Source organism: Bombina bombina, chromosome 2, assembly GCF_027579735.1.
Source record: "Bombina bombina isolate aBomBom1 chromosome 2, aBomBom1.pri, whole genome shotgun sequence".
In the NCBI taxonomy this organism is placed as follows: Eukaryota; Metazoa; Chordata; class Amphibia; order Anura; family Bombinatoridae; genus Bombina; species Bombina bombina.
Window position 1 is genome coordinate 161,517,091 of NC_069500.1, and position 144,179 is coordinate 161,661,269.

The following is a 144,179-nucleotide window of genomic DNA, read 5'->3' on the forward strand; positions in this document are numbered from 1 at the left end:
TAAATATACCATTATTTTCATCATATCTTATAATTTACTATAAAAAATTTTATAAAATATGAGGAAAAAATGGAAAAACAACACACCTTTTCTAATTTTGACCCCCAAAATCTGTTAAACATCTACAACCACCAAAAAACACCCATGCTAAATAGTTTCTAAATGTTGTCCTGAGTTTAGAAATACCCAATGTTTACATGTTCTTTGCTTTTTTTGCAAGTTATAGGTCAATAAATACAAGTAACTCTTTGCTATTTCCAAACCACTTTTTTTTCAACATTAGCGATAGTTACATTGAAACACTGATATCTTTCAGGAATCCCTGAATATCCCTTGACATGTATGTATATATGCTTTTAGAAGACATCACAAAGTATTGATCTAGGCCCATTTTGGTATATTTCATGACACCATTTTACCGCCAAATGCGATCAAATAAAAACAATTGTTCACTTTTTCACAATTTTTTTCACAAACTTTAGGTTCTCACTGAAATTATTTACAAACAGCTTGTGCAATTATGACACAAATGGTTGCAAATGCTTCTCTGGGATCCCCTTTGTTCAGAAATAGCAGACATATATGACTTTGGCATTGGCGTTGCTTTTGGTAATTAGAAGGCCGCTAATTGACACTGTGCACATGTATTATGCCCAGCAGTGAAGGGGTTAATTAGGGAGCATGTAGGGAAGTTGTAGGGTTAATTTTAGCTTTAGTGTAGTGTAGTAGACAACCCAAAGTATTGATGTAGGCCAATTTTGGTATATTTCATGCCACCATTTCACTGCCAAATGCGATCAAATAAAAAAATCGTTCACTTTTTCACAAACTTTTTTACAAACTTTAGGTTTCTCACTGAAATTATTTACAAACAGCTTGTGCAATTATTGCACAAATGGTTGTAAATGCTTCTTTGGGATCCCCTTTGTTCAGAAATAGCAGACATATATGGCTTTGGCGTTGCTTTTTGGCAATTAGAAAGCCGCCAAATGCCGCTGCGTACCACAGTTGTATTATGCCCAGCAGTGAAGGGGTTAATTAGATAGCTTGTAGGGAGCTTGCAAGGTTAATTTTAGCTTTAGTGTAGAGATCAGCCTCCCACCTGACACATCACATCACACTGTGCACATTTGCATTCTACCAAAGCAACAAAAGATATAGATACAGCCATAGAAGGAAATGTGTTGGGGGAGTTAGAGCTTTACAATTTGTAAACTTAAAAGAAAGTGTTAAAGGCAAGGCACTGCAGCATAAATTTGCAGGTAAAGTAATTGAAGTACATATTATTATATTTTGTCTCTATCCCAACTTGTTTTATGTCCATTTAACAAGACATCTCTTGCTCCTGCTTTCTTCTCCCTGGCACCTTTATCATCAATTGTTAAACAGTTCCATGCATCAATGCTTTTTTCAGACCCTCCTCTTTCAGTCTATTCATTGTAAGCTTATTATTGACATGGGCAGTAGTAGTCCTCAGCCATAGTAAATAAAAGTTGGGCATCACATCTAGGATCAGCTCCCACTATTAAGTGACTTTCTGAGGTCTTAAATCAGTGCACAGTAAAAAGGAAACTCCTTATTGAGACCCAAATATGCAGTGAAGTTATGTTTGCATTCCAGTCTAATGAGTGATTCAAGTTGCACTTTTTAAAAAGCTAATCAATGTTTATTTTAGCCTATTTCAATTTTTTTATGAATATGTTAAGATTTTATCAGATCTAGAAGAAAATATTGTGAAAACTTCCGGATGGGTTACAAATAATTAAACAAATCAAGAATAACTCCAGATTTCCTATAAAATCTATAAGTTAAGTGTTTTAAAACATCTTAACCCTTTAGAAAGTAGAGAGGACTGTGATGTGATTTGCAAAGTGCTGCAACATTCAATGGCAGACAAGAAGTTAAAGGAATATTTTAGTTGTTAAACATTTTTCTATGAAAGTAAAAGGTTTGAAAATAGATACATTAGTGGGGTTGAAGAAAAGATATGATAAAAAATGAAGGATCTTAAGCCTCCTCCCCTCAACAAAATGAATACTTGATAAATCTCATGTAGTGCTAGTTGCTACTCTGCAGTTGGTGGAAATTTCTAGTTGTCTTCTGAATCTACTGCACCTAATGTTTTGTGTTTCTTGGTTTACCACTTTGTATATTTTATATTTCCAAGGTGAATATGTTTATGCAAACTAACTAAACTAATATATTATTATTATTATTCAAGTGTCTAACACACATTGGGCCAGATTAAGTGTGGATCGGTAATCGCTTGGATTAAAAGTTGAAAGTCAAAAGTTTTTGCTTGCATGCTAATGTGATGCAAACAAAAAGCTGAAGTTAAAATATAGCGAAAAGTGGGAAAAAAAGTATCACCCTACTCCAACGCAAACCTGATCGCATATTCTTAAATTCCAATGTGATGATATTTATATATATACAGTATATATACTGTATATAGTGTAGTTAGTGGGGATCCTGCACTCATATATCATCCAGCCTCCGGGGGTGCACTTCAAAGAGATACGTATATATAAGAATAAGGTAGGCACTCCCAGTTTATAATAATTAATTTAATAATGCGGTAAACGGTTTTGGGGGATCACCCGTTGTAAGGATTCCAGTCCTGCTTTTACCTTTTGCCTCAACTCACCTTCCTCACCTGTACTTAAGGCATCACCCCGCCCCAAACAAGTGCTTAGTTGTTGAGTATTGTTTGCTTAAACCAGTGCTCTGTTTCTTATAAGCTACATTCTTATCAAGAGAAGATTTACTTTTACTACTATAACATTTGGATTACAAATACCAGCTGCAGTTTGGTCTCATAAAGGGACTAATAACAACTAGTCTCATTCATCCTGAAGTTTACTATTCCAAGAAGTATTAATTTATTTCAACTCTACATCTCTACAGGAATTGCTACTTTTTTTCCAACAGAAGGATTCTACCTACTACCGCTACGGTATTTGTATCAATTCTAATTTACCTTGGAAGCCTAAAGTAACGGCTAATTTCAAATGTCATGTTTTCTCTTGAACTTTTCTAAATTGACTTTGTCTCTCAGATATTACCATCATTTGCAACGTATGTTTCATGTTAATGATATAAACTTTCTTTGATTCATTCTCATACCGGACAGTAACGGACTTTACGTGACGTCACACAGCTACACTCATCTCAGCGTGCTATACAGCTCCTTGCAACTCAGCGTGTCTCACAGCTTATTACACTCACTGGTCTGTGTTCAGATATCCACGCTGCAAGCATTATTCAGTGTGCTGTGTCTCGCAGCAGGACATGCCCCTGTCAGCACCTGCAGTCTGTGTGTCTCATTTGTCTCACGCTTCAGTGCTTATTACAATGAACACTATCTCTCTCATCTGGGCTTGAGCTATACCAATGTCAAAAGTTGTTATTAATACTAATACTTATTTTCAGTCTCTTATTACTTATATGGTATACCAATAATTTATAACCATATAAAGTCTTACTACCTTTCCTTATAAAAATCACTCTGAGTAAAATAGTCTATGCTGATATAATAGCCTGTACTTCAGTTGTGAAACAAATATAATTTATTTAGACTCTGCAGTTGTGATTCAAATAACCAAGGAACCTGATATAACAACTAAGCCTTATATAATGGATCCAGCAGAGCTTCCTCAAATTGTTTATAATTTAACACAAAGAGTTGACCAACTTAGTCAAGCCTTTAGAGAGTTACAATTAGAAAATGAAACTTTAAGAAAAGTAATAAAAGACACTGTCTCTACTAAACAGAGCCTTCCTGACAATCTGTCAGAACCATTTATTGCACCTCCAGATTTTTTCAATGGAGATAGGAATTTATACCGTCAATTTAAAAATGCTTGTCTGCTTAATTTCACCCTTAAACCTAGAACATACCCAAATGATAGGGTTAAAGTCCTTACAATGATAAGCTATTTAAGAGGTGAACCTCGCATTTGGGCAGACACTCTCTTTGAGACAAATAATCCAGTTCTCTCATCTTTTTCATCTTTTCTGGATATCATGGATGAATTATACTATGATTCTAACCTACAGTATACTGCTGAGAAAAAGATGAGGACCCTAAAACAAGGTATCAAACCTGTTGAATGTTACATAACAGAATTCAAGCAATATTCTATTGACTCTCAATGGAACGCCATTGCCTTAAAAAAACAGTTCAGGCTTGGACTCTCTGACGCAGTAAAAGATGAATTAGCCCGAACTGAGTTGCCTGAAACATTGGAAGGCCTTATGAAGCTCAGCAGGCAAATTGATTGCAGATTACGTGAAAGAAGATTTGAACGTCAATACCCTGAAATTGTTTACAAGAAGGATAAGGTTCTAAACCATCCCACTTCTCAAACTGGTTCAACTGGTGCTGAAGCAATGGATATAAGTTTTATTAGAGGACCTCTAACTCCTGAAGAACGCATCAGAAGGAAGACTAGAGGCCTCTGCATGTATTGCACATCCTCATCTCATACTTTAAAGGATTGCCCCTCTTTGCCACAGAACAAGAAGAGTAAGTACCATACCAATCTTTCTCTCCAGTTAAAGCATAACAACCCTCTTCATTGTTCTTTACTTCTTTCTCTACAGTGGGCAAATAAGCAAGTGACTATTCCAGCCATCTTGGATACAGGAGCACAAGGAAACTACATTGACAGTTCTCTGGTTTCAAAAAATAAAATACCATTGATAAAAAAGTTGTCTCCTATTTTCCTTCGTGTGGTTGATGGCTCTGAGATATCATCAGGGCCCATTACACATCACACCATCCCGCTCTCTGTCACCACATTAAAAACACATCATGAACATCTCACCTTTGATGTAATCACTTCTCCATTATTCCCAATAGTACTTGGGCTAGCTTGGTTACAGCTACACGAACCTGATATTAATTGGAAATCCTTAAATGTTCAATTAAATTCTGATTTCTGCCAACAGACTTGTCATAGAACCTTTTTTCACAGTTTATCCTCCACATCAGAAACTCTGATACCAGAAATGTACAAGCAGTTCTCTGAAGTCTTCAGTAAGAAGGAAGCAGACACCCTTCCCCCACACAGAATCTATGACTGCCCTATTGAACTGAAACCTGGAACCACACCACCTATCGGACATTTATACCCACTCTGTCAACCAGAACTGGATCATCTAAAGACTTACCTAGATGAAAATCTAAAGAAAGGGTTTATCCGTCCTTCGGTTTCTCCTGCTGGTGCAGGAATGTTTTTTGTGCGGAACAAAGACCAATCTCTTCGGCCTATCATTGACTTCAGACAATTGAACAAAATCACAATAAAAAAACGATACCCTCTCCCCCTCATTCCTGAACTCATAGAAAGACCCAGGCATGCTCAGATTTTTACTAAATTAGATTTGAGAGGGGCGTACAATTTAGTGCGTATTCGAGAGGGGGATGAGTGGCTTACCGCTTTTAGAACTAGGTATGGGTTGTTTGAATATCTAGTTATGCCCTTTGGCTTAACCAACGCACCCGCAACTTTCCAGTTCTTTATTAATGACATTTTCCATGATCTCCTTGACACATGTGTTGTTGTCTACCTAGATGACATTCTAATCTATTCCACAAATCTAGAAGAACATATCAAACATGTTCGTTGGGTTTTAGCAAGACTCCAAGTCCATCGGCTCTACGCCAAATTGGAAAAATGTATTTTTCACACCAACAAAATAGAGTTCCTGGGTTACTCCATCAGCCCAAAGGGGGTTCAAATGCAAGATAACAAAGTGGAAGCAGTAAAATCCTGGCCCACACCTTCAACACGGAAAGAACTACAAAAGTTTCTTGGCTTCAGTAACTATTACAGAAAGTTCATTCGCAATTTCTCAAAAAATGCGAAACCTCTGACTAAATTAACTAGTGCTAACTGCACTTTCCAGTGGACCAAAGAACAGGATGATGCTTTCAGCTTCCTGAAGTATTCCTTTTCATCTGCTCCCATTCTGAAATATCCTGATCCAAACCTTCAATATACCCTAGAGGTGGATTCTTCAGATTATGCTCTTGGCGCTGTCCTCTCCCAAAGACAGTCTCCTAAAGAACCACTACACCCAGTTGGGTTCTATTAAAAAATGATGACTTCAGCAGAGATCAACTATTCCATTGGGGACAAGGAACTTTTAGCCATTAAAAGAGCCTTTGAATTCTGGAGACATCTTCTTGAAGGTACCTCACTACCTATAGTGATTTACACTGATCACCGGAATTTGGAATATCTACAAAATAACAAAACTTTATCTGGACGTCAAGTGAGATGGAGTCTCTACTTTAGTCGTTTCAATTTTCAAATCATGTACAGGGATCAAAAAATGGGAAGGCAGATGCACTCTCTCGACGAGATTCAAGACCTGTACAAGAAGACTCTCCTACTAGCATTCTTCCCCCTACTCGTTTCCTTGCTATCTTATCTCAACAGGATAAGGAATACCAATCTGATCTATCTTCAGAAGACCAAACCCTACTAGATAGTCTAAGCCTCCAGAATGGTTTTTACTTTCATGGTTCTAAACTATATATTCCAGAATGTTTCAGACAGAAAATAATCAAAGAACATCATGATCCTCCACTAATTGGTCATCCAGGTATCAAACGTACTCATGAGCTCATCGCCAGAAGTTACTGGTGGCCATCGATGAAAACCAGTATAAAGGAATATATACAACATTGTACAACCTGTACAGTATCGAAACCAGAAAGGAGACCTCCCTATGGCTATTTGATTCCTCTGGAAGTACCAGAATCTCCTTGGTCTCATTTGAGAATGGATTTTATAGTTGATTTACCACCTAGTTAAGGACAAACTACCATTTTAGTTGTTACAGATCATTTTACTAAAATGGCACATTTTATTCCTTATCACAAGTTACCCACTTCCATTGAAACAGCATACTTATTTCTAAACCACATTGTACGATACAACGGGTTACCCTCCATTTTAACTACTGATAGAGGAACCCAATTCACTTCACGCTTCTGGAAAGCACTCACTAAAGCACTCCAAATCGATCAAAGGTTAAGCACAGCCTTCCACCCTCAGACTAACGGCCAAACTGAGAGACTCAATCAGTGGCTTGAGCAATATCTACGTTGCTATTGCTCATATCATCAAAATAAATGGACTTCTTTTCTCTCTATGGCTGAATTTGCCTCTAATAATACCTTTAACAGCACTACAAATTACTCTCCGTTTTTCGTCAATTATGGTTTTAACCCAAGATTCACTATCCAAACGACCTCTACACATGATTCACCTACTGTTGATGTGTTGACACAAAACATAGCTGAAAATTTCCAACACTTACGTGATAACATCAAACAAGCTCAGGCTTCTCAGAAGAAATTTTATGATTTACGACGTTGAGCTTCTCCGAAATATTCCATAGGGGATTATGAATTGGTTCCAAAAACATTAAAATGCACTTACCAAGTAAAAAATTGGCTGGGTTGTTCCTTGGCCCATTCAAAATTCTACACATCATCAATGAAAATGCCGTCCGGCTTGACCTACCTGATTCTTTACCCATCCACCCAACTTTCCATGTATCATTATTGAAACCCTACTTAGGAGATAAGCCTGATGCACCTCTTTTACCCCCTTCTCCTATTCAATTGGGCACTGACGTCTATGAAGTTTATGATCTCTTGGACTCAAGACATTATAATGGAGAATTACAGTATCTGGTCCGATGGAAAGGGTTCGCCCCAGAGGATGACACTTGGGAACCTCATGCACACATTAATGCTCCGAAGCTAATTGCTTGTTTCCATAGACGCTATCCAAGTAGACCTAAATTTCAACCCGTGGTCGGCTTGCTTGAGGGGGGGGGGGGGTCTGTAAGGATTCCAGTCCTGCTTTTACCTTTTGCCTCAACTCACCTTCCTCACCTGTACCTAAGGCATCACCCCGCCCCAAACAAGTGCTTAGTTGTTGAGTATTGTTTGCTTAAACCAGTGCTCTGTTTCTTATAAGCTACATTCTTATCAAGAGAAGATTTACTTTTACTACTATAACATTTGGATTACAAATACCAGCTGCAGTTTGGTCTCATAAAGGGACTAATAACAACTAGTCTCATTCATCCTGAAGTTTACTATTCCAAGAAGTATTAATTTATTTCAACTCTACATCTCTACAGGAATTGCTACTTAATTTCCAACAGAAGGATTCTACCTACTACCGCTACGGTATTTGTATCAATTCTAATTTACCTTGGAAGCCTAAAGTAACGGCTAATTTCAAATGTCATGTTTTCTCTTGAACTTTTCTAAATTGACTTTGTCTCTCAGATATTACCATCATTTGCAACGTATGTTTCATGTTAATGATATAAACTTTCTTTGATTCATTCTCATACCGGACAGTAACGGACTTTATGTGACGTCACACAGCTACACTCATCTCAGCGTGCTATACAGCTCCTTGCAATTCAGCGTATCTCACAGCTCTTATTACACTCACTGGTCTGTGTTCAGATATCCACACTGCAAGCATTATTCAGTGTGCTGTGTCTCGCAGCAGGACACGCCCCTGTCAGCACCTGCAGTCTGTGTGTCTCATTTCTCTCACGCTTCAGTGCTTATTACAGTGAACACTATCTCTCTCATCTGGGCTTGAGCTATACCAATGTCAAAAGTTGTTATTAATACTAATACTTATTTTCAGTCTCTTATTACTTATATGGTATACCAATAATTTATAACCATATAAAGTCTTACTGCCTTTCCTTATAAAAATCACTCTGAGTAAAACAGTCTATGCGGATAGAATAGCCTGTACTTCAGTTGTGAAACAAATATAATTTATTTAGACTCTGCAGTTGTGATTCAAATAACCAAGGAACCTGATACCCGTCCTCAGACCAATAACAAACACTTACGGCTAGATTTAGAGTTTTGTCGGTAACGACCCACGTAGCTAACGCTGGGTATTTTTTCCCCGCACCTTTTAAATACCGCTAGTATTTAGAGTTCACAGAATGGCTGCGTTAGGCTCCAAAAAAGGAGCGTAGAGCATAATTTACCGCCACTGCAACTCTCAATACCAGCGGTGCTTACGGACGCGGCCAGCTTCAAAAACGTGCTTGTGCATGATTCCCCCATAGGAAACAATGGGGCACTTTGGGCTGATAAAAAACCTAACACCTGCAAAAAAAGCAGCGTTCAGCTCCTAACGCAGCCCCATTGTTTCCTATGGGGAAACACTTCCTATGTCTGCACCTAACACCCTAACATGTACCCCGAGTCTAAACACCCCTAACCTTACACTTATTAACCCCTAATCTGCCGCCCCCGCTATCGCTGACACCTGCATATTTTTTTTAACCCCTAATCTGCCGCTCCGTACACCGCTGCAACCTACATTATACCTATGTACCCCTAATCTGCTGCCCATAACACCGCTGACCCCTATATTATATTAACCCCTAATCTGCCCCCCACAACGTCGCCACCAGCTACCTACAATAATTAACCCCTAATCTGCTGACCGGACCTCACCGCTACTATAATAAATGTATTAACCCCTAATCCGCCTCACTCCCGCCTCAATAACCCTATAATAAATAGTATTAACCCCTAATCTGCCCTCCCTAACATTGCTGACACCTAACTTCAAGTATTAACCCCTAATCTGCCGACCGGACAGCACCGCTACTCTAATAAATTTATTAACCCCTAAAGCTAAGTCTAACCCTAACCCTAACAACCCCCCTAAGTTAAATATAATTTAAATCTAATGAAATAAATTAACTCTTATTAAATAAATTATTCCTATTTAAAGATAAATACTTACCCGTAAAATAAATCCTAATATAGCTACAATATAAATTATAATTATATTGTAGCTATTTTAGGATTAATATTTATTTTACAGGCAACTTTGTATTTATTTTAACCAGGTACAATAGCTATTAAATAGTTATTAACTATTTAATAGTTACCTAGTTAAAATAATTACAAAATTACCTGTAAAATAAATCCTAACCTAAGTTACAATTAAACCTAACACTACACTATCAATAAATTAATTAAATAAAATACCTACAATTATCTACAATTAAACCTAACACTACACTATCAATAAATTAATTAAATACAATACCTATAAATAAATACAATTAAATAAACTAACTAAAGTTCAAAAAATAAAAAAAAGAACTAAGTTACAAAAAAGAAAAAAATATTTACAAACATTATAAAAATATTACAACAATTTTAAGCTAATTACACCTACTCTAAGCCCCCTAATAAAATAACAAAGCCCCCCAAAATAAAAAAATGCCCTACCCTATTCTAAAGTACAAATAGAAAAGCTATTTTACCTTACCAGCCCTTAAAAGGGCCTTTTGCGGGGCATGCCCCAAATAATTCAGCTCTTTTGCCTGTAAAAAAAACCCATACACTACCCCCCCAACATTACAACCCACCACCCACATACCCACCACCCACATACCCCTAATCTAACCCAAACCCCCCTTAAATAAACCTAACACTAAGCCCCTGAAGATCTTCCTACCTTATCTTCACCACGCCGGTATCACCGATCGGTCCAGGCTCCGAAGTCTTCATCCAAGCCCAAGCGGGGGCTGAAGACGTCCATCATCGGGGCTGAAGTCTTCATCCTATCCGGGCAGAAGAGGAGATCCGGACCGGTAGACATCTTCATCCAAGCGGCATCTTCTATCTTCTTCCATCCGTCGACGACCGGCTTCATCTTCATCCGGCGCGGATCCATCCTCTTCTTCCGACGTCCTAACACAGAATGAAGGTTCCTTTAAGGGACGTCATCCAAGATGGCGTTCCTCGAATTCCGATTGGCTGATAGGATTCTATCAGCCAATCGGAATTAAGGTAGGAACATTCTGATTGGCTGATGGAATCAGCCAATCAGATTCAAGTTCAATCCGATTGGCTGAAGGAATCTAATAATGTAATTTATTAGAAGAAATTTGTAAATACCACTGGTAAATAAGTGTAAAAAGGTGTAAAAAAATCCACTCGTCAGTTATGTGAATATAAAGGTCCCAAATCTACAAATCTGAAGTGCTCTTCAAAATTAATATTGCACTACTGTTTTAGTATAATATACATATAGTGTATGCAAATATATAAGTGTAAAAATACTTAAAAATAATAGAGAAAGATGCTGATGTATAAAGTGCAGAAAGTGCTTACATATGTGAATGCTCCTATACTCAAAGGATTTGTGTGATTACATAGTACAATGAAAATAAGTGTGTGAAATCCTGCTCTGAATAATGAATGTACAGTGCAAATATTTAAAGTGATTAGAATTGATACCTAAACTTATAATAAAATGTGTTAGAACTTATGTTGATATCAGATAAATAACTAAAACTACGGTAAACTTAAAAGATAAATAAAATACAATTTATTAAAATACAATTTGTTATTTCCTTAACACTCTGAATGGAAATAAGATTTCAATAAATAGAATGAATGCAAATATATGGGGACGTCTCCCCTGAAAATCACAATAAAAGATGAATTAGAATGTTCTAAAATCAACTATGTTTCGAAGTTATATAGCGGATATAACAATCCTATACAATCTCTGAATTTTGACAAAAAATGAAGTAATCTAAATACAATAAAATATCTCAAGGTGTTTATGTCTTTGGAAGAATTTAGTATTTTTTATCGTCACATAGATTAACTTAATAACATCAGTTCATAGGTTCAGTTCTTAGTGGCTAAAAAATATTAAGGATCCTCTGTATACTTAGGCACACAATTTTCGAAATTTGACTTGAGGGACACCCTTTTGATACAAGTTACCTTGTCTTCTTAAACGGAGCTGTTTACACTTGTTTCTCTTTTGTTTCATGCAGTGAATCAAAAGCGCTGCATGTGTCTTGGCATCTGACGTCACCTGCACGTGTCTGATGTCTGTTCCGAGATTGGAAATTCCCGTATTGATTTTAACAGTTTTTTGTTATTCTGTGATACATCCAAAGCATCCTGCACTTAGTGCTCTGCACGCAGGGGAGATGTATCTCTAGGAGGTAATATGATGATGACAAATAAAGATGTAAAAATAACCCGGGTTATGGAGTAAAAGTGGTTGTCTCAAATTGAGCAGGGGATGGTTCCTCAAATCAGAGTCCCACAAATCAGTCACCAAGATCGACGCGTTTCGCTCTATTCAGAGCTTTATCAAGATGCTGGTGACTTGCTTTCTGTGGCTTTTTAAATGTATTGCAAGGGCTTGATTGGTTAATCCTCCATTGATTTAAGGTGGATTCTAGGTAACTCATACAGGTGTCAATTGTTTTTGTCTTCAATCTCATTCTCATTTCTTTTAAGGTGGAAATGTGCAATATTTTTATTAGATGTAAATAGTTTTTCACTGTTAGATATATTTCTTAATTTATTCTTTATTTGCTCATCTTATATTGTTTGCCATAACTTTAGACATAAGCTAAACATACAAAAAGAATCCCATTCAATAGGTGCTATATAACAGATAATAAAATAAGTGTCGATCCATGAAATTAATAAAAAAATAAAAGAAAAATGAAAAAAATGTAAAAAATGTGAAATCTATCTCATGACTTTGTATTTCAGTAATGAACTGATGTCATTGTCAGAATGTAGCTAAATTATGTTTCTTAAAGAAACTCTTAAAGGGACATATTCTTATTAAAGGGACATATTCTTATGATTAAAAAAAACGATTAAAAAACTGCCTATCGTATGACATCATATCTCTATGATAGATTAATGTTATTGCCGAATATATATAAATTTTGTTCCTTAAGAAAACTCTTAAAGGGACACACTCATATTCTACTGAATAGACAGAATTACCTTATCATATGACTTGATATCTCTTTGATAGATTCCTGTCATTATTGAGATGTGGCTAAATGATATTGCCTAGGGAGACTCTTAAAGGGACATACTCTTACTAATATCAAATAATAATGGTTATTAAATTTCTATTCTAATAATATTTTCACATAGCCAATATATAATATTCTTAACATTATTCAAAGAGAAAGGGAGACAGATCCAATTCGGAATTTAGACCTTTTGGGAATAATGTGTTGTATTTATAAATTAATTCTGCTTCCTTTATCAGCAATTTCTCTTCTATGTTTCCTCCTCTCCAATGTTTATGTACTTTCTGTATTCCCCAGTAAAAAAAGATCTTTAGTTTTACCCTTATGAATTGTTTTAAAATGTTTATACAGGCGGGTATCCTTAAGACCATTTTTAATATTATTTAAGTGTTCTCTAATCCTATCTCTTACCATTCTCTTTGTTTCTCCGCAATAGAAAAGATTACATGAGCACTTTAGAACATAGATCACATTTTTGTTGGTGCATCTTATAATATCTTTTATGATCAATGGTTTTTCTAGATCGTTTATCTGTATATTTTTTAACTTGTTGCTATGGCTACAGGCCTTACACGAATAACAAGGGAAAAAACCTGCAATAATTTTTCCCATTAGGTCTTTTTGTCTTTGATGGCTTTTTTTTTAGGAAGTCTCAGTTCGCTAGGGGCCAGAATTGTTTTTAAATTTGCACCTTTTTTGAATACAAAATTTGGATTTTCAGAATTTTTTTCCCCCAAGATATTATCCTCTTTAATAAGATGCCAATGTTTTTTGACAATTCTTTTTATAATGTTATAGTCTGCATGGTAGTCTGTGATAAATGGTATTTTTATTTTGTCACTGTCAACTTTTGGTTTTTCTTTGTATGTTATTAAAGCATCTCTATTTGTGTTTTTTGCTCTTGACTCAATGACTTTGTTGGTAATATCAGATTTATAACCTCTTGAAAGGAACGTTTCTGCTAACATTTCTGACTGCTGTTCAAAATCTATAGATCTGGAGCAGTTTTTCTTTATGCTGAGATATTTCCCTACAGGGATATTCTTTTTCCAGGTATCTACAGTAAGTGGCAACTCTTAGCATGTATATAGTTATTAGAATCGTTTTTTTTAAAATGAAGTTTAGTTTCGAATTTCTCATCCATTACCATTATTTCTAGGTCTAAGAATATAACTGAGCTTTTGCTCCAATTGGAAGCAACGTTTAGGCCCCAGGTATTGATATTCATATGTTCAAACATTTTTAATAAATCTTGTTCTGTACTTTCCCAGATTATTAATTGGTTGTCTATATCTCTTTTGTAGAGCACAAGGTTTGCACCATAGCCGCCATCACTAAAGAATTCGGTTTCCCAAGAACCCATAAAGAGATTGGCATAGCTAGGCGCAAACCTTGTGCCCATAGCCGTACCTTCAGTTTGGAGATAAAAGTTTTTATTAAAGAAAAAATAATTGTTCTCCAATACGTGTTTTATGCTTTTCAAAATGAAGTTTCTTTGTTGATCTGTCATATTTAGATCTAATTTCAGGAAGGATTCCACTGCTTGAATGCCTTTAGAGAGGTTAATTACTGTGTACAAGGATGTGACGTCACATGTGGCTAAAATCATATTGGCCTTCCAATTTATTATTTTTAAGATGTTAAGGACTTGTGTGGAGTCTTTCAAATAAGAATTCAGATTTTTTACATGTTTTTGCAAGAAGTTATCAACATATTTAGATAGATTAGCTGATGGTGAGTCTATACCGAAATGATTGTTCTGCCAGGGGGGTTGACCAAAATTTGTGGATTTTCGGCAAAAAATAGAAAATTGGTGTTCTGGGGAATTGTATGTGTAATGTTATCTGGTTTAGAGAGATTAGGATTTAATTGTCTTTCTATTGGATTTTTTAAGAAAAACCTTTTCAATGTTAAATTCCTGACAAATGTCTTAATGTGGATATGTATATTGAATTTATTCAGTCGCATTGTAGGTGCAAATGAAAGGCCTAGGCTCAAAACTCTTTCTTCTTCTTTTTTTAAAATGGTACTGCTTAGATTGAAAATTCCCTGTTGTGCTGTGTTCATCTCCACCTCTTTGCCTCGTTTAGATTTTCCTCTTCCTCTCTTTCCTCTAAATTTCTTTTCTTTCTGAGGTTACTAAGTAACCCTATAAACACATAAACAGGACCAAAAGTGAACTACAAAAAGCATTGGTAATCCAAATGTACATTTAGTCCCTTTGGATGCATTGTGTCCAAATTGAAAATCCACTGGGACTCTCTTTGCAGTAGACGCTTGGCCCGGTCACCTCCTCTTGTACATTTGGGGACATGATTAATTATGGTATATCTCAAATTAGAGACCCCATGTCTGTTAGTACAAAAATGCCTAGCCACCGGTTGGTCAGAATCGCCCAATTTGATGGCCTTATGAATTGCCAAACGGTGGTTAGCCATTCTGGTCCTAAGGTCATCCTGGGTCTTACGTTCATAAAACCTGTCACAAGGACAGTGAAGTAGATATACAATGAATGTAGAGGTGCAGGTGACCCTATGCCTTATGAAGATTGTTTCATTGGACCAAGGATGTGTAAAACAATTGCTGTGAGTCAAGCTACCACAGGTAATGCAACCACTGCACTGGAAGCAACCCTTTTTGGTGGTGCTTAACCAAGTAGTTTTCATATAGCATTCACTATTGTCCGGCCTCAATAGTATATCCTTCAGAGATCTTCCTCTTTAAAATCCCACCATTCGTGTTTCCATTGTTGAAAATGGTAGGGAGCTATCTGTAGATAAAATATCCCAATGCTATTTCAAGGTTTTAGAGAACTCCAGCTTTTCAGGGGAAAATGTGGTCGTAAAGATAATCCTTTTACTTACTGCTTCTTTATCAACCTTCACCAAGGCTTCTTCCTGAGTCATAGACAGTGAGTCAGAAAATGCCTGGCATAGCTGAGTAGAACCATATCCCCTTTCTTCAAACTTACTCCAAATAGCCACCAATTGAGTTTTCTTTTCTTCAGTATTGTTGCGGACAACCTGCTTGAATTGCGATTTGGGCAAAGCCTTCTTTAGACTCGGAGGGTGGCATCCAACAGTGAATTTCTGTCCGTTTCTTTCTGAAACAAAGTCATACACAGTTTTGTGTCATTTTTATAGATCCTGAGATCCAAAAAGTCAATGCATTCCGTGCTATATGTCAACTTAAATTTTACTTGAGGATTGACACTGTTTAAAATTTCAAACCAGGACAGAAGTTCTTCAGACCAACAAATCGTTGATGTACCTTCTGTACAGTTTCACCCTGATATCCTTGAATACGTCTGTCTCCTCTGTTTCCAACTGGGCCATGGACAGATTTTCGTAAGATGGGGCCACATTGGACCCCATCCCCATTCCTGATATTTGCAAAAAGAATTCTCTTTCAAATTTGAAGTAATTACACTTCAAGCAGAAGTCCAGTAGCTCCATAACCACATCCACTGGAGGACCTATATATGGATATTTGAGGATATGGTTAGACACTGCTGCCATCCCTTGTGAATGAGGGATGATGGTGTATAAACTGGTCACATCCAATGTGACCAAAAAATCGTCAGCTTGAAAGTTATTCCAAGTTTTCAGCGTTTTAATAAGCTCAATGGAATCAAGAAGAAAGGAGGAGGTATTTCGTACAAATGGTTGTAGTATATCATCCACGTATGTCGCTAAGGGTTCTAATATAGACCCCCGTGCCGATACAATGCAATGGGCCTGCCCGGAGGGCGTGTGGGGTTCTTGTGGACCATTGGCAAGGTATAGATGACTGGTATTATAGGGTAATCAACCTGTAGATACTCTTTAAGAGATTTAGTAATTACAACATTTTTTTTTTAGCAATTTTCATCTTGAAGGATTTTGTAGGGTCACCTGGTAGTTGTCTATAGGTGTGCATATCTGACAACTGTGCCATAATCTCTTGCCTGTAATCACAGTAGTCCTGAAGCACCAAAGTCCCACCTTTGTCCGCCTAACGGATCACCAGATCTTTGTTGTTTTGAAGGATTTTTAGTGCTTGTCTCTGTGATCTATTAAGGTTATTGCGAATCATATCCTTCCTTATGTGTTGGTCTTTAATTATACTGCTTTTAACCATTCTTGCAAACATATTTATACTGGAATTGCTACTTTTAAGGACATATTTCCCTTTTCTTCGGTACCCTATTGCATCATCTTTTGATATACCAAAGTGTTCCTTTAATCTAAGAGATCTCTGGAAAGTGAACATGTCTACACTTAATGAAAAATCATTCGCATAGACAGTTGGTACAAACGTTTTGAAACAGTGACTCCCCAGCTTTAGTTGGAGTATATGAGCTTAGGTTCATGATGATGCTAGTATTGGTACCCACACCAACTACTTGCGCCACTGTCATGGTGGTCTCCCTCTTATCTTGTGGCCTGTGCCGCCCTCTACGCCAATGTGGCCTCTACCCTGTCCATTTTTTGAATGTGTCAGCATAGCCTGGGAGCCCTGATTCTCCTCAATGTGCCCTGGGGGTATTCCTTCCGTGTTAGAGCTGTTGTCCGAACTTTTTCCTGGTCAGTGTTCTAGGTTTGAACACCCTCCCCCGTCTATTCCTGGCATAATAGCTCATTTCCTGTGGGCCCAATAGCCATCTATAGATTCTTTTTTCTTTATAATTGAGGGTCACAGCCTCCCACTTGCGTTCTTTAAAATTAATCAACTCTTTCTCATGAGCATCAACCTGTTGCTTTAATTTTTCCAGCCATATCTCCCCAGGGTCATGTGTCAATTTTGCTAAATGTGAGGTTTCAAAGCTCTGTAATTCAATTTCAAATTGCTGTAGCTGATCACTCACCTCCTCAATGACTAACAGCATATGATCCAGAGATCCCTTATTTAAAATTCCACACCATTTTACAAAAAGCTGGATTATTGCGGCCTATGGTGAGTATGTTTTTAATTCTAAAGCCTTTGGGGATGAACAATTTCCTATGGTATTCTGAAAGGTAGCACCCATGCATCTTTAAATCAATCTTCTTTTTTAATTTCACAAAAAAATTAAAAAATCGTTCAAGTATTTAGAAAGGGGATATGGTTCTACTTAGCTATGCCAGACATTATCTGACTTACTGTCTATGACTCAGGAAGAAGCCTTGGTGAAGGTTGATAAAGAAGCAGTAAGTCAAAGGCTGATCTTTACTACCACATTTTCCCCTGAAAAGCTGGAGTTCTCTAAAACCTTGAAGGAGCATTGGGATATTTTAGCTACAGATAGCTCCCTACCATTTTAAACAATGGAAACACCAATGGTGGGATTTAAAAGAGGAAGATCTCTGAAGGATATACTATTGAGGCCAGACAATGGTGAATGCTATATGAAAACTACTTGGTTAAGCACCATCAAAAAGGGTTGCTTCCAGTGCAGTGGTTGCATTACCTGTGGTGGCTTGACTCAGAGCAATTAAAATTAAACATCCTTGGTCCAATAAAAAATTCTTCATATGGCATACGGTCACCTGCACCACTGCATTCATTGTATATCTACCTTACTGTCCTTGTGGCAGGTTTTATGTCGGTAAGTCCCAGGATGACCTTAGGACCAGAATGACTAACCACCAGTCGGCAATTAGTAAGGCCATCAAATTGGGGCGATTCTGACCAACCGGTGGCTAGGCATTTTTGTACTAACAGACATGGGGTCTCTGATTTGAGATATATCAAACTGATCATGTCCCCAAATGTACAAGAGGAGGTGACCGGGCCAAGCGTCTACTGCAAAGAGAGTCCCAGTGGATTTTCAATTTGGACACAATGCATCCAAAGGGACTAAATGTACATTTGGATTACCAATGCTTTTTGTAGTTCACTTTTGGTCCTGTTTATGTGTTTATAGGGTTACTTAGTATGATTCCACCCACACATATACATTGGCTAGATGAAGGTAGTATCCTGCAGTGCTAAATGTCTTATGATCACCCAGATGGGGTGGGATTAATAAACACACAGTGACAGTGGTGAATAGGGATGGTTTACATTATGTTTTAGTGGGTATTAAGTATGTAACATGTTACCCTTTACTAGTCACGACAGTGGTAAGGTGTATAATATATCAATATGCATATGCTGCTTTTGTTATTCAGTACTGATATTGTATCTCCATTTAGATATATGCTATGTATTGACTCTGGGTTATTTTCACTTTTGCTTTTTTAGTTTGGGTCTGGTCGGCTCTTGGCGCATGTGTAGTTGCGCTTTACGAAAGCTCAGGAGTTTGACAGCAGGTCTGCAAGGTGGAGGTAGTAGGGAATAAAATGGGTGAGTTCACTATGTGTTTGTTATTGGCCTGAGGACGGGGGAGACCCCAAAAGCGTTTACAGCATTATTAAATTAGTTATTATAAACGGTGAGTGCCTTCCTTATTTATATATATATATATATATATATATATATATATATATGTCCACAAAACTCAAAGAGTAGCGTCAGCACTACTTTATTTAAAACATCCTTTCTTTATTTAAGCAACATATTGATAAAAACAGCAATGTTTCGAGTCATGTAGAATCTTAGTCATGCTACAGATAATGGTTAACAACCTCCTTTTATATCACCTGCATGTAAATTACCTTTAATTGAGCACATTGGTTCATACCTGAATTTAAAGTGGTAGTACCCCCTACTGGTCAGGTTTTTTGATTGTTTTATTTCAATTTCTTTCATATTAACTACCATAGAGTATATATTCTTCTTGTGACCTGCTGGAGGTTGGATAACAATTAGATTGCACCAACATATTACACACTTATAAAAACATTTATAAAAACAAATGAAGATCATAATCTTTGCTTAAATCAATCGGATATAGAGTTTTAAGGTGTTGTACCCACAATACTTCCATTTTCCTGAGTAGTAACTCTCTGTTACCTTCTCTTCTTTGTTTGGGAATGTGGTCTATCACCTGAAATCTCAGCTGGCTCACAGAGTGACCTACGGACAAGAAGTGTGATGAAACAGGCAAGGTCATATCCTTGCAATCTAATGCAGGTCTTATGTGCACTTATTCTATCTTTTATGGGGTTAATCGTTTCACCCACATAGCCCCGCCCACAAGGGCATTTTAGAATATACATTACATAATCTGTGTCACAAGTGTAGAGACCATTGATCTCTCATTTTTTACTGTCATTGATTTGTGAAATGAACGTGCCTTTAATCTTTGAATTACATTGTGCACAGTTCAAGCAAGGATATGACCCTTTGTTTGCAGTAGTTAAGTAATTTATTGTTTCCCTTCTGTTAGCACCAACATCTGCTTTAACCACTAGGTCCCTCATGTTTTTTACTCTTTTATAGGAATTGATTGGTGGTCTACAGAATTCATCAATAAGGGGATTAGACTTGTTTAATAGGTACCAGTGTTTCCTTATAATCTTTGAGATACTATCACTATACTGGTTGTATTCTGACAAAAAAAATCAATTGTTTCCTATCTTTGTGTCTTTTTTCTTGTTGTCTTGGGAAGGATTGTCATAGCATCAGATTTAACTGCCTTCTCACAATTGGCAATGATGGTATGGGGATAGCCTCTCTCTTTGAATGTTTTGGCCATTTGTTTGAGTCTAATTTCCTGTAGATTTTTATCTTGCACATTTTTCATAGTCCTAAGGAATTGGCTTTTAGGGATTCAGTTGAACACTCTTTCTGGATGATAACTTTTAAAATGCAACAAAGTGTTGTGGTCGGTGGGTTTGCAATAGAGATCTGTGATTAAGTGTCCCTCCTGTTTGTATACCAATGTGTCTAAATAACTCACATTTTCCTTTGAATGGTTGAGGGTAAATTTCAGACTTTCAGTATAACTATTAAGTTCCTCCACAAATTCATACAGAGTCTCCAATGTGCCCCTCCATACACCAAATATATCATCTATATAATGTAGCCAAATTTTACAGTATCTTTGATATATCAGGTTTGTGTAAACAAACCTGTTTTCAAATTGGCTTAAAAAGATGTTGGCGTATGAAGGGGCCACATTGGAGCCCATGGCCGTACCTTTTCTTTGCAAGTAGTAGGTGTCTTGGAATAAAAAATAATTCAGGTAAAGTATAATGTAAAGCATATCCTCTACAAATTCACACTGGGGCATAGAGAATTTGGCATTATGTTTCATAAGGTCTAATAGACTATACTCCTTCCTCATGGGGGATGGACGTATACAGGCTAACATTGAGGGATAAAAGAATATCTGATTCATCAACTTTCTATTTTTTCCAAAAAATCCCCTGTGTCTTTAAGAAATTTCCTTTTGGATGTCTGCTAGTGGATCACAATCCAAAATTAAATACACACCACCATCTGACAACTGGACCAATATCTCCTGTATATAATATTCTCTGTCTAAAATTACCACGGCTCCTCTGCATTTTTTAATTATAATTGATGTGTTTTTTGACAGGTCCCTAAGAGCCTTACATTCTATTAAGGTAATATTATCAATAATCTTGGGTTTTTCATTAGACCAGAGTTTTTTGATATCAGCTTGAACAAATTTAATATATGTCTCAACTCCTGAATTTGAGGTACTAGGTACAAATTTGGACTTATTTTTCAACCCTAAGGTTGGCACATCAAACATATCATTTTCACCATGAACAACATTAACAGTATTAACAGAATTATCTTGCGGGGTACTGAAGTATACTTTCAACCTTAGATTCCGGAAAAAATGGTATAGATCTTTTTCTAAAGTAAATTCATTGGCATATGTAGTGGGGCAAAAGGATAACACCTTATTTAATACATTTAGCTCATCATTAGTAAGTTGGTATTTAGAAATATTTATGACCAATGTCTCTTGTGTAATGTTCGTTACATTTTCAATAGTTTCACAGAGGACTCGCTATTCTGGAGACAGACAACGCTGACACTAGCGGTAAAGTAAACAACACTGATGAATATCCTACACACTATATTACAGAGACTATTGAAAATGTAATGAACATTACACAAGAGACATTGGTCATAAATATTTCTAAATACCAAATTACTAAAAATGAGCTAAATGTATTAAATAAGGGGCTATCCTTTTGCCCCACTACCAATGCCAATGAATTTATTTTAGAAAAAGATCTATACCGGTTTTTCCAGAATCTCAGGTTGAAAGCATACTTCCGTACCCCGCAAGATAATGCTGTTAATACTGTTAATGTTGTTCATGGTGAAAATCACATGTTTGATGTGCGAACCTTAGGTTTGAAAAATAAGTCCAAATTTGTACCTTGTATCTCAAATTCAGGAGTTGAGACCTATATTAAATTTGTTCAAGCTGATATAAAAAAACTCTGGTCTAATGAACAACCAAAGATTATTGATAATATTACCTTAATAGAACGTAAGGATCTTAGGGACCTGTCAAAAAAACACATCAATTATAATTAAAAATGCAGACTAGGTCCAAGTTGACGAATCAGATATTCTTTTCTCCCTCAATGTTGTTAGCATGTATACGTCCATCCCCCATGAGGCAGGAGTACAGTCTGTATTAGACCTTATGAAACATAATGCCAAGTTCTCTATGCCCCAGTGTGAATTTGTAGAGGATATGCTTTACATTATACTTTACCTGAATTATTTTTTATTCCAAGACACCTACTACTTGCAAAGAAAAGGTACAGCCATAGGCTCCAATGTGGCCCCTTCGTACGTCAACATCTTTGTTAGCCAATTTTAAAACAGATTTGTTTACACAAACATGATATATCAAGAATACTGTAAAATATGGCTACGGTATATAGATTATATATTTGGCGTATGGAGGGCACATTGGAGACTCTGTATGAATTTGTGGAGGAATTAAAAAGTTATACTGAAAGTCTGAAATTTACCCTCAACCATTCTAAGGAAAATGTGAGTTATTTAGACACATTGGTATACAAACAGGAGGGACACTTAATCACAGACCTCTCTTGCAAACTCACTGACCACAACAGTTTGTTGCATTTTAAAAGTTATCATCCAGAAAGAGTGTTCAACTCAATCCCTAAAAGACAATTCCTTAGCACTATGAGAAATGTGCAAGATAAAAACCAACAGGAAACTAGGCTCAAACAAATGGCCAGAGAAAAAGCTATCCCCATACCATCATTGCCAATTGTGAGCAGGCAGTTAAATCTGATGCTATGACAATCCATTCCAAGACACCTAGGAACAAAAAACAAGAAAAAAGACACAAATATAGGAAACAACTGATTTTTTCATCAGAATACAACCAGCTGCTGGTGCAATGGGATGCCATCTTGGATGACGTCACTTAAAGGAACCTTCATTCGGGAAGAAGACTTCGATTGAAGAGGATGCTCCGTGCCAGTTATCTTGAAGATTGACCTGCTCCGTGCCGGATAAATGAAGATAGAAGATGCCGTCTGGATGAAGACTTCTGCCCGTCTGGAGGACCACTTCTGCCGGCTTGGATGAAGACTTCTCCCGGCTTCGTTGAGGACTTCTTGCCGCTTCTCTGAGGACTTCTCCCGGCTTCGTTGAGGATGGATGTCCAGTCTTCAAAACTGTAAGTGGATCTTCAGGAGTTAGTGTAAGGTTTTTTTAAGGGTTTATTGGGTGGGTTTTTGTTTTTAGATTAGGGTTTGGGCAATTGAAAAAAAGCTAAATGCCCTTTTAAGGCCAATGTCCATCCAATTGCCCTTTTCAGGGCAATGGGGAGCTTAGTTTTTTTAGTTAGGATTTTATTTGGGGGGTTGGTAGTGTGGCTGGTGGATTTTACTGTTGGGGGGTGTTTGTATTTTTTTTTACAGGTAAAAGAGCTGATTTCTTTGGGGCAATGCCCCGCAAAAGGCCATTTTAAGGGCTATTGGTAGTTTAGTTTAGGCTAGGGTTTTTTTTATTTTTGGGGGCTTTTTATTTTGATAGGGCTATTAGATTAGGTGTTATTAGTTTAAATATCTGATAATTTCTTTTTTTATTTTGTGTAATATAGTGTTTGTTTTCTTTGTAATTTAAGTAATTGTATTTAATTTAGGTAATTTATTTAATTGTAGTGTAAGGTTAGGTGTTAGCTGTTAGTATAACTCAGGTTAGGTTTTATTTTACAGGTAAATTTGTATTTATTTTAGCTAGGTAGTTAGTAAATAACTATTTACTAACAAGTCTACCTAATTAAAATAAATACAAACTTGCCTGTGAAATAAAAATTAAACCTAAGATAGCTACAATGTAACTATTAGTTATATTGTAGCTAGCTTAGTTTTATTTTATAGGAAAGTATTTAGTTTTAAATAGGAATTATTTTGGTAATGATAGCAATTTTTATTTAGATTTATTTTAATTATATTTGAGTTAGGGGATGTTAGGGTTAGTGTTAGAATTAGGTTTAGGGGTTAATAAATTTAGTATAGTGGCAGCAACGTTGGGGGCGGCAGATTAGGGGTTAATAAATGTAGGTAGGTGGCGGCGATGTTTAGGGGTTAATAATATTTAACTAGTGTTTACGATGCGGGAGTTTAGGGGTTAATATGTTTATTATAGTGGTGGCGATGTCGGGAGCGGCAGATTAGGGGTTAATAATTTTATTTTAGTGTTTGCGATGTGAGAGGGCCTTGGTTTAGGGGTTCATAGGTAGTTTATGGGTGTTAGTATACTTTTTAACACTTTAGTTATGAGTTTTATGCTAAAGCTTTGTAGCGTAAAACTCATAACTACTGACTTTTGATTGCGTTACAAATCTTGCGGGATAGGCTGTAACCCTCATTTTTTGGCTTACCAGAAAAAGCTTGTAATATCGGCGCTATGTAAGTCCCATTGAAAAAAGACTATGCAAATTGCGTAAGTTAATTTGCGTTAAGGCCAAGAAAGTGTACAGTGCCCCTAAACCTGCAAGACTCGTAATACCAGCGGTAGTGAAAAAGCAGCGTTATGAGCCTTAACGCTGCTTATTCACTCATACCGCAAAACTCGTAAAATAGCCGATAGTTACTTACTTGCTTTACAGTTTAATGAAACAAAAAATTGTAACAGGAGAACTGTGCAAATAAGAGGTGTCTAAAATGTAATATTACCAAGGGCAAAATTATGCATATAGGATCCAAAAACCTGAAGGCCAATTATAGTCTCAATGGTAAATTACTTACTGTAACTAAAGAGGAATGGGACTTGGGAATTATTATTTCAGATAATATGAAATTTGGTAGACAATGCAGCAGTGCAGCCAGTAAGGCCAGTCAAATAGTTGGTTGCATTAGGTATTAGTAGCAGAAATAGCAAGGTTCTTATGCCACTAGTTGGGCCTCATCTGGAATAGTGTGTACAGTTCTGGAAATCTTATCTTCAAAAGGATATAGATAAACTAGAAACTGTACAAAGGAGGGCTACTAAAAACATACACAGTCTAAAATATAAACATACAAAGAAAGAGAAGGGGAAGCGGTGACATGATAGAAACCTTTAAATACATGAGTGGAAGCTGAAAGCATTTTACACAAAAAGAAATACCAAAACAAAGGGTCACAATCTTATATTAGAGGGTAGCAAATTCTGAAAAAATGCTGTAGTGATTGCACAATCTTGGGTTTTAGTTTTTTTCCCCCACTTTTTTCTCAATTGATCTCTAGGGGTGAATATATTCATGCACACGTGAAATCGCAACTTAGTTTATGCACTGTATTCAGGTTAACTAAGTTATTTTGCAACTTGTAGTACCTGTGCAACCCTAAATGTGCAAACCCCTTAACTCTTGCAGTGATTTGCTGAGCCCACATTGTTTCAACTCAGTACTAGAAAGTAACTGTAAGTTTATAAATTTGAATTTTAAAGAATGACATACCCTTGTATAAGTTTAGTCTTGCTATCCAGACAAATACAGATTGCATAAATTACTTAATGCATGTCTTCTGAAAGCAGAGGTTTCCAGGATAAAGGTAAGCTTAGTCAGAAAGTCCGGGTTGGGTTCTTTCAGGGAAAAGCAGCACAAAATCATTTAACAAATGCAGAATCCACAGCAAGACAAAGTCGAATATCAAGGCAGTCACAAGCGAGGGTTTAATGCAAATGCATAGACAGGGAGAGCAGAAGTCAAACCAGTATGTCCAAGAAGAAATTCCCAGAGTAAGTGGTTCTGTAACTCAATACACAAGCAACCACATGCTACAAACACAGAGGTAATATAGACTACTGCAATTAAGGCCTAATTGATCTTCTAGGCCTTCTTAAAGTTTACGATATGCCAAACTGCAGCAGAGACTGTAATCACTCTTTTAGCCAAGTACCTGTTATGACATTAGTATTTGAGAAATTAAAGACACAGTCCATGATTAAAGCACATGTATGGCATTAAACACAGTCCACAGGCCATACAAAGAAGTTGTTATTAAACAATTAAAGACACAGTCTACTTGAAATTCATGTATGGCGTTAAACATATTCCACAGGCTATATAAGGAAGTTGTTTTTAAGCAATTAAAGACACAGTCCATGATTAAAGCATATGTATAGCTGTAAAACCCAGCCCACAGACCATACAAGATGGCTGTTTTTGAGCAATTAAAGTCACAGTTCATGATTAATGGACACTTATGACATTAAGCACAGTCCACAGTCCTCAGGAGGTAATTTATGAGTAATGAAAGTCACAATCCATGACTGAATCACATGCATGGCATTAAACACAGTCTACACACCATTAAAGGAAATAGTTTTTAAGCAATTAAAGACACATTCCATGATTTAAGCACATGTATGACATTAAAACACAGCCCACAGGCCATACCAGGAGGCAATATTTGAGCAATTAAAGACGCAGTCTATAATGCCAAGTTATTTCCATGGACTTTACAGTGTTAAAAAAACAAGAAAAACTATTTGACTGTAACACCCTACATTTTTTGAGATATTCAAACTAATACCTCTTAAAAATATTTGTTCTAGAAAATAATTTACATGATGGAATATTTATGCAATATCTAAGACATTCATAAATGTCATGACGCTTATATATCTGCACAAGGGAAAGGAGCAGATAGAGAACAAATGAGGGTCATAATGTCTGCATTTAGCTTAATCATCCAATCCTCGTAAAGGGCCTCTTCACCCTTCTCTTGCAATGCTGCATAAAATAGAGAAAGACAATATAAATGTTTGTCAGGATTATACATAAATCTTCCCTGTAAAGCAATTGAACACGTAATAAATACATTTATAGAAACCAGAAACGTGTTTCAAATCCTAGAAAAAATAAATATATACCGTATTTTCCGGCGTATAAGACGACTGGGCGTATAAGACGACCCCCTACTTTTCCTGTTAAAAATATAGGGTTTGTGCTATACTCGCAGTATAAGACTACCCCCTTACCCCCTCAATGAATGCAGCAAGCACACCAAATAAAATCATCAGTTTGGAGCAAGTATGGGGTATGGGATATACGGTAGGTTTTCATCTCAAAATTCACCCAGTGTGCAGATAACTTTTTTGTTCCATGTGTTTGTGTGTGTGGGGGTGTTTGTGGCGGGGTTTTTGGCGGTTAGCAGGGATAATTGGGGGGGTCCATGGGCAGGTTGTGGGCTCCAAACAACTGTTAGGACCAGACCCAATTTAAGGCACCATTTTTGCCCAGGTTTGTAAGCCCTGCGCTAAACACTTCTGCTTCCACAACTGCATGCTCCTTTTAACTGCAGCACACTCATGTAACTGCAGCACATGTTCACGGCCCAATAGCAGAGTTATCGTTTTCCAGTAGTTCGAGCTGCAGGCTGCTGATTGTCACACAAGCATGGAGTACAAGTAGTATCCCAGTAGTTCACATGCTGAGCGGCATAGAAGTCAGTCAGTATGTGAACTACTGGGATACTACTTGTACTCCATGCTTGTGTGACAATCAGCAGCCTGCAGCTCGAACTACTGGAAAACGATAACTCAGCTATTAAGCTATGAACATGTGATTTAGCTTTGGCTGTCTCGCTGCCCTCCTGCCACTGACAATGAGTAATAACCCCACGCCATGGTTATTCATTCCTTACCGACTAACTCCCAACCAATCAGTGTGGCGTTGCTTTCCAAAACTTATGTAACTCCCCAGTATTTGCAACAAACGAGCTCTCACTGCCCGCCATTACATACAACACATCTCCTTGGCAACCTCTGCACCCACCCAGTGCCCGCCTCTGTTTCAGTGGAGTTCAGTTTAGGATAACGTTGTCTGTACTCTGTAATAATAAGGCTTATAAGACGACACCCGGGGTATAAGACGACCCTCGACTTTTGAGAAGATTTTCATGAGTTAAAAAGTCGTCTTCTACACCAGGAAAATACGGTATATATATTTTTTAAATGACACTGCACCATATCTATTAATATATGTAATTGATATGGGGAATAACCATCTTTTTCATTGCAATTTTAACCTAACTTTTGAGCATGTAACTATTAAAAATGTGACTCTTTTAACCTCTATGTTTTAATCAAGCAAATGTGTTAAACACATAGTGGAATAACCCATCTGTAGCAACATAAAACTGCTGGTTCTAAGTAGAAACTGCTGCTGGTCCAATCAGCAGCACTAGTAACACAGCTGAATTGCGTGACTAGTGCTTCTGATTGGATCATCAATACATTCAGCAAAGAACCAGTAGTATTTGAGAATATGTATTGCAAAAAAACATCAAATATGTTTCTGGTTAGAACAAAAAATAATTATTTATTTAAATAGCTAGTACATGTGTCCCTCCACAACAGAAGAGCAGAAGTGTGTAATATCTAATGTTTACCATTGTTACCCTTTGTTTAAACATAGATTCCATATATGACACCAATGTTAGGTAGATACTTTAAAAGAAAATTATTTTCAAAAGTTATATTCTGTTTATAAATCATGAAAACATTTTTTTTTTAAATTTAAATGTTCAATTACATGCCTTTTCTATTAGTATGTCTATATATATATATATATATATATATATAATTACTTTGCTTTCATGTCCCTGAATTTAAAAAAAAAAGAAAAGAAAATCCCTTTAAAACTAGAAAATAATTTAAAAAACAAAACGAAAACTAAAGACGTTTTATACTTACACAACTGCCATTCAGAAAATGTAGTAACCATATCACCTCCTAGTCAAAGAAACAAAATAGGTAAAAGCTTGCTTTATTCAAAAATTATTAAAACATGGCTCACAAGGTTAAAAAAAGGAAAAAGGCACAAACTTCACAGACTAGTCTGACGCATTTCAGCACCAAATAGCCTTACTCATAGACACTGTTGTCTCTTACAACTGGGAGGCTTTAAACACCTCCTTACAATCTCATTGGTTAATTCAAATATGTGCACTTAATTATTCCCTGAGATTTAAAATTATAGTAAACTACACAAATGGTGAAACTGTTAGCTCTCAATATATTATTAATACTGATATATGTTTACTACCACCAAATTCACATACTCTAATTAGATCATACCACCTTTAGATACAGAGGCATGTTCATCCTATAATAGACAGTCAGTAAAAAAAAAAAAAGTATTATGGAAATGGTGCGCAGTCAGTTTAAGTTTTGCTTATTTGTACCATTGAAATGAGACTATAATACCTGACATACTGTTGTATATTATATACAACATATGATTATATATTCACCCTGACATATGCGTTAAGAACAAACTTCACAGTTTAAACTATTAGTGCTTTAAGTATTATTGTACTACTTGATACATAGGTAATCTCTCTTTGATTACACATTCAACCTTCAGTGCTGCTGCTAGTATATAGCGACTCAGTTAAATATCTTACAGAGGCCCACTCTAGGCAAGTATTAAGGATTAAACACTATACGGAATAGATCACATTCGAAGGTAAGCAATCATTTAATAAAGTTATAGATGTGTCACAGTTCAATAATAGACCCTTCAACATCATTAGACATTCCTTGTTAAGTGAATAAATGAATAAATTCCAAATTCAGTGTCAACATTATCTGTTGCTACTTAGGGTAGTAATGGTATGTATAAATGTTTCTGACTATAATCTGTGCAGAATTCTAGCTATATAGGAATTAAATCTTCTAAACCAGATGAAATTCTGCATGTATAGTTCCTGCACACTTGGTTAGGGAGGTAATGTATGAACATACTATTGCCAATAATTGATTAAATCACCCTCAATGTTCATACCTTGGGGTCTACGTGTGTGCAATTTGAAAATCCAAAAAGCATCCTTTTGAATAGCTCTTTGATCCTACTACCACCCCTAGGTTTAGATATGATTAGGTCTATGACCATCCATGCAAATGTCTTAACATCTTTATCATGATCAAAAATAAAGTGTTTGGCTTCTCCTGTTACTGCCTTGCCTCTCACTATATCATTTAGATGCTCACAAATTCTGACCCTGGTCTCCCGAGAGGTACAACCTATATATTGTATTCCACAACAGGTACAGGTTATAATATATACAGCATATTCAGATCTGCAATTGGTACAAAAATTACAGGTAAGCCAACTGCTCTGTTTCTTCGGCTTTCTCAATGCACTAGGGGAAACTATGTTACCTATTGTAATATTTCTCTTGGAAACAAAGCGACAGCCCTTGTCAATTACATTCTTGAGTAATTCATCCGCTTTGAGAATAGGGATGTTATTCTTAATGATATTACATACTTCCTTGTACTGGTTGGAATAAATAGTAATAAAAGTGATCTCACTTTTCTGTTTGTCATTAGCGCTTTCCCTGTTTTTCTTCGGTTTAAGAAGTTCTGAACTGGGTATTTTTAGGACCTCCATATATGCTTTATTTATAGGTCCCTCCGGATATTCCTAAGTCTTCAACTTATTCCATAACACTTTGCTTTCAGCCAAAAACACAACAGAGATATGGAAGCCACCGTCAACTCCATTGGCGGAGAGAGAGACACGTGAATCGGTTACATCAGACGCCAATAGGAGACACGGGGAGTGCAAGCTGCGGAGGATTACAGAGTGGTGGCTATTCCTAAACATCCTCATTAACGAGCTGCTCCAAGGCTGTATCCAGCGGACGTCAGACTAGATTAGAGATTATACATACAAAAAGTGGAGGTGATAGAGTCACTTCCACAAAAGAATGCGGTTTTAGCACTCACTGTCTTAACCTCATATACGGCGTTTACTTCCAGAGTGTAAAACTTAACTTTTATTTATTTGACTAAAATAATTGGAGAAAGGGGAAAAAAGGGGGAAAAACATAAACGATTAAAAGCCTAGGATAAAGTAGTCTTGTATAGACTGTATTATATGCAATAATCTGTGTAAATAGGCCTTTGGGGTATGATAGCCCAGATAATTATATTACAGTATAATCTATACAGAAATCTATGCGGTACACCGGTTCAATTAAATAAGGCTTAGTTAATATAGTGTAGATTATTGTAGCAATACCCTGTATGGAGTTGCTTAAGCTCAGATTAGTAGTGCGGATGTCTTGTACAATAAGTAATCAGTTAAATACTGATACAATATGTTTATGTATACATATTGTTATCATCCATCCTCTGAGACTTTTATTTATTTTGGGTGATCTGTTACATATAGGGTAATCTACACATAAATTACTGGATTTCTATTGGTTGTCTTAATAGGAGGAACACTAATGGTTTTGGAATACAGGGATATTTCTAGGGTATCTGAGATAAGATAGTTGCCAGTATTGTCCTTCAGTTCTTTATTGTTGTATCAGTATAAGCCACTTAACAATGGCTGTGTTGTGGCTGCTACTGTCTTTGCTTGCACTCTCTTTTGTGTTTACTTATCGTAGGGTTATAGTCAAGTAACTTAGTTTGATTGCATTATAATATCCCACAACCTCTTATCTAATTGCGTTTGACCCTCTGGTCTATGACGGTTTTGTATTAAGAATAAACTAGAATGTAGTGTAATCAAGCTATTTTTCTTTCGAGTTTACATATACCTTATTCAATTCAGTATCATAATCGCTAAGTGTGCATTGAAGAAGCCCTAGCTATTCTGTATTTCCACGTCAAACTAGTAATATGGTCTTAAGCATAAGAGGTAATTTTTATTTTTTTGTGCAGCAGGGGTTTTCGTTGTTATTACTGTGTAGATCCCAGTACACTGTTAAGTGGTGTTGTTGTTTATTGATGTGATTGAATCAGAATATTGTGGTGTAACAATACCACTACACAGTGTGAAATACTTGGGTATTATGTTGTGCATCAGTTGTGATTTTTGAATTTCATTAAGTTTTAATGGTACTACTTGCAATATTATGCAGCAACTGAAGCAATTGTTATAGTAAGTTGTATTTTGCTGAATTCGAATTCCCTGTGCGTAGATAGTATCACTCTAGTGCAATCACTGTTAACATTTCAAATATGAAATTCTATTCCCCAAATGAACCGTAATGTAGTTCATTTAAATTTATTGAGACAGCAATCGTGTGTCTACAGAGAGCTCGCTACATGTAACTTGATACCCTGTTACTCTTTGCCCTTTAGTACACTTCTATAGTATGATAGGTTCTATTGTAACTATCGTTTACTCATACACAAAATGGTATCAGGCTACCAACATGTAGTTTATTCTGTTGGTCTGTTATTGTAAGTCAATCTCTTGATTATTTATCTGAGTTGACAGTACTCTGTGTAATTGCTGGTTATACTGGTAGTCTAAATTAGCCCAGTTACCCATGTGCATATCTCATACAAGTTTTAGCCGTATTGTAACCATTGGTCGTCAACTTATTACTGTTCAGCTCTGAAGCGATTATGAATCTAGGTTACTGATATAAACGGTATTGGTTAATGAGCCTCCCTCACAGGAGTTTCCTAAGTGGTGTACCACGCTGACAACCTATTGATGCCGGTGAGCCACAATAAACATAACCGACTACTATATCCTAATTTTTAAAAAAAGAGCTTAACATTGCTCTATCTCTACACCTAACGCGTTTCGCCCGTATAGGGCTTTATCAAAAGCCCTATACGGGCGAAACGCGTTAGGTGTAGAGATAGAGCAATGTTAAGCTCTTTTTTTAAAAATTAGGATATAGTAGTCGGTTATGTTTATTGTGGCTCACCGGCATCAATAGGTTGTCAGCGTGGTACACCACTTAGGAAACTCCTGTGAGGGAGGCTCATTAACCAATACCGTTTATATCAGTAACCTAGATTCATAATCGCTTCAGAGCTGAACAGTAATAAGTTGACGACCAATGGTTACAATACGGCTAAAACTTGTATGAGATATGCACATGGGTAACTGGGCTAATTTAGACTACCAGTATAACCAGCAATTACACAGAGTACTGTCAACTCAGATAAATAATCAAGAGATTGACTTACAATAACAGACCAACAGAATAAACTACATGTTGGTAGCCTGATACCATTTTGTGTATGAGTAAACGATAGTTACAATAGAACCTATCATACTATAGAAGTGTACTAAAGGGCAAAGAGTAACAGGGTATCAAGTTACATGTAGCGAGCTCTCTGTAGACACACGATTGCTGTCTCAATAAATTTAAATGAACTACATTACGGTTCATTTGGGGAATAGAATTTCATATTTGAAATGTTAACAGTGATTGCACTAGAGTGATACTATCTACGCACAGGGAATTCGAATTCAGCAAAATACAACTTACTATAACAATTGCTTCAGTTGCTGCATAATATTGCAAGTAGTACCATTAAAACTTAATGAAATTCAAAAATCACAACTGATGCACAACATAATACCCAAGTATTTCACACTGTGTAGTGGTATTGTTACACCACAATATTCTGATTCAATCACATCAATAAACAACAACACCACTTAACAGTGTACTGGGATCTACACAGTAATAACAACGAAAACCCCTGCTGCACAAAAAAATAAAAATTACCTCTTATGCTTAAGACCATATTACTAGTTTGACGTGGAAATACAGAATAGCTAGGGCTTCTTCAATGCACACTTAGCGATTATGATACTGAATTGAATAAGGTATATGTAAACTCGAAAGAAAAATAGCTTGATTACACTACATTCTAGTTTATTCTTAATACAAAACCGTCATAGACCAGAGGGTCAAACGCAATTAGATAAGAGGTTGTGGGATATTATAATGCAATCAAACTAAGTTACTTGACTATAACCCTACGATAAGTAAACACAAAAGAGAGTGCAAGCAAAGACAGTAGCAGCCACAACACAGCCATTGTTAAGTGGCTTATACTGATACAACAATAAAGAACTGAAGGACAATACTGGCAACTATCTTATCTCAGATACCCTAGAAATATCCCTGTATTCCAAAACCATTAGTGTTCCTCCTATTAAGACAACCAATAGAAATCCAGTAATTTATGTGTAGATTACCCTATATGTAACAGATCACCCAAAATAAATAAAAGTCTCAGAGGATGGATGATAACAATATGTATACATAAACATATTGTATCAGTATTTAACTGATTACTTATTGTACAAGACATCCGCACTACTAATCTGAGCTTAAGCAACTCCATACAGGGTATTGCTACAATAATCTACACTATATTAACTAAGCCTTATTTAATTGAACCGGTGTACCGCATAGATTTCTGTATAGATTATACTGTAATATAATTATCTGGGCTATCATACCCCAAAGGCCTATTTACACAGATTATTGCATATAATACAGTCTATACAAGACTACTTTATCCTAGGCTTTTAATCGTTTATGTTTTTCCCCCTTTTTTCCCCTTTCTCCAATTATTTTAGTCAAATAAATAAAAGTTAAGTTTTACACTCTGGAAGTAAACGCCGTATATGAGGTTAAGACAGTGAGTGCTAAAACCGCATTCTTTTGTGGAAGTGACTCTATCACCTCCACTTTTTGTATGTATGCTATTGCTGTGCGGTAGCACCCCTCCCCCTAATAGTACAGATTGATTTCACATTAATGAAACACTATTGACCACTATAGAAATACTGGGGAGTGTGTCTGAGTGTAGTGCCATTGCTTAAACTCGTTTCCAATAGATTAGAGATTACTTTGATCTCTTCACCCGTAGGACTCTGAGTGCTGAATGGAGGATTGCCATAGGGGTGTCACTGCGAGCAGCCAAGTAAAGTTGAGCAACCATTTTTTACATTCTTTTTATACCATATCACCTCCTCCTGTGAACTTGGGCTCCTGAGCTGCAGTCTTTCTACCCCTCAGCAGTTTCTCCTAACCACTAGAGATGATGCATGGGCCTCCGGGTTGACTTGCCCGCTATTTCTCCATTCTCAGCTTCTCTTTCACCACCCACTGGCAGACTCTGTACTGGTGCTTAATGCTGGCCATGGTTCACTGGCAATTGCCACTCTTATGCATATCTCCCAGATTTCCTCCCAGAGCCTACTTCTGATTTTCTGGCCAAATAATGCCTCTCCAATGGCGGGGCTCACTGATCAGAGGCTTCTGAGGGTGCCCACCAGACTCTTGCCCTCCCAGTGAGGAGGTACCAGCCCTCTCTCCCTGATCTTTTCAAAAGACCTGAGTCCTCCTGTTTCCTCCCCCATCATCTACTGTCAGAATCTCCTTTTGCCTGTGCTCCACTGGCCCTTTAAATATACACATGCCTATTTAAGGCATACCTTTGCCCCTCTTCTACGCTGGATTATTGATTCACTCACCAAAGCGTGTGTGAAACCTGAGCCAATCCGGCTCCTCCTGCTTCTCACAGCGTCTCAGAGCGGCACCCTCTCTCTCTATCCAAACCTGTGTCTCAGCTCGTCAGTCAGTCTTCAGAGGACATCGGCTGCTAACCACTGACGTCATCAGCTACCGCCAGGTGAAGGAACCTCTCCTCTGTGTTACACGCTGCAAGCTGCAATCTACCGCTACTCCGCTTGATCTCTGCAGACTCTTGCTTCCTGAAATATCCTAACAGGTCGTATGATTACCTATGCTACTGCTTGATACCCTAAAGTGACTTTGATTTACTTGCCTTACTATTGCCATTATATTATGTAACTCAAAACTGTACTGCTGCGTGAACCTGATCTTTGAACCTGCCATCCTAGTTTCCTGCAGACTTCAGTGTCTGTCAACTAAACTAACTTTTGGCACAAATTAAGTACAGATAAGTAAACCTACCAAAAGCCTAATTTTGTTAACTCCATCTGTTACAAAACACATTTTCTCTTGCAATCTCATACTCTGTTTGCTATAGGAAACCTTGTAACTTTCAGTGTTTCTAGTGAACACTTAAACAAAAATTAAGTTATTACAGAATAATCCAGCCTCTTGAACAGGTTATAGCAACATGGATATGACAGAGATTGCAAACCAAGTTGCCACTTTAACCCAACGTATGGTTTCAGTAAACTTAACACTCAGGGAAGTACAAACTGAAAATCAGGTCCTTAAGGATTGCCTTAGAGATATGTACTCTGCTAAAACTACACATTCAGATGTACTTCCTGAGCCACAGGTGTCTCTACCTGACAAGTTCAGTGGTAACAGGGCAACTTTCAAGGAATTTAGAAATGCTTGTCTTTTGATTATGAACTGAAACCCAGAACATACAACACACATAGAATTAAAGTACTGACGACTATCTCCTACTTAAGGGGTGAACCCCGTGTTTGGGCGGATAGTTTGTTCGAAAACCAGAACCTCATTCTGAACTCTTTACAGGATTTTTTAAAGGCATTATCCTCACTGTACGATGATCCCTTCAAACAGGAATCAGCCAAAACCTCTCTCAGGGCCTTGAGACAAGGCAAGCAACCTGTGGAAAATTACATCTCACAATTTAAAATTTATGCAATAGAATCTAAGTGGAATGAGCCCTCACTTAGACACCAGTTCAGGATAGGGCTCTCAGATGACATCAAGGATGAGCTCTCCCGCACTGGCGTTCCAGAGCATTTAGAGGATCTATTCGCTCACTGCACTACCATCGATAGGCGTATACATGAACGCAAACAAGAAAACTCCATACAACTCCATACAAACGACACAGTACCTCCTCAGTACCCATTAGGGAATCTGAGACTCCAATGGATATTGGATTCATCAGAGGACCCCTTTCCCCTGAGGAGAAAGGCAGAAGACACACACATCGATTGTGTATGTACTGCGCTGCCCCAGAGCATGATGTGACTGCATGTCCGCTCCTAAAAAAGACAAAAAACGGTAAGACTTCTTCTACATTTCTTAGCCTATCATTAAATAGACAGAAACAAGTACATATATCTATGTCCTTTATTTTACAGTGGGATCTGCACTGCTTAAAGATTGACGCTATCATCGATACAGGCGCTTCAGGAAATTACATTGATTGTGATTTTGTAAATAAAAATAAAATACCCTCACAAGCAAAACTGTCTCCTGTTTCTATCAATTTGGTTGATGGTTCTTCCCTATCTTTCGGTCCTGTAACACTTGAAACCACTCCCCTGCTTATGTGTACTACTTCTGGACATAGAGAATCTATCAGCTTTGACATTATACCTTGTCCCCTCTATCCTTTCATACTTGGTCTTTCATGGTTACAAATCCATAAACCTGTCTTTGACTGGCACAAATTGACGATAGACCTAACCTCACCTTACTGCTCTCAGACTTGTTTCCCTCTCAATAACATCCTTCTGTCAACCACTACCCATTTGCCACATGAATACAAAGATTTTCAGGATGTATTTAACAAAACTGACGCTCAGACACTTCCACCACACAGGACTTATGATTGTCCTATCGATCTTTTACCCGGTTCCACAATACCAGTTGGTCACATATATCCTCTTTCTAAACCCGAATTAGATCACTTAAAACTATACTTACAAGAAAATCTAGCAAAGGGCTTTATTAGACCATCTACCTCCCCTGCTGGGGCAGGTATATTTTTTGTTAAAAACAAAGACCTATCATTCAGACCTATTATAGACTACAGGGAGCTAAACAAAAGAACTAAGAAAAATCGCTACCCATTACCCCTCATCCCAGAGTTAATAGAAAGATTGCGCACTGCCAAAGTCTTCACAAAATTGGACCTTAGGGGTGCTTACAATCTCATACGAATGAGAGCTTGAGATGAATGGTTAACAGCTTTCAGAACTCGCTATGGCCTGTATGAGTATACTGTCATGCCTTTCGGGTTATGCAACGCTCCAGCTACATTCCAGTGTTTTATAAATGACATTTTCAAAGACATCTTAGACATCTTCATAGTGGTATATCTTGATGACATCCTTATATATTCTGAATCACAACAACATGTGACACACGTAAGAACAGTATTAGCAAGACTTTGCGAACATAAGTTATACGCCAAACTGGAAAAATGTGAATTTCATTGTAGCCAAGTCACATTCTTAGGCTACATCATCTCAAACACTGTTATTAAGATGGATGACTCCAAGATCCACGCTATCACTCAGTGGCCTACCCCTAAAAATTGAAAACAAGTACAAAGATTCCTTGGCTTTGCGAATTTTTATCGCAAGTTTATTCGAAATTTCGCCCACACTGCTAAACCCCTCACTGATTTAACTAAACACACAAATACTTTTAATTGGACAACAGACTGTCAGAGGGTATTTCAGCAATTAAAGATTGACTTCACCACAGCACCTATTCTTAACTTCCCCGACCCAGATTTACAGTTTATCGTTGAAGTCGATGCATCGGATTATGCTCTGGGAGCAGTGTTGTCACAGAAACAATCCCTTACTGATGTAATGCATCCTGTCGCCTACCTATCCAGGCTCATGCTACCAGCCGAACGAAACTACCCCATAGGGGAAAAGGAACTGCTTGCAATAAAAACTGCATTTGAGCAATGGCGACATCTTTTAGAGGGAGCTTTGCACCCCATCATCGTTATTACAGACCATAAAAATCTACAATATTTGCAGCAAAGTAGGACTCTGTCTTCCAGACAACTTCGCTGGAATCTGTATTTCTCACGCTTTGACTATGTCATCACCTACAGACCTGGAAGCCGAAATGGCAAAGCGGACGCTCTCTCCCGACGGGATACTAGACCACCTAACCTGGAAACCCCATCTACAGTTATACCCACTTCAAGGTTCGTAGGATTACTCGTACATAACGACCCACAGTTCCAAAGACATCAAATTCGGGATTCCACAAAACCTACTCATCTTTTGCAAAAGAATCAAAACGGATTATATTATCATGGAAAACATCTATACGTACCACCTGTGTACAGGACTTCTCTTCTACAAACACATCATGATTCCCCACTCACAGAACATTTGGGCGTACAAAGAACTCTGGAGCTTCTTCAACGTAGTTACTGGTGGCCGGCTATGCTCTCATCCGTTCAAAACTATATATCTCAATGCGGCATTTGTGCCACCTGTAAGCCAACACATCAATCTCCAATGGGACTTCTACAACCATATCCAGTTCCAGATACTCCTTGGTCTCATGTCGCAATGGACTTCATTGTTGATCTACCAAGATCTTCATCTTATACCTCCATTTTCTTAGTAGTTGATTTGTTAACGAAAATGGCACATTTCATACCAGCTATAGGAGTACCCACCGCTCAACAAACTTGCGACATGTTTATTAAAGACGTAGTTAGGTTACATGGTTTACCTACAGTTCTCCTTTCGGACAGAGGATCACAATTCACCTCTCGCTTTTGGAGACATCTATGTCACTCTTTGCATGTCACCCAAAAACTCACAACCTCGTATCATCCACAAGCGAATGGGCAAGCAGAGCGCACCAACCAGTGGTTGGAGCAGTACCTCCGCTGTTTTTGTTCTAACCAACAGGATCTATGGGCTGACCATCTTGCTTTGGCGGAATTCGCCTACAATAATGCCAAGAATTCCTCGACTGGTTTTAGCCCGTTCTTTCTCAACCATGGAATCCATCCCAGAATCAGCTTTCTTCCTTATTCACCATCTCCGTGTCCTAAAGTCAACGACACTGTGAATGCCATCTCTCAGACTTTTTCTGTTGCCCAGGACAACATAAAACATGCACAAGCATCTTATAAAAGATATTATGACTTACGGCATAAGCCTCAACCCATTTACCAGGTTGGACAACTGGTCTGGTTGTCTACCAAGAATTTACGCTTACATACACCCTCCAAGAAAATGAGTAAGCTCATTATAGGACCTTTCCCTATTGTTGCCATTAGAAATCTGGCCACAGTCACCCTACGACTTCCTGACTCATATAGGATACATCCGACTTTCCACGTCTCTTTGGTCAAGCCCTGTCTCTCCAGCAGATTTGCAGTTGATTCGGTTTCCCATGCTCTTTCCCAGGATGTGGACTATGAGGTACAGAGTACTGTCAACTCAGATAAATAATCAAGAGATTGACTTACAATAACAGACCAACAGAATAAACTACATGTTGGTAGCCTGATACCATTTTGTGTATGAGTAAACGATAGTTACAATAGAACCTATCATACTATAGAAGTGTACTAAAGGGCAAAGAGTAACAGGGTATCAAGTTACATGTAGCGAGCTCTCTGTAGACACACGATTGCTGTCTCAATAAATTTAAATGAACTACATTACGGTTCATTTGGGGAATAGAATTTCATATTTGAAATGTTAACAGTGATTGCACTAGAGTGATACTATCTACGCACAGGGAATTCGAATTCAGCAAAATACAACTTACTATAACAATTGCTTCAGTTGCTGCATAATATTGCAAGTAGTACCATTAAAACTTAATGAAATTCAAAAATCACAACTGATGCACAACATAATACCCAAGTATTTCACACTGTGTAGTGGTATTGTTACACCACAATATTCTGATTCAATCACATCAATAAACAACAACACCACTTAACAGTGTACTGGGATCTACACAGTAATAACAACGAAAACCCCTGCTGCACAAAAAAATAAAAATTACCTCTTATGCTTAAGACCATATTACTAGTTTGACGTGGAAATACAGAATAGCTAGGGCTTCTTCAATGCACACTTAGCGATTATGATACTGAATTGAATAAGGTATATGTAAACTCGAAAGAAAAATAGCTTGATTACACTACATTCTAGTTTATTCTTAATACAAAACCGTCATAGACCAGAGGGTCAAACGCAATTAGATAAGAGGTTGTGGGATATTATAATGCAATCAAACTAAGTTACTTGACTATAACCCTACGATAAGTAAACACAAAAGAGAGTGCAAGCAAAGACAGTAGCAGCCACAACACAGCCATTGTTAAGTGGCTTATACTGATACAACAATAAAGAACTGAAGGACAATACTGGCAACTATCTTATCTCAGATACCCTAGAAATATCCCTGTATTCCAAAACCATTAGTGTTCCTCCTATTAAGACAACCAATAGAAATCCAGTAATTTATGTGTAGATTACCCTATATGTAACAGATCACCCAAAATAAATAAAAGTCTCAGAGGATGGATGATAACAATATGTATACATAAACATATTGTATCAGTATTTAACTGATTACTTATTGTACAAGACATCCGCACTACTAATCTGAGCTTAAGCAACTCCATACAGGGTATTGCTACAATAATCTACACTATATTAACTAAGCCTTATTTAATTGAACCGGTGTACCGCATAGATTTCTGTATAGATTATACTGTAATATAATTATCTGGGCTATCATACCCCAAAGGCCTATTTACACAGATTATTGCATATAATACAGTCTATACAAGACTACTTTATCCTAGGCTTTTAATCGTTTATGTTTTTCCCCCTTTTTTCCCCTTTCTCCAATTATTTTAGTCAAATAAATAAAAGTTAAGTTTTACACTCTGGAAGTAAACGCCGTATATGAGGTTAAGACAGTGAGTGCTAAAACCGCATTCTTTTGTGGAAGTGACTCTATCACCTCCACTTTTTGTATGTATGCTATTGCTGTGCGGTAGCACCCCTCCCCCTAATAGTACAGATTGATTTCACATTAATGAAACACTATTGACCACTATAGAAATACTGGGGAGTGTGTCTGAGTGTAGTGCCATTGCTTAAACTCGTTTCCAATAGATTAGAGATTACTTTGATCTCTTCACCCGTAGGACTCTGAGTGCTGAATGGAGGATTGCCATAGGGGTGTCACTGCGAGCAGCCAAGTAAAGTTGAGCAACCATTTTTTACATTCTTTTTATACCATATCACCTCCTCCTGTGAACTTGGGCTCCTGAGCTGCAGTCTTTCTACCCCTCAGCAGTTTCTCCTAACCACTAGAGATGATGCATGGGCCTCCGGGTTGACTTGCCCGCTATTTCTCCATTCTCAGCTTCTCTTTCACCACCCACTGGCAGACTCTGTACTGGTGCTTAATGCTGGCCATGGTTCACTGGCAATTGCCACTCTTATGCATATCTCCCAGATTTCCTCCCAGAGCCTACTTCTGATTTTCTGGCCAAATAATGCCTCTCCAATGGCGGGGCTCACTGATCAGAGGCTTCTGAGGGTGCCCACCAGACTCTTGCCCTCCCAGTGAGGAGGTACCAGCCCTCTCTCCCTGATCTTTTCAAAAGACCTGAGTCCTCCTGTTTCCTCCCCCATCATCTACTGTCAGAATCTCCTTTTGCCTGTGCTCCACTGGCCCTTTAAATATACACATGCCTATTTAAGGCATACCTTTGCCCCTCTTCTACGCTGGATTATTGATTCACTCACCAAAGCGTGTGTGAAACCTGAGCCAATCCGGCTCCTCCTGCTTCTCACAGCGTCTCAGAGCGGCACCCTCTCTCTCTATCCAAACCTGTGTCTCAGCTCGTCAGTCAGTCTTCAGAGGACATCGGCTGCTAACCACTGACGTCATCAGCTACCGCCAGGTGAAGGAACCTCTCCTCTGTGTTACACGCTGCAAGCTGCAATCTACCGCTACTCCGCTTGATCTCTGCAGACTCTTGCTTCCTGAAATATCCTAACAGGTCGTATGATTACCTATGCTACTGCTTGATACCCTAAAGTGACTTTGATTTACTTGCCTTACTATTGCCATTATATTATGTAACTCAAAACTGTACTGCTGCGTGAACCTGATCTTTGAACCTGCCATCCTAGTTTCCTGCAGACTTCAGTGTCTGTCAACTAAACTAACTTTTGGCACAAATTAAGTACAGATAAGTAAACCTACCAAAAGCCTAATTTTGTTAACTCCATCTGTTACAAAACACATTTTCTCTTGCAATCTCATACTCTGTTTGCTATAGGAAACCCTGTAACTTTCAGTGTTTCTAGTGAACACTTAAACAAAAATTAAGTTATTACAGAATAATCCAGCCTCTTGAACAGGTTATAGCAACATGGATATGACAGAGATTGCAAACCAAGTTGCCACTTTAACCCAACGTATGGTTTCAGTAAACTTAACACTCAGGGAAGTACAAACTGAAAATCAGGTCCTTAAGGATTGCCTTAGAGATATGTACTCTGCTAAAACTACACATTCAGATGTACTTCCTGAGCCACAGGTGTCTCTACCTGACAAGTTCAGTGGTAACAGGGCAACTTTCAAGGAATTTAGAAATGCTTGTCTTTTGATTATGAACTGAAACCCAGAACATACAACACACATAGAATTAAAGTACTGACGACTATCTCCTACTTAAGGGGTGAACCCCGTGTTTGGGCGGATAGTTTGTTCGAAAACCAGAACCTCATTCTGAACTCTTTACAGGATTTTTTAAAGGCATTATCCTCACTGTACGATGATCCCTTCAAACAGGAATCAGCCAAAACCTCTCTCAGGGCCTTGAGACAAGGCAAGCAACCTGTGGAAAATTACATCTCACAATTTAAAATTTATGCAATAGAATCTAAGTGGAATGAGCCCTCACTTAGACACCAGTTCAGGATAGGGCTCTCAGATGACATCAAGGATGAGCTCTCCCGCACTGGCGTTCCAGAGCATTTAGAGGATCTATTCGCTCACTGCACTACCATCGATAGGCGTATACATGAACGCAAACAAGAAAACTCCATACAACTCCATACAAACGACACAGTACCTCCTCAGTACCCATTAGGGAATCTGAGACTCCAATGGATATTGGATTCATCAGAGGACCCCTTTCCCCTGAGGAGAAAGGCAGAAGACACACACATCGATTGTGTATGTACTGCGCTGCCCCAGAGCATGATGTGACTGCATGTCCGCTCCTAAAAAAGACAAAAAACGGTAAGACTTCTTCTACATTTCTTAGCCTATCATTAAATAGACAGAAACAAGTACATATATCTATGTCCTTTATTTTACAGTGGGATCTGCACTGCTTAAAGATTGACGCTATCATCGATACAGGCGCTTCAGGAAATTACATTGATTGTGATTTTGTAAATAAAAATAAAATACCCTCACAAGCAAAACTGTCTCCTGTTTCTATCAATTTGGTTGATGGTTCTTCCCTATCTTTCGGTCCTGTAACACTTGAAACCACTCCCCTGCTTATGTGTACTACTTCTGGACATAGAGAATCTATCAGCTTTGACATTATACCTTGTCCCCTCTATCCTTTCATACTTGGTCTTTCATGGTTACAAATCCATAAACCTGTCTTTGACTGGCACAAATTGACGATAGACCTAACCTCACCTTACTGCTCTCAGACTTGTTTCCCTCTCAATAACATCCTTCTGTCAACCACTACCCATTTGCCACATGAATACAAAGATTTTCAGGATGTATTTAACAAAACTGACGCTCAGACACTTCCACCACACAGGACTTATGATTGTCCTATCGATCTTTTACCCGGTTCCACAATACCAGTTGGTCACATATATCCTCTTTCTAAACCCGAATTAGATCACTTAAAACTATACTTACAAGAAAATCTAGCAAAGGGCTTTATTAGACCATCTACCTCCCCTGCTGGGGCAGGTATATTTTTTGTTAAAAACAAAGACCTATCATTCAGACCTATTATAGACTACAGGGAGCTAAACAAAAGAACTAAGAAAAATCGCTACCCATTACCCCTCATCCCAGAGTTAATAGAAAGATTGCGCACTGCCAAAGTCTTCACAAAATTGGACCTTAGGGGTGCTTACAATCTCATACGAATGAGAGCTTGAGATGAATGGTTAACAGCTTTCAGAACTCGCTATGGCCTGTATGAGTATACTGTCATGCCTTTCGGGTTATGCAACGCTCCAGCTACATTCCAGTGTTTTATAAATGACATTTTCAAAGACATCTTAGACATCTTCATAGTGGTATATCTTGATGACATCCTTATATATTCTGAATCACAACAACATGTGACACACGTAAGAACAGTATTAGCAAGACTTCGCGAACATAAGTTATACGCCAAACTGGAAAAATGTGAATTTCATTGTAGCCAAGTCACATTCTTAGGCTACATCATCTCAAACACTGTTATTAAGATGGATGACTCCAAGATCCACGCTATCACTCAGTGGCCTACCCCTAAAAATTGAAAACAAGTACAAAGATTCCTTGGCTTTGCGAATTTTTATCGCAAGTTTATTCGAAATTTCGCCCACACTGCTAAACCCCTCACTGATTTAACTAAACACACAAATACTTTTAATTGGACAACAGACTGTCAGAGGGTATTTCAGCAATTAAAGATTGACTTCACCACAGCACCTATTCTTAACTTCCCCGACCCAGATTTACAGTTTATCGTTGAAGTCGATGCATCGGATTATGCTCTGGGAGCAGTGTTGTCACAGAAACAATCCCTTACTGATGTAATGCATCCTGTCGCCTACCTATCCAGGCTCATGCTACCAGCCGAACGAAACTACCCCATAGGGGAAAAGGAACTGCTTGCAATAAAAACTGCATTTGAGCAATGGCGACATCTTTTAGAGGGAGCTTTGCACCCCATCATCGTTATTACAGACCATAAAAATCTACAATATTTGCAGCAAAGTAGGACTCTGTCTTCCAGACAACTTCGCTGGAATCTGTATTTCTCACGCTTTGACTATGTCATCACCTACAGACCTGGAAGCCGAAATGGCAAAGCGGACGCTCTCTCCCGACGGGATACTAGACCACCTAACCTGGAAACCCCATCTACAGTTATACCCACTTCAAGGTTCGTAGGATTACTCGTACATAACGACCCACAGTTCCAAAGACATCAAATTCGGGATTCCACAAAACCTACTCATCTTTTGCAAAAGAATCAAAACGGATTATATTATCATGGAAAACATCTATACGTACCACCTGTGTACAGGACTTCTCTTCTACAAACACATCATGATTCCCCACTCACAGAACATTTGGGCGTACAAAGAACTCTGGAGCTTCTTCAACGTAGTTACTGGTGGCCGGCTATGCTCTCATCCGTTCAAAACTATATATCTCAATGCGGCATTTGTGCCACCTGTAAGCCAACACATCAATCTCCAATGGGACTTCTACAACCATATCCAGTTCCAGATACTCCTTGGTCTCATGTCGCAATGGACTTCATTGTTGATCTACCAAGATCTTCATCTTATACCTCCATTTTCTTAGTAGTTGATTTGTTAACGAAAATGGCACATTTCATACCAGCTATAGGAGTACCCACCGCTCAACAAACTTGCGACATGTTTATTAAAGACGTAGTTAGGTTACATGGTTTACCTACAGTTCTCCTTTCGGACAGAGGATCACAATTCACCTCTCGCTTTTGGAGACATCTATGTCACTCTTTGCATGTCACCCAAAAACTCACAACCTCGTATCATCCACAAGCGAATGGGCAAGCAGAGCGCACCAACCAGTGGTTGGAGCAGTACCTCCGCTGTTTTTGTTCTAACCAACAGGATCTATGGGCTGACCATCTTGCTTTGGCGGAATTCGCCTACAATAATGCCAAGAATTCCTCGACTGGTTTTAGCCCGTTCTTTCTCAACCATGGAATCCATCCCAGAATCAGCTTTCTTCCTTATTCACCATCTCCGTGTCCTAAAGTCAACGACACTGTGAATGCCATCTCTCAGACTTTTTCTGTTGCCCAGGACAACATAAAACATGCACAAGCATCTTATAAAAGATATTATGACTTACGGCATAAGCCTCAACCCATTTACCAGGTTGGACAACTGGTCTGGTTGTCTACCAAGAATTTACGCTTACATACACCCTCCAAGAAAATGAGTAAGCTCATTATAGGACCTTTCCCTATTGTTGCCATTAGAAATCTGGCCACAGTCACCCTACGACTTCCTGACTCATATAGGATACATCCGACTTTCCACGTCTCTTTGGTCAAGCCCTGTCTCTCCAGCAGATTTGCAGTTGATTCGGTTTCCCATGCTCTTTCCCAGGATGTGGACTATGAGGTACAAGCTGTTCTTGACTCCAGACGGCGTCGGGGTGTTCTGGAATACTTAATACATTGGAAAGTTTATGATCATTCTGAGGATTCCTGGGAACCTGCCACTTCTGTTTCCGCTCCCACGTGTGTTTCGCTTTTCCATCGCCGTAATCCGGATAGGCCCAGTCCTTAGAACCCTCGCTGTGGGTGTTCTGGGGGGGGGGATATGTCAGAATCTCCTTTTGCCTGTGCTCCACTGGCCCTTTAAATATACACATGCCTATTTAAGGCATACCTTTGCCCCTCTTCTACGCTGGATTATTGATTCACTCACCAAAGCGTGAATGAAACCTGAGCCAATCCGGCTCCTCCTGCTTCTCCCAGCGTCTCAGAGCGGCACCCTCTCTCTCTATCCAAACCTGTGTCTCAGCTCGTCAGTCAGTCTTCAGAGGACATCGGCTGCTAACCACTGACGTCATCAGCTACCGCCAGGTGAAGGAACCTCTCCTCTGTGTTACACGCTGCAAGCTGCAATCTACCGCTACTCCGCTTGATCTCTGCAGACTCTTGCTTCCTGAAATATCCTAACAGGTCGTATGATTACCTATGCTACTGCTTGATACCCTAAAGTGACTTTGATTTACTTGCCTTACTATTGCCATTATATTATGTAACTCAAAACTGTACTGCTGCGTGAACCTGATCTTTGAACCTGCCATCCTAGTTTCCTGCAGACTTCAGTGTCTGTCAATTAAACTAACTTTTGGCACAAATTAAGTACAGATAAGTAAACCTACCAAAAGCCTAATTTTGTTAACTCCATCTGTTACAAAACACATTTTCTCTTGCAATCTCATACTCTGTTTGCTATAGGAAACCCTGTAACTTTCAGTGTTTCTAGTAAACACTTAAACAAAAATTAAGTTATTACATCTACAAACCCAGACCCAAGCCTCCAACAACTAATTTACACAATTCCTTGTTTTAGATCTACCTATCCTAGGCTGGGACACTCAAACTCTCTCCTCCCTCTATCAAAGGCTATCACTACTGCTAGCCATAACGAAACACAAAGCACCCTTTAAAATAAAACAATCTGTGACAATTACCTAATCCCTAAATTTAAGATACACTAAAAAAAACCTTCTATCTAAAAACACGGAAAAAAAATTAAATATATATATATATATATATATATATATATATATATATATATATATATATACAAAAAAACAATACATGCAAAAAAATCCACAAAAAACACAAGACTCAAAACACTTAGGGAAAAAAAACTTTTGAAAGAAAGTTTTGAAGGGTTTAAGGGCCATTATAGTCATTTTGTTATCAAGGGTTTAATAAACACTTGATGACAAAAAGTTTACCAATATACATCTATTAAACGTAATTTAGTGTTTAAAATATATTTTCTAACAAATATATATTGCTTCCACTGCCTATGGAAAGCAGCGATCCAGCTTCCAATTATCCTGCGAGTTGCACGATCGACACGGAAATCGGAACCTGCGCAGTCCATCGATTCCTTACCTTCTCACAGCTTAGAAAAAGAAGATCAGGCTGCCAAACATCAATCAAAAACTGATACGGCCCTGTTCACAGGGGAGCTTATTGGTAACAGTTGCTATGGCAACTTTTGAACCGTCCTGCAGAGCTGATAACGCTCTGCATAAAAGGAGCTTCACGGAGTGAACTAATTTACACAATTCTTGTTTTTTGTGCTTGCAAACTGTTTTGTTTTATTCATTGAATGCCTACAAGCGGTGCTGTTTATTTCAGTTGGGATCCTGCTGTTATTTGGATACTTTTTAAAAAAAAAAGCAAAAAGCCATACTCATAACATTAAAAGGCAGCTGCACATATTGAAAAAAAAATTAAGGCTTTATGGTATTTACATTACATTTAAAAAGGAATTTAGTGAATAAAAGAATGTTTTTATAGCATTGTATAAGTCACAACAAAATAATATTATGTGCAGAGAGGGCAAAATGTATTTTTAACCCTTTGAGTGCTAAGCACTTTCCCACCTGGGTGCTAAGCTGTTTTAAGGTGTTTTTTATTTTATATTTTTTTAAATATATTTTTTTTAACTTTTTTTTTCTTCAATCCCCAAGACTTACACTGGTTAGGTGATTACCTTTCCAACGGTGCATCTTGAGGGTCTGTAGCTGCTTAGATGCCTGAGATACAGGCTTCTAAGCAGCATGCCCCCTTTTCCTATACTTAATGTTGTCATTTTTAAATAAAGTTGCACGGTGACGTCATCAAGTCATTGCACGTAACGTCACCGCGCATAACGTGAAGTCCCAGCGATGCCTGTCACTATACAGGCCCGATTGCCGGGGTAGGAGCGGGTGGGAGCCCCCAGATCTTCCTCAAGGTGGGAGAGTACTAGCGACAGCACCTGAGTGGGAAAAAAAACCCCCCAGTAATATAAGTTATGAAATAAAATAAAAACACAAGGTTATGTGTATTTAAAGTTGTTCTGTTTGGGGGAGCAAAAGGGTTAAGTGAAAGAGCATGCAATTTTAAACAACTTTCTAATTTGCTTCTATTATCTAATTTGCTTCATTCTATATCCTTTGCTGAAAAGCATATATAGATAGGCTCAGACGCTGCTGATTGGTGGCTGCACATAAATGCCTCATGTGATTGGCTAACCCATGTGCATTGCTATTTCTTCAACAAAGGATATCTAATGAATGAAGCAAATTAAATAATAGAAGTAAATTTGAAAGTTGTTTAAAATTATATTCTCTATCTGGATAATGAAAGAAAAAAATTGGGTTTAATGTTCCTTTAATACTGTCAGGGTAAGAAGGAAAAGGGAACGTACAGCTGTATTTATTATAGACCTAAGTGTATTTTTAATTAAACTATGTACTGTATGTATATGTATATAAAAGTGAATAATGCAACTAAACTAAACTAAAAATCCCTATCTCTCACCCAGCTCCTAAGTATAAATAATTATTTTACTCATATCAGCTTAGTGAGCATTCAGAATTATGTTACTCGTGCCGGCTTAGTGAGCATTCAGAATTATATTACTCACGTCGGGTTAGTGTGCATAAATAATTATATTACTTGTTTCGGCTTAGCACACACAAAGAATTATTGAGGCGTGTATTTAAAAAATATAAATAATTCATTATTTGGTTCTTAAACATTCTAATTAATCAATATAATAATTACTTAATTTTTCATTTTTGTTTACTAATTATTATTAATTATTACTAAAAACTATTTAATGTTTTATATCAAATAAATACTTAAAGTACCCTGATATAACTCCTGTGTGGTTTAGCTTAAAAGCAGAATGTATGGCCTAGATTTAGAGTTTGGCGGTAGCCGTGAAAACCAGCGTTAGAGGCTCCTAACGCTGGTTTTAGGCTACCGCCGGTATTTGGAGTCACTCAAAATAGGGTCTAACGCTCACTTTTCAGCCGCGACTTTTCCATACCGCAGATCCCCTTACGTCAATTGCGTATCCTATCTTTTCAATGGGATCTTCCTAACGCCGGTATTTAGAGTCGTTTCTGAAGTGAGCGTTAGAGCTCTAACGACAAAACTCCAGCCGCAGAAAAAAAGCAGGAGTTAAGAGCTTTCTGGGCTAATGCCGGTTCATAAAGCTCTTAACTACTGTACCCTAAAGTACACTAACACCCATAAACTACCTATGTACCCCTAAACTGAGGTCCCCCAACATCGCCGCAACTCGATTACATTTTTTTAACCCCTAATCTGCCGACCTCCACCTACGTTATACTTATGTACCCCTAATCTGCTGCCCCTAACCCCGCCGACCCCTGTATTATATTTATTAACCCCTAACCTGCCCCCCACAACGTCGCCGCCAGCTACTTACAATAATTAACCCCTAATCTGCCGACCGCAAAGCGCCGCCACCTATGTTATCCTTATGTACCCCTAATCTGCTGCCCCTAACACCGCCGACCCCTTTATTATATTTATTAACCCCTAATCTGCCCCCCTCAACGTCGCCTCCACCTGCCTACACTTATTAACCCCTAATCTGCCGAGCGGACCTGAGCACTACTATAATAAAGTTATTAACCCCTAATCCGCCTCACTAACCCTATCATAAATAGTATTAACCCCTAATCTGCCCTCCCTAACATCGCCGACACCTAACTTCAATTATTAACCCCTAATCTGACGACCGGAGCTCACCGCTACTATAATAAATGGATTAACCCCTAAAGCTAAGTCTAACCCTAACACTAACACCCCCCTAACTTAAATATAATTTACATCTAACGAAATTAATTAACTCTTATTAAATAAATTATTCCTATTTAAAGCTAAATACTTACCTGTAAAATACATCCTAATATAGCTACAATATAAATTATAATTACATTGTAGCTATTTTAGGATTAATATTTATTTTACAGGCAACTTTGTAATTATTTTAACCAGGTACAATAGCTATTAAATAGTTAAGAACTATTTAATAGTTACCTAGTTAAAATAATAAAATTACCTGTAAAATAAATCCTAACCTAAGTTATAATTAAACCTAACACTACCCTATCAATAAATTAATTAAATAAAATACCTACAATTACCTACAATAAAACCTAACACTACACTATCAATAAATAAATTAAATACAATTCCTACAAATAACTACAATTACATAAACTAACTAAAGTACAAAAAATAAAAAAGAACTAAGTTACAAAAAATAAAAAAAATATTTACAAACATAAGAAAAATATTACAACAATTTTAAACTAATTACACCTACTCTAAGCCCCCTAATAAAATAACAAAGACCCCCAAAATAAAAAAATGCCCTACCCTATTCTAAATTAATAAAGTTAAAAGCTCTTTTACCTTACCAGCCCTGAACAGGGCCCTTTGCGGGGCATGCCCCAAGAAAATCAGCTCTTTTGCCTGTAAAAAAAAAACATACAATACCCCCCCCAACATTACAACCCACCACCCACATACCCCTAATCTAACCCAAACCCCCCTTAAATAAACCTAACACTAAGCCCCTGAAGATCTTCCTACCTTGTCTTCACCTCAACAGGTATCACCGATCCGTCCTGGCATCCGGTGCTGAAGAGGTCCAGAAGAGGCTCCAAAGTCTTCCTCCTATCCGGCAAGAAGAGGACATCCGGACCGGCAAACATCTTCATCCAAGCGGCATCTTCGATCTTCTTCCATCCGGTGCGGAGCGGGTCCATGTTGAAGCAGCCGACGCGGATCCATCCTCTTCTTTCGGCGTCTCCCGACGAATGACGGTTCCTTTAAGGGACGTCATCCAAGATGGCGTCCCTCGAATTCCGATTGGCTGATAGGATTCTATCAGCCAATCGGAATTAAGGTAGGAATATTCTGATTGGCTGATGGAATCAGCCAATCAGAATCAAGTTCAATCCGATTGGCTGATCCAATCAGCCAATCAGATTGAGCTCGCATTCTATTGGCTGATCGGAACAGCCAATAGAATGCGAGCTCAATCTGATTGGCTGATTATTTTTATTTTTTGTAACTTAGTTCTTTTTTATTTTTTGTACTTTAGTTAGTTTATGTAATTGTAGTTATTTGTAGGAATTGTATTTAATTTATTTATTGATAGTGTAGTGTTAGGTTTTATTGTAGGTAATTGTAGGTATTTTATTTAATTAATTTATTGATAGGGTAGTGTTAGGTTTAATTATAACTTAGGTTAGGATTTATTTTACAGGTAATTTTGTTATTATTTTAACTAGGTAACTATTAAATAGTTCTTAACTATTTAATAGCTATTGTACCTGGTTAAAATAATTACAAAGTTGCCTGTAAAATAAATATTAATCCTAAAATAGCTACAATGTAATTATAATTTATATTGTAGCTATATTAGGATGTATTTTACAGGTAAGTATTTAGCTTTAAATAGGAATAAGTTATTTAATAAGAGTTAATTAATTTCGTTAGATGTAAATTATATTTAAGTTAGGGGGGTGTTAGTGTTAGGGTTAGACTTAGCTTTAGGGGTTAATCCATTTATTATAGTAGCGGTGAGCTCCGGTCGTCAGATTAGGGGTTAATAATTGAAGTTAGGTGTCGGCGATGTTAGGGAGGGCAGATTAGGGGTTAATACTATTTATTATAGGGTTAGTGAGGCGGATTAGGGGTTAATACATTTATTATAGTAGCGGTGCGGTCCGCTCGGCAGATTAGGGGTTAATAAGTGTAGGCAGGTGGAGGCGACGTTGAGGGGGGCAGATTAGGGGTTAATAAATATAATATACGGGTCGGCGGTGTTAGGGGCAGCAGATTAGGGGTACATAGGGATAATGTAAGTTGCGGCGGTTTACGGAGCGGAAGATTAGGGGTTAATAATATAATGCAGGGGTCAGCGATAGCGGGGGCGGCAGAATAGGGGTTAATAAGTGTAAGGTTACGGGTGTTTAGACTCGGGGTACATGTTAGAGTGTTAGGTGCAGACGTAGGAAGTGTTTCCCCATAGGAAACAATGGGGCTGCGTTAGGAGCTGAACGCTGCTTTTTTGCAGGTGTTAGGTTTTTTTTCAGCTCAAACAGCCCCATTGTTTCCTATGGGGGAATCGTGCACGAGCACGTTTTTGATTCTGGCCGCGTCCGTAAGCAACTCTGGTATCGAGAGTTGCATTTGCGGTAAAAATGCTCTACGCTCCTTTTTTGGAGCCTAACGCAGCATTTTTTTGGACTCTCGATACCAGAGTTATTTTTATGGTGCGGCCAGAAAAAAGCCCGCGTAGCGTTAACAACCCATCTACCGCCAAACTCCAAATCTAGCTGTTAGTGTCTCTGTTTTTCATTTTTTTCATGTGCACTATACCCGACAGGAGTTATATTAAGGTACGTCGTTTGTTTTTAAACGATTTTAATATTTTACAATAATTATTAACATAGAGGGTCATATATATATATATATATATATATATATATATGTGCATTTGTGTGTGTATGTATATACTGTGTGTATATATATATATATATATATATATATATTTGCGTATGTATGTGTCTCTATGTATATGTATGTATGTATGCACATACATACACATATATGTATATATCCACACATATATGCCTGCATACACATATATATGTACACATACAAATACACCCACATATATACAGTTTTGAGCCCTTAGCAGTCCATCGCCCGTCTTATAACATTCCCCTTAAATCACTGTAATAAATGTGAAATTCTATTTATATATTATATTATTATTAACATACATATATGTGAGTATAATATATTTTAATATGTATTTGCTGTGTTTTGTGCAACTTATATTTTTAGCATTACACTTACTTCAGGGGCTGGATTTAATAAGCAGCGGATGCTGCCTTATCGGCCCCAACGTTCCGCTGCTCCTGGACAGCAATCATCCTATCTGCATTTAGCGATGTGGGGCAGACATGGTTTGCTATAGTGAATCATGTCTGCCCGACATTTGGTAAATTGACCCCCAGGTCTCAGACCGTGCTAATTCTTCAAACAATATTTCTCTCATGCGCAATCTAAAAATTTCAACTTGTAATATGAGCGTTATTTAGCACGCGGTGTCTTGTGTAAATGGCGTTTTACCATGGACTTGTAATACCAAGTTGCACGCTACTAATAGTGCGGTCAAGCGATACCGCTCATTGCACCCGCCCTATCAGTAGCACATCACTTGTAATCTAGCCCAATCCTGGTAACGAGTGAGCTTCTGTTATTTTCTCTCTTTTATTTTAAAGTGTTTACTTTGTGTAATTGTGTTTGTTAACCCCCTTTTATATACACATGTACTGTGACTAATTTTGTTTATAATAAATATTCCTTTGTTAAGTTTTACATATTTATAGACAGAGAAAAGAGGGGGCGCATATATTATGTACCAAAAATGATAAAATAAATATAACAAATATTCAAACCAATAACACAGTGTATACTAGTAAATGATTATATATACACCTTAAAATTATAGTTCCAAAATACGGTCAGTGCAAAACACTGTCAACAAAGTATGTGTAGATCCACAAACAGGAGATGGCCGTACTCCTCCTTGCAGAAAAAATCCGGATGAACTATAAGACAAAAGAGAAAACAGAGAGGCGCCTCATGTGCAGATCAACCAAACTAATGTGTACAAATTCAAAGGAGATGTCAATGGGTACTGTTAGAATATATAACCAAAGTTCTGCCACCTTGTATCTAAGAATCCATGATGAACTAATTATGAACTGTTGTACTAATATTGAACTGTTATTTTTTTGTTTATTTTGTTATATGACATCTGTTCCTTGGGGACTAACATCTTTATCTCATTACTAAGGTAATCATGCAATTAATAGCATTCTTACATTCCTTGTTATCTTCTTCTCAAGGATGAATGTCTCTAGTTTTAAACAAAGGATTCTATATCTGTTAAATTCTTTAAAGTGAATGTCAATTTTGATGCTAAAGTGTTCGGTTTTTAAAAATTCGATTAAAAACAGGGGCACTTTAATTCATCAAAATTTACATTTCACTCCTGTTGAGAAAAAAACTTACCTTTAAATCTTGACAGCAGCCCCAGCTTCCTCCGGTCATTGTAAGCCATTTCTGACGTCAAAAATGATGGATAGGTCATCCTCCAATCACGGCTTTCCCCCCGGGGGAATCAGTGTCTGATTCAACTCCGTGATTGGAGGAAGTCGGATTCCTCATTTTAGACCCAGGAAGAGGCTTTGCAACGGGTGGAGGAAGCTGGAGCTGCTGTCAAGTATTAAAGGAAAGCTTTTTTTCTCAACAGGAGTAAAATAAATTTTGATGAATTAAAGTGCCCCTGTTTTTAATCGAATTTTTAAAAACCGGACACTTTAGCATCAAAATTGACATTCACTGGCCCTCAAGCTCCATTCAGAGCTTGATAAATGGGCCTCTAAGACATTTCTATTATTTACAAGTATTTAGACACTCAGGCCTAGATTTGGAGTTCGGCGGTAAAAGGGCTGTTAACGCTCCGCGGGCTTTTTTCTGGCCGCACCATAAAATTAACTCTGGTATCGAGAGTTCAAACAAATGCTGCGTTAGGCTCCAAAAAAGGAGCGTAGAGCATTTTTACCGCAAATGCAACTCTCGATACCAGAGTTGCTTACGGACGCGGCCGGCCTCAAAAACGTGCTCGTGCACGATTCCCCCATAGGAAACAATGGGGCTGTTTGAGCTGAAAAAAAACCTAACACCTGCAAAAAAGCAGCGTTCAGCTCCTAACGCAGCCCCATTGTTTCCTATGGGGAAACACTTCCTACGTCTGCACCTAACACTCTAACATGTACCCCGAGTCTAAACACCCCTAACCTTACACTTATTAACCCCTAATCTGCCGCCCCCCGCTATCGCTGACCCCTGCATATTTTTTTAAACCCCTAATCTGCCGCTCCGTAAACCGCCGCCACCTACGTTATCCCTATGTACCCCTAATCTGCTACCCCTAACACCGCCGACCCCTATATTATATTTATTAACCCCTAATCTGCCCCCCTCAACGTCGCCGACACCTGCCTACACTTATTAACCCCTAATCTGCCGAGCGGACCTGAGCGCTACTATAATAAATGTATTAACCCCTAATCCGCCTCACTAACCCTATCATAAATAGTATTAACCCCTAATCTGCCCTCCCTAACATCGCCGACACCTAACTTCAATTATTAACCCCTAATCTGCCGACCGGAGCTCACCGCTATTCTAATAAATGTATTAACCCCTAAAGCTAAGTCTAACCCTAACACTAACACCCCCCTAAGTTAAATATAATATTTATCTAACGAAATAAATTAACTCTTATTAAATAACTTATTTCTATTTAAAGCTAAATACTTACCTGTAAAATAAACCCTAATATAGCTACAATATAAATTATAATTATATTATAGCTATTTTAGGATTAATATTTATTTTACAGGCAACTTTGTAATTATTTTAACCAGGTACAATAGCTATTAAATAGTTAAGAACTATTTAATAGTTACCTAGTTAAAATAATAACAAATTTACCTGTAAAATAAATCCTAACCTAAGATATAATTAAACCTAACACTACCCTATCAATAAAATAATTAAATAAACTACCTACAATTACCTACAATTAACCTAACACTACACTATCAATAAATTAATTAAACACAATTCCTACAAATAAATACAATTAAATAAACTAGCTAAAGTACAAAAAATAAAAAAGAACTAAGTTACAGAAAATAAAAAAATATTTACAAACATAAGAAAAATATTACAACAATTTTAAACTAATTACACCTACTCTAAGCCCCCTAATAAAATAACAAAGCCCCCCAAAATAAAAAATTCCCTACCCTATTCTAAATTAAAAAAGTTACAAGCTCTTTTACCTTACCAGCCCTGAACAGGGCCCTTTGCGGGGCATGCCCCAAGAATTTCAGCTCTTTTGCCTGTAAAAAAAAACATACAATACCCCCCCCCCAACATTACAACCCACCACCCACATACCCCTAATCTAACCCAAACCCCCTTAAAGAAACCTAACACTAAGCCCCTGAAGATCTTCCTACCTTGTCTTCACCATACCAGGTTCACCGATCCGTCCTGGCTCCAACATCTTCATCCAACCCAAGCGGGGGTTGGCGATCCATAATCCGGTCCAGAAGAGGCTCCAAAGTCTTCCTCCTATCCGGCAAGAAGAGGACATCCGGACCGGCAAACATCTTCTCCAAGCGGCATCTTCGATCTTCTTCCATCCGGAGCGAAGCGGCAGGATCCTGAAGACATCCAGCGCGGAACATCCATCCGGACCGACGACTGAACGACGAATGACTGTTCCTTTAAGGGACGTCATCCAAGATGGCGTCCCTCGAATTCCGATTGGCTGATAGGATTCTATCAGCCAATCGGAATTAAGGTAGGAATTTTCTGATTGGCTGATGGAATCAGCCAATCAGAATCAAGTTCAATCCGATTGGCTGATCCAATCAGCCAATCAGATTGATCTCGCATTCTATTGGCTGATCGGAACAGCCAATAGAATGCGAGCTCAATCTGATTGGCTGATTGGATCAGCCAATCGGATTGAACTTGATTCTGATTGGCTGATTCCATCAGCCAATCAGAAAATTCCTACCTTAATTCCGATTGGCTGATAGAATCCTATCAGCCAATCGGAATTCGAGGGACGCCATCTTGGATGACGTCCCTTAAAGGAACAGTCATTCGTCGTTCAGTCGTCGGTCCGGATGGATGTTCCGCGCTGGATGTCTTCAGGATCCTGCCGCTTCGCTCCGGATGGAAGAAGATCGAAGATGCCGCTTGGAGAAGATGTTTGCCGGTCCGGATGTCCTCTTCTTGCCGGATAGGAGGAAGACTTTGGAGCCTCTTCTGGACCGGATTATGGATCGCCAACCCCCGCTTGGGTTGGATGAAGATGTTGGAGCCAGGACGGATCGGTGAACCTGGTATGGTGAAGACAAGGTAGGAAGATCTTCAGGGGCTTAGTGTTAGGTTTCTTTAAGGGGGTTTGGGTTAGATTAGGGGTATGTGGGTGGTGGGTTGTAATGTTGGGGGGGGGTATTGTATGTTTTTTTTTACAGGCAAAAGAGCTGAAATTCTTGGGGCATGCCCCGCAAAGGGCCCTGTTCAGGGCTGGTAAGGTAAAAGAGCTTGTAACTTTTTTAATTTAGAATAGGGTAGGGAATTTTTTATTTTGGGGGGCTTTGTTATTTTATTAGGGGGCTTAGAGTAGGTGTAATTAGTTTAAAATTGTTGTAATATTTTTCTTATGTTTGTAAATATTTTTTTATTTTCTGTAACTTAGTTATTTTTTATTTTTTGTACTTTAGCTAGTTTATTTAATTGTATTTATTTGTAGGAATTGTGTTTAATTAATTTATTGATAGTGTAGTGTTAGGTTAATTGTAGGTAATTGTAGGTAGTTTATTTAATTATTTTATTGATAGGGTAGTGTTAGGTTTAATTATATCTTAGGTTAGGATTTATTTTACAGGTAAATTTGTTATTATTTTAACTAGGTAACTATTAAATAATTCTTAACTATTTAATAGCTATTGTACCTGGTTAAAATAATTACAAAGTTGCCTGTAAAATAAATATTAATCCTAAAATAGCTATAATATAATTATAATTTATATTGTAGCTATATTAGGGTTTATTTTACAGGTAAGTATTTAGCTTTAAATAGAAATAAGTTATTTAATAAGAGTTAATTTATTTTGTTAGATAAATATTATATTTAACTTAGGGGGGTGTTAGTGTTAGGGTTAGACTTAGCTTTAGGGGTTAATACATTTATTAGAATAGCGGTGAGCTCCGGTCGGCAGATTAGGGGTTAATAATTGAAGTTAGGTGTCGGCGATGTTAGGGAGGGCAGATTAGGGGTTAATACTATTTATGATAGGGTTAGTGAGGCGGGTTAGGGGTTAATACATTTATTATAGTAGCGCTCAGGTCCGCTGGGCAGATTAGGGGTTAATAAGTGTAGGCAGGTGTCGGCGACGTTGAGGGGGGCAGATTAGGGGTTAATAAATATAATATAGGGGTCGGCGGTGTTAGGGGTAGCAGATTAGGGGTACATAGGGATAACGTAGGTGGCGGCGATTTGCGGTCGGAAGATTAGGGGTTAATTATTTTAAGTAGCTGGCGGCGACGTTGTGGGGGGCAAGTTAGGGGTTAATAAATGTAATACAGGGGTCGGCGGGGTTAGGGGCAGCAGATTAGGGGTACATAAATATAACGTAGGTGGCGGTCGGCAGATTAGGGGTTAAAAATTTTAATCGAGTGGCGGCGGTGTGGGGGGACCTCGGTTTAGGGGTACATAGGTAGTTTATGGGTGTTAGTGTACTTTAGGGTACAGTAGTTAAGAGCTTTATGAACCGGCGTTAGCCAGAAAGCTCTTAACTCCTGCTATTTTCAGGCGGCTGGAATCTTGTCGTTAGAGCTCTAACGCTCACTTCAGAAACGACTCTAAATACCGGCGTTAGAAAGATCCCATTGAAAAGATAGGCTACGCAAATGGCGTAGGGGGATCTGCGGTATGGAAAAGTCGCGGCTGAAAAGTGAGCGTTAGACCCTTTAATCACTGACTCCAAATACCAGCGGGCGGCCAAAACCAGCGTTAGGAGCCTCTAACGCTGGTTTTGACGGCTACCGCCGAACTCCAAATCTAGGCCTCAGTATGATAATCCTGAATTATGTTTTGAGGGATGCTGGAGTGGCGAATGAGATGTGGAAAGCGGTTGAGAAATATTTTAAAGGTCAGCATGGTGATAAGAAGGAAATTGCCAGGTCGGGAGTGTGCAAGCAAAGACCGGTTGAATCTGTCTCTGATTTTATTAAGAGGTTTGGTGATTGTTGGAGACAAGAATGTTGTTTGGAGACAAAGGGAGATTTGGGACAATTGTATGTGCAACATTCAGCATTCAGAAACTGCGCAACTGATCAGACAGACAATTTTTGATATACATGGTATGACAGTGGATGAATTTAAGAAAGCAGTGTGAGAAAAAGATGCTGCCGATGTTTTTCCTGTGGGTGCTGAGAAGGGCGATAAGACTTTGTTTAATGATTTGGCAGAAATGGAGGTAGGGGACATTGAAAAAGAAGATTTAGAGGAAAGGGAAGAGGAAGACCCCAGTGGAATGATAACAGGGGATGAGGCACTGGTGCATCCTCAGAGAGAACTTGCTGGAATTGTGGGGCTTTTGGTCATTAGCAACGAAAATGACCTTATCCTCCTCTGAATGGTCAGAATAGAGGAAATAATTACCCCCCCCCTCCCAGAATTCCAGCAATGCTCCACAATACCAGATCCCCTGGACTCAATATCAGTCTCAGAATCAAGTAAGTAATCGCTAGGACTGCCAGCAGATGGGACTTCTCACATGTTATACAGCTCAGTTATCTTATCATTGGCAGGATTTACGATTAATGTCCCTAGTTGTGCAAGGTGTCCCACATGATTTTTTGGTAGATACAGGTGCAACAAAATCCAGTTTGTCTGCCAGAAATTATAATGGGCCAGTAACTAAAACATGTGAAAAATCTCTTGGCATAGGGGGAGTCCCAATCATGTGTCCAAAAACACCCCCTTTGGAGGTATATCCAGGTTATAGCCCCTCATTTAGATTTACATATGCTTTTCGCATAATACCTACAAGTCCAGTGAATCGTTTGGGCAGGGATTTAATGGCTAAAATGCAAATGTCTGTGACTATAGAATCTAAGGGTGGATTGCATGTTGACACTCCCTGGGATACTACTGTATGCAGCTGAACCTGAATCTGTATCTGTTCCTACTAAACAATTATACCTTGACTCTGAGAGCATGAAAACACTGGAGAGAGTTTTTGAATATGCTTCTCACTCTGCCAAAATTGTGATGCAAGAATTTTTAAGACCATGGATTACTGACATTGTTAATCAGGAAGTTTGGGAGGTGACAGTTGAGGCAGTTACACCAGACACAGTATTTTTGCAATTACATTTGGTTTGTAAATATGGCCTAGGGATTGTGAACACTCCCAAGATTATTCCTGTACAATTAGAGTAAAATGCTTTTTCACTTGCCTCACACATCACTAATGATATTCAAAATGCACTCAGTGCATTACCACGATCTTTATGGGCTACAGGATCTAATGATCCAAGTTTAATTTCATGCACACCATACCAGGCCATTCTCAAACCTGGTGCACAACCAGTGTATGTTAAACAATACCCTTTGTCAAAGGAAAAATAGCAAGGAATAGCTCCTGTGATTAAGGATCTATTAGCTAAGGATGTTATTTAACGTACGCTTTCACCATATAACACACCCTTTAATCCAGTTCTTAAAGCTGGAGGGAATGAATATAGATTCACACAGGATTTGCGAGCAGTAAATGCTCTAGTGCAACCACTTGCACCGATAGTGCCAGATGTAAATGCTATTTTAACATCCATACCAACTACAGCAACTTGCTTTATGGTCATTGATCTCTGTAGTGCATTCTTTAGCATCCCTGTACATCCTAGTACTAAACCGTTATTTGCTTTTATGTATTTAAACAATCAATATATCTTTAATAGACTTCCTATGGGATTTTTTAAAAAGCCCTGCTGCATACTCAGCTGTAGTCCGTAAGACCCTAGAATCTTGGAAACCCCCTTGAGGTTCCACTTTGATACAATATGTGGATGATTTGTTGTTGTGCAGCGGTGATGAAAAGACTTATAAAACTGACTCTCTCCATTTGCTTCAGCACCTAGCAGACACAGGGCTATACAAGGGAAAAGACAGTCACAGTGATCAATCAGGTTGCCCAGACATTATAGGGACAAGTGTGAAGATCGTATAGGACCTAATGAACCCCTTATTAAACAACGGGTATCACCTATACATAGATAATTATTATAACAGCATCCCCATATTACAAATGCTTTACTGTTTTGAAACCGTGGCCTGTGGCACAATAAGGAAAACAAACTAGTTTCCCAAAGGACCTAGCAAAAAACAAGCTGAAAGGCTGCTCTCTGCCAGGAGGAACTGCTGGCAGTAACGTACAAGGACAAGAAGGAGGTGCATATACTCACCACCATCAATGATCAGCATAGTCGCAGGGTAGCAGTCTGTGGCAGAGCGGAAACCAGGCGGGTGCCAGTCTGTATCACACACTATAACAGGCATATGGAGGGAGTGGACCTGTCTGACCAATTAATGCAGCCATACCTGATAATGAGAAAATGTGGACATAGTATAACAAAGTTGGCATTTACTTGATGCAGATAGCAACCCACAATGCCTTTAATTTATACAAAAAGGTAAATGCTGAAGTGAAATGCACGTTTTTAACATTTCAGCTTCAGCTTATTTCACAACTGCTGATGGAGTGCCAAAGAGGGGGTCCTTCTGCAGACTTGGCAAATCAGAGAATTGGGCAACACATTTCTGCTTCAGGATTCCTCCAACCCCACCAAAAAAAAACAGCCCCACAGAAGAGATGCAGGGTGTGTTACCAGAGGAGGATAAGGACAGGCCTTTGCATTCGTTTTAAGGTTTACCGCACTCAGGGCAATTAGGAGAGCAGATTTTGGGCATAATTTTAGCCATCATTTGCAGCCATCATTTGTTTGAATTTTATTTTTAGTCATATAGTTAAAGCTCTTCTATTTCAAGGTTAAAAATCTGAGGACGTTCAAGGCCAAACTGGGTTATAAAGTTCTCTATTTATTATTTTTATTTTGGTCATTTGGGGGTGGGTGGTAGATAGTGGGAAATTGAGGAGCATAGTTTTAAGGTAGTTTGGGGGTTATAAAAAGGGGGGAAAACCCTTTAAAAATAGAAAAAATAAAAAACATTATTTGGTTAAATTTCTTGTGTAAAAAGTTCAAAATGATTAGAAAGTTCAGTGCCAAGGAGGCTTATAAAAATCTTACAGTGAATGCACAGGTGACAGCCAGAAATGGCCCCATGATAAGGGTCAAAATATGCCATTTGAGATACCCTAGGGTGTCTTCTTTAAGAAATGGCAAGCCTTTTTATGGTAGTTTGAACTAGCAACCTGCTAAAATGCTTTAAAATGGGACAAATATCAATCAAATCCATCTATGAAAATTCACACTTAAAAAGCTGGGGCGCGATCCGAAATATGGCATAGTTTTCAGCGCAAGCGAGGGAACCCATGCCGCCCGTAGTTTCACCTTGCACATCGGGGTATCCAATATACCCCACCGGCAGTTGCTAAAGTGCCGTAAGTCGGACAAACTAGCGATGTCCAGAAATAAGCGTAAGTACAAATTTCTGGAGTCACCAGTGACTTATGGCACTTTAGAAACTGCCTGCGCCTACAAAAACTTACTAAAGTATAAAATCTCTCATAACTAACACGCTTCCCAAAAATAGCCCGACACGTATACCCCTATATCCGTAATCCCCCCTCTCACTCCTAATAATAAATGTATTAACCCCTAGACCGACAACCCCCCACAACGCAATAAGCCTAATTATTAACCCCTAAACCGCCACTCCCGGACCCCGCCGCCACTAAATAAAGTGTTTAACCCCTAAATCGCCGCTCCCAGACCCAGCCGCAACCTAAATTAAATGTATTACCCTCTAATCTGACCCCCTACACCACCGCCACCTACATTAAATATATTAACCCCTAATCTGATCCCCCTACACCGCTGCCACCTACATTAAATATATTACCCCCTAAACCTAAGTCTAACCCTAACACCCCCTAACTTAATTATTATTTAAATAAATCTAAATAATATTAATATTATTATCTAAATAATTCCTATTTAAAACTAAATACTTACCTATAAAATAAACCCTAAGATAGCTACAATATAATTAATAATGACATTGTAACTATTTTAGAATTTATATTTATTTTACAGGTAACTTTGTATTTATTTTAGCTAGGTACAATAGCTATTAAATAGTTAATAACTATAACTACAGATACGCTAATCATACTTCATAGCTAACCGCATCTGTAAAAATGGAACTAACTTTAGCAGAGGACTTCCATATAATGGTGCAGATCCTGCTGGGAAAGCTCGAAAGGCGGATGCAGGAGCAACTTAAGGACCTCTCAGCCTCCCTGAAATCAGCCTCTGAGTCAAAGCTGGACACTGCAATGGAGCCTGAAGCAGAAGCGGAGCAAGGCAGGAGTCATTTAGATGCACAGAGAGGAGAGGAAGCCTTACCTACCAAATCGGAGAATAGTGGTGAGCACTCCATGTCAGTCACTGTGTTCCCTGCGGGGGTGGATGCGACCGGCCTCCCTCGGGAGGTCCCGGTGCTGCTACAATTGGAGGCAGAGGCAGAGTATATCACGCCTCGAGCAGGCACACACTTAGCCAAGACACGAGAGTTTCTCAAACAATTTGACATAGAGCAGCACAGCTGGATGTCTTTTGAGTTCAACACCCCATATGTGCTACAGATTTCTCACGAGACTACCATTACACTCGGGTCAATGACCAGGAGTATTGGAGGAGATATCTGTCTGCTGATGCAGCGAGTTTTCAGGCTGCTCATTGGGGTTTACCCAGATCTTCCATATTGCCATCCTGACTGTACATCTCGACAGCTATTGCCTGAGGAAATTGTCACGACTCAGAGCGGTGTCACTGAGCTGACATATGGTATCTTACATAACCCCCAAGCTAGACTTCCCAGCCAGGAGCATTTGCCAGCTCAGAGGCGGTCTGGGGTAGGCTGACTCACAGTAACATAGAGCTGCATAGCTCAGTTAGACAACAGACTTTTTTTTCTGTCCCTTGTTTAGGTTTATTATTGCCACTCACTCTGTCAGTTAATATGGTTGCCATTATGATTGTACTTGCCATGCTATATAAACAGGATTCATGAATACTGAAAGATATAACATTGATCATGTTGCATACCTCCACCATTACCCCTCTTACGCAAGTGGAGTTGGATGAAACAGTGAACTTTGCAGCGAGTGGGAGATGAGTCCTTAGTGTTCCTGGGACTCTCCTTCACCTAACTTATAGCTAGAGGCTCTTTTTCAATATTTTTATAGCCCTGTGGGTTTCTAACATTAATTCTCCTGTTGAATAAGTTTATGACTATGTGACTTGCATGTTAAATGTCTGCTATGTACCTATAACATTTGGCGTAACTTGTAACGGCCTGAAGAACAGATTCCTTAGCTAGAGCTTTACAAAGTGTTATCTGTTCTATAGTTTGGGAGAATCTTCTGTCATAAAGTTAAAATTTGTGGAGGGTCTTCTGTTATAAGCCCAGCATAAATGCTCACTGAGATTATTATCTGCTCTATACCGTTTGATATGTTTTTATTTCATAACCCTAATCTTACATAGTTTTTCAGCATTGCATAGTTTTACAAAGTCCCAATACACAGAGCCATGACTCTTTAGAACATATTATGCACCTTTAGCATATTATAGCACATTATTTCTACTGCACAGCTATTATGATGTCTCCTTCCCACACTATACTTTATAATAATTGTATACAAGTTAGCTGAGTAGCGCATTGTCTGAACAAAATGTTTAATATAGACCTTTGAGCGTTGATCACGCAAGGTTGGTTGTGTGCCTACTGGATACCTATCCTCTCCTCATGTTGTGTTTGTGGGGTTACTATTATTATTGAGGTCTGTTATTGATTGTGTATTTTACGCTGTTTTATTGGGCGAAGCTAATGTTCACTACTGATTCTTGCACTTCTGACCTGTTAGATTTTATATACTATTGGTAGTTGGTATGCCCTCTATTCGCAACAGACATCTCACACAAAACATTTTCAGCAAACACCACAGTTCGATGTTGCTGTATGACAGCTGCAACTAGAATTATATCCCATAAAGCAGGGTTTGGCTACCTCTACACCTTCAATTTCCCCATCTCATATCTACTTAATCTAAGAACCAGGAAATTGACTAAATACCGTTTTGCTTTGTTTTTAGTCCGTTCTATCCCTTAGCTTGGTACTGTCTTTCATTATGTTTATTGCACTTTTAGTGGGGAAAAATATTTCAAACTTATTACACTATTACTGGGAACTACTATATGCTCACTTTTATTGATAGCTACATCCAGAGACCATGTGCTTATTTCTAATATTAGAGACCAGTGGTATGATAACTGTGGGTTTGAGATTTTACCTGACACTCTTCGCTTGCATAGATATTGATGAAAATGTATTATGACTTCTGGGTGTTATGTCATTAATTAACCCACTTTGTTATTCCCATCTCAAGTATTTACAGAGGTATTCTCTTTATCCTTTAGGCAGATATGGAGGAATTTACCCCATGTCAGGCTTAATATCATTGTAGATCTCACTAATAGGGGGTAATGTTGCTTGCGTCTTATGTCCTACTACTAGATACTTCAGGTAGTGAAATAGCCCAGTTACTGCAAACCAAATGGAGCATTACCCACAGTACCTTGCTAACTTAACAGTGAAATCCTATTGTAATTATCATGACACCCCGATTAGATTAGACTCCCTTCACTCTCAGACATGTAAATACACAGTCATCCATTCAAGAACTCACCCATATATATATATATATATATATATATATATATATATATATATATATATATATATATATATATATATATATATTATGACCTTCACTCACTTTCTCCACCTCACCGTTCTGACATCCTGGTAGGCTCCGCCCCCTTCCCTCCCTCATTCTAATTAGGGCAGCTCTTGCCTGCTGCACTCCCTCCTCCCATTCAAAAGCCTCAATTTTCTCAGACTAGACACCTTATTGAATGCCCTTTATGGCAATGTGGGGACCATATTCCTTTCTTTTTTATATACCTTAAAAACTGAGGTTCCATTATATCCTGTCCGAACTCTCTTCTGACATATTAGTACGAATACCCTAAAATCTCACTTATATTTCTTTATATAATTTTGTAGATCTCTTAGTTTGTACTCAGACAATTAAAATACAAGACATAGATGTATACTTTATAGTTATGACTCTTCCATCCCTCCTACAACATACCTTCTATTATATTGCTCACAATTACTTGTTTATAATGTTCTACAGAGTCGATACCCAAAGCAGTAATCTATATGCTTATTTGTTTTGTTGAAATTATAACATTGTCTATCTTGTTTCTATGATTTTATTGTATATGGACGTATTCATTATGTAACATTTCTCACAACCTCAATAAAAAATTGTGTTAAAAAAAAAAAATAGTTAATAACTATTTAATAGCTACCTAATTATAATAATTACAAAATTACCTGCAAAATAAATCCTAACCTAAGTTACAAATACACCTAGCACTACACTATCAATAAATTAATTAAATAAATTAACTACAATTATCTAATATAAAATACAATTAAATAAACTAAACTATATTACAAAAAAACAAACACTAAATTACAAAAAATAAAAAAAATATTACAAGAAATTTAATCTAATTACACCTAATCTAAGCCCCCTAATAAAATAATAAAAAAAATAAAAAATAAAAACATTTCCCTACCCTAAACTAAATTACAAATAGCAATAGTTAATAGTTTATAACTTTGTATTTATTTTAGCTAGGTACAATAGATATTAAATAGTTAATAACTATTTAATAGCTACCTAGTTAAAATAATTACAAAATTACCTGTAAAATAAATCCTAACCTAAGTTACAAATACACCTAACACTACACTATCAATAAATTAATTAAATAAATTAACTACAATTATCTAATATAAAATACAATTAAATAAACTAAACTATATTACAAAAAACAAACAAACACTAAATTACAAAAAATAAAAAAATATTACAAGAAGTTTAATCTAATTACACCTAATCTAAGCCCCCTAATAAAATAAAAAAAAAACCCAAAATAATAAAATTTCCCTACCCTAAACTAAATTACAAATAGCCCTTAAAAGGACCTTTTGCGGGGCATTGCCCCAAAGTAACCAGTTCTTTTGCCAGCCCTTAAAAGGGCTTTTTGCTGGGCATTGCCCCAAAGTAATCAGCTCTTTTACCTGTAAAAAAAAAGAAATACAACACCCCCCCAACATTACAACCCACACACCCCTACTCTAAAACCCACCCGATCCCCCCTTGATAGAAGTTATTAAATAGTTATTAACTATTTAATAGCTACCTAGTTAAAATAAAGACAAATTGACCTGTAAAATAAAACCTAACCTAAGTTACAATTACACCACTACACTATAATTAAATTAATTCCCTAAATTAACTACAATTAAATACAATTAAATACAATTAAATAAAATTATCTAAAGTACGAAAAAAACCAAACACTAAATTACAGAAAATAATAAAATAATTACAAGTTTTTCAAACTAATTACACCTAATCTAATCCCCCTAATAAAATAAAAAAGCCCCCCCAAATAATAAAAAGCCCTACCCTATACTAAATTACAAATAGCCCTTAAAAGGGCCTTTTGCGGGGCATTGCCCCAAAGTAATCAGCTCTTTTACCTGTAAAAAAAAGTACAATACCCTCCCCCAACATTAAAACCCACCACCCACACACCCAACCCTACACTAAAACCCACCCAATCCCCCCTTAATTAAACCTAACACTAACCCCTTGAAAGATCACCCTACCTTGAGAAGTCTTCACCCAACCGGGCCAAAGTCCTCAATGAAGCCGGGTGAAGGGGTCCTCCAGACGGGCTGGGCAGAAGACTTCAGCCAAGCCGGGAAGAAGAGGTACTCCCGACAGGCAGAAGTCTTCATCCAGATGGCATCTTCTATCTTCATCCATCCGGTGCGGAGCGAGTTCATCTTCAAGACATCCGACGCGGAGCATCCTCTTCTTTCTTCGTCGACTGTAGAATGAAGGTTCCTTTAAATTATGTCATCCAAGATGGCTTCCTTTCAATTCTGATTGGCTGATAGAATTTTATCAGCCAATCGGAATTAAGGTAGGAAAAATCCTATTGGCTGATGCAATCAGCCAATAGGATTGAAGTTCAATCCTATAGGATTGAAGTTCAATCCTATTGGCTGATCCAATCAGCCAATAGGATTGAGCTCGCATTCTATTGGCTGATTGGAACAGCCAATAGAATGCAAGCTCAATCCTATTGGCTGATTGCATAGGTTTTTTTTGAGCCGGCTCTACCCCATTGATCCCTATCGGGAAATCGTGCACGAGCACGTTTAGCCAGCTCACCGCTAACGTAAGCAGCGCTGGCATTGAGGTGAATGTGGAGCTAAATTTTGCTCTCCGCTCACTTTTCTGCAGCTAACGCCGGGTTTGTAAAAACCCGTAATACCAGCGATGTCTGTAGGTGAGCGTTGAGGAAAAACTGCTCGTTAGCACAGCACAGCCTTACCGACAAAACTTGTAGTCGATAGTTTGTTAAATGGAGTCCTGTATCTTGTTCAGTTCAGGTAAAAGGCAGTGTGCAAATAGTAATGCTTACAAATGATAAAAAAATATTAAAAAGCTTGCATTAGGTATAAAATGACAGCCTTACACAATGGCAAAAATAATTCAGTGCTGATAATGGCAGCATAATACATTTGACATTTTTTCACATAATATCTTTAGGAATCCATCAACCATTTTATTGAAAAGGAAACCACCCTCCATCTTGCTACTGCTCCAATTTTTATTGCCAAACCTTTTCCTCTCACACATCCAGTAAATCTTAAAGGTAATAAAGATGTCAGGAAATCCTTCATGTAACAGATTAGCTAAATGTAATTTTAATTAGTTCTGAACTTCATTTGCTTCTTTGTTAAATCCATTAACCCTTTGGCTGCTAAGCCATTTCTAACCTGTGTGCTAAGCTGGTTTTGAGATACACCGTCCCCTACACCCCTACCACCTACATTATATTTATTAACCCCTAATCTGCCCCCCCTACACCGCCGCCACCTACATTATACTTATTAACCCCTATTCTTCCGCCCCCTAAACCGCTGCCACCTACATTATACTTATTAACCCCTAATCTGCCCCCACCTACACCGCAGCCACCTACATTATATTTATTAACCTCTAATCTGCCCCTCCTACACCGCTGCCACCTACATTATACCGACTTCAGCCCGGTTGGGTGAAGACCTCTCAAGGTAGGGTGATATTCAAGGGGTTAGTAGTTTTTTTTTAAGGGGGTATTAGGTGGGTTTTAGAGTAGGGTTGGTTGTGTGGGTGGTGGGTTTTAATGATGGGGGGGTTTGAATTTTTTTTTACAGGTAAAGAGCTGATTACTTTGGGGCAATGTCTCAAAAAAGGCCCTTTTAAGGGCTATTTGTAATTTAGTGTAGGGTAGGGCTTTTTTTTATTTTGGGGGGCTTTTTATTTTGTTAGGGGGATTAGATTGGATGTAATTAGTTTAAAATTCTTGTAATTTGTTTATTATTTTCTGTAATTTAGTGGGGGTTTTTTGTACTTTAGATAATTTTATTTAATTGTATTTAATTGTATTTAGTTTAGGGAATTTAATTAATTATAGTTTAGTGTTAGGTGTAATTGTAACTTAGGTTAGGTTTTATTTTACAGATATATTTGTATTTATTTTAACTAGGAAGTTATTAAATAGTTACTAAATATTTAATAACTATTCTACCTAGTTAAAATAAATACAAAGTTGCCTGTAAAATATAAATAAAACCTAAGATATATACATTGTAACTATTAGTTATATTGTAGCTATCTTAGGGTTTATTTTACAGGTAAGTATTTAGTTTTAAATAGGAATGATTTATTTAATGATACTAATATTTATTTAGATTTATTTAAATTATATTTAAGTTAGGGGGTGTTAGGGTTAGGTTTAGACTTAGGTTTAGGGGTTAATAAATTTAATATAGTGGCGGCGACGTTGGAGGCGGCAGATTAGGGCTTATTAAATGTAGGTAGGTGGCGGCGGTGTAGGGGGGGCAGATTAGGGGTTAATAAATATAATGTAGGTGGCGGCGGTGTAGGGGGGGCAGATTAGGGGTTAATAAATATAATATAGGTGGCGGCGGTGTAGGGGGGCAGATTAGGGGTTAATAAATATAATGTAGGTGGCGGCGGTGTAGGGGGCGGCAGATTTGGGGTTAATAAATATAATGTAGGTGGCGGCGGTGTAGGGGGGGCAGATTAGGGGTTAATAAATATAATGTAGGTGGCGGCAGTGTTGGGGCGGCAGTTTAAGGGTTAATAAGTATAATGTAGGTGGAGGCGGTGTCGGGGCGGCAGATTAGGGGTTAATAAGTATAATGTAGGTGGCGCGGTGTGGGGGGGCAGATTAGGGGTGTTTAGACTCGGGGTACATGTTAGGGTGTTAGGTGTAAACGTTCCCATAGGAATCATTGGGATATCTGGCAGCAGCGAACATAAGCTTTCAGTGCTTTCAGACTCCCATTGATTCCTATGGCATCCGCTGCCTCCAGGACGGCGGATTGAAAACCAGGTACGCTGGGCCGGAATAGTGCAGAGCGTACCTGGTAGAACATTGATAACTAGCAAAAGTAGTCAGAAAGTGCCCAATTTGCATTGGGAACATCTGTAATGACATAAGCATCGATCTTTGTCAGACTGAGTCCGGCGGATCGTATGTTACATCTCAAAATTCTACTTTTGCCAGTCTGTAGGGTTTGATAACTAAGGGGAATCAGGCTAGCCACAAATACGCTGTGGAATTCCAGCATATTTGCGGTTGACGGCTTGATAAATAGATGCCTTAGTCTTTGCTTGACACATTGCAGTACCGGCACAAGATATTGTGCTGCTTGGGTACCAGAATGAAATAAAGTCCCAATTCTCCATCTAATAATATGTAAATCCAACCATAGTCATTAGTCTTAAATATTGAAACTCATTAAAAAAAATAGTATCCCTTCCTATGTACAAGTATTAAATTGAGTCCTTGGTCCTGTAGTCCCTTCTGATCCAATTAAAAGCTGTCACTGACATGTTGCCTGCATCTAATTTCTAGTTATCTGCATAATTTAACACAAATCCAAATACCAACTTGCTACAGCATTTTTATATCTTCTCTCTATTATTTTTCCTTCTGATACTTACACATTTTATTACCACACTATTGTTTTTGTTGCTTTCAAATTTGTTTCACAATCTCCTCTTTTAGAGCATAAGCTTAAGAGCCAACTTGTAGTGCATTTTGAGTAATGGTATATATACACATACACAAAGTACTGTACACAGGTTTTAGGCAGGTGTGAAAAATGCTGTAAAGTAAGAATACTTAAAAAAAATAGAAAGGTAATAGTTTATTTCTATAAATATCAAAATGCAAAGTGAGTGAACAGAAGAAAAATCTAAATCAAATCAATATTTGGTGTGACTGACAACCCTTTGCCTTCAAAACAGCATCAACTCTTCTAGGTACACTTGTGCAAAGTCAGAGATTTTGTAGGCATATCGTTAGTATCATGGTAAAGCAATTATATCAAGCAGGTGCAAATGATCAATAATTTAATTTAAAGTGACAGTCAAGTCAAAATTAAACTTTCATGATTCAGATAGAGCATGCAATTTTAAACAACTTTCCAATTTACTTTTATCATAGGTAGGCGCATAAACTGATTTAAAAGCCACTGAAGGCTGTCTCTTATCTCAGTGCATTTTGCCAGTTTTTCATAATTAGACACTGCTAGCTCATGTGTGCCATATAGATTACATTGTGCTCACTCCTGTTGAGTTATTTATGAGTAAGCATTGATTGGAAAAAATGCATGTCTGTCAAAATAACTGAGATAAGGGGGCAGTCTACAGAGGCGTAGATACAGTAATCACAAAGGTAAAATAATTTTTTAACAATATACATTTTCAAGTAGACTGTCCCTTTAATGTAGTTTGAAATACAATCATTAACTGAAACAGAAACAGCTGTATGGCAAGTATGAATACAGCAAGAAGACACAAGATAGTTATACTGCATCAGCAAGGTATCTTCCTTGTCTATATACTGTGTAGGCAAAGCTCCCAAACAAACCTTTAGAGGCTCTTTATCAATTTCAGGTGCTAAAATGATGGGCTTTCACCTTGTTTATTTGGGGTTTCACCATTTCGCTTTCCACAATACACTCAACGTATTTAGCCTCTGTCAAACCAGTAGTATATTTAGCAGGATTTGCCGTTAAACCAGCTTTCTTAAATGTATAAAGTATCATTTCCACTTTTTGAAGATGTGAGTCCCAGTTCTGACTAAAAAGTATGACATCATTTAAACATGCTGAGAAATATTAATTATGAGAATTTAGCAGTTTACTCATAAGCTGTTTAAAAGTTGCTGGGGCTCTGTAAAGGCCAAAGGCTATAACCTCATACTGGAAAAGGTATAGAAAATGCTATTTTCATTCTGGCCCTCTTTGTTAAAGAGGTCTTCCAATAACCTTTTGTAAGATCTATTAAAGAGGGAAATATGGCCAGTCTCTCCACCAACTCATTAACATGTCCCATAGGATATTTTTCTAATTTTAAAATCTCATTAAGTTACTGTGAGACTTCTCTATAACATCAAGTCCTAGGGCCCGATGATCTAAAGGTCTCTGGGCTGGTGAGATTATTAAAGAATGGCAACCAGTACTTCTATTTCCATGGTGGAATGATCTAAAGTCCCTATTTACCCCAAAAATAGGGTTACTTGCTAAGTGGCGTATACTGCAATTTTATATGGGGAGGAGATGCATTTCATTTTTAAAATGTGCCCCCTGCTCATGGCTAAATGTGCGCTACAGAATGAAGAGTCCTTTTTCAGCAACCTTCATTACTTTCAGTAAGAGATATCTCTTACCATGTCAGCCTTTGTGAGGGCAACAAGAAAAACCAAGTATGATCTGGTGAGGTTTAGATTATCGTGCCCCTAGTATCTTCCTCCCTTCTGCTCAACCAGCATACATTTTGCATCAAAAATTGTGTCTGGCTATAACTTAACTGTTACCCCTAGATGTGTAATTAGGCCATGACAAATTTCATGTATTCTACCTGGTTTAATTAACACATATTTATTCTGTTGTACCATATTTCTAGCTATCTCTGAATCCTCAGGTGTTATCTCTGTACCAATTCTTACTGACTGGAATGATCCTCCATGACTATGCAGGACGCTCAGTCCTTCCATGGTTTAAGTAGGTTTACATGAAAAACGTGTTCTTTTATGTGGCAAGCAGACTATTTTTGTAGTTTACAGGAATATAAACTAGTACAAACACTTAAACAAAATAATTTATTAAAATATATTAATAAATATTTAAAAAAGTATGTGGTCACTTTAAATTCCTATTTGAAAGACTGAACAGATGTATTACATTTATTTAATCATTTACAATGAGAGGACATGTGGTTGATAACATCTGACATCAACTCTCTATACACGTGCATAAGACATGATGATGGGATTAATGCAGTGAAACATTTTTCAATGCAGATGCTAATTTGAAAACTGATCAAAGGGAAATTTGAATAGATGCAATTTATTTTATTTCGACTCATAATTATTTTAGTTTTGAAGAATTTTTTTTACTCAAATTTAAGGAACAGTAATGGGGACTAGGGGGCCCCTGGACCTGGTTATGTTAATTTGTTAATTGGTATTTGGTAAGAGAACATCTTAACAATGATAGAACAGTGAGCAAACCTACACGTCGATTACGAGTTTTGCGTTATGAGCTGTGCGGTGCTACTGTGCAGTTATTTCTCAACGCTCACTTACCTACAGCGCTGGTATTACAGGTTTTTACAAACCCGGCATTAACAGGCAAGAAGTGAGCATAGAGCAAAATTGTGCTCCATACCGCACTCCAATACCAGCGCTGCTTAAGTCAGTGGTGAGCTGGTCATACGTGCTCGTGCACGATTTCCCCATAGACATCAATGGGGAGAGCCGGCTGAGAAAAAGTCTAACACCTGCAATAAAGCAGCATAAAACTCAGTAACGCAGCCCCATTGATTCCTATGGGGAAACTAAATTTATGTTTACAAATTAGGGGTTTATTAACCCCTAATCTGCTGCTCCGGACATCACCGCCACCTACATTATACTTAGTAACCCCTAATCTGCTACCCCCAATATCACCGACACCTACATTATATTTATTAACCCCTAATCTCCTGCCCCCAATGTCGTCGCAACCTACCTACACTTATTAACCCCTAATCTGCCACCCCCAACGTCGCCGCCACTATATTAACCCCTAAATCTAAGTCTAACCCTAACCCTAACACCCCCTAACTTAAATATAATTTAAATAAATCTAAATAAAATTACTATCATTAACTAAATTATTCCTATATAAAACTAAATACTCAACTATAAAATAAACCCTAAGCTAGCTACAATATAACTAATAGTTACATTGTAGCTAGCTTAGGGTTTATTTTTATTTTACAGGCAAGTTTGTATTTATTTTAACTAGGTAGGCTAGTTTCAAATTAGTTATTAACTAGTTAATAACTACCTAGCTAAAATAAATACAAATTTACCTGTAAAATAAAACCTATCCTATGTTACAATAACACCTAACACTACACTACAATTAAATCAATTCCCTACATTAAATACAATTAAATAAATTAAATTAGCTAAATCACAACCCCCCACTGAATTACATAAAATAAAAAACAAATTACAGATATTTAAACTAATTACACCTAATCTAATAGCCCTATCAAAATAAAAAAAGCCCACCCAAAAAAAAAAAAAAAAACCTAGCCTAAACTAGCAATAGCCCTTAAAAGGGCCTTTTGTGGGGCATTGCCCCAAAGAAATCAGCTCTTTTACCTGTAAAAAAAAATACAAACAACCCCCCCAACAGTAAAACCCACTACCCACACAACCAACCCCCCAAATAAAAGCCTAACCAAAAAAATCTAAGCTCCCCATTGCCCTGAAAAGGGCATTTGGATGGGCATTGCCCTTAAAAGGGCATTTAGCTCTATTACTGCCCAAAGCCCTAACCTAAAAAATAAACCCACCCAATACACCCTTAAAAAAACCTAACACTTACCCCCAAAGATTCACTTACCGGGAGAAGTCTTCATCCAAGCGGCAAGAGGTCCTCAATGAAGCTGGCAGAAGTGATCCTCCAGACGGGCAGAAGTTGTCCTCCAGTTGGGCAGAAGTCTTCATCCAGATGGCATCTTCTATCTTCATCCTTCCGACGCGGAGCGACTCCATCTTCAAAACATCCGGCGCGGAGCATCCTCTTCAAACAAAGTCTTCTTCGGAATGAATATCTCTTTAAGTGAGGTCATCCAAGATGGCGTCCCTTAGATTATGATTGGCTGATAGAATTCTATCAGTCAATCGGAATTAAGGTAGAAAAAATCCTATTGGCTGATGCGATCAGCCAATAGGATTGAGCTGGCATTCTATTGACTGTTCCAATCAGCCAATAGAATGTGAGCTCAATCCTATTGGCTGATTGGATCAGCCAATAAAATTGAAGTTCAATCCTATTGGCTGATTGCATCAGCCAATAGGATTTTTTCTAAGTTAATTCCGATTGGCTGATTGCAGCAACGTCGCTGCAGCTATATTAAATTAATTAACCCCTAATCTGCCGCCGCAAACGTCGCCGCCACTATAATAAAGTTATTAACCCCTAAATCTAACCCTAACCCTAACACCTCCCTAATTTAAATATAATTTAAACACATCTAAATAAAATAACTACAATTAAATAAATTATTCGTATATAAAACTAAATACTTACCTATAAAATAAACCATATGATAGCTACAATATAACTAATAGTTACATTGTAGCTAACTTGTGATATATTTTTATTTTACAGGCAACTTTGTATTTATTTTAACTAGGTACAATAGTAATTAAATAGTTATTAACTATTTAATAACTACCTAGCTAAAATAAGTACAAAATTACCTGTAAAATAAATCCTAACCTAAGTTACAATTACACCTAACACTACGCTATCATTAAACTAATTACCTAAACTACCTACAATTAATTACAATTAAATTCAATAACCTAAATTGCGAAAAAAAACAAACACTAAATTACAGAAAATAAAAAAAGAATTACAAGAATTTTAAACTAATTACACCTAATCTAATCCCCCTAATAAAATAAAAAAGCCCCCCAAAATAATAAAATTATCCTACCCTATACTAAATTACAAATAGCCCTTAAAAGTGCCTTTTGCGGGGCATTGCCCCAAAGTAATCAGCTCTTTTACCGGTAGAAAAAAATTACAATAACCCCCCAACATTACAACCCACCACCCACACACCCCTACTCTAAAACCCACCCAATACCCCCTTAAAAAACCTAACACTACCCCATTGAAGATCACCCTACCTTGAGCCGCCTTCAGCCAGCTGGGCACAAGTGGTCATCCGATCCGGCCAGATGTCTTCATCCGATGGGGCAGAAGAGGACATCCAGACCAGCAGAAGTCTTCATCCTATCCGGGCAGAAGAGGACATCCGGACCGGGAGAAGGCTTCATCCAAGCAGCATCTTCTATCTTCTTCCATCCGACGAGGAGCGACTCCATCTTGAAGACATCCACCGTAGAGCATCCTTCCAGCACGACGGACTAACAACGAATGACGGTTCCTTTAAATGATGTCATCCAAGATGGCGTCCCTTGAATTCCGATTGGCTGATAGGATTCTATCAGCCAATCGGAATTAAGGTAGGAAAAATCAGATTGGTTGATTTAATCAGCCAATCGGATTGAAGTTCAATCTGATTGGCTGATTGGATCAGCCAATAGAATTGACCTTGCATTTTATTGGCTGATCCAATCAGCCAATCGGATTGAACTTCAATCCAATTGGCTGATTAAATCAACCAATCGGATTTTTCCTACCTTAATTCGGATTGGCTGATAGAATCCTATCAGCCAATCGGAATCCGAGGGACGCCATCTTGGATGACGTCACTTAAAGGAACCGTCATTCGTTGTTAGTCCGTCGTGCTGGAAGGATGCTACGTGCCGGATGTCTTCAAGATGGAGTCGCTCCTCGTCGGATGGAAGAAGATAGAAGATGCCGCTTGGATGAAGCTTTCTCCCGGTCCGGATGTCCTCTTCTGCCCGGATAGGATGAAGACTTCTGCCAGTCTGGATGTCCTCTTCTGCCCCATTGGATGAAGACATCTGGCTGGATCGGATGACCACTTGTACCCGCCTGGGTGAACACGGCTCAAGGTAGGGTGATCTTCAATGGGGTAGTGTTAGTTTTTTTTAAGGGGGTATTGGGTGGGTTTTAGAGTAGGGGTATGTGGGTGGTGGGTTGTAATGTTGGGGGGTATTGTAATTTTGTACTTATTTTAGCTAGGTAGTTATTAAATAGTTAATAATTATTTAATAACTATTGTACCTAGTTAAAATAAATACAAAGTTGCCTGTGAAATAAATATAAATCCTAAGCTAGCTACAATGTAACTATTAGTTATATTGTAGCTATCTTAGGGTTTATTTTTTCGCTAAGTATTTAGTTTTAAATAGGAATAATTTATTTTATTTTGTTAAATGTATTTCATTTAATTTAAATTATATTTAAGTTGGGGGGTTAGGGTTAGGTTTAGACTTAGGTTTAGGGGTTAATACCTTTAATATAGTAGCAGCGACGTTGGGGGTGGCAGATTAGGGGTTAATAAATATAAGTAGGTGTCGGCGATGTTAGGGCAGGCAGATTAGGGGTTAATACAATTTAACTAGTGTTTGCAAGGCGGGAGTGCGGCGGTTTAGGGGTTAATACATTTATTAAAGTGGCGGCGATGTCCGGTCGGCAAATTAGGGGTTAATAATTGTAGGTAGGTGGCGGCGACGTTGGGGGCGGCAGATTAGGGGTTAATAAATATAATGTAGGTGTTGGGGCAGCAGATTAGGGGTTCATGGGTATAATGTAGGTGGCGGCGATGTCCGGTCGGCAGATTAGGGGTTAAAATTTTCTATTATAGTGTTTGCGATGTGGGGGGTCCTCGGTTTAGGGGTTAATAGGTAGTTTATGGGTGTTAGTGTACTTTGTAGCACTTTAGTTAAGAGCTTTATGTTCCGGCATTAGCCCATAAAACTCTTACTTACTGACTTTTAAATGCGGTAGAAGTCTTGACAGGAGAGGGTCTACTGCTTACTTCTTCCAAGACTCGTAATACCAGCATTAGGCAAATCCCATTAAAAAGATAGGATACGCAATTGACGTAAGGGGATTTGCGGGAGTCGCGGAAGAATAGTGAGCGGTAGACCCTTTCCTGCCTGACTCGTAATACCAGCGGGCGTTAAAAAGCAGTGTTGGGACCTCTCAGCGCTGCTTTTTAAGGCTAACGCCAAACTCGTAATCTAGGCGATAGTAAATAATACAATATTTTTTAGGTTTGCAAAATAATAACATTATTTGCCTCATATTTAAAATTGGTTGAAGTGTAATAGTGTATCTCAGACAGTGGGGTCAATTCCTATTCTTCCATTTTGTGTTTTTATTTTGGATAATCAGGACCACATTTTTTCTGAATCAAACTCAGACAAGATTGTTAACTCTTCCCATATTCCCACAACCATTGCCAATCACTGAAATACCAAATAGGTTAATGGGATTATCAGAGGTTAATAAAGGCCTTGTGTGTGTTTTGCAGTTATATAGAGTGTTGTTTATTATAAGTGTTAATATCAATGCCATTCGTATATGGGAATCATGAGTCTACTGGGCACAATTGATCAATTACAGTATGTTTTCTAAACTTTTAATATCTTTATTTTTTTTAATTTGCTTTTTATTCATTAAGAAAACCTTGATTTTTATCTAAAAGTATATTTATTTAAAGAAGAACAAAGTGGCTGCAACTTATCTCATTTTCAAAAATGGGATTATAAGAGTTCTCACTTTGTAAAAGGTTAAAGTTTTGTAAAAAGTTGCAAAGCTCACTTTATAGAATGAGGTTCAACTTTGCTGTATATTTATTTGTGATGGGAGGTTATCTATGCTGTAAATTGCAATTTTTCAAAACACATTTTGGGACTTCTGTTTAATGTAAAAAATTGAGTTGGGCAGCAGTGAAAAATGTATTAATTTCAGCTAATCTTTTGGAACAAATATTCCAGAAAAGTAGGCTTCTGAATATTCATCTGCTGCACCTTTCAGTATTCGTTTAGTTTAAACTAATCAAATACTGAATTTTTTGGGAATAATTGACATTTGTTTTTGTAAAAAAAAAAATGTAAATGCTCATTTCTACAGGTAAAATTTTTTAACCTGTAGCCTTATATTTACATACTAGTCCTAAAGCCCATTCACACGGGCGATTTTTTGCAGTACATCGGTCCCACCCCTTGCTCTCTCTCCCTCCCCCTCTCTTTTGCTCTCTCGCTCCACCTCTCTTTTGCTCTCTCTCCGCCCTCTCTTTTTCTCTCTCTCCCCTCTCTTTTGCTTTTTCCCCTCTCTTTTGCTCTCTCTCCCCCCTCTCTTTTGCGCTTTCTCTCCCCTCTCTTTTACGCTCTCTCTTGCCCCTCTCTTTTGCTCTCTCTCTCACCCTCTCTTTTGTGCACTCTCTCCCCCTCTCTTTTGCTCTCTCTCTCCCCCTTCTCTATTGCGCTCTCTACCCCCTCTCTTTTGCTCTCTCCCCCTCTCTTTTGCTCTCTCTCTCCCTCTCTTTTGCTCTCGCCCTTCTTTTTTTTCGCTTTCTCCCCCTCTCTTTTGCTCTCTCCCCCCTCTATTTTGCACTCTCTCCCCCTCTCTTTTGCGCTCTCTCTCTCCCCACTCTCTTTTGCGCTATCTCCCCCCCTCTCTTTTGCACTCTCTCCACCCTCTCTTTTGTGCTCTCACTCTCCCCCTGTCTTCTGCGCTCTCTCTCTCGCCCTCTCTTTTGCACTCTCTCTCTCTCCCCCTCTCTTTTGCACTCTCTCTCTCCCCCTCACGTTTGCGTTCTCTCCCCCTCTCTTTTGTGCATTCTCTCCCCCCTCTCTTTTGTGCTCTCTCTCTCCCCCTCTCTTTTTCTCTTTCTCTCTCTCCTCTCTTTTGCGCTCTCTCTCTCTCCCCCTCTCTTTTGCGCTCTCTCTCTCTCCCCCCTCACTTTTGTGCTCTCTCTCTCCCCGTCTCTTTTGCGCTCTCTCCCCCCTCTCTTTTGCTCTGTCTCCCTCCCCTCTCTTTTGCTCTCTCTCTCCATCCCTCTCCCCTCTCTCTCTCTCCCCTCTCCCCCCTCTTTTGCTCTCTCTCTCCCTCTCTATTGCTCTCTCTCCCCCCTCTTTTCTTTTGCTCTCTGTCTTCCCCTCTCTTTTGCTCTCTCTCTTCCCCCTCTTATTTTCTCTCTCCCCCTCTCTTTTGCTCTATCTCTCCCCCTCTCTCTTCCCTCTATTTTGCTCTTTCCCTTCTCTTTTGCTCTTTCCCCTCTATTTTGCTCTCTCCTCCCTCTTTTCTGCTCTTTCCCCTCTCTTTTGCGCTATCTTCCCCTCTCTTTAGCTCTTTCCCATCTCTTTTGCTCTCTCCCCCTCTCTTTCTATCTCCTTCCCCTCTCTCTCAAACGACCGCGCCCGGCCCCACCCCCGTCATGCCCGGCCACACCCTTGCTCACCCCGGCCACGCCTGCTCATGTCCGGCCATGCCCGCTCACACCTGGTCACACCCACTTCCGCCCACCGTCACCATGCCGCAGCAGATCAGGTAGACAGATCAGGTAGACTCTAAGGCCAGGTGTGTTTGTCCTTGTGCTGTCTCTACTGTGCATGACAGCTTCGGACAAACACACTTGGCCTTTTATATTATAGGATAGTGTGCTTAAAAGCTGTGCTAATCCTGACCCTTCTTTACAGAGCTTTGGGCCCACATACTTTTGCTTAGGCTCTGGTCAATTAAGCCCCCTATTAGCTCAGCCTGGGCTTTGTGAGGAAGTGTCGGGATTAGTACAGCTCTGCAGCCCTTATTACGAGGTAAAAGTAAAAGCATTCTCTTGAGTGCAATTGAATTTAACACGAGTCGGGTTATCACAACTTCAGAGCTCTGGTTAACTGTTTTGCAAAACATAGAAAGGTCACAAAAATACATGAAAATGTATAGTTACACTCTAAATAACACTGTACAATAAAAATTATTCAAACATTAGCAGAAAAAAGTTATAAAAGCTCAAAGATATGAGGTCTCAGGTATTAGAAAAAAAAGCTTGCAAAGTGCTTTAACATAGATATACATACATACACATGTCTAAATAAGTATATATACAGGGAGTGCAGAATTATTAGGCAAGTTGTATTTTTGAGGATTAATTTTATTATTGAACAACAACCATGTTCTCAATGAACCCAAAAAACTCATTAATATCAAAGCTGAATAGTTTTGGAAGTAGTTTTTAGTTTGTTTTTAGTTATAGCTATTTTAGGGGGATATCTGTGTGTGCAGGTGACTATTACTGTGCATAATTATTAGGCAACTTAACAATAAACAAATATATACCCATTTCAATTATTTATTTTTACCAGTGAAACCAATATAACATCTCAACATTCACAAATATACATTTCTGACATTCAAAACCAAAACAAAAACAAATCAGTGACCAATATAGCCACCTTTCTTTGCAAGGACACTCAAAAGCCTGCCATCCATGGATTCTGTCAGTGTTTTGATCTGTTCACCATCAACATTGCGTGCAGCAGCAACCACAGCCTCCCAGAAACTGTTCAGAGAGGTGTACTGTTTTCCCTCCTTGTAAATCTCACATTTGATGATGGACCACAGGTTCTCAATGGGGTTCAGTTCAGGTGAAAAGGAGGCCATGTCATTAGATTTTCTTCTTTTATACCCTTTCTTGCCAGCCACGCTGTGGAGTACTTGGACGCGTGTGATGGAGCATTGTTCTGCATGAAAATCATGTTTTTCTTGAAGGATGCAGACTTCTTCCTGCCACTGCTTGAAGAAGGTGTCTTCCAGAAACTGGCAGTAGGACTGGGAGTTGAGCTTGACTCCATCCTCAACCCGAAAAGGCCCCACAAGCTCATCTTTGATGATACCAGCCCAAACCAGTACTCCACCTCCACCTTACTGGCGTCTGAGTCGGACTGGAGCTCTCTGCCCTTTACCAATCCAGCCACGGGCCCATCCATCTGGCCCATCAAGACTCACTCTCATTTCATCAGTCCATAAAACCTTAGAAAAATCAGTCTTGAGATATTTCTTGGCCCAGTCTTGACGTTTCAGCTTGTGTGTCTTGTTCAGTGGTGGTCGTCTTTCAGCCTTTCTTACCTTGGCCATGTCTCTGAGTATTGCACACCTTGTGCTTTTGGGCACTCCAGTGATGTTGCAGCTCTGAAATATGGCCAAACTGGTGGCAAGTGGCATCTTGGCAGCTGCACGCTTGACTTTTCTCAGTTCATGGGCAGTTATTTTGCGCCTTGGTTTTTCCACATGCTTCTTGCGACCCTGTTGACTATTTTGAATGAAACGCTTGATTGTTCGATGATCACGCTTCAGAAGCTTTGCAATTTTAAGAGTGCTGCATCCCTCTGCAAGATATCTCACTATTTTTGACTTTTCTGAGCCTGTCAAGTCCTTCTTTTGACCCATTTTGCCAAAGGAAAGGAAGTTGCCTAATAATTATGCACACCTGATATAGGGTGTTGATGTCATTAGACCACACCCCTTCTCATTACAGAGATGCACATCACCTAATATGCTTAATTGGTAGTAGGCTTTCGAGCCTATACAGCTTGGAGTAGGACAACATGCATAAAGAGGATGATGTGGTCATAATACTAATTTGCCTAATAATTCTGCACTCCCTGTATATATATATATATATATATATATATATATATATATATATATATATATATATATATATATATATATATATATATATATATAGGCAAATAAAGGCACGTTTTTTCCATCAGTATAAAAAGTGACATAACGTTTCGTTGTGCACCTGACACCTTTGTCAAATGTCAAACAAATAGTTCACCAATGTGAACCTAAAATCAATTATATAAACACACAAGAAAAGTGTAAAAGTATACACCAAGTAGCGCTAATCAGGGATATGTGTACTGATAAAATAAAAAATAAAACATATATAAAAAAATGATTAATATATGTCTAAGTGATATAACAAAACAATAATTAGTGATAAATGATAAAAAGTCCCACAATATATGCAGAATATGAACTAAGCAGTATATGGGCAAATCCTGTGCTGTCCAATACTCACAGCCCAATATCTATAGAATATGAATTAAAAATACAAAGTCCGACAGCTCCTCTTATAAGGGTGGTTCCACAAACCCCATAAGGTGATTATCTGAAAAAGAGAAGAGCGCAGACTCAAATGGAGAGTAAAAATCCTTTAACATAAGCACACACAGATAAAGTGTCAACTCACAAGAAGGACGATTAAAATCAGCATTGAACACAATGTGTTTGAATCATTGATGAAACTTATCCCAAAAGCAACGGCTCAGCAAGCAGCAGTTTCAAACTCTTCAAAACACTCCAACACTCATGTCAGTGAGACCTGGACTGGGCAAGTAACGGTGTTGTCAAAGTCCATTTGAATTCCGTTTGATAGAAAGTCTGAGCTGGCTGAACTATATCCGTAAACTTGCAAGAGACACAAGATAATGCAATAACCCTTGGCCCACTATGGTGGCCTCACAGGGTCAATAAGGGGGAGGTTCTCTTCGCATTTTATCTCAACACAGCATCTCAAGAGTGAGACCTTTACCCACCTAATATAGCAAACACTCACCATAGATCATAATACGATGTCCCACTCAAGTGACGTCATTACATGCCAACCCCGGTGTGCATCGTCAGAGAAAGTGGGCATGTACCAGTTTGTCCCGGCAACAGATAAACAAAGTGCCGTGACCCACCCGATTGTATCACAGTACAAAAAGGAACATGGTAAGGCAGGATAGCCAGCTCAATTTAGAAAAATGATTGGCAATCTAATTATAGTGGAATGCATATCCCTATATATAGGAGATGGTCTTGTAGGTCACAATACTAAACAGGAGCATCCAAAGATTGTTTATGCACCCGGTTATTCATGCACAATCATAAATACACCCCAAGTAATGTACATGTACAAGTATTACCATAATACAACACCATCCCTGTAAACCCATAACAACTGCCTGCCCATTTTAACAGAGAAATAAAAAATACAAATGAAAGAATAAACAAAAAAACTATTAAATAGTATCACACAGAAATTATGATGATCCATTGATAACAGATTCCTACATTACCCACCCATATGCTTCATAACCTACTGGAATATTGGTAGAAACCTGTGAAGTACCCACTAGAATGAACATTCATGTGGATCCTTAATGGCTTCTTCATTGTCATGTTAGTCACACCAGCTGACCACTTCACATAGAATGGTCCAAAGTCCAGAAACGTATTGAGCCCCCTCGGCACCAACGTATCAAGCATGTATATTCACTTGGTCTCTAGTTGAAGGAGCATTTTTGCTCTATTACCATCTCTAACTACAGGAGGCGCATGATCAATTATCATGGATCTCAAGCTTGAAACACTGTGGATACCAATGCCACTGGTTGTTTGGTATCACCTTTATCCAATGCATCACGTATGGCACAGCGATGGTTCGCCATCGTGTCCCTAAAGGGCGTGACCGTTTTTCCTATGTATACCAAGGAATTGTGACGAATTGTGTATCGCTTGCTGTTATGCGGATATTGGAATGACTGACCTCTTAACATGCTGTTGCAGGTTACACAGCTCCTGCATGTGAAGCAGCCTTTTTTAGATTATTTCAACCAAGTGTCCTTCTGGTAACACTGGGTCAGGTCTGTCTTTACCAGCATATCCCTCAAGTTATCTGCTCTCCGATATACCATCCTCAGAGGTCTCATGTGTTGGAATGGTAAGGTTGGATCGGATTCCAAAAAAGACCAGTGTTCTCGCATGGATTCAGTCAAGGTCCAGTGAATGGGAGTGTACATAGTGATACAATTCAATTGTTGACCCATTTCAATTGAATTGACTGTTCTTCTCAGCTTTTTTTCTTCAGGGCACTCAATAACCTTTCTTTAATGCTGCTTATTATCTCCCTCTCATAGCCTCTGGCCACCGTTTTTTCCTCCATTTCCGCCAGATGAGTTATCATCGTGGTTACCTCACTTTTGTCCCAGATAACCCTTGTGAGTTGCGAGGTGATAATCCCTGTCTTTTGGTGCTTGGGGTGGAAGCTTGTGGCCTCCAACAGAGAATAACGATCCGTAGGTTTCGTATATAAGGATGTGCCAAAATGGCAACGACCCCAGGCCTCAACTTTGTAAATATTCAGGTTCAAAAAATGTATCACAGACTCACTATACTCAAGCTTAAACCTTATGTGGCAATCCATGGAGTTCAAACATGACACCCACTCTATCAACTCATTAGTGCTACCACCCCACACCAAAACACATCATCAATATAACGTGTATAATATTTGATGTTGGGGTGGGTAAATGGCTGTATTGTTCATACCATACCATATAAAGATTTGCATAGGTTGGTGACATGTTTGAACCCATGGTGGTTCCAGTTATTTGTAGGTAATAATCAACCTCAATTTTGAAAAAAGGTTTCTTCCAAGCAAATGTTTAACATTTTGCAGAGGAATTCTTTTGGTGGACCAGTGTACAAGGGTTTATCAGTCACCATGGACTTGATAGCTCTGACACCCCATCACGAGGTTGTGATAATTGTTTTGCGTGCTTCGGATCTACGTCTCAAAACTTTTTACTTTCAACTTTAAATATGAGCGCAACCCAACGCATGTATAAAGCCTACGTCTAGCGGAGTTAACGCATGAGCTGGAGGAATACATTTTGCTCCACTCATAACATAGCCCTTAATTGGCAAAATGTTGAATCTTGATCATTATACGTGATTGCTGATATAAATCTTATTTAGGAAAATGTAATTACTATAACAGAGAATCAACGATAAGCAATAATTAAATATAAAGAAAGATTGTAACAGCGAGATAGCTAAACACATTTTCTAGTTGCTGGAATTTCCATTTTCTCGCAGATATCACATATATTTCTAATAAATACATATGCATATGGAAATCTCCCAACTACCAAGGGACTATATGGTTGTGCTGAATATAGGTTTAACAAATCTGTGACCATTACAGAGTGTATTGCACATAATATAATTCCAAATAGTCTTCAAATACTTTCTCAACACCCTTGGGGCTAGATTACAAGTGAGGCACAAGCAGTTTTGCACTAGAGTAATCATGTTTTTGTGAGCCATTTTCATTTAGCTGATATTACAAGTGAAGCGATTGAGTTAGCGCAATTTCCCTTTAAATCCTTTCTGCAATTTCAGAGCTGTGGCTAACTGTTTTCCAAAACTAAAAACTTGTACAAAACTCAAAAATACATGACAAAGTACACTTAAAACAGTCTAATAAAAAATATTTTTACACACAACCATCTCTAAGGTTTACAGAGAATGGTTTGAAAAAGAGAAAATATCCTGTGAGCGGCAGTTGTGTGGATAAAAAATGCCTTGTTGATGTCAGAGGAGAATGGGCAGACTGGTTCAAGATGATAGAAAAGCAACAGTAACTCAAATAACCAAGGTATGCAGAATACTATCTCTGCATGCACAACACATGGAACCTTGAAGTAGATGGGCTACAGCAGCAGAAGACCACACTGGGTGCCACTCCTGTCAGGTAAAAACAGGAAACTGAGGATACAATTTCAGCTGCGACATTCAGATGATAGGGTCAGAATTTGGCGTAATAACATGAAAGCGTGGATCCATTCTGCCTTATATAAATGGTTCAGGCTGGTGGTGATGGTGTAATTGTGTGGGGGATATTTACTTTGCACACTTTGGGCCCCTTAGTGCCAATTGAGCATTGTTTAAACACCACAGCCTACCTGAGCATTGTTGCTAACCATGTCATCCCTTTATGACTACAGTGTACACATCTTCTGATGGCTACTTCCAGCAGGATAGTGCACCATATCACAAAGCTCAAATCATCTCAAACTGGTTTCTTGAACATGACAATGAGTTCACTGTACTCCAATGGCATCCACAGTCACCATATCTCAATCCAATAGAGCACCTTTGGGATGTGGTAGAACGAGAGATTCCCATCATGGATGTGCAACCGACAAATCTGCAGCAACTGCATGATGCAAGCATGTTAATTGACAAAAATCTCTAAAGATACCAATCAGCCAATAGAATGCAAGCTCAATCCTATTGGCTGATTGCATCAGCCAATAGGATTTTTTCTACCTTAATTCTGATTGGCTGATAGATTTCTCGGAATCGGAATTGAAGGGACGCCATCTTGGATGACGTCATTTAAAGGAACCTTCATTCAGTCTTAGCCGTCGGATGAAGAGGATGCTCTGCGCCGGATGTCTTGAAGATGGACCCGCTCCGCGCCGGATGGATGAAGACTTCTCCCGGTAAGGTAATCTTCAAGAGGTTAGTGTTAGGTTTTTTTAAGGGGGTATTGGGTGGGTTTTAGAGTAGGGTTGGTTGTGTGGGTGGTGGGTTTTAATGTTGGGGGGATTTGTAATTTTTTTTACAGGTAAAAGAGCTGATTATTTTGGGGCAATGCCTCGCAAAAGGTCCTTTTAAGGGTTATTTGTAATTTAGTGTAGGGTAGGGCTTTTTAATTTTGTGGGGGCTTTTTTATTTTTGTTATGGGGATTAGATTAGGTGTAATTAGTTTAAAAATCTTGTAATTTGTTAATTATTTTCTGTAATTTAATGTTTGTTTTTGTACTTTAGATAATTTTATTAAATTTTATTTAATTTAGGGAATTAATTTAATTATAGTGTAGTGTTAGGTGTAATTGTAACTTAGGCTAGGTTTTATTTTATAGGTAACTTTGCATTTATTTTAGATAGGTAGTTATTAAATAGTTAATAACTATTTAGTAACTATTCTACCTAGTTAAAATAAATACAAACTTGCCTGTAAAATAAAAATAAGACCTAAGATAGATACAATGTAACTATTAGTTATATTGTAGCTAGCTTAGGGTTTATTTTATAGGTAAATATTTTTTTTTTTATTATTATTATTAAGGCAGTAGTACAACAGATAAATCATTGTTACGAACAAAAACATCATTGTACATGGGATTATGATCAACATTTATGGACACTTGGAATATTTAAAGATAGGTCAATACAGTTCAAGTTGTTAAAGACGATACTGCTTCATATAAGTCCATATTGGAAATGATGCCTTATTTTTCCATATAGAGAAATACATATCATCTGATAACATTGGTCTTTACACCATCATACCTAGAGAATATCAGACTGTCATTTAGGAGACGTAGTCTAAAGTACCTTTAAGCTATGTAAGGGATATCTGACCAAATCCATTATGCCTTTATGCCTGCCCAAGGGTGAGAGGAAGGTCAGGATAGGTGAGGAGACTGGGGCTGTGTTTTGGGTGGGAGAAATTATTATGTAAGGGGGGAGACAAGTAGGGATCATCTTAGTCTGGGTGGATTGTTAACCAAGGGGCCCATATGTCATTGTAATGATCTGTTTTATCTAGAACTCTATGGGAGTATTGTTCCATTAATCTGATATATCTAATGATGGTCAGGATCTGCGTGAGGGAAGGAGGTTTCTTCTTTTTCCATTCTCTTGCAATCGCTAACTTTGCTGCCATAAAAACATAGATTATCAACGCCTCAGCTGTTTTATTGAGATTAGGGGATTGTGTATGTAAAAGGGTGATTTCTGGAAGAAAGGGAGGCTTGATATTTAGGGAGTGTAGAATGTTAAAAAGTTCTCTCCATAGTGGTTGAATTTTTGGGCAAGACCACCATATGTGTAAGGGAGTGCCTAACTGTCTGCACATGCTCCAACATACAGGGGAGTGTGAACTATAAATGTTATGTAATGTGGAGGGGACCAAGTGCCATCTCACTAGAATTTTATAATATAGTTCCCATAAAGTGGTGCAGTGTAATAATTTTTTAGTGATCTGAATTCTCTTGTGCCAGTTAGCAATATCCATTATGAAGCCTATCTCTCTTTCCCATGCCAAGATCTGAGGGATCTTTTGTTGTGCTTTAGTGTTGGTTAGCAGGTTGTAGAGGAAAGATAGAAGGTGCTTGATAAGGTGGGCCTTATTCCAAGCTTGTTCCCATGTAGAGGGAGGCCTAAGATCTTTCTTGGGGTAACCCCAGGATCGTAGTAAAGAGCTGAGTCTAAAGGCCTCAAATTGTAGTCGCAGAGGGACCAGGAATCTATCGCAGAGCTGGAGGTGTGAAATCCATGTGTCTGAGTGATAGAGGTCTGTCGCATGAGTGATCTGCAAGCACTGCCAGATCTCTGGATGTGCATCTGGTAGAGAGAATATAGCAGCGGGGAGGGTAAGGTTGGGGGAGGGGTGTGGTGCTATAGATTTGGTATGTCGGATCTGTTCCCAGAAAAGAAGGGCGTCATGAAAAACAGGATGTATATCTCTCAAAGTTTGCCCATGATGAGAAGGTATCCAGAGCAAATCTGAGAGCCCAAGATAAGGAGGAAGTAGGGAGGTCTCTATATGATGCCAGCCTGTCGTTTGTGATTTGTCATTCCAGGCAAGTAAGTGTGTAAGTCTGGCTGCATTGTAGTATGCGATAATGTTAGGTAGAGCAAGCCCTCCCTGATCTATTGGTCTTTCAAGGGTGTGCCTAGCTGTTCTCGGGTAAATATTTAGTTGTAAATAGGAATTATTAAGTTAATGATAGGAATATTTATTTAGATTTATTTTAATTATATTTAAGTTAGGGGGTGTTAGGGTTAAGGTTAATAACTTTAATATAGTGGCGGCGTTGGGGGCAGCAGATTAAGGGTTAATAAATGTAGGTAGGTATCGACGATGTTAAGGCTGGCAGAATAGGGGTTAATAATATTTAACTAATGTTTGCGAGGTGGGAGTGCGGCGGTTTAGGGTTTAATATGTTTATTATAGTGGAGGCGATGTCCGGTTCAGCAGATTAGGGGTTTCAAATTTTATTTTAGTGTTTGCGATGCGGGAGGGCCTCAGTTTAGGGGTTAATAGGTAGTTTATGGGTGTTAGTGTACTTTTTAGCACTTTAGTTAAGAGTTTTATGCTATGGCGTTGTAGTGTAAAACTCTTAACTACTGACTTTAAAATGCGGTACCAGTCTTGACAGGAGAGGGTCTACCGCTCACTTTTTGGCAGACTCATAATACCGGTGCTATGCAAGTCCCATTGAAAAAAGAGGATACGCCATTTACGTAAGTGGATTTGCGGTATTTCCAAGTCTGGCCAAAAAAGTGAGCGGTACACCTGTACCTGCAAGACTCGTAATACCAGCGGGCGTTAAAAAGCAGCGTTAGGACCGGCCAACGCTGCTTTTTAAACCTAACGCACAACTCGTAATCTAGCCGTTAGGAAGGTAAATGTTTTATTGTGCTATTACAAAAATCTGTATTTTAACTTTTAAAGTTTAAGAAAAAATTGTTCTAAAATATCTTGCATCATGCTGACCAGTTAATATGTATTGAGTCATAATCGTTACATATACAGGAAATCACAGCTGAAAATTGCATAAATGTATGGCTTATCATCGCTGCTGGAATATACTAGTGACTCCCTTTGTGAAATCCTTCTTGTGTAATACAGAACTTCAATACAACTTCAATATCTAGTGATAAAAAATTATACTAAAGCAATCAGACATCCAAGTTAATTGCTCTCTTACCCTCCTGCCTACTTGACAAAAAAACAAACAAAAAAAACAATAATTTAGAATTCTAAAGAAACAATTCATCCAACATGATGCTAAAATCAATTTTCTACATCAACATAATTTATAATGAAAAAATCTTGAAACTAATTTAGAAACAGTTTATATTTCATATTTTATTTAGAAAATATATAAATAGAAAGGCAGTGACCAAGACATATGACATTATTCAACCTATGAAAACATACTGGCCTAGATTTAGAGTTGGGCGGTAGCCGTCAAAACCAGCGTTAGAGGCTCCTAACGCTGGTTTTTACCGCCCGCTGGTATTTGGAGTCAGTCAGGAAAGGGTCTAACGCTCACTTTCCAGCCGCGACTTTTCCATACCGCAGATCCCCCTACGCCATTTGCGTATCCTATGTTTTCAATGGGATCTTTCTAACGCCGGTATTTAGAGTCGTGGCTGAAGTGAGCATTAGAAATCTAACGACAAAACTCCAGCCGCAGAAAAAAGCCAGGAGTTAAGAGCTTTCTGGGCTAACACCGGTTTATAAAGCTCTTAACTACTGTGCTCTGAAGTACACTAACACCCATAAACTACCTATGTACCCCTAAACCGAGGTCCCCCCACATCGCCGCCACTCTATTAAAATTTTTAACCCCTAATCTGCCGCCCGCACACCACCGACACCTACGTTATCCCTATGTACCCCTAATCTGCTGCCCCTAACATCGCCGACACCTACATAATATTTATTAACCCCTAATCTGCCGCCCCCAACGTCGCCGCTACCTTACCTACACTTATTAACCCCTAATCTGCCGACCGGACCACACCGCTACTATAATAAATGTATTAACCCCTAATCCGCCTCACTCCCGCCTCAATAACCCTATAATAAATAGTATTAACCCCTAATAAGCCCTCCCTAACATCGCCGACACCTAACTTCAAGCATTAACCCCTAATCTGCCGACCGGAGCTCACCGCTACTCTAATAAATTTTTTAACCCCTAAAGCTAAGTCTAACCCTAACCCTAACACCCCCCTAAGTTAAATATAATTTTTATCTAACGAAATAAATTAACACTTATTAAATAAATTATTCCTATTTAAAGCTAAATACTTACCTGTAAAATAAACCCTAATATAGCTACAATATAAATAATAATTATATTGTAGCTATTTTAGGATTAATATTTATTTTACAGGCAACTTTGTAATTATTTTAACCAGGTACAATAGCTATTAAATAGTTAATAACTATTTAATAGTTACCTAGTTAAAATAATTACAAAATTACCTGTAAAATAAATCCTAACCTAAGTTACAATTAAACCTAACACTACACTATCAATAAATAAATTAAATAAACTACCTACAATTACCTACAATTAAACCTAACACTACACTATCAATAAATTAATTAAATACAATACCTACAAATAAATACAATTAAATAAACTAACTAAAGTACAAAAAATAAAAAAGAACTAAGTTACAAAAAAGAAAAAAATATTTACAAACATTAGAAAAAGATTACAACAATTTTAAACTAATTACACCTACTCTAAGCCCCCTAATAAAATAACAAAGACCCCCAAAATAAAAAAATGCCCTACCCTATTCTAAAATTAAAATAGAAAAGCTCATTTACCTTACCAGCCCTGAAAAGGGCCCTTTGCGGGGCATGCCCCAAAGAATTCAGCTCTTTTGCCTGTAAAAAAAATATACAATACCCCCTCCCAACATTACAACCCACCACTCACATACCCCTAATCTAACCCAAACCCCCCTTAAATAAACCTAACACTAAGCCCCTGAAGATCTCCCTACCTTATCTTCACCACGCCGGGTTCATCGATTCGTCCTGGCTCCGACGTCTTCATCCAAGCCCAAGCGGGGGGCTGAAGATGTCCATGATCCGACTGAAGTCTTCATCCAAGCCGGAGCTGAAGAGGTCCATGATCGGGCTGAAGTCTTCATCCAAGCGGGAGCTGAAGAGGTCCATGATCGGGCTGAAGTCTTCTATCAAGCGGCATCTTCAATCTTCTTTCTTCCGGATCCATGGTCATCCCGCCGACGTGGAACATCCATCTTCACCGACGACTTCCCGACAAATGACGGTTCCTTTAAGGGATGTCATCCAAGATGGCGTCCCTCGAATTCCGATTGGCTGATAGGATTCTATCAGCCAATCGGAATTAAGGTAGGAAAATTCTGATTGGCTGATGGAATCAGCCAATCAGAATCAAGTTCAATCCGATTGGCTGATCCGATCAGCCAATCAGATTGAGCTCGCATTCTATTGGCAGCCCTTCTGTGAACTGTAAAAGGTGTGGGGGGAAAAAAGCATGCGTAGCTAACGCACCCCTTTGGCCGCAGAACTCTAAATCTAGCCGTTAGTATCTCTTAATGCAATAATGTGGAAGCAACTATACAGATGATATTTGTTAGACATTTGTCAAACAATTTTAAAATTGGACACATTTTTCACCACAACCCCCCCCCCCCCAAAAAAAAAAAATAATAATAATAATAATAATAATAATAATAATCATCTTTAGATATTTGCTCATGGGATAATTCAGAATTTGTTAAAAAAAAAAAACAAACAAACACAAATCACCCTCTTTTTCCTATTAGGAATACATTAAGGCAGCAGATGCCAGCTGGAAAGCAGATTAAAGTTATAAAGTGGTAGCTTCTGCTTCTGCTATAAGCCAGCAGCACAACTACAATTTATTTTTCATTTATGTGGTTAGGATTGGGGAAGGACAAAAGCCAATTGTACTTCTTGGCTGACACCATAATCAATGAACTGACAAGGTCATTGGTAAATTGTTATTGAATAAAGAAAATTTAAACTTTGGAAGACTTTTCTGCCTAAATATTATAAATCTGAACTTTTTTAAAGCCTTACCCACATTTTAAATTAACAGTTTGAATCACATGAATGAATCTGAATGCATATGTCAATTATTTATTTACACATTTCTTAAATGCCATGTTGGTAAAGAATAGCTATTTCCTCTAATAGATTTATGAACAGTTTGTCCATATTGATTAGGTGACCACTAATCTTTATCTAGTGTTAGTTTAAATATGAATTTAAAAAACAACATATTTTTTATTTTAAAAATATATTTAATTTTTCTGATAGCTGCTTCTTTGTATATATCTTAACACTTTTGAGTTTAATCTCATTTAATTCTATCTCTCATATTCTATTACATTTTGTGTTTTCTACGACATCTGAATCCATTAGAATTAGTTAAGGTACCTGAATTATACACCAATAACTGGAACATTTGCTGCTATTACACTAAAATTTTATTTTTCTGGGATGTTACAATCGCAACTACAAGGAAACTAATTATACGTACCAGTAACTGTAAAACTATAGTGACTAATTTTATTTTAGCATAGGTATTTTTGTTAAACTAACAAATATTAGTTCATGTCATGTGTCATATTTGTGTATTTTTTTTTTTTTAGAATTTGTCCAAACAATTGCAGTAATTAAGACCATTTGTATGTTATATGTGTACATGTTTAATTGTTTTAAAATGTGATTTTAACAGAATGTTATTATTTTAGTGAAATATTTCTTTAGCAGAAGTGATAATAGTTGCAGAATGTGTGAACTATTTATATAAAGGCAAAAAAAAATAGAGTACGGATTGTAGAATACATCTAGAAATAGAGTAGTAGAGATGGATATATTAGTTTGTATCTTTTATCAATTTATATTTCACAACTTTCTCTTTGTTTCAGTGAAAAGAGAAGAACAACTATGATAGAAACGCTATATATTATTGTGTGTACCCCTTTTTCATATACAGTATGTGTATAAAATAAAATAAAAAATGTGCATTGAGAATTATATCTTAGATATCTGACTAAATATATTTAGATTTAAAACAGGTAGGGTATTGTTTAGTATTTTTATTTTTTAATACTAAGATTTTCTGTGTGACATTATAATTGATCTAACTTGTCATGCATTTCCCATCTTGCATGTATGTGACTTTGGTGTTGTGAGCTATATTTTCTTGAGTGTGTCTCATTAGAGATTTATGGAATTATTATTGATGTGTCCTTGGTGGATACTAAATTCATTCGCAATTCATTCAACTTTTTTCTGTCTTCATCAACTGTGAAAAACATGTGCTTTTTGAAAGAAATGAATCATACACTGTAAGCTAACCCTATGGGAATATGTTACACTACTGGGAAAATCTGTTAAGGGAGAAAGTATAAATGATAAGAGAAGAATCTGGCTTTAATTATGCATATAAAAATAGTGGACTACTTTTCTCATTTTGAATACTGAGACAATTTAATATTGTATATTAGTTTAAATTAAGATATCATATCATCAAGTCTTCACCATTCATTAAACAAAAGTCTCTATTTCAGGGCCAGGTTACAAGTAACACATTAACAGTTACATAGAGCAATAAGGGGTTTATCGCTGCTGTTTGCGCACATCAGGTTTTTACAAGTTGAAAGTAAACACGATTTCTTGAGCGCTATTGAAGTTAACACGCAAAGGTTTAGCGCAACCTTAGTGTTCTGGTTAACTGTTTCGCAAAACAAAAAATAACATAAAAAATACATTACAAAGTACACTTAAACTCATAATAATAATAACAACACTATCTAATAAAAAATATTACAAAAAATATTGCCCACAAAAGTTACAAGGGCTCAAAGATATGAGGTCTGAGGTGTTAAAAAAAGCAGGCAAAGGGAATTAACATATAGATACATACATATACATCTGAAATACAAAGGATGCAGGATGGCGCAGAATAAACAGCTAATACCACTGTTATACAGGTTAGTCAATAAATAAATAAATGAATAAACAAATAAGTAGAATATACATATAATCATTCATACCATAGTGGACAAAGATATGATTAAAAAATAGTATTAAACTATGATAAAATATGCAGTAAGGTACACAGTCCCAAAACATGATAAGAAGAAGTATAAATGTAAATCTTCATAAATCTCTCCCCTTTTAGATGTGCACTTACTTCTAACAACCTCAATCCTATGAGGTAAGAATGTAGCAATGTCACTGATGGACTAGGCACCTCCTGTAGTATGGATCAAGACGATCATGGGTCTCTCAATATTAGGATTTCAAAGCATTGACACTGTAGAGCTTTGGCACACACCCCTGATTCTTGTGCTGTCTTAGAGGATTGAAACTTCCAATTCCAGTCACCAGGTTTCTGCAGCAATTGCAAAAATGTACATATACATCTCTAAAGAATATCTCTCTATGTACTATCTATCTATCTATCTATCTATCTATCTATCTATCTATCTATCTATCTATCTATCTATCTATCTATCTATCTTTCTATCTATCTATCTATCTATCTATCTATCTATCTATACAGGGAGTGCAGAATTATTAGGCAAATGAGTATTTTGACCACATCATCCTCTTTATGCATGTTGTCTTACTCCAAGCTGTATAGGCTCGAAAGCCTACTACCAATTAAGCATATTAGGTGATGTGCATCTCTGTAATGAGAAGGGGTGTGGTCTAATGACATCAACACCCTATATCAGGTGTGCATAATTATTAGGCAACTTCCTTTCCTTTGGCAAAAATGGGTCAAAAGAAGGACTTGACAGGCTCAGAAAAGTCAAAAATAGTGAGATATCTTGCAGAGGGATGCAGCACTCTTAAAATTGCAAAGCTTCTGAAGCGTGATCATCGAACAATCAAGCGTTTCTTTCAAAATAGTCAACAGGGTCGCAAGAAGCGTGTGGAAAAACCAAGGTGCAAAATAACTGCCCATGAACTGAGAAAAGTCAAGCGTGCAGCTGCCAAGATGCCACTTGCCACCAGTTTGGCCATATTTCAGAGCTGCAACATCACTGGAGTGCCCAAAAGCACAAGGTGTGCAATACTCAGAGACATGGCCAAGGTAAGAAAGGCTGAAAGACGACCACCACTGAACAAGACAGACAAGCTGAAACGTCAAGACTGGGCCAAGAAATATCTCAAGACTGATTTTTCTAAGGTTTTATGGACTGATGAAATGAGAGTGAGTCTTGATGGGCCAGATGGATGGACCCGTGGCTGGATTGGTAAAGGGCAGAGAGCTCCAGTCCGACTCAGACGCCAGCAAGGTGGAGGTGGAGTACTGGTTTGGGCTGGTATCATCAAAGATGAGCTTGTGGGGCCTTTTCGGGTTGAGGATGGAGTCAAGTTCAACTCCCAGTCCTACTGCCAGTTTCTGGAAGACACCTTCTTCAAGCAGTGGTACAGGAAGAAGTCTTCATCCTTCAAGAAAAACATGATTTTCATGCAGGACAATGTTCCATCACACGCGTCCAAGTACTCCACAGCGTGGCTGGCAAGAAAGGGTATGAAAGAAGAAAATCTAATGACATGGCCTCCTTTTCACCTGATCTGAACCCCATTGAGAACCTGTGGTCCATCATCAAATGTGAGATTTACAAGGAGGGAAAACAGTACACCTCTCTGAACAGTGTCTGGGAGGCTGCGGTTGCTGCTGCACGCAATGTTGATGGTGAGCAGATCAAAACACTGACAGAATCCATGGATGGCAGGCTTTTGAGTGTCCTTGCAAAGAAAGGTGGTTATATTGGTCACTGATTTGTTTTTGTTTTGTTTTTGAATGTCAGAAATGTATATTTGTGAATGTTGAGATGTTATATTGGTTTCACTGGTAAAAAAAAATAATTGAAATGGGTATATATTTGTTTTTTGTTAAGTTGCCTAATAATTATGCACAGTAATAGTCACCTGCACACACAGATATCCCCCTAAAATAGCTATAACTAAAAACAAACTAAAAACTACTTCCAAAACTATTCAGCTTTGATATTAATGGGTTTTTTGGGTTCATTGAGAACATGGTTGTTGTTCAATAATAAAATTAATCCTCAAAAATACAACTTGCCTAATAATTCTGCACTCCCTGTATGTGTACATATGTATTTATATGTGTATATATGTATGTACACACACACACGTATGTATATATATATATATATATATATATATATATATATATATATAATCTGAGCAGTAATAAGCACTCACTGGATTTAAGCACAGCAAACTATTTATTACTGCCTAATAAATAGTTTGCTGTGCTTAAATGCAGTGAGTGCTTATTACTGCTCAGATTGAATATTTTGTTAAGCACTCTCGTCTCTGTTTGGGTTAGCTAGTGAGAGTGCACTAATTTGGATTTATATATATATATATATATATATATATATATATATATATATATATATAAATATATATATATATATATATATATATATATATATATATATATATATATATATATATATATATATATATATATATATGTGTGTGTGTGTGCTTTGGAGCCCTTTGCAGTAAAGTTCATAAAAACATGTAAAATCATATGATGTAATAATTAACATTTATAAATAGACAAGCTTTTGGAAGAATTCCTTCCTCTATCAAGTCTGAAGCAATGCTGACCAATTCAATGGAATTTACAAATTATATCTTTAAACACAGAATGGCTAAAAGGACAGAAAGTGTTACAGAGGTCTGAGTGCAGGGAGAGGAGGAGGTGTCATAAAAATCATGAGGGAGCTTAGGTGACAGAGGCAGACAGTGTCCAGTGTAGGAGAACAGACAGGGGGAATAATATAGATTTACATAGAGCATATGTAAAGATGTAAAATTATGTATAAAAACAAGACATAATAATAATGGCAAAAGTATGGACATAGGCTTACCTGTGTACCTTTGTATAAAGAGTGTGGCATATATATTGTAATTGAACATATGAAAGTGCATTACAAAAATGCTAAAGGGACACTGTACCCAAAAATTTTCTTTTGTGATTCAGATTGAGCATGAAATTTTAAGCCACTTTCTAATTTACTCCTATTATCAATTTTTCTTCATTCTCTTGCTATCATTATTTGAAAAAGAAGGCATCTAAGCTTTTTCTTGGTTTCAGTACTCTGGACAGTACTTTTTTTATTGGTGGATGAATTTATCCACCAATCAGCAAGGACAACCCAGGTTGTTCACCAAAAATGGGCCGGCATCTAAACTTACATTCTTGCATTTCAAATAAAGATACCAAGCGAATGAAGACAATTTGATAATAGGAGTAAATTAAAAAGTTGCTTAAAATGTCATGGTCAATCTGAATCACGAAAGAAAATTTTTGGGTACAGTGTCCCTTTAATGATAATGTGTTAAGAAACCAGAGTCCCCATTTAGTCCAGAATTTAGCGAGTTGAACTGCATTATCATTTTCCTTTGTATTATGTATACCACATTTGCAGATATACATCTATACATATATGTATATCTGCAAATGTAGTATACATGATTCATTTGCCTGCATGTGAAGTGGGATGTTATATAATTTTTTTATTATTATTCCCTTTTTTTTTTCTTCTTCTTTCCTTTCTTCTTTTTTTACTATTTTATATTCCCCCTGTATACCTAATTTCTCTGTCACCTATGTCCCCCTCATGATTTTTATGACACCCCCTCTCTCCTTGCACTCAGACCTATATAACAATTTCTCAGCCAGATTACGAGTTTTGAGCACTATAGGGAAATTAACAACCGCAGCATTTTCAGCGGTAATTCACTCCCTATAGCGCTGGTATTACGAGTTTAAAAAAAACGGCGTTTGCGGGCAATATGACTGAGTTGAACTCCATACCACACACAAATATCAGCGCTGCATTGAGCTGCTGTTACGTGCTTGTGCACGATTTCCCCATAGACAACAATGGAGAGAGCCGGCTAAAAAAAAGCATAACACCTGCAATCACGGAGAGTAAAGCTCCGTAATGCAGCCCCATTGATGTCTATGGGGAATTTTTTCTTATGTTTAAACCTAACAACCTAACATAAACGACGAGTCTAATCTGCCGGCCCCCAACATCGCCGCCACCTATATACAGTTATTAACCCCTAAACTACCGCTCCTGATATCGCCGCCACTATATTAAAGTTATTAAGACCTAATCTGCTGCCCCCAAAATCGCAGCAACCTAACTACACTTATTAACCCCTAATCTGCTGCCCCCAAAGTCGCCGCCACCTAGCTAAATTATTAACCCCTAATCTGCCGCTCCTGATATTGCCGCCACCTACATTACAGTTATTAACCCCTAATCTGCCGCTCCCGATATCGCCGCCACTATAATAAAGTTATTAACCCCTATTATGCTACCCCCAAAATTGCCGCAACCTAACTACATTTTTTTAACCCCTAATCTGCTGCCGCCAATGTCGCCGCTACCTACCTACAGTTATTAACTCCTAATCTGCTGCTCCCAATATCGCCGCCACCTACATTACAGTTATTAACCCCTAATCTGCCACTCCTGATATCGCCGCCACCTACATTACAGTTATTAACCCCTAATCTGCTGCCCCCAAAATTGCCACCACCTAACTACACTTATTAACCCCTTATCTGCTGCCCCAATGTCGCCGCCAATATACTAAAGTTGTTAGCCCCTAAACCTAACCCTAAGTCTAAACTTAACCCTAACACCCACTAACTTTAACATAATTAAAATAATTCCAAATAAAAATTACAATTAATACCTAAATTATTCCTATTTAAAACTAAATATTTACCTGTAAAATAAATCCTAAGATAGCTACAATATAACTAATAGTTATATTAGCTTATGCTTTATTTTTATTTTTATTTTACAGGTAAGTTTGTATTTATTTTAACTAATTAGAAAAGTTAGTAAATTGTTATTAACTATTTACTAGTTACCTAGTTAAAATAAATACAAACTTTCCTGTAAAATAAAACCTAAGCTGTCTTACAGTAAAACCTAACATTACACTAAAATTAAATAAATTACATTAATCAAATACAATTAACTAAATTACAAAAAAAATAAACACTAAATTACACAAAATAAAAAAGAAATGATCAAATATTTAAATTAATTACTCCTAATCTAATAGCCCTATCAAAATAAAAAGCCCCCCAAAATAATAAAACCCATAGCCTAAAATAAACTGCCAATAGCCCTTAAAAGGGCCTTTTGCAGGGCATTGCCCCAAATAAATCACTCTTTTACCTGGCAAATAAAAATAGAAACATCCCCCCCAACAGTAAAACCCACCACCCACACAACCAACCCCCCCAAATAAAATTATTTCTAAAAAACCTAAGCTACCCATTGCCCTGAAAAGAAAGGGCATTTGGATGGGCATTGCCCTTTAAAGGGCATTCAGCTCTTTTACATGCCTAAACCCTAAGCTAAAAATAAAAACCCACCCAATAAACCCTTAATAAAACCTAACACTAACCCCCTAAGATCCACTTACAGTTTTGGAAGACCGGACATCCATTCTCATCCAGCCGGCGAAGTCCTCATCCACGTGGCAAGAAGTCATCAACAAAGCCGGGAGAAGTCTTCATCCAAGCGGCAAGAAGTCCTCAACGAAAAGTCTTCATCCAAGCAGCAAGAAGTCATCATCCAGGCGGCATCTTCTATCTTCATCCTTCCGGCGCGGAGCGGGTTCATCTTTAAGACATCCGGCATAGAGCATCCTCTTCACACGGTCCCAGCCGTACACTGAAGGTTCCCTTTAAGGAAGGTCATCCAAAATTGCGTCCTTGATTTCCGATTGGCTGATAGAATTCTATCAGCCAATAGGAATTAAAGGATAAAAAATCCTATTGGCTGATGTTATCAGCCAATAGGATTGAGCTTCAATCCTATTGACTGACCCAATCAGCCAATGGGATTGAGCTCACATTCTATTGGCTGTTCCAATCAGCCAATAGAATGTGAGCTCAATCCTATTGGCTGATTGGATCAGCCAATAGGATTAAAGCTCAATCCTATTGGCTGATTTCATCAGCCATAGGATTTTTTACCTTTTAATTTCTATTGGCTGATAGAATTCTATAAGCCAATCGGAATTCAAGGGATGCCATCTTGGATGACATCCCTTAAAGGGAACCTTCAGTGTATGGCTGGGACCATATGAAGAGGATGCCCCGCGCCTGATGTCTTGAAGATGGACCCGCTCCTCCCCAGAAGGATGAAGATAGAAGATGCTGTCTGGATGAAGACTTCTGCCCGCCTGGATGATGACTTCTTTCCGCTTGGATGAAGACTTCTCCCGGCTTTGTTGAGGACTTCTTGCCGCTTGGACGAAGACTTCTCCCGGCTTCGTTGAGGACTTCTTGCCACGTGGATGAGGACTTTGCCGGCTGGATGAGGATGGATGTCTTTCAAAACTGTAAGTGGATCTTTGAGGGTAAGTGTTAGGTTTTATTAAGGGTTTATTGGGTGGGTTTTAGTGTTAGCTTAGGGTTTGGGCATGTAAAAGAGCTGAATGCCCTTTAAAGGGCAATGCCCATCCAAATGCCCTTTTCAGGGCAATGGGTAGCTTAGGTTTTTTAGATCAAATTTTATTTGGGGGGGGTTGGTTGTGTGGGTGGTGGGTTTTACTTTTGGGGGGATGTTTGTATTTTTATTTTCCTGTAAAAGAGCTGATATCTTTGGGGCAATGCTCTGCAAAAGGCCCTTTTAAGGGCTATTGGCAGTTTAGTTTATGCTAGGGGGTTTTATTATTTTGGGGGGCTTTTTATTTTGATAGGGCTATTAGATTAGGAGTAATTAGTTTAAATATTTGATAATTTCTTTTTTATTTTGTGTAATTTAGTGTTTATTTTTTTTTGTAATTTAGTTAATTGTATTTGATTAATGTAATTTATTTAATATTAGTGTACTGTTAGGTATTACTGTAAAACAGCTTAGGTTTTAATTTACAGGTAAGTTTGTATTTATTTTAACTAGGTAGTTAGTAAATAGTTAATAACTATTTAATAACTAATGTACCTAGTTAAAATAAATACAAACTTACCTGTGAAATAAAAATAAAACCTAAGATAGATACAATATAACTATTAGTTATATTGTAGTTAGCTTAGGTTTTATTTTACAGGTACGTATTTAGTTTTAAATAGGAATAATTTAGGTATTAATTGTAATTTTTATTTGGAATTATTTTAATTATGTTAAAGTTAGTAGGTGTTAGGGGTAGGGTTACGTTAGGGTTAGACTTAGGTTTAGGTTTAGGGGTTAATAACTTTAGTATAGTGGCGGCAACATTGGGGGCAGTAGATTAGGGGTTAATAACAGAAATGCATTGGCATTGTGGAAGTCCCATTGAAAAATGACTTTTTAAAAAGTGCGGTACTTACGTTGTGTGATGGCCAAAAAGGTGTGCGGTACAGCTATACCTACAACACCTGTAATACCAGCGGTAGTGAAAAAGAGCCATAACAATGCTACTAATAACGCACAACTCGTAATCTAGCTGTCTGTCTTTTTAGCAATTCTGGGTTTCAAAATATAATCTGTAAATTCCATTGAATTGGTCAGTATTGCTTCAGATTTAAGAAAGGAAGGAATTCTTCCGAAAGCTTGTCTACTTATAAATGTACAGTTAGTCCAAAAAAGTATCATTGCTCAATGCAATACTCTTGTTATTTTGGTATCTATATATATATATATATATATATATATATATATATATATATATATATATATATATATATATATATATATATATATATATATATATATATATATATGTGTATTTATGAATAAATAGAACATATTCTTGAGAAGAAATTTGGAATGTGAAACACTCATATTTTCATTTCGGATTAGTTTGCTTGAGGATATGCAATTATGTTTGCACACATGGGGTTTTAGTTTTTTTTTTCCCACTTTTTTTTCCTCCATTGACTTTTATGGGGGAATAGGTTAACGCATGTGCGATATTATGTTAATTTTTTTATGCGCATCCGGTTACTGCATGAGCAAAAACAGTTTAACTTTAGCTTGTAATATGAGTGCAACTCAACGTGCTTCTCTTGTAATCTGGCTCTTAATCGGTTATAAGAACTCAAGCTTTATAAATCCATTTTAAACTAATTTAACGGTTTGATTAAACAGGGAAATTACCATTTTCGAAATATTAAAAAAACCCACTACTGTTTACAACAGAGCTGCAGCATTGAGTTACATTTATCATTAAAGAAACAGTCTACTTGATTTGTTTTATTGTTTAAAAGATAGATAGCACCTTTACTGCCCATTTCCCCAGCTTTGAATATCCAACATTGTTATATTACTATAGTGTATAACATCTAAGTTTGCCTGTTTCTAAACCCCTTATCTCAGTGCTTTTTATTAGCTTTTTAAATACGGCCTAATAGCCAGTCAGTGACAGTTCATGTGTGACACATAGATAACATTGTGCTCAGTCCCATGGAGAATGACAATAGTTATACTTGAAACAGCACTGATTGGCTAAAATGCTAGATTATAAAAAGTAATGTTATGAGGGTTAGTCTAAAGGGGCTTAGATACAGATAATCATAGTGGTAAAAAGTATATTATTATAACAGTGTTAGTTATGCAAAACTAGGGAATAAAATGGATTATAACTAGGGTAATAAATGGATTATCTATCAGCCATTACATTCATTCCAAATTAAAGAATTTGAGCCCGTCAAGCACAGAGGGGCGTACTAAATAATAGCGCCAGTTGTTGCTTTCTTTCAAAGATGTTAAAACATAATAGCAACTATATGACTTTTGCTATTATTAGTAGAATCAAGTAGTGTTCCAGCTGTCCAATTTAAGTCTAAAAATGATGAGTTTTCATAAAACCATATCTTGCTAATATAATGACCATGGAGAGATGCCTCCTCCAAGAAAGGCTAAGAAGCATTGCGCTCACAAGAGCATGCTTCCATTGGCTCCTATGGGAGCCTCGTTCTGATGCCGTCATAGACGGCATCAGAACCTCGTGCATGGAAGGAGTAAGTAGCGCAGTGATGAGCAGCATTTTTAAATATACATATACATATATAGTTATGTGATATGTTATCATGCTTGATAAAGGTCCTAGGTGGAGGACCGAAACGTTGGATGTTTTTGGGTGTGAAGTGTACCACAATACGTGAATAAAGTGGTACCATCCTTATTGAAGAAACTGGGTGCAAGTTATTTCTTTGGAGTATATTTATGTGTTAATATGTGTATATACACATATTAACACATAAATATATATGTATATAATCATATTTACACTGCGGTCTATGGGAACACACAGTTACCATAGACCGCAATGTAAAGGCACTTTTCATTGCCGTTTTTTTTTCTCCCATGCTCCCACCAACTTTAAAGCCCCAAAACTGCCTTGTGTATATTTTTATTTTTTTATTAATAAAATGTCACATTTATTAAACAAAAAAACTACAATGCCCTCTATTTTGAGGGCATTTAGGTCACTTTTAGAAACTCTAATCTCTGGTTAATTTTCGGTGCTAATTGCGAGGCTGCAGTAGCAATAACAAGCAACTTGTAATGGCTGGTTAATTATTGCGCTCCCGCAAATGGGCAAATTTGCCCCCGTTTGCGGGAGCGCAATAATTTAGAGCTCCACTTGTAATCTAGCCCATGGTGTTTCACATTCACCTAACATGTTAATTTATTGCATGATTGCAGAACAATCTTGTAATTACAATGGCCTAGATTTAGAGTTGGGCGGTAGCCGTCAAAACCAGCGTTAGAGGCTCCTAACGCTGGTTTTTACCGCTCTCTGGTATTTGGAGCCAGTTATTAAAGGGTCTAACGCTCACTTTCCAGCCGCAACTTTTCCATACCGCAGATCCCCTTACGTCAATTGCGTATCCTATCTTTTCAATGGGATCTTTCTAACGCTGGTATTTAGAGTCGTGGCTGAAGTGAGCGTTAGAAATCTAACGACAAAACTCCAGCCGCAGAAAAAAGTCAGTAGTTAAGAGCTTTCTGGGCTAACGCTGGTTCATAAAGCTCTAAACTACTGTGCTCTAAAGTACACTAACACCCATAAACTACCTATGTACCCCTAAACCGAGGCCCCCCCACATCGCCGCCACTATATTTAAATTTTTTAACCCCTAATCTGCCGCTCCGTATACCGCCGCCAAATACGTTATCCCTATGTACCCCTAATCTGCTGCCCCTAACACCGCCGACCCCTATATTATATTTATTAACCCCTAATCTGCCCCCCACAACGTCGCCGCCAGCTATCTACAATTATTAACCCCTAATCTGCCGACCAGAGCTCACCGCTAGTATAATAAATGTATTAATCCCTAATCCGCCTCACTCCCGCCTCAATAACCCTATAATAAATAGTATTAACCCCTAATCTGCCCTCCCTAACATCGCCGACAGCTAACTTCAATTATTAACCCCTAATCTGCCGATCGGAGCTCACCGCTACTCTAATAAATTGTTTAACCCCTTAAGCTAATTCTAACCCTAACACTAACACCCCCCTAAGTTAAATATAATTTTTATCTAACGAAATAAATTAAGTCTTATTAAATAAATTATTCCTATTTAAATCTAAATACTTACCTGTAAAATAAATCCTAAAATAGCTACAATATAAATTATAATTATATCTTAGCTATTTTAGGATTTATATTTATTTTACAGGCAACTTTGTATTTATTTTAACCAGGTACAATAGCTATTAAATAGTTAATAACTATTTAATAGCTACCTAGTTAAAATAATTACAAAATTACCTGTAAAATAAATCCTAACCTAAGTTACAATTAAACCTAACACTACACTATCAATAAATAAATTAAATAAACTACCTACAATTATCTACAATTAAACCTAACACTACACTATCAATAAATAAATTAAATACAATTCCTACAAATAAATACAATTAAATAAACTAAAGTACAAAAAATAAAAAAGAACTAAGTTACAAAAAATAAAAAAATATTTACAAACATTAGAAAAAAATTACAACAATTTTAAACTAATTACACCTACTCTAAGCCCCCTAATAAAATAACAAAGACCCCCAAAATAAAAAAATGCCCTACCCTATTCTAAATTACAAAAGTTCAAAGCTCTTTTACCTTACCAGCCCTGAAAAGGGCCATTTGCGGGGCATGCCCCAAAGAATTCAGCTCTTTTGGCTGTAAAAAAAAACATACAATACCCCCCAACATTACAACCCACCACCCACATACCCATAATCTAACCCAAACCCCCCTTAAATAAACTTAACACTAAGCCCCTGAAGATCTTCCTACCTTGTCTTCACCATGCCAGGTATCACCGATCGTTCCAGGCTCCAAAATCTTCATCCAAACCCAAGCGGGGGCTAGAAATCCATCATCCGACGGCTGAAGAAGTCCAGAAGAGGGTCCAAAGTCTTCATCCTATCCGGGAAGAAGAGTAGATCCGGACCGGCAACCATCTTCTTCCAAGCGGCATCTTCTATCTTCATCCGATGAGGACCGGCTACATCTTGAAGACCTCCACCGTGGACCCATCTTCTTCTTCCGACGACTTCCCGACGAATGACGGTTCCTTTAAGGGACGTCATCCAAGATGGCGTCCCTCGAATTCCGATTGGCTGATAGGATTCTATCAGCCAATCGGAATTAAGGTAGGAAAATTCTGATTGGCTGATGGAATCAGCCAATCAGAATCAAGTTCAATCCAATTGGCTGATCCGATCAGCCAATCAGATTGAGCTCGCATTCTATTGGCTGATCGGAACAGCCAATAGAATGCGAGCTCAATCTGATTGGCTGATTAAGTCAGCCAATCGGATTGAACTTGATTCTGATTGGCTGATTCCATTGTATTTATTTGTAGGAATTGTATTTAATTTATTTATTGATAGTGTAGTGTTAGGTTTAATTGTAGATAATTGTAGGTAGTTTATTTAATTTATTTATTGATAGTGTAGTGTTAGGTTTAATTGTAACTTAGGTTAGGATTTATTTTACAGGTAATTTTGTAATTATTTTAACTAGGTAGCTATTAAATAGTTATTAACTATTTAATAGCTATTGTACCTGGTTAAAATAAATACAAAGTTACCTGTAAAATAAATATAAATCCTAAAATAGCTATAATATAATTATAATTTATATTGTAGCTATATTAGGGTTTATTTTACAGGTAAGTATTTAGCTTTAAATAGGAATAATTTATTTAATAAGAGTTAATTTATTTAGTTAGATTTAAATTATATTTAACTTAGGGGGGTGTTAGGGTTAGGGTTAGACTTAGCTTTAGGGGTTAATCCATTTATTACAGTAGCGGCAGATTAGGGGTTAATAATTGAAGTTAGGTGTTGGTGATGTTAGGGAGGGCAGATTAGGGGTTAATACTATTTATTACAGGGTTATTGAGGCGGGAGTGAGGTGGATTAGGGGTTAATAACTTTATTATAGTAGCGGTGCGGTCCGCTCGGCAGATTAGGGGTTAATAAGTGTAGGCAGGTGGAGGCGACGTTGAGGGGGGCAGATTAGGGGTTTTGCAGGTGTTAGTTTTTTTTTCAGCTCAATGGCCCCATTGTTTTCTATGGGGGAATCGTGCACGAGCACGTTTTTGAAGCTGGCCACGTCCGTAAGCACCGCTGGTATCTAGAGTTGCAGTGGCGTTAAATTATGCTCTACGCTCCCTTTTTGAAGCCTAACGCACTGAAAACCCAGCCATTCTGTGAACTCTAAATACCAGCGGTATTTAAAAGGTGCGGGGGAAAAAAAGCATGCGTAGCTAACGCACCCCTTTGGCCGCCAAACTCTAAATCTAGCCGAATGTGTTTACTGTCACTTTAACTAGTACTGATGCTTACCTGATGCTTACCCAGCTTCAAAACCAAAACCACAACTGGCTCAATTTTCACCATTGATGTTAAAGGACCAGTCAACACAGTAGATTTGCATAATTAACAAATGCAAGATAACAAGACAATGCAATAGCACTTCGTCTGAACTTCAAATGAGTAGTAGATTTTTTTTCTGACAATTTTAAAAGTTATGTCTTTTTCCACTCCCCCTGTACCATGTGACAGCCATCAGCCAATCACAAATGCATACACATACCATGTGACTGCAATCAGCCATTCACAAATGCATACACGCTTATTCTTGCACATGCTCAGTAGGAGCTGGTGACTCGAAAAGTTTAAATATAAAAAGACTGTGCACATTTTATTAATGGAAGTAAATTGGAAAATTGTTTAAAATTGCATGCTGTATCTGATTAATGAAAGGTTAATTTTGATTGAGTGTCCCTTTAACTACAATTGACCCCATACTAGGCATACGTTCCGCTTACAAATAACACAAAACACAAGAAATGGGTGTAAAGGCCATAGCCCGCATTTATTAAATCTTTAAAAAATATATAACTTATAAATTCAGCAAGATACTTTTAACTTGGTAACACAATAACATCATAAACCTGGGATGCTTGCCTACAGAGATGAACCTTCCACTGGCTTACCACCAGGTACATCCCCCCAACACTCTCCCGCCTCTTTAGGGAGGTACCCATTTACCTAACCTACAGCCTATAAAAAGACAAGCACCCCCGCAAAAGCTGCCACTCATCTCACAAACAAAGGGGGAGGGAGGGAACTTCGCCTTGCGGTTGCAGGGACTACAAAGAGGGTGAGCAACTTCCGCAGCCCCCTTTTGTACCCCACCCACAAGCTCCACCTTTTAACCACAGACCGCTCCACTGCCAACGATTGGGATCAAAATCCCCTCCGTCAATGCTCTCCTCCAGGGAGCAATGACCACATACTAGGCATACGTTCCGCTTACAAATAACACAAAACACAAGAAATGGGTGTAAAGGCCGTAGCCCGCATTTATTAAATCTTTAATAAATATATAACTTATAAATTCAACAAGATACTTTTAACTTGGTAACACAATAACATCATAAACCTGGGATGCTTGCCTACAGAGATGTACCTTCCACTGGCTTACCACCAGGTACATCCCCCCAACACTCTCCCGCCTCTTTAGGGAGGTACCCATTTACCTAACCTAGAGCCTATAAAAAGACAAGCACCCCCGCCACAGCACATCACTGACGAGCCGCCCCCATATGGGCTAAGGCCTTTTGCACCCCTCCTTGATGTTGAAATTAAAGAGGTGCAGCCCCACCTCATTGAGGTGTACCCCATCCTTTAGGAAGAAGCAATGACCTGTCTCCCCTTCAAACTCTATGTAACATAGTAACATAGTAACATAGTAGATAAGGTTGAAAAAAGACTGAAGTCCATCGAGTTCAACCTATACAAATCTAAAATACTTACAAAAAGCTCCAGTTAAGCTTAAATAACCCCATTAAAATGTGACCCATTTAATACTAGCAATCATATCCATGAATTTTGTTTATATACAGAAATTTATCCAGACTATTTTTAAATGTATCTATGGTATTGGCATTCACTACCTCCTTTGGTAATGAGTTCCACAATTTTATTGCTCTTACAGTGAAAAAACATTTCCGTTGCAGGAGATTAAATCTCCTTTCCTCCAACCTTAAATTATGACCTCTTGTCAGAACCAATTTTCTTGGAATAAAAAGAGCTTCTGCCATCTCTGTATATGGGCCTTGAATATATTTATATAAAGTAATCATGTCACCTCTCAAGCGCCTTTTTTCTAAAGAGAACAGACCCAGTTTGGCTAGCCTCTCCTCATAGGTTAATTTCTCCAATCCCCTTATTAGCTTTGTGGCCCTTCTCTGAACTTTTTCTAGTTCTGCAATATCTTTTTTAGCAATCGGTCCCCAGAACTGCACTCCAAACTCAAGGTGAGGTCTTACCAGGGCTTTATATAATGACAGAATTATGCTTTCCTCCCTTGAATCAATGCCTCTTTTAATACATGCTAGTATCTTATTAGCCTTTGAAGCCGCTGCCCTGCATTGTGCACTCATCTTTAGCTTATTACTACTCCCAAATCCCTTTCCTCCTGTGTTTGGCTAAGTCTTGTCCCATTTAAAAAATACATAGCCTGCTTATTTTTACTTCCAAAATGTAGAACCTTACATTTTTCCGTATTAAATCTCATTTTCCATTCACTTGCCCATAGTTCTAATTTTAGCAAATCCCTTTGCAAAGAGAGTTCATCCTGCTCTGACCTAATGACCTTACTTAACTTAGTATCATCTGCAAAAATAGAGATGTCGCTATTTAATCCTTGCTCCAAGTCATTTATAAAAATATTAAAAAGAACAGGGCCCAGTACTGATCCCTGGGGGACGCCACTGATTACCTTTGTCCAATCTGAGTATGATCCATTTACTGCTACTCGTTGCTCCCTATCTTTTATCCAGTTATTTATCCATGAGCTAACATTTTCAGCTATTCCCAGTCCCTTAATTTTGTGCATTAATCTCTCATGTGGCACTGTATCAAATGCCTTTGCAAAATCTAAGTATATCACATCAACTGATTCCCCTTTATCTATATTTTTACTTACTTCCTCGTAGAATCTAATTAGATTAGTTTGACATGATCTATTTCTCCTAAAGCCATGCTGATTAGAACTCATAATCTTGTTTACACGAATATGCTCATCAATATAATCCCTTATAATCCCTTCAAATATCTTCCCCACTATTGATGTCAGACTAACTGGTCTATAGCTTCCTGGATCATCCCTGCTTCCCTTTTTGAAGAGTGGCACCACATCAGCTTTACGCCAATCCTGGGGTACCATGCCTGAGGATAATGAGTCTTGAAAAATTAAGAGTAAAGGTTTGTCTATAACAGTGCTAAGTTCACTTAACACCCTTGGGTGTATTCCATCTGGGCCTGGAGTTTTATTTACCTTAATATTTTTTAGTTTTTTCCTGATATCCTCTAAACAAAACCCAGTTAGTGGTATGGACTGGCATGTTCTATTCTGTTCCAAAGTATCATTCAATGGTTCCTCTCTTGTGTATACTGAAGAAAAAAACTGGTTTAGTACCTCAGCCTTTTCCCTGTCATTATTTATCATGCTACCCTCCACACATTTTAATGTACCTATATTATCCTTCTTAGATTTTTTGCTATTTATGTACTTAAAGAACCTTTTAGGGTTAGACTTAGAATCCTTGGCAATTAATTTTTCATTTTCAATTTTGGCTAATTTGATTGCTTTTTTGCATGCTTTGTTACATTCCTTATAAATATTGTATGCTGAGTCTGTACTATTTTTTTTTAATAATTTAAATGCCCTACGTTTTTTCCTAATTTCTTTTAACACATTTTTATTTAGCCATAACGGCTTATTTTTTTTATTTTTATTTTTATAACCATATGGTATGTATTGATATGTATATTTATTTAACAAATTTTTAAATATTATCCATTTATCCTCTGTATTTTTATTAGAAAATACATTGTCCCAATTTATATTATTTAATGATTTCCTTAAATCGTTGAATTTTGCTTTCTTGAAATTAAAAGTCTTAGTTAAGCCTTTAAAACACTGCATATGAAAAGAGATTTCAAATGTGACCATGTTATGATCACTGTTACCCAAATGTTCTTTAACTTCTATGTTTGATATTATATCTGTATTGTTTGATAGCACTAAATCCAATATAGTTTTACTCCTAGTTGGCTCCTCTATTAATTGTGACAAGAAGTTATCCCTGAGAACATTTAAAAATCTATCCCCCTTAGCTGAATTACTAGTTTCATTGGCCCAGTTTATATCAGGGTAGTTAAAATCTCCCATAATTACAGCACTGTTATTAGCAGCCTTACCTATTTGGATAAGTAGTTGAGTTTCCTCTGGGTCACTAATGTTGGGAGGCTTGTAGCATGTTCCTAGTAATATTTTTTTAGGATTTTTAGGATGTGGCGAATGCCGAACCCCCCAACTCTGCCCACAAAACTAGTAGCAGTTCTGTTAATCTTTTTCCTAGAGGCCTCCAACTTCCTGAAATCCCAATGTTCAATGTCTGACCAAACTATAATTAACTTCGGGAATAATTCCTTCAATCTACCCAAATCCCTCCTAATATTATCCACCAAGTCTTTCTGGGACAAGAAACCAAAGTCATTGCCCCCCGCATGGATCACCAGAATGTCTGGGGGCTGAAATAACCTGGCATGGTCTACCACCTTCCTGAGAACCTGACCCCACTTCAAACTCCTGACTCCCAGCCACCACAACAACACTGCCTCCTCCTGAAATTTCAACTGGGCGTCATCATCCATCACCGCTGCTGCCTTACGGGCCCAATAGATATAGGAATGGCCCACTATCCAACAATGAACTGGACCTACAAAACAAGAAAACATTCTAAGCCACCAAGTCCGGTCTAACATACAAACGGAAACATCCAGACTTCCAACCACCAATCCTCTTTATCACGCTCTCACCCAACCCCAAACTAGCGGCTTCCGTAGCAGCCCCAATTCGGAATGAATGTGTTCCGAATTCCTCCGCCGTAAACCCCAGGTCCCCCAACGCTCGCCGAAGCACCACCAAGAATTGAAAACTAGATAAACTCGAGCCGTCCCTGTGGATAAACAACTGCAAGGGGGCGCACGGCCGGAACTCCAAAAACTCAGCCATGTTGGCTACTGGGCACCCCGCCCCCTGCACCTCCCCAAGCTTTATCCACCTACCACACCCTTCCTAATCCGTTTTGGACCCCTGGAGCCAAATCCACACTACCCTGTCCTTGATTGACACATCCCTGGCCCGCAGGCCCCCCACATCTCTCCTATTCGCCCCCACCAATTCTGATACGCGGAAAGCCCCAAAAAACGCCATTGTAAAAGCTGCCCTGAACAACAAGACCTCAAACCATGAGGTGCATACTTTCTCCAATACACCCAAAATCCGAGTAAGGAGCTGAAAGCCCACTGGCCGATGTCTGTCCCTCACCACTTTTTTCTTACACCCCCCCCGCACTGCCAGCTGTATAACAAACAGCTTCGTTAGGTCCTCCCAACCCAACAGTTTGAAAAGAAAACCCAAAGCCGCCAAATTCCTCTTCACCAATGACCTAGATAGCCCTCTATCTCTCCAATCCCCAATCCATGCCATTAGGCCCTGTATCCACCCTTCTCTGGAAGCTGCAATATCCTTAGCCTTCAGAACCTGTAACCACTGCCTCCATGTTCTAACATAAGCAATCCAAGTACCTTGAGCTACGGCTCCCCTTGCAACTCTGATTAACTCCAGACATCCAGCTGCAGCAGTTCTGGTGGGCAATGGACTCCCTCCTTCTCCGCTTCCAGTGCCACTTCCCGGAACCTCGACCACTGAAAGCGAGAAAGAGCGTCAGCTATAGTATTCTGATAACCAGGCACATGCACAGCGCGAAAAACCACATTCATTCGCATACAGTCCAGCACAAACAGCCTCAACAGGCGAACCACCGGCAGGGAGCAAGACGTCAACTTATTAACTGCAAACACCACCCCAAGGTTGTCCGAATGGAACAACACCTTCCTATCCTGCAGCTTTCCCTTCCAAACCCTCACTGCCACCAGCAAAGGAAAGAGTTCCAAAAAGACTAAGTTCTTCGTCAGCCCACGGTAAACCCAAGGTGCCGGCCATTTCCCAGCCACCCAGCTCCCCTGGCAATATGCTCCAAAACCCAATGACCCCGCTGCATCCGTAAACAGGTGCAACTCCTCATTTGACACCGCCCTCCCTTGAACCAACGCCCGACCGTTAAAATCCGCCAGAAACAACAACCATATTTTCAGGTCCTCCTTATCATCGGCCCCCAAACTAATCCAGTTCTTGGGGCCCTTCACTCCTGCCGTAGCCATTGAGAGCCTCCTGCAAAAAACCCTCCGCACCGGGATAATCCTACAGGCAAAATTTAGCTTGCCCACCAGCGACTGGACCTTGCACAGTCGAAGCTTGCACTTCCGAAGTGCTCCCCTTATGACCCCTTTCAGGTCAACCAGTTTATCCATCGGCAGCCGGCACTCCATCCGGATGGAGTCAATTTCTATTCCCAAGAAACTCAATGTGGTGGTCGGACCCTCAGTCTTCTCGTGGGCCACTGGAATGCCAAAATCCTCTGCCACCTTGAAAAATTGGTCCATTAACTGTACACAATCAGTTTTCCCGGCGGCACCCACAAACAGAAAATCGTCCAAATAATGGACGACTGGTGCCAGCCCTGATCTTTGCCTTACCACCCACTCCACAAAGGTGCTAAACTTCTCAAAGTATGCGCACAATATGGAGCAACCCATTGGGAGACAAAGATCCACATAAAAGGAACCTCGGAAAAAACAACCGAGTAAATGATGGAACACTAGGTGCACCGGTAACAGCTGAAAGGCAGCCTCCACGTCCACTTTTCCCATTAATGATGCATACCTTACAGCCGCCACCGCAGGGTCAATGCCATCATTGACCGATGTCCCATTCGGATAGGATAAATGGTGGATCATGCGAAACTGGCCTGCCACTTTTTTGGGCACGACCCCCAATGGAGATACCCTCAAGTTCTGAAACGGCGGGTGCGAAAACGGACCCGCCATCCTCCCTAAGGCAACTTCTTTGTTGATTTTACCTTGGACCACCTCCAGCAATTCCTTTGCCGATTTCAAATTCCCCGAAATTTGAACCCTCCCTTTTTCTTCAAATGGAATCCAGAACCCTGAGCTAAACCCCGTGAGCAGGAGTTCCGCATCCCCCGCCTTCCCCCTTACTTTAGCGAACCGCTCTAACCAAGGAACCATCTTTTCTACCTTCACCGGTGCCCTGGCCCTTAGCAACAGTCTCGTCTGACTTCCCCCCTCCCCCCCTTCTCTTGAAACACTTCGCCCACGAGTGTGCCCCTTCGCATCCCGAGCAAGCGTGCTTGTACTTGCAACTGGATGCAAACTTACATTGACCCTTGTTATACTGGAAGCAGAGGCCTTTCCTGATGGCCACTGCTGCTCCCCCCCAGAGCTACCAGGGGCCGCTCCTCCTCCCGAAGTTCCACCGAGGCCACGAAAGGACCCGCGCAATGGAGTCATCAACTCCAACCAGATCCCCATGTCCCTATCGTCCCACCTCATCTCTGGTCTCACTGCCATCCGCTGCCGAAACTGCTCATCGTACCACCACCACGCCAGTCCCCCATAAGTCCGATAAGCCCCCGAGATCTCATCATGATAGCAGAACAACGCCGAACACTGCTCTGAGAACTTTTTGCTTACCACTGCCGCTAGAATACAGAACGCCTTTGACCAATTAGATAGAGTTTTGGTCATTTTGTGATACCTCTTCTTCCTTTCATCTCCTTCTTTCTTCTCCTTTCGTATCTTCCTTAATCTCCAGAACCTGCTCCAACGGCAGAAGAGAAAATATTTCCAAGAAATCTCCTTTCCATATTTTCTCCTTGAGCTCCTGCGTCAGATGAATTCCTAGCGGCCCTATCGAGCACAGGCAGGGCTTCCTCAGCGCGTTCTCCGGCAAGTTCAGCACCTCACTGGTGCTAGCTCCACCCCCTGGCACCGGTGCGGCCCCCCCTTGCCCTTGGCCTGCGGTACCTGACCCCTGGCTCACCCCTGACCCCACCCCCCCATGCCGCTGCCACGTTCCCTTGCTGCCCCGCCAGCCGTCTTTCAAATTGTGTCAGCAGATCCCTCAAACCACTCACCAACTCACTCTGCACACCTAAGCCATGCTCTCCGCCAACCACACTCGTGGCAGTGTTAGCACCCTCACCTCTGCTCCTGGGCACCGTCATAGCTCCCGCCGCTCCCGCTGCCATGGTATTCATCCCCGACCCAGCCTCTGGCTGTTTCCTATGCTCCTTCTCCCTGGGTCTTTTGACCCTTCTCCGCGGGGACGGTGACCTAGATCTCCTCCTCCTGCCGCTCCTCTCCCCAGACCTTTCGAGCCTCCCCCATGTGGGGGACCTTCTCTCCGTCCGCTGTTGCCTTCTTTTCTCTGGGCGAGCGAGATTTCTCACGCCGCCGTTCCGCTCCCTTCCTTCGCGGGCTATGGCGCACCAGGGGGTCCTCCCCCTGTGGCCGTCTCTGCAAAGAGGAGACAGTGAAATCCCTGTCCTGCCTCCCGCCCCTTCACTCCTGATACTCCCCTCCCTAGACCTCACCCCTGACCTAACCTCCACACTCCCCCCCCTACCCTCCTGCCCATTGACCCCTGACCCCAAAGATCTAATCAGCTGCTCTAAAGCGGCCAGGTCCCCTACCTGCCGTGCTCCCACCGGTCCGGATGATGGTTCCTCACCAGGATCGTCAGATTCCAGGTCACTGTAGGAGTAGTCTATCCACAGTGCGTCCCCATCCAGGTCCTGCCTTGCAGGTTCAGCAGAAGCCTCTGCCCCACCGCCCCTCTGCCCCTCCAACTCCTCTTCAACACCTGCAGAAAACAAGCATGGCACATTAACCCTACACTGTGCAGCCCCTCTTCCCTGCCTCCCCTGACCACCGGGCCCCCCTCGCCCCCCTCTTTCCCTTCCCTTTACCACTTGAATCCTTCTTACCCCCACTCCCCCTTCCCCCCCCAGTAGCCACCTGTACCGGTCTCCTGCTGACCCCCGGCTCAATCACCCTATCCTCACTCTTCCGGATCCCTGCCCTAACATCCCTTTGATATCTGGTGCAACCTCCCCTCCTCCCCACATGCGCCTCAAGCACTGGGTTCCATCTAATCCCCACCTCAAACTCCATTTCCTCCCCACTCTCCACCCTAGCCCTCTCTTCCCCTTGGCCTAAAGAACTGCACCCCTCCCCCCCCCAGGAGCCTCATTTACTGGTCTCCTGTTAACCCTTGCTTCAGAACTCTCCCCCTCTACCCTCACATCTACCTGGCCACCAGAGCTATGCCCCCTCCCCCCCAGGAGTCTCATTTACCATACTCCTTTTAACCCCTGCCCCCTTCCCCTGTACTGCGCCAGGCCCCATGCTCATCAGCACCACTCTGGCTCACTGCCCCGCTACTTCTTTTAGCTTGCCCCTGCCATCCTTTTGGAGGCCGCCCTCTCCATGTCTCCTTCCCGCTCCCCGCTCCGTGACTCTGCCCCTGTGTGCCGCCAGCCCCAACTCCAGAGCCGCCATCTCCAGCCCAGCACTCATCCTCGGCTGATCAAGGCCCAGCCCATCTCCCCGCCTGGCCTTAGCTGCCACCACACAGCTCTGGATTAGCACCTTCCTCATGGCCTCTTCTGCTGCCGCACGCACCACCTCCTGCGAACCGCCTCCTCTGCTCATCGACCAGCGCCTGGGCCCTGAATCCTCCCACTCAAGCCCAGCACCGCCTCTGCTCCTCCCGCTCCTGCCGCCATCCGGGGACAAACGATCAGGAGGCCTTGACCGCCGTTGCGGCCTGCCATGATCCATCTCGCCTCCAGCTGCCGTGGTCCCTGGTCCGGATAGATGAGCCGCCGCCAGGTAATCTCGCAGCCAGGCCAGACCCCTAGCCTCCGCCAGCCGCTGTACTTCTGCTGCTAAGTCGCTCATCCTCTCAGTCTCTGCAATCACAAGCCTCAGCAACTTCGCCTTGTGGTTGCAGGGACTACAAAGATGGTGAGCAACTTCCGCAGCCCCCTTTTGTACCCCACCCACAAGCGCCACCTTTTGCCCACAGACCGCTCCACTGCCAAAGATTGGGGTCAAAATCCCCTCCGTCAATGCTCTCCTCCAGGGAGCAATTCCCCCCCTGCTAAAACCTTAACCACTGTTGGACTGATACAAAACATCTGATTTGATAAATGTTGCAAAACAAATTAACTCTCTTGAGCTGATATAAAATACTTTAAGGAACTTCTATTGCTGAATCACCATTATTCTTCATTATCTGATATTCTCTCTCCAACCTTAATTGATCCCACCATTATCAGAATCCTATATTGCATTTTCTTCCAATTACTTAACTCCAAGGGAACCACAACCTTAAAGGGACATGAAACCTTATCTTTTTCTTTCATGTTTTCAAAAGAGCACGCACGTTTAAACAACTTTCCAATTTACTTCTGTTATCTAATTTGCTTAATTCTCTTGATATCCTTTGATGAAAGACATATCTAAATAGGCTCAGTAGCAGCTGATTGGTGGCTGCACACAGATGCTTCATGTGATTGGCTCACCCATGTGCATTGCTATTTCGTCAACAAAAGATATCTGAAGAATTAATCAAATTAAATAATAGAAGTAAATTGGAAGGTTGTTTAAAATTGTATGCTCTATCTAAATCATGAAAGAAAAATGTTGGGTTTCATATCCCTTTAACTCTTACTCATGAGACTCTATCTATTAGTAATGAACTATGGCCCAGATTACGAGTTTTGCGTTAGAGGCTATGCGGTGCTAACAAGCAGTTTTCCCTCACCGCTCACTTACATGCAGCGCTGGTATTACGAGTTTTCAGAAACTTGTTGTTAAAAGACAAGAAGTGAGCGTTGAGCAAAATTTTGCTCATTACCGCACTCCAATACCATCGCTGCTTAAGTCAGCGGTGAGCTGGTCATACGTGCTCGTGCACGATTTCCCCATAGAAATCAACGGGGAGAGCCGGCTGAGAAAAAGTCTAACACCTGTCAAAAATCAGCGTAAAGCTCCTTAACGCAGCCCCATTGATTCCTATGGGGAAATAAAAGTTATGTCTACACCTAACACCGTAACATGAACCCCGAGTCTAAACACCCCTAATCTTACACGTATTAACCCCTATTCTGCTGCCCCCAACATCGCCGACACCTACATTATAATTATTAACCCCTAATCTGCCGCTCCAGACACCGCCGCCACCTACATTATACTTATCAACCCCAATCTGCTGCCCCCAACATCGCTGACACCTACATTATATTTATTAACCCCTAATCTGCCACCCCAGACATCGCCGACACCTACATTATAATTATTAACCCCTAATCTGGCGCTCCGGACACCGCCACCACCTACATTATATGTATTAACCCCTAATCTGCTGCCCCAACATCGCCGACACCTACATACTATTTATTAACCCCTAATCTGCCGCCCCCAACGTTGCCGCAACCTACCTACATTTATTAACCCCTAATCTGCTGCCCCCAACGTCGCTGACACTATATTAAAGTTATTAACCCCTAAACCTGAATCTAACCCTAACACCTCCTAACTTAAATATAATTACAGTAAATCTAAATAAATATTCCTATCATTAACTAAATTATTGCTATTTAAAACTAAATACTTACCTGTAAAATAAACCCTAAGATAGCTACAATATAACTAATAGTTACATTCTAGCTTTCTTAGGGTTTATTTTTATTTTACAGACAATTTTGTATTTATTTTAACTAGGTAGAATAGTTATTAAATAGTTATTAACTATTTAATAACTACCTAGCTAAAATAAATACAAAAGTACCTGTAAAATAAAACCTAACCTAAGTTACACTAACACCTAACACTACACTATAATTAAATAAATTAACTAAATTAAATACAATTACCTAAATTAAATTAAATTAGCTAAAGTACAAAAACCCCCACTAAATTACAGAAAATAATAAACAAAATTCAGATATTTAAACTAATTACACCTAATCTAATAGCCCTATTAAAAAAAAGCCCCCCCCAAAATAAAAAAACCCCTAGCCTAAACTAAACTACCAATAGCCCTTAAAAAGGCCTTTTGCGAAAATGTTATGCTGTGAGGAGGTTTCCGGTGGAGGAGGAGCAAGTAGGTGTAGCTGAAGCTCTGCTCTCCAGTCCCTTAAGCTCTTGGCGGTAGAGTATCGCGCCTCAAGAGGGGTAAGTCATAAAAGGTGCTTAACTTCTCAAAGTATGCACACAATATGTAGCAACCCATTGGGAGACAAAGATCCACATAAAAGGAACCTCGGAAAAAACAACCGAGTAAATGATGGCACACTGGGTGCACCGGTAACAGCTGAAAGGCAGCCTCCACGTCCACTTTTCCCATTAACTCCCCTTCTCCTGCCTCTCTTACCAACCCCACCGCCTTATCAAATGACGCATACCTCACAGCCGCCACCACAGGGTCAATGCCATCATTGACTGATGTCCCATTTGGAAAAGGATAAATGGTGGATCATGCGAAACTGGCCTGCCACTTTTTTGGGCACGACCCCCAAAGGAGATACCCTCAAGTTCCGGAACGGCGGGTGCGAAAACGGACCCGCCATCCTCCCTAAGGCAACTTCTTTGTCGATTTTACCTTGGACCACCTCCAGCAATTCCTTTGCCGATTTCAAATTCCCCGAAATTTGAACCCCCCCTTTTTCTTCAAATGGAATCCAGAACCCCGAGCTAAACCCCATGAGCAGGAGTTCCGCATCCCCCGCCTTCCCCCTTACTTTAGCGAACCGCTCTAACCAAGGAACCATCTTTTCTACCTTCACCGGTGCCCTGGCCCTTAGCAACAGTCTCGTCTGACTTCCCCCCTCCCCCACTTCTCTTGAAACACTTCGCCCACGAGTGTGCCCCTTCGCATCCCGAGCAAGCGTGCTTGTACTTGCAACTGGACGCAAACTTACATTGACCCTCGTTATACTGGAAGCAGAGGCCTTTCCTGATGGCCACTGCTGCTCCCCCCCAGAGCTACCAGGGGCCGCTCCTCCTCCCGAAGTTCCACCGAGGCCACGAAAGGACCCGCGCAATGGAGTCATCAACTCCAACCAGATCCCCATGTCCCTATCGTCCCACCTCATCTCTGGTCTCACTGCCATCCACTGCCGAAACTGCTCATCGTACCACCACCACGCCAGTCCCCCATAAGTCCGATAAGCCCCCGAGATCTCATCATGATAGCAGAACAGCGCCGAACACTGCTCTGGGAACTTTTCGCCTACCACTGCCGCTAGAATACAGAACGCCTTTGACCAATTAGATAGAGTTTTTGGTCATTTGTGATACCTCTTCTTCCTTTCATCTCCTGCTTTCTTCTCCTTGTCGCCTATCGTATCTTCCTTAATCTCCAGAACCTGCTCCAATGGCAGAAGAGAAAATATTTCCAAGAAATCTCTTTTCCATATTTTCTCCTTGAGCTCCTGCGTCAGATGAATTCCTAGCGGCCCTATCGAGCACAGGCAGGGCTTCCTCAGCGCGTTCTCCTGCAACTTCAGCACCTCACTGGTGCTAGCTCCACCCCCTGGCACCGGTGCGGCCCCCCCTTGCCCTGCGGTCCCTGACCCCTGGCTCGCCCCTACCGCTGGGGCCCCTGACCCCACCCCCCATGCCGCTGCCACGTTCCCTTGCTGCCCGCCAGCCGTCTTTCAAATTGTGTCAGCAGATCCCTCAAACCACTCACCAACTCACTCTGCACACCTAAGCCATGCTCTCCGCCAACCACGCTCGTGGCAGTGTTAGCACCCTCAACTCTGCTCCAGGGCTTCGTCATAGCTCCCGCCGCTCCCGCTGCCGTGGTATTCATCCCCGACCCAGCCTCTGGCTGCTTCCTATGCTCCTTCTCCCTGGGTCTGTTGACCCTTCTCCGCGGGGACGGTGACCTAGATCTCCTCCTCCTGCCGCTCCTCTCCCCAGACCTGTCGAGCCTCCCCCATGTGGGGGACCTTCTCTCCGTCCGCTGTTGCCTTCTTTTCTCTGGGTGAGCAAGATTTCTCATGCCGCCGTTCTGCTCCCTTCCTTCGCAGGCTATGGCGCACCAGGGGGTCCTCCCCCTGTAGCCGTCTCTGCAAAGAGGAGACAGTGAAATCCCTGTCCTGCCTCCCGCCCCTTCACTCCTGATACTCCCCTCCCTAGACCTCACCCCTGACCTAACCTCCACACTCCCCCCCCTACCCTCCCGCCCATTGACCCCTGACCCCAAAGATCTAATCAGCTGCTCTAAAGCGGCCAGGTCCCCTACCTGCCGTGCTCCCACCGGTCCGGATGATGGTTCCTCACCAGGATCGTCAGATTCCAGGTCACTGTAGGAGTAGTCTATCCACAGTGCGTCCCCATCCAGGTCCTGCCTTGCAGGTTCAGCAGAAGCCTCTGCCCCACAGCCCCTCAGCCCCTCCAACTCCTCTTCAACAACTGCAGAAAACAAGCATGGCACATTAACCCTATGCTGTGCAGCCCCTCTTCCCTGCCTCCCCTGACCACCGGGCCCCCCTCGCCCCCCTCTTTCCCTTCCCTTTACCACTTGAATCCTTCTTACCCCCACTCCCCCTTCCCCCCCAGGAGCCACCTGTACCGGTCTCCTGCTGACCCCAGGCTCAATCACCCTATCCTCACTCTTCCGGACCCCTTCCCTAACATCCCTTTGATATCTGGTGCAACCTCCCCTCCTCCCCACATGCGCCTCATGCACTGGGTTCCATCTAATCCCCACCTCAAACTCCATTTCCTCCCCACTCTCCACCCTAGCCCTCTCTTCCCCTTGGCCTAAAGAACTGCACCCCTCCCCCCCCAGGAACCTCATTTACTGGTCTCCTGTTAACCCTTGCTTCAGAACTCTCCCCCTCTACCCTCACATCTACCTGGCCACCAGATCTATGCCCCCTCCCCCCCAGGAGTCTCATTTACCGTACTCCTTTTAACCCCTGCCCCCTTCCCCTGTACTGCGCCAGGCCCCTGCCCATCAGCACCACTCTGGCTCACTGCCCCGCTACTTCTGTTAGCTTGCCCCTGCCATCCCTTTGGAGGCTGCCCTCTCCCTGTCTCCTTCCCGCTCCCCGCTCCGTGACTCTGCCCCCGTGTGCCGCCAGCCCCAACTCCAGAGCCGCCATCTCCCGCCCAGCACTCATCCTCGGCTGATCAAGGCCCAGCCATCTCCCCACCTGGCCTTAGCTGCCACCACACAGCTCCGGATTAGCACCTTCCTCATGGCCTCTTCTGCTGCCGCACGCACCACCTCCTGCGAACCGCCTCCTCTGCTCACCGACCAGCGCCTGGGCCCTGAATCCTCCCGCTCAAGCCCAGCACCGCCTCTGCTCCTCCCGCTCCTGCCGCCATCTGGGGACAAACGATCAGGAGGCCTCGACCGCCGTTGCGGCCTGCCATGATCCATCTCGCCTCCAGCTGCCGTGGTCCCTGGTCCGGATAGATGAGCCGCCGCCAGGTAATCTCGCAGCCAGGCCAGACCCCTAGCCTCCGTCAGCCGCTGTACTTCTGCTGCTAAGTCGCTCATCCTCTCAGTCTCTGCAATCACAAGCCTCAGCAACTTCGCCTTGCGGTTGCAGGGACTACAAAGATGGTGAGCAACTTCCGCAGCCCCCTTTTGTACCCCACCCACAAGCGCCACCTTTTGCCCACAGACCGCTCCACTGCCAAAGATTGGGGTCAAAATCCCCTCCGTCAATGCTCTCCTCCAGGGAGCAATTCCCCCCCCGCTAAAACCTTAACCACTGTTGGACTGATACAAAACATCTGATTTGATAAATGTTGCAAAACAAATTAACTCTCTTGAGCTGATATAAAATACTTTAAGGAACTTCTAATGCTGAATCACCATTATTCTTCATTAGCTGATATTCTCTCTCCAACCTTAATTGACCCCACCATTATCAGAATCCTATATTGCATTTTCTTCCAATTACTTATCTCCAAGGGAACCACAACCTTAAAGGGACATGAAACCTTATCTTTTTCTTTCATGTTTTCAAAAGAGCACGCACGTTTAAACAACTTTCCAATTTACTTCTGTTATCTAATTTGCTTAATTCTCTTGATATCCTTTGATGAAAGACATATCTAAATAGGCTCAGTAGCAGCTGACTGGTGGCTGCACACAGATGCTTCATGTGATTGGCTCACCCATGTGCATTGCTATTTCGTCAACAAAAGATATCTGAAGAATTAATCAAATTAAATAATAGAAGCAGATTGGAAGGTTGTTTAAAATTGTATGCTCTATCTAAATCATGAAAGAAAAATGTTGGTTTTCATATCCCTTTAACTCTTACCCATGAGACTCTATCTATTAGTAATGAACTATGGCCCAGATTACGAGTTTTGGGTTAGAGGCTATGCGGTGCTAACAAGAAGTTTTCCCTCACCGCTCACTTACATGCAGCGCTGGTATTACGAGTTTTCAGAAACTTGTTGTTAAAAGACAAGAAGTGAGCGTTGAGCAAAATTTTGCTCATTACCGCACTCCAATACCAGCGCTGATTAAGTTAGCGGTGAGCTGGTCATACGTGCTCGTGCACGATTTCCCCATAGAAATCAACGGGGAGAGCCGGCTGAGAAAAAGTCTAACACCTGCCAAAAATCAGAGTAAAGCTCCTTAACGCTGCCCCATTGATTCCTATGGGGAAATAAAAGTTATGTCTACACCTAACACCCTAACATGAACCCCGAGTCTAAACACCCCTAATCTTACACGTATTAACCCCTATTCTGCTGCCCCCAACATCGCCGACACCTACATTATAATTATTAACCCCTAATCTGCCGATCCAGACATCGCCGCCACTTACATTATACTTATTAACCCCAATCTGCTGCCCCCAACATCGCTGACACCTACATTATATTTATTAACCCCTAATCTGCCACCCCAGACATCGCCGACACCTACATTATAATTATTAACCCCTAATCTGGCGCTCCGGACACCGCCACCACCTACATTATATGTATTAACCCCTAATCTGCTGCCCCAACATCGCCGAGACCTACATACTATTTATTAACCCCTAATCTGCTACCCCCAATGTTGCCGCAACCTACCTACATTTATTAACCCCTAATCTGCTGCCCCCAACGTCGCTGACACTATATTAAAGTTATTAACCCCTAAACCTGAATCTAACCCTAACCCTAACACCTCCTAACTTAAATATAATTACAATAAATCTAAATAAATATTCCTATCATTAACTAAATTATTGCTATTTAAAACTAAATACCTGTAAAATAAACCCTAAGATAGCTACAATATAACTAATAGTTACATTCTAGCTTTCTTAGGGTTTATTTTTATTTTACAGACAATTTTGTATTTATTTTAACTAGGTAGAATAGTTATTAAATAGTTATTAACTATTTAATAACTACCTAGCTAAAATAAATACAAAAGTACCTGTAAAATAAAACCTAACCTAAGTTACACTAACACCTAACACTACACTATAATTAAATAAATTAACTAAATTAAATACAATTACCTAAATTAAATTAAATTAGCTAAAGTACAAAAAACGCCACTAAATTACAGAAAATATTAAAAAAAAATTCAGATATTTAAACTAATTACACCTAATCTAATAGCCCTATTAATAAAAAAGCCCCCCCAAAATAAAAAAACCCTAGTCTAAACTAAACTACCAATAGCCCTTAAAAAGGCCTTTTGCGAAAATGTTATGCTGTGAGGAGGTTTCCGGTGGAGGAGGAGCAAGCAGGTGTAGCTGAAGCTCTGCTCTCCAGTCCCTTAAGCTCTTGGCGGTAGAGTATCGTGCCTTGCCCTAATTTTGAGGCTGCTTCACGGATAGTACGAGACACCATCTCTGGAACCTATGTCAGTGGAAAGTCACCCCACTGAGATGGCAACAAACAAACCACCCAAATAGGGTCTGACAACTGAACTGACTGATATAAACAGTCTTTTCTCTTCTTCATATACAAAAGCTATTCCTTCTATTCTAAAGAGGCTAAGGAAAAAGACAAGAAGGACTCTGCTTGAAAAACTTAAAGTCTACCTTTTGCTATTTTTCTTATCGGAGGACTTACATTGTTTGCTTCCTTCTTCCTCGACTGCCCCTCTCTATTGCCGCCGCGACTGCTGCCTTGCCCTTTCTACAAAAAACACAGCGCATCTCCAGGGAAAGGACACCTGCGGTTTCCCTTGGCTCATCTGGGATCACGTCTGACCTGCAGTGGTTGTCCCCCCCTCCCCCTCCCCCACCGGTGCTGCGTGGGAGGTGGAGGGCTTGGGCTGCGCTCGATAGGAGACCGGGGGACTTTCTCCTGAATTCTGCTTCCCCTTCTGCCGCCGCATATCCGGATCTCTCTCCCTCCCCTCCCACCGATGCTGTGTGAGGGGAGGTGAGCATAAGCACGGCTGAAAGAAAAGCCAAGGAACACTCGATCCGTCGACAGGAGATTCGGCTTGTTTTCTCTGTGGGTCAGGAGGTGGTCAAGCGGCAACTTTCTCTGCAAACTTCTTGACACTACAAGCGGGTGGCTCGAGAGGGGTAAGTCATAAAAGTTAAGCACTCTCCTCATTTGAGCCAAAAGGGATGGTTTCACACAGCATAATCACGTAAGCTGTGAAAGGTATATCAAACTACACTATAAGGCTTATTGAACTGATATATCTATTTAAAAGCACATAATCAATTTGACATAAAATAGGCTCTTAATTAGCTACGGGTAAACTACAAGTAATCTTGCACTGGTAAATTAAGAGCCAAGATCCTTAGGAAAACAAAGACTTTGTTTCCAAGTGCATCAACGATCTAAGTATCACTCTGTTAATAGGAGTACATTTAGTGTGCTTAGGATTTACAATTCCTGCTCCTTGTGAAGGAGATGGGGGGAAATGAATAAAAGAGTAAACTTCTTGTCTGGAATAACGGCAAATCTGCCTGCATATACTATATAGGCAAAAGGAGACTTTTTGACTGAGGACTCTTACTGCAGGGCAGAGTGCTGCTCTAGCCAACTCCCTTTTTTCTTTTTCTTTTTTCTCTACAGCTCCCTATTGTTATAAGTATCCTGTATGATCAGTGTTAAATGTGTTTAATAAATTGATTGTCTACTTTTGTTAGCTTCTGCAAAGTGCACTTAGTGTGCTTAGAACACACAGCTGGTCACCTGTGTGAAAATTCTTAGGCAGGACCCCCTTATCCTGAGTAAGAGAGGAAAAGGGGGGGTAAGAAAGGGGGGGAAAGGAAAAAGTCATTGATTGGATAATGGAAGTATTCACTATTTATGCTATGCAAGGAAAAGTTTGTTACTGAAATGTCTAAACAGCCCTGCTGTTAAATCTCTTTTTTTTTTCTTTTTTCTTCCTGTGTGCAAACAACTCTTCATTGGTTCAATAGAGTTGGTTTTCACTGAGATGCTAAGGTCATATCTGAGATAGGTAACGGTTGTTAACCAGGTTTTCTCATAGAATTGAATATATAACATTATAATATCACAAACCTTAACCTCTTTTCCTCCCTCCTGCAACTTATTGCCTGTTTTTCCTCTTTTTCTAACACAGAATTCATCATACTGACTCTGGAACAAAAAAATTATTTTGATTTCAGCCCTGGCACAGAGCATATACATATTTAGTCAGAGCTGATTGTCTGGAACAAAGTGAAGGGGGAACGAAGCAAGGAGGGGGAAGAAAAATTCTATCATTTTTCCCACTGGGGGGGGGGGTATAATTTTATTTATTTTTTCTGGATGGCTGAATACTTCTTTTCTCTCTATTTTTGTGTATAGCTAACTGTTGTAGGGGGGCGAGAAAGGGAGGAGGAGAAGGGGGTTCTTTCTCTAAACCTTCCCTTTCAGAACCCTTATATTGCTCAGTTGTCCTGCGGCTGGTTATGTGACTCCCTTCCTGTAGGATCCTACACCCCTCACTACCCTAGTTGCGAGTAACCCTTTTTCTTTTTGGCACTATTCCCTTCGGTCTTCACGGTTGCCCTTCACGTGATCCCTTCCCCCTTCCCCCCTTTTTTTTTTTTCCCCTTCACGGCACATGGATAATTCCAATTGATAAGTTTGTTCTCTCACGATTCCTCATTCACCCCTTTTCCACCCTAACTATCACGGTTTATGGATAAATTCCTCCACAGTCACTCCCGGACTCCATCGCCAGCCATGGCAGCTAAGCAAAGAGAGAAAAGAACCAAAACTATTGTAGACTCCACCATTGATCTACAGCCACCTTCTTTAAATATATCAGCTACTAATGAAGCAACCAATATGCAAGTATTAGTAACAAATATTACAGAGGCCTTAAACCCCAAATTTGATGCCCTCAGGTTGGAGATTAAACATGACATTACTCTATTATCCCAAGAAATGAGACATTTCACTAACAGAATCAATGAAGTAGAGCAGAGGGTATCTGACCTTGAGGATCTTACCACCACTCATAGCACAAATTATGAAACCACGGTTGCTACCTTAACCAAAATGCAGATTAAAGGGACAGTCTAGTCAAAACTAAACTTTCATGATTCAGATAGGGTATGCAATTTTAAACAACTTTCCAATTTACTTTTATCATCAAATTTGCTTTGTTCCCTTGGTGGTATTTTTAAAAAGCTAAACCTAGCTAGGCTCAAACTGATTTCTAAACAGTTGAAAACCGCCTCCTAGCTCAGAGCATTTTGAAAGTTTTTCACAGTTAGACTGTGCTAGTTCACATGTGTCATATAGATAACATTGTGCTCACTCCCGTGAAGTTATTTAGGAGTCTTCACTGATTGACTACACTGCATGTCAGTCAAAGGCACTTAGATAAGGAGGCTGTCTGCAAAGGCTTAGATACAAGGTAATCACAGAGGTAAAAAGTGTATTAATATAACTGTGTTGGTTATGCAAAAACGGGGAATGGGTAATAAAGGGATTATCTATCTTTTTAAATAAAAAATTTTTTGGTGTAGACTGTCCCTTTAAGATAGAGGACCTTGAAAACCGTGCTAGAAGAAATAATATTCGTTTCATTGGGGTACCTGAGGGAAAACAACCCGAAAACCTAAGCCTATTCATCTCAGACACTTTGGTTCAGCTACTAAAAATCCCCCCCAGCAACCCTCAAATTTTGGTCGAAAGAGCACATAGAATAGGGAAACCACAACTAGACAATAAAGGAAATAGCAGGCCCAGACCAGTAATTGTTAAGTTGCTCAATTTTAACGATAAGGTAACTCTTCTCCAACCCATCACGTTTAAAGAAAATAGAATTCTCATATTTCAGGACTTTTCAGCAGAGACAGCATTTAAAAGAAAGAATCTAGCCCCAATATGCTCTAAATTCATTCAACAAGGCTATCAGGCCTTGATTATCTACCCCTCCAAACTAAAGGTCTTTGTTAAGGGAAAGGCTTATCTTTTTGAAAATGCACAGGATGCAGAAAAACTTTTGAGTCAATTAAATTCTCCCGAGTAACAATGAGCTTGAATAATGGATCTCTTGTCAACTTTCGTTTACTATATATATATATTGTTCTGTTTTGTTTTGTTACTTTATTTTCCTTTTTTTTTTTTTCTTCTCTTGTTCCCCTTCTTATCCCTCCTCCCCCCACTAGTTAAACTATATGACTAATTTTAGAGTGGTCTCCTGGAATATTGGGGGCATTTCTACCCCCATAAAAAGGAAATCGATTCTTACCCAGTTAAGAAGAATGAATACGGACATAGCCTTCCTCCAGGAAACACATCTCAACCTGGAGGAAGCTTCAAAGCTTAAAACATCATGGGTTCAGGAGGTGATTGCTTCACCGGGACACGGGAGGAAGAGAGGGGTGGTCGTTTTAATAGGAAAAAAAATTAATGCAGAAGTATTATATGCCGGGATAGATCCAGAGGGGAGATCTGTGATTTTAAAAATTAAATCTGGTAATCGTATTTTACGCTTTGCAATGTGTATGCACCTAACACTCTCGATCCAGAATTTTGGAATCAGTTACAAACTAAAATCTTCTTGATATTGGAAGGTTTTTTAATTCTTGGAGGAGACTTCAATATGGCCCTACAGTGTCCTCTTGATAGATTAAGACAAAATGCAAAGCAGAAAAAGCAAAAAAAAAAAGGATAACCTGGAAACTAAACTACTTACTAGAATCATGCAGAACCTAGGTATTAGAGATATATGGAGAATGCAAAATCCGGATGGCAGAGACTTTACGTGCCTCTCTAAAGCCTATAAAACGTTATCAAGAATTAATCTCTTTTTGATAGACGAAAGACTTTGTACATCTTAGGTAAAAGCAAAAATATTTCCTAATTTCCTTGTCTGACCATGGGCCAATCACCTTAGATTTCCAGGTTAAACATTCTAAGTCTAAACCTAGCAGGTTTTTTTTCCCCTCTTTATTAGCATCAGATTTGAAATTCAAGAATTGGCTTAGAGTCAAGTTTAATGACTATGACAAATGCAATTCAGAATACAGGGATCGCCCCATTACATTTTGGGAGGCGGCTAAGGCGGTACTAAGAGGCGAAATTATCGCTTACACTGCTATGCTAAATAAAAAATTACAACGGAGGGAAAAAGAACTCACAAATGCAGTAAAAAAGGCATATAATCGACTCCTCCTCGATCAGAATTCGGCTAACTGGGCTAAATACGCTAGAGCTAAAAGCAATAAAGATGCTTTTACGTTATTCCGAGAAACCCAGAAAGATTTAAAACTAATAAATCAGGGAAAATGTTAGCTAAGCTGGTTAAAAGTGAAAAAAAAAACTTCGCTGATTGAGAAGCTAGTATCAGGGGGGGAAACATGTTCTCAATCATGAGGAAATAGCGGAGGAAATGGTAAAATATTATCAAAACATTTATGCCCCCAGAAACTCAGACCTAGCCCAGGCTGAGGACTTTTGGAGTAAAATCTCTTTCCCCAAGATATCTGAGGAATCAAACGAGATTCTTAATGCTCCAATCTCAGAAGAAGAAACTAAGAAAGTCATTTCTGATTCAGCCCTGAACTGAACTGGACAGTGGCAAAATCTTTTTCTGCTTCTTTTACAACTTTAATCCTTAAGACTTGGGAAGTCATATAGGCCGATTGCCTTATTAAATTCTGACTATAAGATCCTCACCTCTATTCTTGCTCAGAGGCTGCAAAAAATTCTTATTAATATCATTCACAAAGATCAAGCTGGATTCTTAAATGCTCGAAACTCCTCAGCAAAGATTAGAGAGGTCTTGGTGGTGTCAGAATTTTTTTTCAATGCAGGGGTGTCGGGGGGGAGGGGGGAGAGGCCGCCCCTGACCTAGCTGTGATTTCAGTTGATGCAGAGAAGGCATTTGATTCAGTTCAACATGATCACCTCTTCTCTTCACTAGAGAAGTTTGGCTTTAGTGGTTGCTTTCTCAGCTTTATCAAAAACTTATATGATCAACCCCATACGAAATTAATTGTAAATAATATAGCTTCCTTGCAAATCACACTGGGTAGGGGAACCCGTCAGGGCTGTCCCCTTTCCCCCCTCCTTTTCAATCTCTGCATTGAACCATTAGCAACCATAATCAGACAACAACTGGAAGGTATTAAAATAGGTAACTACGAATTAAAACTAGCCCTCTATGCAGACGACATACTTATTTACTTATCAAACACCAAGACTAATATACCCAAACTGATACAAATCATTACTCAATTTGGCTCATTCTCGGGCTATAAGGTCAACACTATAAAATCAGAATTACAATGGCTCAGGAGAAATAATAACTCTGTTAGTAATATTCCCTTTCGCCTGGTCAAAAACTCTTTCAAATATCTTGGTATCAACATTCCAAGTAACCCTAAAGACCTGTATAATCTTAACATTCCCCCAGTTTTATTAAATTTCAGAGAAAAGCTTAGAAGTTGGGAAAATCTGCCACTCTCTATCACCGGACGAATAGCACTATTTAAAATGGTTCTCTTCCCTAAATTGCTGTATGTCTTACAGAATACAGCAATATTGCTTCCAGAAAGGGATGTTCGGGCAATAAATAGCATGCTCAGAAGATTCATTTGGCAGAGCAAAAGACCTAGGATTTCTTTGAATAAATTAACCTCTTCTAAAATTTATGGAGGCTTTGCTCTGCCGGATGTAAGGTTATATAATTTTGTTTTTTTAGCACGAACGGCAGCTGATTGGATCTTTTCTAAGGATTACGTGGTGAATAATGAACTTGAAGAAAGAATCTGTGACCCATATCTACCAAGGGCTCTGATACACTGTGAGCCAAAAGAATGGCCAAACAGCATCAGAGCACTAAAAATGTTCCTCAATCCACTGAAGGCCTGGTGGAAGATAGGAAATCTTTTAGAAATAAATTGTCGGGTCTCGCAATATTTACCTTTAATGGGCAATCCTAAATTTCAGGCAGGTCTGGATTCACGGGCTATTAAAGATTGGAGCTTAGTAGGACTGGATAGGGTGGTTTACTTCGTGGACCAAGAGAAAAAGTGTATAAAAACATTTGAGGAACTAAAAAATGAGTATAATCTTTCTAACAAACCATTTTTTGCGTACCTGCAGACAAGGCATTATACAGCAGATTTAATGGGGACAGCTAAGTGGTGCTGGGATTTAGGTGGCTTAGAGGCTTGGCTTACTCTAGTAAAAAAAGGACTGATGTCCATCACCCCATGCTACCACCTGCTGGGAGTTAGCAAAGGGAAATATCTCCTTGAAAAAACGACTCACGATTGGAACTCAATGCGGTTACAAGATAATATTGAAAGCGAATTCATACAAACTTCTATCCACAAAGTATCTCAGGCCACGCTCTCAGCTACCTTAAACTGTTACATAAATACTATTTATCCCCTGAAAAAGGGTATAAACTTCGGAACATAAATTTCAATAAATGCCCCAAATGTTCTTTGTTGGCCGCAGACCTGATACATATGATATGGGACTGCCCATTGATTAGGCAATTTTGGTATAAAATAGAATTGTGGATGAAGGTATCACTCAAGATCTCCCCTCTGGAGCTTTCATTGACTCAGGTTATATTCTGTCTAAAAAATCAGGAAGAACATCAGCTTAATGAAAAACTAATTATATCAGTCATTCTGGTGGCTAGATATTTGATTTTTAAAAAATGGAAATTAAGAGATCTACCAACGCTAACGGAGATGAAAATTTTTCTTAAGAAACAATGTATCCTAGAACAGCGAGATACCAACATTGACAGGGAATCTGATATCAGGATATTCTTTAGTAAGTGGGCTGCATTTATTAAATCACTTCCGAACTTAGAAATTGATCAGATAATTTTCCCCTTCCAGAATTCAGAATTAGTGCTTTTGGGGATATGGTAACTGATGCAGGGGAGAGAGGCGGATTTTACTCACCCCCCTTTCCCATTCCCTTCCCTCTTCCCATGCCTTTTCCCCTTTTTTTTTTTGTTTTGTTTTGTTTTGGATTCTTTCTCATGAAGTGGATAGCCCTTGGCTTAGCAGAGGTAGGGTGGATAAAATTAGGAGGTAGTTTAGTGAAGAAATGGATATATAAGTACAGTTGTAAAATTAACAGTTTAATTTTTGGAGTTATTAACAAGACAATTAAGCACTGGAATGGAAGGTGTCCTTGGTTACTCTAAAGTAATAATTTTTTTTTCTCAATTTTATTTTATTAGGATCCTATCTAGAAATTATAAATTTAGTTGGAACCAATAACATTAATGACTGTGGATTTAACAATGTTTATGTTTGTATTATGAACTGTATGCTGGAAAAAACTGTTTAAATGTAATATATTGAAAACAATAATAAAAAAGATTTATTTTTTTTTTAAAAAAGGCCTTTTGCAGGGCATTGCCCCAAAGTAATCAGCTCTTTTACCTGTAAAAAAAAATACAAACAACCCCTCCAACAGTAAAACCCACCACCCACACAACCAACCCCCCAAATAAAATACTATCTAAAAGAACCTAAGCTTCCCATTGCCCTGAAAAGGGCATTTGGATGGGCATTGCCCTTAAAAGGGCAGTTAGCTCTATTGCAGCCCAAAGTCCCTAACCTAAAAATAAAACCCACCCAATACACCCTTAAAAAAACCTAACACTAACCCCCTGAAGATCGACTTACTGGGAGAAGTCTTCATCCAAGCCATGCCGAAGTCCTCAACGAAGTTGGAAGAAGTCTTCATCCAAGCCGGGCGAAGTGGTCCTCCAGACAGCATCTTCTATCTTCATCCATCCGGCGCGGAGCGGGTCCATCTTCAAGACATCTGATACGGAGCATCCTCTTCATCCGACGACTAAAGCTGAATGAAGGTACCTTTAAGTGACATCATCCAAGATGGCGTCCCTTAGATTCAGATTGGCTGATAGAATTCTATCAGGCTATCGGAATTAAGGTAGAAAAAATCCTATTGGCTGATCCAAATAGCCAATAGGATTAAGCTGGAATTCTATTGGATGTTCCAATCAGCCAATAGAATGCAAGCTCAATCCTATTGGCTGATTGCATCAGCCAATAGGATTTTTTCTACCTTAATTCCGATTGGCTCTAGCCCAATGGTTAATGCTTCTATATTTGAGCTCATATTACAAGTTTAAAGTTATTTTTATCACTTGAGTGATAGTCTAGGGTGGCAAATATGCATGTCATATAGCACAGGTGCCTTAAATCCCTAAGCAAATGGTGTGTTAACCGATAGTAAAAAATTAGTGGAGTTCTTAATCTATACAATGCTATACTATTAATAATAATTGTTTACTTCAGATCTTAAAAAGCTCTAAATTTTACAGCATTACATTGGATTGTGCTCAAGCACAACACTTAAGTCACCAATTATAATACAAGCGCAATGTGTGTGATAAGAGCGCTCCCTGCGTAATATATATAAAGTATAGGGCACACTAAAGTAGTTTTTGCAATGCTAAGATGCTTTGGTTAAAATAATTAACCATCCACTTTTAATATCAGATTGTGCATTATTATTTGAGTGAGGTCATGCAAAAGATAACATATTTAGGGAAAGATTACAAGTGGAGTGCTAGCTATTGCTCCCACTCGAGTGTTAACTGCACTCAAGCTTTTTGTGCGCGACGGGTTGTGCTCTTATTACAAATTGAAAGTAAACTATTTTTGCTTGCATGCTAACCTGACACGTAAAAAGCTGGATTTAGAAAATTGCGTGCACGATAACTTATTCCTCATAGAAGGCTATAGAGCATAAAAGTGGAAAAAACAGAAACATAACATTGGGCACCAGGGAGGTGTGCAAAGGGTGGTAGGCACCTAGATTGTTGGGCACAAATGTGAGAGAGAACCTTGGAGCTGTGCATACTGTATATGTGAGTGAGCAACTGGGGGGCATGTGTGAGAGTAGTAGAAGGCACAGCTGTTATATAAGGCTTTCCTGTATGAATAAGGCTGGGAAATTGCTGTGGTGTGTGTACACATGTATGGGATAGTGACTTTGTAGTATGATTAGAAATCTGGTAGATGTGCATAACAGTAAGAACTAGATATGTCATAAGAGTTGTAAAATGTCTGGGGATGTGGGTAAATGTAGGAGAACAGCTAATGTTTCTAAGAAACTTAAGAAAAGGAGTGCCCAAGGAAGAGAAAGCACCTTGTAGGTGTGAGGATTGCTTGTGGGAGATTGCCTGGGGTATGCATGTGTAAGAGTGGGAGAATGTATGTTTGGTGTGTATAATAATGTGCCTAGGTGTTTAGTAAGGGTGTGAGAGTGCCTGGAGTGTGCATAAGTATGGAAGACCACTTGGTCAGGCTGCATAATAGCATGAGAGCATCTGAGCATGTGTGTATTGGTGTAAAAATTGTCTGCATGTAAAAATACAAGAAGAAATATCTAGTGGACAGCATCTGGTACAACTGCATAAGTATGGGAGACTGCCTGGGTATGTGTGCACATGTAATAATGGGAGACTAAATGGGTGAAGTAGGCTTAAAGAGTTTTTTGCTTAAGGGTGGGATTGTGAAAAAAGGTACGCGTGAAGGTGCTTTACTCGCAATTATGTTAATGCTGATTACCTCTCCCTGCAATTTGTGATAGGTGATAAGCTTTCTATGGGGTACATTATGAGTGTAGCGTAATTTGGCACTTGTATTTAAGCGTTACATCCATAACACACTTGATTTACGAGTTAAAAGTAAAAAAATTATGCTCAAGCGCACCCATACTTGCAATAAAATTTAGATAACGGGAGGTCGCAAATGCATAACTATATTCCCCCATAGACTTTAATGGTGCCGTGATTTCCAAAAGAAAACTAACCCACAAAACGTTGTGCAAACCCGATCATGGTTATTTTAAAGCTCAAATACAGAACCTTCTATGGCATAATGTACATTCTAATGTGCTGAACATACTGTTAAATATATATTCCTATATATATCTGATGGAATTTTTGTTAAATATATATTTATAAATTGAGAGTTAAAACCACCTATGTGCGCTAAAACGATTCTTAAAATATCAGACAGCTTCCCCCGACTGGGCACTCTCCCAAAGTGTCCAAAAAACAAAAAAACAGGAAGTAAAGGAAGCGCTGTTATAGCTTAATCCAATATTACGACAATATAAATATACCATTTAATATTTACTGGGAAAACATTTAATGAAAAAACATATATACAGGTTATATAGAGCAAATAGTCCAAAATGCTGATACTGAATATAAAACATACATAACATTAAAACATATATAAAATATCAAGCAGAGTGACAAATTATATAGTCAGTGTGAGTGAAGCAAGGAGTGACAAGTCAAATAAGCTAGTGTCCATGCACTAATTCAAAATGCAAATTGATGCAATGAAGAGAAAATTTGCCTGATGATCAAATCTGCAAAAATATCAACAGAGGTATCCTTAAAGCAGTCGCTTTAAAGGATTCTTATTTGCAACCAATATGAGAAATAACATCAGCATATGTAGTAGTGTTCATTCAATATCAAAAACAAGGATAGCATATATATATATATATTTATACATATATATATATATATATATATATATATATATATATATATATATATATATATATATATATATAAATAATAGAAATACAAATACATAATATATTTAGTTAGCCTGCATTTTAATAAGAATGCATCAAACCTTATGCTGGTGTTACTTGTAAATTATGTTTATACAATTGCTTCAGTAGCCATGTTATTTTTGGATGCACATAACAGGTTACACAGCAGGAAACCTCCCCAATCCTGTTCCAAAATCTTGAAATGTTTAGTGATGGTTTAATATAGCAACTAATCAAATATTGATTTGAAATATTTTAGATTTTACAGGAAATTGTGTACCTCTCACTTTTTGCAATTCATTTGCAGGAAGAATTTATGTAAATTGGTTTTCTCTTGAGATTGTTGTTTAAAATTAAACTTTCCTTACGGGTGAAATTACCTTAATAAATTTAGATCTCTGTAGAAGATCAAACTCCTGATATTTTTATTTTCTTTATTTTCTCTTGGAACTAGTTGAACAAATTAAATCACTTATATAATTACTTTTATTTCTAATACTTATATTTCACATTGTAAAGCTGTGATTCTAAACCAAAGTTTTTTTTTTTTAAAGTTTTTCAGTACCAAATAGACTATACATGGAGTTGAAAATGTGAGTACAAAAACTGTAGATACAAAGTCCCAGTTCTTTGGAGACAAAAAAATTGCGGGCAAACAGACTGTCTCTTCTTTTCTATCTGGCAATTAAACCACATTTATGGGATGCCAAACATAAAAAAGTTGTATAAGAGCAAAAACGTTAAATACAAGGAATAGCAAGATTTGGGTTAAGACAGGGTGTCGTAAGAGTGAGGGTGTAACAGGATCTTTGAGGGAAGGAAATTGGATTAGGTGAAGGTCTTTGGCTTCGGCTGATATCTGGGTCAAATGCAGTGGCTATTTTTAAGCTTTGTGCAGATGGTTGTGATGGGGTGGATGGATGCAGTTGAAGCCTTGGGGTGAGAGGGATAAGGCAATAACGTATTAACCCATTAAAGTCAATGGAGCTAAAAAAGTGGGGAAAAACTAACACCCTACTCATGCACAAACACAATTGCATATTCTCAAGTGTGCTAACCTGACATGATTGATGATAATTACATTGTTCTTCACATAAGAACATAAGAATATTTACTAGCTATTCATAAATATCTATCTATCTATCTATCTATCTATCTATCTATCTATCTATCTATCTATCGCTCTCTCTCTCTCTCTCTCTCTCTCTCTCTCTCTCTATATATATATATATATATATATATAAATATCTGATTTTATTTTGCACAAATATGTACTATATATATATACATACATATCCATTATTAGAGATGTATTTGTATGTATCTTAATGTTAAAGCCCTTTGCCTGCCTTTTTTCTAACACCTGAGACCTCATATCTCTGAGCCCTTATTTCTTTTTGTGCAATATTGGAGAGGTAGAGACAGGTAACACAGTACCACCAACACAAGTGAGACAAATAACAATCCCAGAAGCTAGTGACAGCAGCACCCTGAACCAGTACCTTAGGGATCATAGAGAATCATACCCTGATGATTCCCTCCACAAAAGGAGGAAGAGGAGGGGTGGGAAGAGGCCCAACAAGAGGAACTATGAGAGGCAGGACAAACAACTCGGGTTATTACCTGAGGCAAAACAAGAAACAAACCAAATACAATTAAGAACAGAAACATACGGTAAAAATGTAATTAATTTGACTGATTACCAATTAAGTGATATTGAACTTAAAGTCCTAGACTATGGTTTAAGTTTTGTACCGACAAACAGATTCAACCTGTTCCAAACACTAGTGGATGTCAACAGAATAATTTGTGACCTGACTTTAAAGAAACACTTTAATACTCAAAAACAGTCCCTTGCAGTTAAGAGTACACACCCAGAGCAGAGACAGTGTAAAAGCCACAATGACCTTATGCAGATGGACTTTTTAGAACAGCAGGATCTACAGAACCTAATAAGCCTTGAACTAGAGAGCAATTTACAGATTCCAGAAGTTAACGGACATTACGGTTGCAAAGCCAAGTCTATATTCTACCTGGGGGGATTTCCTCTTGACTTTTCAAAAAAGAGTAGAGGCAGACCTTAGAGACTTAGCTAGCCTACCCACTAAAACCCACCCAAACCTCACACCTGAGGAAAGGTTGGCTGTAAACCGCCTAAGAGATAATGATGAGATAGTAATTAAAATGGCGGACAAGGGGAGAAGTGTGGTATTCTCTAGTAAGGTTGCATATACGAATGAAGCCTTACGACAGTTAAGTTGTGATGAGGATTATAGAACCCTTCCAGGGGACCTGACGACAATTTTTTCAAGGAATCTGAGGTCACTTTTAGATGATGGCTTATAAAATGGGCATATTGATCATGACACATATGAATATCTCCTAGTCAAAGAGCCTATCATTCCCATTTTTCACATGCTCCCCAAAGTACACAAGTCAATCATTGAAGTGAAGGGACGCCCAATAGTATCTGGAATAGGGTCTCTATGTGAGCATTGCTCAGAGTGGCTTAATAGTCTCCTAGAACCACTTGTTCTTAAACTCAGTAGTTATCTGAGAGATACCAATCACCTACTCCAGATTTTAGAGAGTACTACTTGGGAGCCTCACTTTCATTGGATGACAGTGGAGGTGGTATCATTGTATTCCTCTATACCCCATGAGATGATCTGAGAGCCATTACGTTCTTCCTAGAGAGAGATACAATATATACTACAGCATTTATAAACTATATACTTGAGGTGACCAATTTTCTTTTGAAAAATAATTATTTCAAATTTGATGGCAACTATTACCTACAGCTAAAAGGTACCGCCATGGGGGCCAAGTTTGCCCCTTCCCTGGCCAACCTTACGATGGGCTGGTGGGAATTGTCAAACATTTACAGTGAAAATAACACCTTTTCTAACAACATAAAAACCTATTACAGGTTCATAGATGATTTGATCTTCATTTGGGAAGGAGAAAAACTAGAGGCACAGGCTTTTGTAGAAACTTTGAATCAGAACACCTGGGGCCTTAAATTTACCAGTGAATTTAATGATACCACAGTTTGTTACCTCAATTTGAAGCTAAGTGCCAACACTACAAGAGGTAGGGTTGATACTTCTAATTATCGTAAACCATTCTCATCCAGCCGGCGAAGTCCTCATCCACATGGCAAGAAGTCCTCAACAAAGCCGGGAGGAGTCTTCATCCAAGCGACAAGAAGTCCTCAATGAAGCCAGGAGAAGTCTTCATCCAAGCGGCAAGAAGTCATCATCCAGGCGGCATCTTCTATCTTCACCCTTCCGGCGCGGATCGGGTCCATCTTTAAGACATCTGGGATGGAGCATCCTCTTCACACGGTCCCAGCCGTACACTGAAGGTTCCCTTTAAGGAAGGTCATCCAAAATTGCGTCCTTGATTTCCAATTGGCTGATAGAATTCTATCAGCCAATAGGAATTAAAGGGTAAAAAATCTGATGCAATCAGCCAATAGGATTGAGCTTCAATCCTATTGACTGACCCAATCAGCCAATGGGATTGAGCTCACATTCTATTGGCTGTTCCAATCAGCCAATAGAATGTGATCTCAATCCTATTGGCTGATTGGATCAGCCAATAGGATTAAAGCTCAATCCTATTGGCTGATTTCATCAGCCATAGGATGTTTTACCTTTTAATTTCTATTGGCTGATAGAATTCTATAAGCCAATCGGAATTCAAGGGATGCCATCTTGGATGACATCCCTTAAAGGGAACCTTCAGTGTATGGCTGGGACCATATGAAGAGGATGCTCCGCGCCTGATGTCTTGAAGATGGACCCGCTCCACGCCAGAAGGAGGAAGATAGAAGATGCCGTCTGGATGAAGACTTCTGCCCGCCTGGAAGAAGACTTCTCCGGGCTTTGCTGAGGACTTCTTGCCACGTGGATGAGGACTTTGCCGGCTGGATGAGGATGGATGTCTTCCAAAACTGTTAGTGGATCTTTGAGGGTAAGTGTTAGGTTTTATTAAGGGTTTATTGGGTGGGTTTTACTGTTAGCTTAGGGTTTGGGCATGTAAAAGAGCTGAATGCCTTTTAAAGGGCAATGCCCATCCAAATGCCCTTTTCAGGGCAATGGGTAGCTTAGGTTTTTTAGATCAAATTTTATTTGGGGGGGGGTTGGTTGTGTGGGTGGTGGTTTTTACTTTTGGGGGGATGTTTGTATTTTTATTTGAATGTAAAATAGCTGATATCTTTGGGGCAATGCTCCGCAAAAGGCCCTTTTAAGGGCTATTGGCAGTTTAAGTTCTTCCTAGAGAGAGATACAATATATACTACAGCATTTATAAACTATATACTTGAGGTGACCAATTTTATTTTGAAAAATAATTATTTCAAATTTGATGGCAACTATTACCTACAGCTAAAAGGTACCGCAATGGGGGCCAAGTTTGCCCCTTCCCTGGCCAACCTTACGATGGACTGGTGGGAATTGTCAAACATTTACAGTGAAAATAACACCTTTTCTAACAACATAAAACCCTATTACAGGTTCATAGATGATTTGATCTTCATTTGGGAAGGAGAAAGACTAGAGGCACAGGCTTTTGTAGAAAATTTGAATCAGAACATCTGGGGCCTTAAATTTACCAGTAAATTTAATGATACCACAGTTTGTTACCTCAATTTGAAGCTAAGTGCCAACACTACAACAGGTAGGGTTGATACTTCTAATTATTGTAAACCGATCGCAGGGAACACCTTACTGCATGGAAAAAGCAATCACCCACCAAGTGTACAAAAATCAATAACCAAGGGCCAATATGTTAGGATAAAAAGAAACTGGAGGATTATAACACACATAGTGAAGCGCTTACTAGTAGACTCAAAGAAAGAAGCTATAATAAGCAAACAGCCAAAAAGATGAAAAGACAAGTCGATAAGTTGGAGAGAGAGCCTTTACTTAAAGACACCTTTAGAGAAGGGAAAGCTGAATCTTTTGATGAAATGAGCAAAGTGATCTTTGTGACACAATATTCATCTGACTATCAGGAAGTCTGCAGGGTAATTAAAAAACATCTCCCATTACTGACAGCAGATGAAGGTCTGACAAAAGTAATGGACAACGGCTGTAGGTTCTCTTACAGAAAGGGGGGTCACACTAGGGAACATATTGTCACCTAGTGATTTGCACAAAATAGAACAGGTAGTGCTTGGTTGACCTCCAGGGGAATGTTCAGATGTGGCTATGGCCCATGTATCCCCTGTGGTTTCATCCAAAGAGGCGACAATTTTAGATCATATACAAACAACAAAGAACATCAAATTAAGAGTTGTGTAAACTGTAGGTCAAAATTTGTAATATACATGGCATGGTGTACGTGCACAGGCAAACA